General features: G+C 51.0%; 3 protein-coding genes across 3 annotated transcripts; 1 reads left to right on the top strand and 2 right to left on the bottom strand.

Moving 5' to 3' along the window:
- Window positions 1-6,410: 6,410 nt before the first annotated feature.
- Window positions 6,411-32,171, top strand: RCC2 (regulator of chromosome condensation 2). The gene is made up of 13 exons (XM_082864826.1): window positions 6,411-6,534; window positions 7,560-7,845; window positions 13,425-13,518; window positions 16,504-16,647; window positions 19,193-19,324; window positions 19,693-19,781; window positions 21,090-21,204; window positions 23,302-23,468; window positions 25,350-25,530; window positions 25,826-25,931; window positions 26,793-26,865; window positions 28,877-28,954; window positions 29,724-32,171. Exons 2-13 carry the CDS (start codon window positions 7,567-7,569, stop codon window positions 29,826-29,828), a joined length of 1,563 nt encoding a protein of 520 aa, XP_082720952.1. The 5' UTR covers window positions 6,411-6,534; window positions 7,560-7,566; the 3' UTR covers window positions 29,829-32,171.
- A 1,544-nt stretch (window positions 32,172-33,715) lies between these two features.
- PADI6 (peptidyl arginine deiminase 6) lies at window positions 33,716-56,126 on the bottom strand (the record flags this gene model as incomplete). The annotated part of the gene is made up of 16 exons (XM_082865096.1): window positions 33,716-33,949; window positions 35,084-35,245; window positions 36,359-36,429; window positions 37,465-37,588; window positions 37,683-37,839; window positions 38,550-38,704; window positions 38,907-39,014; window positions 40,680-40,791; window positions 44,754-44,857; window positions 45,110-45,288; window positions 48,874-48,999; window positions 49,806-49,917; window positions 50,412-50,476; window positions 53,354-53,426; window positions 55,134-55,317; window positions 56,035-56,126. The coding sequence occupies 16 exons, from the start codon at window positions 56,124-56,126 to the stop codon at window positions 33,716-33,718; spliced, it is 2,058 nt and encodes a 685-aa protein (XP_082721222.1).
- A 5,529-nt stretch (window positions 56,127-61,655) lies between these two features.
- PADI4 (peptidyl arginine deiminase 4) lies at window positions 61,656-92,971 on the bottom strand (the record flags this gene model as incomplete). The annotated part of the gene is given in 18 exon segments (XM_082860002.1): window positions 61,656-61,931; window positions 63,809-63,915; window positions 63,918-63,933; window positions 64,479-64,549; window positions 65,384-65,486; window positions 65,738-65,879; window positions 68,632-68,809; window positions 70,005-70,095; window positions 71,547-71,654; window positions 73,519-73,630; window positions 74,291-74,453; window positions 75,951-75,965; window positions 75,968-76,072; window positions 77,515-77,629; window positions 79,101-79,168; window positions 80,918-80,984; window positions 82,528-82,708; window positions 92,877-92,971. Coding segments are annotated over 18 exon segments (1,971 nt in total). The 3' UTR covers window positions 61,656-61,697.
- Window positions 92,972-119,478: the final 26,507 nt, after the last annotated feature.

Here is a 119,478-nt window from a genome sequence, read left to right on the forward strand (position 1 = left end):
GAGAGACGGTACTCAGCTAAGGTGTTCTAGTGATTGCACGACAGGGAAACTAAGACAGAAAGAGGTGGGCTCTGCCTGGCTCAGCGGATGCTTGACTTCCTCAGGTGACTTACTGGCTGAGCCTCACCAGGAAGGGCTGAAGAGGAGACGCACATGGTTTTAGGTGCTGTGTTGACCTAAAGCCACACTGTCCCCTGTTGCCAAGTTTCCCTTACATGGGAACAGCCCTTTTACAGTTTAGGAAGCCCTTTCATGTGCCACCCCTGGGAGCAGGCAGGGCAGGAATGGTTGGCCCCATTGAGAGTCTAGGAGCCCAGGTCCTGGAGAGGCCAATGGGAGGAGGCCAGAATCAGCTCCATCATGCACTTTCCACGCGCTGGGGAGCGTGTGCCTGCTGGACCTACAGCCTTGAGTGGATCCCTCTCCTCTTTGGTGAGCTGGCTCTGTTTTCCACACTTGGGGCCTGAGGTTCTCAGAGATTGCCCTGTGCCCGGTCCCAGGGCCGGGTCTGTCTGACAAACAAGAAAGAATGGGTTGGGAGTCACTTGCTGAGGTTGAAATCTTGGCTTCTCCACTTCCACCTGCTAGACCGTGACTGAGTTACCTAAACTTTTTGTCTCAGTCTCCTTATCTGTAAAATGGGACTGTTATGGGATGAATTGTGTCCCCCCCCCCAAAATTCTTATGTTAAAGTCCGAACCCCAAATACCTCAGAATTTGATTGTATTTGGCAGTGGGGTCTTTAAGGAGGTAATTAAGTTAAAATGGGATCACTAGGGTGGGCCCTAATCCAGTATGACTGGTGGCGTTATAAGAAGAGGAGAATAGGACATAGACACACACAGAGGGAAGACCATGGGAGGACACAGGGAGAAGATGGCTGTCTACAAGCCAAAGAGAGAGGCCTTGGAAGAAACCAACCTTGCCAACACCTTGATATTGGACCTCCAGCCTCCAGAATTGGGAGAAAATAAACTTCTGAGGTTTAAGTGCCCCCAGTCCGTTATGCTTTGTTACAGCAGCCCTAGCAGACTAATACAGGGACCCATAGCAGTAGCCATTGTTGTATGGATGTTATAAAGATTAAACAGGCTTTTCTACGTAGAGCACATGGCCCGATCTCTGGCACATAGTAGGTGCTCAATAAATGTCAGAGCTTGATTCAATTGAAGACCTCTTTTCTCTCACCCGGCTGACTCAGTCCATTCAGTGAAGGTGAAAATCAGACAGTCCGGGTAGTTAGCACAGTGAGGGCCGCCATTGGCTTGGTTTGTTCATTTTCCAAAGGGTTGTGGTAGTTTGGGATGACATGACATGGCTTGAAATGCAGGGGCTCCCAGCCAGCAGGGCCACCTGACATATTCAACAGGCTGAACTCCTTCTAGCTTTATCACTAACATTCCAGGCACATGACCCGATTCTGTAGCTGAGCCCAAAGCCCTGGTTTTTCTTGTCCATTCAAACTCTGTCTCTTGTCCTCACCGGAAAGTGGCCTGGCTTCTCAGCTCCATTGCACAATCGATGCTGGGCGAACGTCGGTAAGGCCTGCAAATTGTTTGTCCTTCTCTAGCCTCAAAACCATATATCCATCCTGCCCACGGCCAGGGGAAAATAGAATCTCTGCAGTAGACAGCTTTTATTTGCAAGCTTGGATGAGAGATAGTCTTAAAAAGACCAATTCTGCCAACTGGGCTCTATCACAGGCCAGGAGCACACCACGAATTGCGAACACCAGTGCAGAAGCAGAGAGGGGAGGCACTGGTAGATATAAACAACATACAGACATTGATGCAATTGATTTTGGTCCTGTTTTTCCTGGATCTGAAAAATTAGATTGGACTCCCAAGGTGTGCCTGGTTTCATTTCAAATTTCTCCTGGACTCCCTTGTATGAAAGCAGGATAGCAGGACCAGCGGGGGGCAAACTTGTGGAAACTGCTTGTTCCTTGAGGTGCAGGTGGCTGGAGCTACAAAAGTGTGAGCCCCTCAAGCCCTCAGGAAGAGAAGCAAGTGCACTGGCTCCTGGTACTGGGCATAGCAGCGGCTCAGCCAATATTACTGGAATATCTTTAAATCTGAGTTTTCATCAGCCAGCATGTGAGTCTTGGTGACTAGCATCCTATACCTCTTCACCCTGGAAACAGACTTGGAATAGCTTCTGCAGGGCACAGACAGGGAGGCTTTCCTTGAGAGAGGTGACATGACTTCAAGTGGCAGTTTTCATACTTTAACATACATACAAATCACCTGGGGGGAATCTTAGTAAAAATTCAGGTTCAGATTCAGTAGGGCTGGGGCCAGGCCTGAGATTCTGTGTTTCTAACAAATGCCCAAGTGTTGCAGCTTCTGCTGGTCCAGGGACCACACCAAGGGTTTCCTGAACTGGTTCAAGAGGACTGTATTCTTCTTGAATCTCCTACCAGCCGGCTCTGTGTGGCCTTAGGTGGTCTCAGTACCTCTCTGGGCTTTGGTTCTTCGTCTGGATATTATATAGGTCAACAAACATTTATGGACAGCTGACTACAAGTCAGACTGCCCTGGGTGGTTGCTGGAAAAACAAAGATGAATGAGTCACAAGCCCAGCCCAGGAGGGGCTTACAGACTAGGGAGCCTAAAGTTCCAAAGATTATATTTAAAGACCACTTGGATTCCAAAATTTCATGGCTCACTCGTAGCAGAGGCTTAAAAGATCTTCCTCTACTAGAAAACATCTTTCCAAACACTATGACAGGAAGCCTCCACCAACTACTGTTCTTAGAATCAGGGGACATTTAATCCAGAAGAAACCCTCGGAAAATTTAGCCCAAACTATATCTTGCCATTTAGCTGATGGGGGAACTAGAGAACAGAGGCAGGAAGTGTTGGGTCCTGAGCGAATTACTGGTTTCCAGCTACGCTTTTTGGAGGTAGCGCTCGCCAATAGAAATGAAATGTGAACCACAACATTTTAAATAGGTAATTTAAAAATTTGTGCTGGCCACATTGAAAAGATTAAAAAGAAACAGGTGATATTCATTTTAATACTACATTTACCTAAAGGTCAAAAATATTATCATTTCAACATGTGATCAATATAATCAAATTATTAATGAGATATTTCATACTCTTTTATGTTGTCCTAAGTCTTAGAAATCCAGTGTAAGTACACTGACAGCACATCTCAATTTGCACTAGCCACATTTCCGGCATGGCTCTCACGTTGGATGGTAAAGATCCAAGTTGTATCGTCCTAGCCTAACCCAACTGTACAAACACAGACCAGTTTTCCAGTGGGTGGTAGCATCATTCCCGTGATCAGTGATTATTTTTTATAGACACTGGACCAGAAAGTTAACTGTCCAACAGGAGGTGTACCTTTCTGTGGCCAAGTTGAATAGCATTCCTTTTCTGGGAGGGACCTTAAAAGTAGCCTAATTTAAAAAAAAAAAAAAAAAGTAGCCTAATTTAACTTGATGTATGATTTTATGAACACCCGGGGCAGCAAAATAGCCTGCCGTGGGTCCCAGTGATGGCAGACTGGCAGTTGGAACCCACAATTACGTAGTTCCGTGCGTGAAGTGCTTAGAACATAGTGCAAGACACGCAGTTAAGTGTCCGAGAAACGTCCGCAAACTCCTCTCCTTTCTCCTCTTCCAGTTTTGCACCAAACTGGTCTGTCCCAGAGAAGTTGCTCCATTCAAGTGAGATAGAATTCAGAGCACATCTTGGAGGCAGAAGTGTCGTTTCCAGCCTGCCTGGTAGGTGCATCTCCCTAGGTGACATTCGTTACAAAGCTGCAGCATGACATACCTAACTGATGAATGTCGACCGCACACCCATTTCAGCCAGGAAAGCCACACCGGCTTCCTCCGGGAAAATAGTGGTGTGGAACTGAGGCATGTAGTTGCAAAAATTACTTCTGCCATCTGACGAGTAGGGTCAGTTCTTGGGTGTTCTACCCAAAGCGCTTTTCTATGGCAGTGTGACCTCAAGAAAAACCAGTTTCGGGGCACCACACCTAGGATCATATGATGCAATCTGATATTAGCGTCTCATTGCATCAGTGTTTTTGACGCATGTGTCTTTTGCGCAGGCAAAAGGCTTTATAATTGGGAAAGAGAAAAAAGAAAAAGACTCGCTGGCTGACATCTAAAGGTACTGTCAGTACCGCTCCTAATTGGCCACACAGGGTGTTTGGAAGATAAACACCCACCTAACCACTGCAGCTTGACAGGCATCGGCATACCATTTCCTGGAGGGGACTTGATGGCATGTTTAGGTGAAATTCTTGTCTGGTTGGCTCCACTTATGTTTTATACCAAAATATCAAGGTTTAATCTCCTAGATCTTTTTAAATACATGACTATTAAGAAGAGGTTTTCAAAGGGTGCTTGGCCTTTCTGAAAAATCTCTGAAATGTACCAGATGATTTCTCATTTCCAAAGTTCTTTTACATAAGTGCTCTTAAGTGTATGCACTTAAGTGTATGCACACATACACTTTTGACTCTGATCAAATACCTTAGATTTAGGCCTCTTGGTTTCTCTGTCTTCCTTTAAACATTTGTTGCCTCCTGAATCCTGCTTTTTTTGTGTGTGTTTTTTTTGTGGCACCACGTGGCACGTGGGATCCGTGGGATCTTAGATCCCCAACCAGGGATTGAACCGGCACCCCTTGTCATGGAAGCTCGGAGTTTTAACTGCTGGACAGCCAGGGAAGTCCCATGAATCCTGCTTCTTCCTATAGTGGTTAAGGAATTAATTGACTGCAAAAATCCTAGTACTCTAGCCATCTTCAGGAAGTTGCCTAAAGTAGGAACTTCCTTGTGCAGAATGCTTAAGGAAAAAGGAAGCCGGTAAAAATCTTTGGTAGGAGACCAAGTGATATTGAGGTCATAATGTAGAAGGGGAGACCAGGCCTGCGTCTCCAGCTCGAGCCATATTGTTCTCTCTCAACCCCACGGGACACTTCTCCCAGGAGGCATATCAAGACCCCTGGACTTTTGTGTGTACAGCTCCCTCCACCCGCCCCGGAAGTCTTCTCACCCCTGTTCATCTGTTGAGTCTTACCCACCCTGTCAGTCACTCAGCTCAGATGATTCTTCTACAGGGATGCCTTCCCCGACCCCAGAATAGGATGAATTCCCTTGCCATAATGGCCCTACATAAGCATCACTTTGTAATGCTTATATAGGGGAGAAAAAAAGCTTTCCTTGACCCGGTCCCTGGCTGGGTTTGAAAATTATGCTGACGGAGACAGATTAACAGGAGAAAAGCCTACAAATTTATTTTAACCTAAGTTTTACATGACACAGGAGACTTCATAAGGAAATGAAGACCCAAAGAAACAGATGTGTGTATCTTTCTCCTAGTTTTGCTGAAGCCTGGACAGTCTGGAGAACTTGGAGAGGTTAAGGAGCTTGAGGCTACATGTAGTAGACTGGGGGCAATTTAACAAGCCTTGTTTATCAGGATTCTTCTTGGTTTCCCTTTGGTTTCAGAGATAAGGATGTCCCTGTCCTCCTGGAACAGGGAGGGCACCTCTCACCTGAGGGTTTTGTGACTGTTTTGGGGGAAGAAGGTCAGAATGACCTTCCTGCTTCTGCTGTTTTCTCAAAACTTCTTCAGTTTATTCAATATGCCAAGGTGGCATAATTTGGGGTAGCATGTCTTGAACCCCGTCACTTACACTTGCAATTACTTGTTGAATTATGTCTTACCGTTAGACAGTGCATTCCACTAGGGCACAAATCTTGTTCTCTAGCTTTGTTTCCTCAGCGTCTAGCACTGTGTGTCTTGCATGTACTGAGGCCTCAGTAAATATTTGTAAAAAAATGAAAAATTTCCATTAGAACTAGCCTCCAGTGCCTCCTTAGCTTCCAAATTAATTCGCTAATACAGCAAACCTTTATGTATGTAACTCTACCGTGTAACAGCACCTTGCTACATACTGGGGCACATCCATAGGCAAATAAAATAACAGCTTCTCTCTGCACAGGAGAAAATTATTCAAATTGTATTCATCTTTCATTCCACTCAATTAGGACACGTCCCTTGTTGGCGGATTCGTGAGCGAAGTAACTATTTTCCAGCGAGTGTCCTCAGGTGACCTGTCTAGACATGCCCAGGAAAAACAATCTAACACTCTCCTAACCCCCAAAGTAATCTCTGACGCGCTGGACGTGCTGCGCCGCCTGCGAAACGCGCAGGACCGGGGAGTGAAGGCTGGCGGCGTGGCGCCCAGCGCAGGCTGCGGTGGGCCGGGCTGCCCCGCGGGCGAGGGCGGGGGCCGGGCCGCCGCCGGGTCCGCCGGCCGGCAGGGGGCGCGGGCGCCCCGGGACCCGCGCCGCCTGCCCCGCCGCGCGTTCGCTTGCCGCCCGGCAGCACATGTGTTTCTGTTTTGTGTTGTAGCATTTGTTCTGGAAGCTTGTATTTACATTTTAAGTGTATCTGGTGAGTGGGCTGGAGACCTCGTCTGGGCTGGGGGAAAAAAAGCCCTTCGGTTCTTTTAGTCTCTCCTCTTCCTTTTTTCTCCGGTTTCTCATCACTCCACGCAGGTAGGGGCTGAAAATGAAATCGACAATGATCAGTTTGCGGGGTCTGGGAAAGTTTTTTTTTAAAGAGGAGAAAAGGTAAAAAAAAAAAAAGAGAAAAAAAACCTGGGGGAGGTTGGGGGAATTGAATGAATAAAAAGGGGAAGGAAGGCGGATCCACGTGGTTTAATCGGAGACAGACAGAGATCCCATTGTTCAAAATCAATTTAAAAAAAAAAGCAGACAGGGCGAAGGGGCAGGGACGCTGGGGGAAAGTAGCGGCGGAGCCGGGCACTTTGCAGCCGGGATCGGAAGGATCGGCTGAGCCGCACGCTCGGGGAGGGGCCGGGAAGAGTGTTGGGCACCATTAAAGTTTTTATTTTTCGTGTTTGTGCGAGCAGGTGTTTGGGGCCGGGGGCCGGCTCTATTTGCGCCACCACCCTCCCACCCTTCTGTGGGGGGCAGCCAACCCTAAGGGATTCGGCTAGACCCCAAGGTCGGAACCCCCAAGCTGGAGCGGAATTGGGGACTCAGGCGGGGGGTGGAGAGAACTGCATTTGAGTGGGCTTGGGGACGGGGGTGCGGAGACAAAAGCAGCAGGTGGGGCCGCCGCGGAGGGGGTAGCTCCTTCACCAAGGTGCCAAAAGAGGGTCTCTGAAGTGTCCCAAAGCCTTCTCTAATTAAAACCTCGGGGATCAGAGACTTCCTTTTTCTTTCCCTTTACTTTTTGGGGACCTGGCTGCAATTATGATGCGATGTAGGCAAACCTAACTTGAGGATGGGCCCGGGGGGGGGTCTCCATTTTTTTCTTTCCCTGAGCGGATTGCAGTCGGGGACCTGGGCTCCCGTGCGGGATTCCCCGGAGGAGGCGCGCCGGGGCCCAGGAGAGGCGCGATTTCCTCCCGGCTCGCCCCCTCTCCGCCCACCCCGCGGCCGCCACTTTGGGGAGGGCAGGGGAGGAAGTGGAGGCCGGTGGCTCGGCTGGCTCCCCTCCCCCCGCGCAGTTTATAACCCGTCCATTGTGCGCCGCTGCCCCGTGTCTCCTCCAGCGCGACCATGCCCAGGAAGAAGGCGGCGGCGGCCTGGGAGGAGCCGAGCTCGGGCAACGGCACGGCCCGTGCCGGGCCCAGGAAGCGCGGTGGCCCGGCCGGCAGGAAGCGCGAGCGGCCCGAGCGCTGCAGCAGCAGCAGCGGCGGCGGTAGCAGCGGCGACGAGGACGGCCTGGAGCTCGACGGGGCCCCCGGCGGGGGCAAGCGCGCGGCGCGGCCGGCGGCAGGCAAGGCGGGCGGCGCGGCCGTGGTCATCACCGAGCCTGAGCACACCAAGGAGCGCGTCGTGAGTGCGGGGCCGGGGAAGGGGGCCGGGGGGCAAGGGCCGCGGCACGTCACCGCGCGCGTCCTGACCGGGGGCGGCGGGGCCGGCGCAGGCCGCGGGCTGAATCATCGCCGCCGCCACCGCATAACAAAAGGGCGCGGGGCGGGCGCGGGCCGGGGCCTACCCGACCCCGCCGCCGCCCACCCGCGCGGCCGTTGGCAGTTGGGGCGCGCGCCCCGGGCCCCCCGCCGGGGGAGGGGCACCCGGAGCCCGCGCCCGCCCGCGCGAGGGGGTCATGGCCCCGCCCCCGGCGCCGCTCAAGCCGACTCCCTCCGCCTCCCCTCCCCCTCCCGCCCCGGGAAGGGAGACTTTTCCAAGTTGTCTCCGGCTGGAGGAGGGGAGGCGCGCACCGGGCCCGGGGCGCGGCGCAGCGTGTCCTCGGTCGCCCCTGGCACCCTCTGGCCGCCGGTCGGCCCCGGCACCGCGGGGGAGGGGGCCGCCAGCGCGCTGCGGGAGCGGCGGTTCATGCCGGGGCTTTGAGGTTCCCGCCGCCTCGGCTCCGGCGCTCCGGGGGGGCGGGGCTTGGCGGCAGCCGCGCATGCCCCGTGCGGTCCTGCGCCGTCTCGCGCCGCCGGGGAGGCGGGGGTGGCGGGCGCCGGGGCAGGGTGCGAGGGCGCATGCTCCGGAGAGCCCTCCCCCTGGACGTCGGGAAGGGCCCCCACACCCCCAGAGGTGTTTGGGCTTTGTTCGTCACTTGTGGTCTGAGGGAACGGGAGCTTGGTGTGGGCTCGGTGCAGCCCCCCCCCCACACCCCCGTGGTCTGTCTGAGTGGGCTTCAATTTGTTCATTAGAGTTGGGCCTTCAAATCTTAATTAAGATCGTGACCAATTCATATGCCTGCAAAACCCTGCGGAGCAAGAGATGTTACGTGGGTTCAGTGATGCTCAAACCCCACGGGTTTAGTGTGGGACATGTGTTTAGGGTCAAAGCTTTCACCAGATGCTCAGATAACTCCAAAAGAGTTAAGAACTTGCACTTAGGGTCTAGAGTCTCACGGTCTGGAGGGATCCTTTTCTCAGTCCGTACCAGCGTGATTTCCCCCGGGGGAGTTCAGACAGTATTTAAATGGTTAAAAATAATTGCACTTCTAGGTCCACTTTATAGGTGAGAAAACTGGGGCACAGAGTCTAAGGGACTAGCCCAAGATGACATGGAGCTAGATTTCCATTGGGCTCAGGGTTTTTTTCTGATGTCATCCTTAACGCCTCTGCAAATTGTTCATGTGGAGATGGCTTTGTAACTGCCATCTCAGTGGAAAGGGTCAACGTGTTAGATGGTGGAGGAGGGTGATGTTAAGGAGAGCCTGTATCACTGAAACGTGTCACCTGGGGTTGGGGACCAGGCCAGGGCCAGGGTCATGGCCATGGCCACAGTATTGAGAAAAGGGAGCGCAGGGACTGTTTTCCTTTAACAAATGTGATCTTCTGTGCGGGACTCCAGACATTTTCCCTCCAATCCTGGTGTTAAGAGGGAACTGAAAAGAAAGGTCAGCTGGGCTCTGCCTCTGCTGCATTGTCTCTCGAGTGTTTCCAGTCAACCTTTTAGAGTAATGAGTTTTGTTATCAGGAAGTAAAAGATTCTTACCGTGATGCTGAGATTCACCCAAGGAGGTAGTCACGGAGAGAGAGCATGTGCAGTGGACTGGCCAGCACACCACCAGGAGACTGAGGGTCCAACGAATGATGCTCTTCTGTGCTTCATGGAAAGTGCACACCTCAAGCTTTAAGTCACTTTCACTTTTAGCATCCGTTGGTCCAGGGTCAAGGCCAGGCCCAGGCTGTCCCATTGCGTTCCCAATGCCTTGCCCTAGGTGGGCATTGCCCCAAGTCCTGGGTGAATCCCTGGTGCCGGGTTCCTAGACTCCAGGGGAAGCGCCTGGGAAGCAGTCCTGAGAATCCTGTCTGCTGCCACAGGCCAGCGGCCGTCCCCAGCTCTTTTCAGAAAGAGACTTTTTACTGAGAGTTTCGCAAGCCTCGCTGCCGTTCAGGGCTGTTGGAAGGAGGTTTGTATGAGAGCAGCTGCCAGGAGTTGTCTGAAGCCGTGTTGCCTTCAGTTACCTCAAAGCGGCAGATGTTGGGCTTGTGAAAGATGAACCCCAAGTACTTGTATGGTTGAGGGACAGAGTTGCCTTGAGGAAAAGCTGTGTATTTTTATAAAACATTCTTAGGATTTCAGTCTCGGAAAATGCTCTCTCCAAGGACCTCAGGTTTCCGTGTAGTTGTATCAGATGAGCATTTTACGACCCTCTAGGTTTGATGCAGCCCGAATTCCCTGTGAACTTCATAACCCTGTCAGTAAAGCGAGCAGCCTTGGCTGACTCCTAGAAGACAGGTGAGTGTCACAAGCTGTGCAGGTCTTTGTAGTTCTTCTAGTTTTGGGTTGCTCAGGTTTTGTGGGCCCCGAGACAACTCTGTTCCATCTGAAAGGACCAAATAAATACAATTGAAAGCTGAGCTTGAAGCCTGTCTTAGTCGACATTGATAGCCCACTAGGGAATAGGCGTTGCGGCCCTTTCTCTGAGTGGTCTTCCCTCCGCTGAGAGCGACAGCCTTCTAAATGGATGCGTGTTAGAGATTGACTCTCAGCCTCGTACATGTGCTCCTGGCGCTTGGGCAGTGATTCAAAAACCGCTTTGGGCCAGAAACCCCATTTTGTTGATTGAAGAAGCTCGGAGCGTGTGTCCCGGCCAGCGAAATTCACCCATCCTGTTGGCAGACTGTTCTCCCAGCTTTTCTGCCACATGATATTTAGACATGGGCAGTATGTCTGCTGATTTCATCCAGAAAACAATCTCTTGACCCATCGGTGAAGCCCAGGGAGGGTCCTGTAACCTCTGGTGCTTGCAGCCCTGGCAGCTGTCCCTGGGGTTCCTCTGGATGGAGCCCCCCGCATCCAGGGTCTTTCCCACCTGTGGGTGGGTTCAGCTCTGTGACAAAGAGGGACATGGGCTGTGATTTTTTTTTTTTTAATTTTTATTTATTTATTCATTTTTGGCCGCGTTGGGTCTTCGTTGCTGCATGTGGGCTTTCTCTGGTTGTGTCGAGCTGGGGCTACTCTTTGTTGTGGTGCGCGGGCTTCTCATTGCGGCAGCTTCTCTTGTTGCAGAGCACGGGCTCTAGGTGCGTGGGCTTCAGTAGTTGTGGCTCGCGGACTCAGTAGTTGTGGCTCGCGGGCTCAGTAGTTGTGGCTCGCGGGCTCTAGAGCGCAGGCTCAGTAGTTGTGGTGCACGGGCTTAGTTGCTCCGCGGCACGTGGGATCTTCCCGGACCAGGGCTCGAACCCGTATCCCCTGCACTGGCAGGTGGATTCTTAACCACTGCGCCACCAGGGAAGCCCATGGCTGTGATTTTTAAGTGGGTGTTAGGAGTTCTGGTCCTTACTTGAATTTTTTATTTCATATAAGGTGGAGGGAAGAATTGAATTATAAGCAGCCTACAGCAAAGAGTTACATAGATGATAACATCTAACGTGTGAGGAAATGAGGCCCATGACAAAAACACAGTTAAGGTACGGCTTACCACCCTCCTTGGACCACTGTCACTGGAGGAAACAGTTGACCAGTGTTGATCAACGTTTCCCACAAACACCTTGTGTCGGAAGGCTTGGGGTTTGCATAAATGCTCAGCTGGCTCGATGGGCCAGTACACATAAGCCCTTGTCCCCTTGTGCAGGTGCTGGCATCTCCAGGTCACAGAGGAGACCCTGCTCGTGCCCAGGGTGATGGCAGCTAGTTCTGGCAGAGCTGCAGGTCCCGCGGCAGCCAGCACCACTGCCGACCTGTTGCTGTGCTGAGCGCCCCTCGGTGTGGAGTGGTTCAGCCGTATCTGCCCACCTAGGGGCCGGTGGGGGCAGCCTGGCCTGAGGTCACGGCTCTTCCGGAATCCTCTCCCCACCATCTGGCCTGGTAGCTCATCCCACGGTGCTTTGGTCCATTCTGAGTCTCTGCTGCCCCTCCACGCAGACCCGAGGAATAGTGGAGAGCAAGTCAGTATTGTGGGCAGAGACCCAGGGCTGCTCCTTCCACTGGGAACTTGACAATCCCCTGATGCTATTTGTCTCCTGCAGTAGACCTGTAGAATGTTCCAGCCAGGCCCGCCAGTTAAACAAAGAAGGGGAGATAACCAGGGGAAACTCGGCTCCCATTCAAGTAATTGGAGTCTGGGTGCTGTGGGGTTGGACTACCCCGATTAAGGTCATTCTCTGAATAATTGAAGTGTGGCGAAGTCATCCTCCAGTCCTGGCTGCTTTGTCGCCCCTTTGCATTGCTGACCGTGGGCGCGCCCTGTAGATGGACCGTCTGCCTCCAGCCCTGTACTTGTGGCTGAGCGGACGAGCATGACAGGACCGGCGGGTGGTGGGCGGGGTGTGCCCGTGACATCGGGTTTGGGTTGCCCAGAGTTCCCTAAGAAACGGAATGCCCCCCATAAGGATGTGTTCCTCTTACACATGCATGTACTGGGCTGCCAGCACGTACCGCCTGGGCAGTCACTGTGTAGGGCTTAGAATGACTGGATTTGCAGCTGTGTGGCCTTTTTTTCCTCAAAGCCTTCCAAGAATGCTTCCGTAAACCGAAGGAAAACTCCTCCTTTGCTTTTAACGTCCTGGGATGCTGATGATGTAAAGGATGAAAGCAGAACGGGAAGTTACTGCTTCCCTTGCCTGTGTGGAACTAAGTGGAGCCTTCAGAAGTGGATCTTTGACTAACAGTCGACTTTAAAGAGTGTACTGGGCATCTCAGAATCGAAGGGAAGGGCTGAGCACAGAACGAGTGCCACCCGGACTCAGACAGTGGCCTTTTTAAGTGGCACATGCTCCCCCTGTGACAGTGAGAGCGTGTGGCCCTAGTGATGGAGGATGGGGACTGAGGTATACTGGCGGGGCCACTGGCCATCAGTCCCCTGGCTCTCGGCCAGCAGTGAGGACGAGCCCATCGGAGGCTGCCCCATCTGATCCGCCAGCCCCACGTGGGTCTTCCTCCCTCCAGTGGAGGAATGAACACGGGGCTCTGCTGTTTTCCCCCGCGGAAGGCTCCTGGCAGCGAGGGCAGTGCACAGGGAGGATAGGAAAGTCAACCGATGGGATCGCTGTGCAGAGATGCCCCGGGCCCCCAAAGCCTTCAGGTCCATGTGAGGTATGCTGTGCTTGCAGCGGGAAGATGCAGCCTTGGCCCTGAGGACAGCGGTTTTAACGCTCACTCCCTGTGTGACACAGCAGGCCTATTGCAAATACCTGTACAAGGCAGTCTGCAGAGCGGAGGGGAGGAATTGCATTTGGCTGCTTTTGTAGACTTTTGCCAAAGATGTTTGAAAGAGAAATCAAAGGATAAAAAAGACCCTGGGCTCAACCGATGAGCTGCCGGGGCAGGTTCGGGATTCCACGTATGGAAGGGGCTGGCGAGGTGTCCCTCTGTCCGCTGTGTGAACCGCTGAGGGACAGCGTTAACAATGAATTATTCTGTTTCCTGCTGTCGTTGGACAGATTTGGGAAGCTAGAAGCAGCGTTACAAGCTAATTCTTTCTCCCTCTCTCTTTGTCTCTGTAGAAACTTGAAGGGTCTAAGTGCAAAGGGCAGCTTTTGATTTTTGGGGCAACCAACTGGGACTTGATTGGTCGAAAAGAAGTGCCTAAGCAACAAGGTATGAGAAACAATTTCTAAAGAATAGAAGACGCTACTATTGATTGAGTGCTTCCTGTGTGCGAGGTGTCCAGTGTGATTCTGGTGACTGTCCACAGGTAGGTATTCTCTTTACAGAAGCGCTCAGAGAGGCCAAGCGATTTGCCCAGGGCCACACAGCCACTCTAGTGATGGGGCTGGATTTGAACCCAGGTCTTGGGCAAGTCTCTCACTTGGGTACAACTCTGCTTTTGAAAATTCCATTGAGATTAAACAGAAAAATATAAGTAGTAGCCTCAAATAAACCTCGACACTTTTTTCCCCATCTTCTCATGTCACTTATTTTCATTAAGATGAAGAGGCTGGTGCTGTGGAATGTCAGAATGTTCTCGATATTTGTCACGTGTCAGATGGCGAACTTGTTAGACATTTCAAAAGAGTCCACGTTTCCTTGCAAACTGCCAGGTTGTTGCGGGAACTGGTTTGACAGAGCAAGTAGCAGTCTGGAGTGGAGGAAGCAGGGAAGCCCTAAGAAGCATCTTAGCCCCCAAGTGTTTTTAGAAAATTGGTGTCTTTTCTCAGGAGAATACTGGCCCATCCAAGAGAAGTAAGGCTGGTACTTTGCCATATTTTATGGCTTCTTGATTTCATTTGGAAAGATTCCCAAAGTACTTACCGGCATTGCCCGGTGAACAAATATTTGCACACTGACACTCCCTGGGGCCTCAGGATGGGCAGTGGAGATGACCTTAATCCATGAAAACAGCGGGCGGGGTTTCAGCGGCACTCAGGGTCCAGATGAGTTAGAAATGGGTTTGAGCCATTTTCTTCCTGTTGGGAAAAGTGCCCAGCCTTCAGGACCAAGCTCTCAGCCTGAGCTGCCTGATGGCTGGTGTCACCTGGAACCTCTCCTGGGACGTGATAACATCAGTCTCCCTGCCAGCCCTGGCGCAGGTGTCGCATTGTTTCTCCAAGCTGTTCTTTAAATGAGTGGCCCACTTGCAATTAGAGACACGCAGGCCCCAAGCGGGAAGTAGATTCCAGAGGGGAACCCATGGCAGAGCAGGGCCGCCTCTAGTTGCAGGAATTTTGCCCCACTTGGGCTCATTTTAAGAGTGCCTTTTTGTCTTCTCCGAGGCCCACCTTTGCTTCCCAGATGTTTCTCCCTCTGAATGAAGTTTTATGTAATTAAACAAAAATTTTAAAGTCTTGCAGTGTCTTTCGGCTCTCTGTGACCTAGCCAGTAGACGTAACGGGAAGGGAGGGAGAATTTGTTTTCCCACGGGTGCCAAACATGAAGGGAAGAAGGATTTCCCCTCCCGCCCTCGCTTTTCCCAGTCCGTCCCATTCTCGAAGCTGCCTTCCTTCCGAGAGCCCATCGGCTCTTGGGTACGCGTCACTGGATCTCATAAAGTCAGCAGCCCCCTTCGTTTTCAAGATAACACAGTGATTTTGTGCTCCACCTCTGACCAGGACCAGGCCCTGGGCATTAACGACCTCCAGCCAGGCCGAGTGGCCCGGGACTGCTGCTCTGCATTTCGTATGACTAGGATCCCTCTGAAGAAGGTTCCTTGGGAGGCCCCGAGAATCCCTGCCTCTCATGAGCTGATGACATCTTGGGCACTGACATTCGTGGAGCTCATGCAGGGAAGATGCTTTGGCAGATCAGACCATCCACTCAGCTGTGAGGGGGTCCGCTTAGCCACTCTGGGTCAGCCTTGGTGTCCCGTGGCGTCTCCTGGCACTGCGTGTTGTCCACAGGCATGGCACACGGCAGTCGTGCCACCATGATGAGCAGACGTTAGCATAGGTGTGAAGGCTGTCGTTTCTGGTTTGCTCTTTCCCAGGAAATTGCTGGGTCTTCTTTCACCTTTCAGTGGTAGAGGAGCGTCTTCGGGTGGAGAAGCTCAGGGGTGCCCTGAATCATGGTAGGGAACTTCCCTCTCTTGCCTGACCCGCCCCAGGTAGTTCAATGAGAGGCCGCACCCGGCACCCTCTGCTGGTGGGGTGCAGGCAGGGTGGGGACAGACGGGAACAGTTCTACAGAGTTTCTCACGTGGAGCCAGGTACTTGATGGAGAAGTTGACCTCTCAATCTGTCCCAGCATCCAGGTCAGTCTGACACAGTTGATTTCGGTAGCAGCTAGCATTTCATAATAGTCACCACGGACCTAAAAATGGGCTCGTTTTTCTGTCCTTGAGAGCCCCAAGTTGAGGAAATTAAGCCCCAGATCGGCCACGCCCTGTCCACTAACAAGGTGAAGGGGGGGGGTGTGATGGAGGCGGCTGTCTCCCCGCTCCCCATGCCCGCGAACGCTTCCCAGTGCCCTGCCCCAGGCACGGGGAGGCCCTGGCCCTCGGGGTGGGAGGCACAGGAACTCAGTAGGATAAGTGCTGTGACAGGATTCACAGGGCGCTGGGGTCCAGAAAGCAACGAGTTGAAAGGGGGATGTGGGCAAGGAAGGCTTCCCAGAGCAGGGGGTGTTTGACCTGAGGGGTGAAGAACAGAGGCAGGGGGCAGGAAAGGGCCTTCCGGGGGAGCAGATACACGGGCGGAGCTAGGGGTCATGGCCAGCATGATGGGATTCCTGAGAAAGATGGGGTGCAGGCTCGGGCTTGGCCCCCAAGGGAGCCTCGTGGCTGCAGGCCCCCAGCCCCTCCCCACCCCCAGGTAGAGGGCCGGAAGGGTGAGGGAGACTGGGGGTCCTCTACCTGCTCTTCGGGGTCGGCCCCCAGCCCAGCGGGGCTGCAGGGTGGAGGCGGTGGCACCTGCTTCTCGGCCACTGGCTGTTGGGCAGGTGGGTTCGGGCCAGAGACGGAGGTGGAGCGGTGTCAGTGCTGATGGCCACCGACGGGTCCCCACCGCTGGTGCGCTGCCCCGGGAGCCCCCGAGGGTGGGCTTTACGTGGGGAGTGGGGGGCGGCCCTCTGGCTGGTGACACTGGGGCAGCTCTCGGCACCCACCGGGGCTCTGCGGCCGTTTGACGTGTGTTCCCTTTGCCTTCGCAGCCGCCTACCGCAACCTCGGTCAGAACTTATGGGGGCCCCACAGGTACGGGTGCCTTTCGGGGGTCCGGGTACGGACGGTGGTGTCGGGGTCATGCGCCGCCCACAGCCTCCTCATCACCGCGGAAGGGAAGCTGTGGAGCTGGGGTGAGTACCACGGGGGCGCGGCGAGACCCGCGGCCCGGCCCGCGGCTGGGCTCCCGTCCCCCGTCCCCTGGAGGGGAGACCCTCGTCCGCCCTCCGGGGCTGTGCTGCTTGCTGTGCGTTGCCTCTCTTCCTGATGCCCGGCTAGTCTGTGCCGCGTGAAAACATCGCTTCCTCCCCTCTTCTGCCAGGTTTTGGTCTGTACGTAACCCCCGATTTCTCTGAATCCTCTTCTTTAGGCAGCCTTTTCCCGAACGTTCTGACTGACTCTGGATCTGATATCGAGGTGTGCCTAGTATCGAATTCCTATTTTAGGTGTGCTGTCCCCCCAGCACACAGCACGGTGTGACGTAGACCTCTGTTCTTGCCACTTTAAATGCCACCAGCTTTGACATCTGCCACGTGGTGACACCAGCCCGAGTCTCTGTTCCTCTGTTTCCTGTTCCATCGCCCCAGAGAGTTGAGTTTGCTCTTTCCAAGGTGATCTGCTTGCCCTGCCGCTGGACTCCCTCGCCTGGGTGCTGGGGGGCGCTGTCCTTGTCTTCTAGCCTCCCTTCCCTTTCAGGGTCCCCTGCAGAGTGCTTCCACGCCGCCTGCCCTGTTTCCTCGTCCAGAGCCTTCACACAGGTCCCGGCTGGGGCTCAGTTTCCCCCACGCCCTCTGCTGCCTCCTGGGCTCTTCTTCCCGCAGGCGGTGTTGGCGTTTGTCCTCACCCTTTGTTTCTGGCCCTTTGGCTAGCTTTGGGTCCATAAGACTGCATTTTTATTTTGGGATGTTTGAACCTTTTTTTTTTGCAGTTTCATGAGTGGCTGTACCAAAGTCCAAATACATTAACATCTGTTGTCTTCCCTGCACTCTGCTAATTTTGTAATTCTGTTGAAAAAAAGCTAACAAGTGTGTCTGGCCCAAATTTAAACTTCATAGTTTCTTGGTGACACGCTGACATTGCCACGATTTTCGTTTGCTGCCAGTTGGCAGAGGGTTGTGTCCCTCCCCCAAAACCCCCTTCTGCCCATTGTGCCAACCCTGAACGCAGCCTCCTACGTCGGGGTTCCCAACTTCAGGTGTCCTCTTTCTGATCTCTCTACTGAATGTCACTTTCGTGTTGCTTCTAAAAACGTCCCCTCTGCCGACCCCCTGGGCAGGGAATGATTCTAAAAGCTGTGCGTCTGACCTGCCCCAGAACAAAGACGTGTCCCATGAGCAGACTCGACGCTGTAGGGGGGATGAGCCAGTGGGAGTGTCATGAGTCCACAGTGAGTCCCTGGAAGGCTCAGGGCCCAGTCCAGCGCCCGAGAGCCTCAGTGCTGCGGCCCGGAATTCACGGGGTCTGCACCCGTTGACCACCTGGGCCTCTCAAGCCGAAAAACCGCGTCCGGTGCTCGTTCGTGCCTTTCACAGTGAACTGGGGCAGTTTCCACTAGAAGCTGGTGTCCGCCTGTCCTGCTGGAGCACCGTAATCAAAGCCTGAGGACGGTTTTCCTGTAGTAACGGCGGCTGGTCACCCCTTCTCGAGCCCTATCCAGGACAGTTGAGGCTCATCTTTGTGGCTCTGCTCCCCCTCTTTCATGACTGCAAGGTCAAAGTTCATTGTTGGGGAAGGATGTGGAAACCTCCCCCGCTTTCCGAATTGCCTGGCTTTCTGGCCCCATAAAATCTCCCGAAATGTTCGGTAACAAGTGTGGTTTTTCTCTTAGAGGTACCTGGGAGAGGGCCACCGAGGTGCTGAGTTTGGAACCCTTGTAGCCTGTGTTGACAACTAAGTACGGTTTAGGGGGGCCAGCCTTCCGGCCCCCCAGCTCTCCACACCTGCTTTGAGCTGCAGGGCTGTGTCGGGGCAGGACTGTGGTGCAGAGGGCCTGGCAGGTCTCGACCTCCGGCACCCCCCGATTCCACGCCAGCACAGCCCCGGAGCTGGAGGTCAGCCCGTGGCCAGGGAGGGCCTGTGTTCAGAGCAGGCTTGGCCTTTGGCCGTCGCTGGGGTTCACGTGGCTAAGCATCCTGCGAAGGCTGGTCCGTGGGAGGTGGGCTTAGAGAGGAGAGAAATACAGGGTCCACGGTAGACGCCTGGGGCGCTGAGGGAATCAGACTCCTGTGGGGCAGGTGTTACCGTCTTAAAATACCTCGGAGTGAAGCGAATGAAGGAATTGGCGTCTGGCAGGTGTGGTGAGAAGCGAGAGCTGTGAGCTTCCCTGAGCTCGTCCGCTCGTGTGTGCCATCCAGGTTGAACCTGGTGTTCTTCCATTTCCCTCGGGGGCAGAGAGCTGGCGACAGTGCCCCGATCTGTCCCAGCCGCGGCCCCAGGAAAGAGGGTCAGAGCAGGCGCGGTGGCGGCTGGCAGCTGCACGCGAGGCGACTCTGGGGACAGCCCTGCGCATCTCATCTAGTCACCCGACCCCACCGGCAACCTTGAAAGGCTGGCATTGCCTGCGGAGCCGGGCTTGTGGGTGTGGAGGGCGCCTTCTGGGAGACCCAGCCTCGCCCGGCAGCTGCTCCAGCCGCCCTCTCTCCTCCTCCCCGCTTTATCTATCCTGCTCCTGACCCGCAGGGCGAAATGAGAAGGGCCAGCTGGGCCATGGCGACACCAAGAGAGTTGAAGCCCCCAGACTCATCGAGGGACTCAGCCACGAGGTGATCGTGTCCGCGGCGTGTGGGCGGAACCACACCTTGGCCTTGACGGGTAAGGAAGGGCCGCTTCCCTCAAAATGGGGTCAGAGGCCAAATGGTCCACCTGGGGCGGGGGGTGGGGCTGCCCCCGTGACCCATGGTCACGATCAGAAAGATGCCCAGGGAGCCCGCTGGGCAGCTGCTTGAGGCATCGGGAGCCTCGCCCCCGGGCACCAGTGGCTGGGGCAGCGGGAGGGTCTCTGCTGGGGAGTGGGTCTGCTCTGAGGTATCTGCCCCACCCCGTTTTGGAGAATTGTCTCTCTTGCATTCTTCCTGGCAAAGGAGCTGTTTTTATTATTTTAGAGCCTTTGATTCCAAGCCTAGTTCTGAATACTCAGTATTATTTTCCCTTTGGTGATGAATGTTGTTCTTTCCTTCCAGAAACGGGCTCCGTGTTTGCGTTCGGGGAGAACAAGATGGGGCAGCTGGGCCTCGGCAACCAGACGGACGCCGTGCCCAGCCCCGCACAGGTGCCCGCCCTCCTCCGCCTTCAGGGCCTTTGTTTCTCGTTGCTTTGGGGTTGGATTTTCTGGGGTGAGATCAGACATTCCTCTCCATTGTTTGAGTTACTGGGTCCCTTGTAAAAGGAGGATCTCGATGCTTTGAGTGGGTCAGGTTTAGTAGATGTTCACCGGTGAAGAACATCTCTAGAAACAGTTTTTCATTCCGACTGAAATAATTTGTTCCAGAGGCCTGTTTGCAGCCTGTTCTATTCCAAAGTGAGAATTGTTACATGGATGTGACCGGTCTTTATCTGAGAATACTCTGGGTTTTGACTTTGTAACAAGTCACCGGCCACGTACTTAGAACACAAATAGGAGGTCGGTCGTCTCTCATTCCTGAGAAACTTTGGGTCATTTGGAGGCGTGGGATTTATACCTAAAAAGTGAACTACTGACATAAGGCAGCAGGATGCTACAGTGAGTGTCTGACGAGGGAAGGGACTTGGGTTTCTTGGTCTTAAAAAGAGACCTTGACCTCGGCCAAACATACCTGTAGTTTGGAGGATTTTCGAGGTGTTGCTGTTTTGTTAGCCATTTGCTCTGCAGTGGAATGTGATGGTTCCCAGAGTGAGCTGGGGCCGGGACAGAGCCTGGGACTCAACATCCCCTCCCCAGTCTCATCGCCTTCACGCCCTCCAGTTCCTCCAGTCTGGCTTTCCCAGACCGATTAGTTTGCAATAGCGAGTCTTCTAAGCACTTTCTCAGATTTGTTTCCAAATCCCATGCCAAATTACTCAAGGCCTTTGCTGTCTTCCAAGTTCCTAATTTCGAACCATTATATTTCTTCTTCACACCTTCAATTAAGGCTAATTAGCAAGCGGCTCTTAACAGTAGTAAAAGAGAGTGTGAAACAGTTCCTTTTACCGGTTGGCAATAACGCTTATAAAAGCTTTTCTTTTTAAAGTTGCGTGACATCAAAACTAGTGACTAGAGTGGGATTTGGGAACTACATGTGATTAGTTTTGTTTTCTGACACCTTCGTGCCCACGCCAGTCAGTTGAATGCAGCATTCACTGGGCACCAGGATGTGTGAGGCACAGTGTTGTGCATTTTGAGGGTTACAAAGACCCGGGGACATGATTTGCTTGTCTGAACTGACTCTATACTGGGACGTATTTCTTTACATACATTCTAAGCTTTGTTGCCAGCGTTGTTGGGTCCATTAGAAGTCCTTTGTAGTCTAGTAATTGTTTCACACCAACCTGTGAGGAGGTGGAGACTTTATCAATCGTTAAAAAAAAAAAAGTCTAAAAGTCTGCTGTCTTTTCTTTTCAGATAATGTACAACGGGCAGCCAATTACCAAAATGGCCTGTGGGGCTGAATTCAGTATGATAATGGACTGCAAAGGAAACCTCTATTCCTTTGGGTGCCCTGAATATGGTCAGCTGGGTATGCAAAGTACATTTTTTAAAAGCTCTGTAATCTAACTGTATGTTTAGAACCAGAAGTCAGTGTGGGGCTTGCACACACATGGTAGAAATGTGGGTAATTGATCGCAGATAATAGCCTTGATCCATTAAGTGGATGTCCTGTTTAGTGGACCAGCATGTCGTAATTCATGGGGTTGTGGAGTCTGACAGTGACTTGCCTTAATGAAAGTCAGGGCTTGAGTCTGACAAAGGTTTTTTTTTTCTGATTTGGGAATTCATTTTTGTATAAAAGGATATCAGAGCTCTTTTTTTTTTAATCAAACCACCTTCATTCATTTTCATATTTAAAGATTTGCCTTCATTGAAAGTGAGGAAATTATACAAGAATAAGGTTGTTTTGAAAACCTCGGCCTGAGCCATTATTTCAGGTATACACACGAAGAGCCCAATATCATGAAAAAGTGGGATTGTCTTCCGGATTTTCATCCCTCAACAGAAGGGATGAAATTTACTTATTATTCATTGAGTAGAAAAGTAAAACTCAGCAGGTAGTTCTCATCAGTTCTCAGCGAGTGGAAAATGACTCCCCATCCTGACTTTACAAGGTCTCCATTTTCTTTTCCCATCTGACACCGAAGTGTTTTTTTTTTCCCTTTCTGGCGTCTTCCCACCTTCCAGCTCCTTCCAAGTGGGAGGTGAGGAGTGGGCGCCCTCTGCTGGCTCCTGAGTTTCACGCTGCTCCGGATCCTCTGCAGCCCCTGGATCTGGGTTGCCTGGGTCTCCACGTCATTAAAAGCAGGCAGATGGAAGATAGTATAAATAGAACGAGGAGCATCTCGCTGGCCTTTAGACTTTAGGGAACAGTGACTTTGTGAAACTAAATATACCTAAGTCAGAAGTGAATAAGAGAGAACAGCCCCATGCACATTGAGCTTTGGTTGCCAGGGAGTTGCCAGAGACTGTTGGAGAGACCGTCTCCACGCAAGTTTCTGGTCTACTTCCGGAAACGTGCGCAGCCCCCCTGCTGTCTGTGGCTGCCCCAGATCTGCAGACAGGCAGCTGGTCGCAGCAGGTAGGTTTTCCTTCAGGGAAATGAAATGCCCCTGGCAGTGAGGATGACAGCTAACATTTAGTGAGCAGTTGCCATGAACCAGTCCCCATTGCAGCACTTTATACCGAATCTCATTTGCTTAGTTTACACTTGTTTAAAGGTATTTTGAGAAGTTGGCTTGATTTATATCTACAGAGTCAGTTAATCTTCCCAGTTTATTTTAAAACCGGTTTTCAGTGTGATTGTCCAAACCCAGAGAGATCCCTTTTCAGAACTAGAACTTGACCTCGGAAGGTGCATCCCCAGCGCGCACTCACCCCCGCGCTCGCTCCCACGGCGTGTCAGGCAAGGCAGAGGTGAGAACGTACGTTTAACTCTGCTTTAACGACCACGATGATGTATTAGGTTACTGGTAATTCATAAAAAAGCAAGCCTGGGGGGCTTCCCTGGTGGCGCAATGGTTGAGAGTCCGCCTGCCGATGCAGGGACACGGGTTTGTGCCCCGGTCCGGGAGGATCCCACATGCCGCGGAGCGGCTGGGCCCGTGAGCCATGGCCGCTGAGCCTGCGCGTCCGGAGCCTGTGCTCCGCAACGGGAGAGGCCCGCGTACCGCAAAAAATAAAATAAAATAAAAAGCAAAAGCAAAAAAAAAACAAAACAAGCCTGGGAAAGTGGCTTGAACTTGTTTGTCCGTTCTCGGCCCACGCGGGGCTCCTTGAGGCCCCCAGGTGGGGCACAGAGAAGCCCATTCCTTTGGATCTGCAGCTTCCCACTTTTTTGTCCACAGCCCAGCCCAAACGTAGACTCGCAAAGAATTTTCACAAAAGTCCTCGTGACAGATGGTGTCCTTGGGTGTTTCTTACTCTGTTCTATTCATTTTTCAAAAAAGGAAAAAACTGGTTTCAACCCACAGCACCGATTCTATGCCCCACAAGTTGGGTCGCGCCTCAGGTTGGAGGACACTACTTTGGTTGACAGGAGTCCCCACGAGGACCTTCCCAGCCTGGCTGGGCAGGTGCTCTGTGCTATGGCCGCTGCTGACGGCCGGCCCTGTGGTCGTTGCAGGACACAACTCGGATGGCAAGTTCATTGCCCGGGCGCAGCGGATAGAGTACGACTGCGAGCTGGTGCCCCGGCGAGTGGCGATCTTCATCGAGAAGACGAAAGACGGCCAGATCCTGCCGGTCCCGAACGTGGTGGTACGGGATGTGGCCTGCGGCGCTAACCACACGGTAAGGCTTGAGCGTTTCCGGCCTTTCTTCTGGCTTCCAGGGTGTCACGTCAGTGGAGACCCTTGGCTTTGCAAAGCCAGGAACTGACCCTGGCCCCCTCGACATCCCACCCTCCTCAAGGGCTTCACACCCTCAGTTGTCCCGGGGCGTCATTCTCCCCTGACAGCTTCTCCGTGGCGTCCACAGATGTAGCTGAACGTGCAGACGCTTTGGGTTGGGATCATACAGTAAGAGTGTTTCTGCTTTTGTCTTTTGTCTAATAGAACATCATGGATGTTCTTCCAGGTCGATAGACAATATCTCAGACGGGGTGTTGAACAGACTCAGTCATTAAGGGTGTTTCCTTTCCTTAAGGTCAGTCTAGATAAACGGCAATAAAATTTTGTATGTACCTCTTTTTTTTTTTTTTCTTGGCCGCTCGGCATGTGGGATCTTAAGGTTCCCCGACCAGGGATTGAACCCGTGCCCGCCGCAGTGGAAGTCTTAACCACTGGACTGCCAGCGGAGTCCCTATATGTTCATCTTTTTATCTTAGTTGCGTTCCTATGGTTATTTTGCCTGAAAATGCCTGAGAGTCAGACTTGGTTCTCGTCTCGCTTGAAGGATCAGGGCCAGGGCTGAGAGTTCAGAGGCAGGTCGGTCTCCTGTGTGCAGGCGACTGGCTGGGTGACCTCAGGACTGGGAGCTTTCAGTCCCTTCAGGTCCAACGACTGATTCTCCCTTGTACAGCGTAGTCAGGAGAAATAGATCTTACTTAGGCCCCTGGTGTCAAATCACGTTAATAAGTTGTACATTCACATGATTCAAACATGAGACATCAGGGATGCTGTGAAGAAAAGAAGATGGATTTAAAAATTTTTTTATTTATTTTTTAATTTTTTATTTTTTTAATTGAAGTATAGTCGATTTACAATGTTGTGTTAGTTTCTGGTGTACAGCAAAAGTGAGTCAGTTATACATATTCTCTTTCATATTCTTTTCCGTTATGATTTGTTACAGGATATTGAATGTAGTTCCCTGTGCTATATGCTAGGTCCTTGATGGTTATCTATTTTCTATATAGTAGTGTGTATCTGCTAATCTCAGACTCCTAATTTATCCCCTCCCTGCTTCCCCTTTGGTAACCATAAGTTTGTTCTCTATGTCTGTGAGTCTGTTTCGTAAATAAGTTCATTTGTGTCACATTTTACACTCCACATATAAGCGATATCATATGGTCTTTCTCTTTCTGACTTACTTCACTTAGTATGATACACTCTGGGTCCATCCATATTGCTGCAAATGGCAATATTTTGTTTTTTTCATGGCTGAGTAGTATTCCATTGTGTATATGTGCCACATTTTCTTTATCCATTCATCTTTCCATGGACATTTAGGTTGTTTCCATGTCTTGCCTATTGTAAATAGTGCTGCAGTGAACATAAGGGTGCATGTAAGAAGATGGACTTTAAATTGTTGACATGTCACTGTGCACACTGCACCTGTGACCAGGTGGAGGTCACCTGTGTGAACCTGCCTGAAGGAGAATCCCAGGTGGGCGGGGCTTTTCCTCTGGGCTCTGTCTGCAGTCTAGTCAGGATTGAAATAGGAAGTGGAGTGCAGTGGCCTGCTCTGGAGACATCACCCTTGTGTTTCTGATGAGGGAAAGGGGAAGACTTGTGGCTTTAATAATAATAATTTGTTAGGGATGGAAAATGGTGTCCCTGGCCGGGAAAACATCCTCGCCATGTGGACCCGCTGCTGGTGCCTCCCCTGTCAGAGGCCGGTGTGGGTCATCTTGGGTGTTTCTGCCCTTTGCCCTTAGCCCTGGCCACAGGCTCTCAGAACAGCAGCCACCCCGCTTGTCCCCTGTCCCAGCGCTGCATTTTCTCTCTCCTGCAGCTGGTCCTGGACTCCCAGAAGCGCGTCTTCTCCTGGGGCTTCGGTGGCTACGGCCGGCTGGGCCACGCCGAGCAGAAGGATGAGATGGTTCCCCGCCTGGTGAAGCTGTTCGACTTCCCTGGACGCGGGGCGTCCCAGATCTACGCTGGCTACACCTGCTCCTTTGCCGTCAGCGAAGTGGGTCAGTGCTTCCCCGTCCGGGCCTCGGGAAGAAGGCATCCAGGGCCAAGTCATGGGTTTCCCTCCCTGGCTGTGTGCTCCGGTGGGGAGTCCCGTGACCTTTGCCCTATTCAAGACCAGGGACCTTGACTTCATCGACCTCCTGGATTCTTCGGACAGAGCCGCTTGTGGTCACCGGTGCCAAGCGCCGTGCCTGGCGGGTCCCAGTCCTCTTCCCTTTGTCCTTTGATGTTGCTGAGATGAGGATCCAGCTCTTGAGATGATGATGACAATGGAGACGGGTTTGTCTTTCCCAGGTGGTCTGTTTTTCTGGGGGGCCACAAACACGTCCCGGGAGTCCACCATGTACCCGAAGGCCGTGCAGGACCTCTGCGGCTGGAGAATCCGGAGCCTGGCTTGTGGGTACGTGGCTGTGTCTCCCGGTTGGACACACCCAGGAGGCGCCTTATCCCTTGAGGGCTCCACCCTTCCCATGGGGCATAGGGCGCACCAAATTCTAGAGTCAGGAAGGGGAGGGACTGTGCTTGGGGCAAGAGGGGTTGGGAGATCTTAGAACAGGTGACTCGCTTTGCTACTTCTGAGGGTTTCGTTCTTCGAAGGCTTGGTGTGCTCTGTTCGTATTGCAGGTTCAAATCATATTTAGTTAGGAAATTTTAGTTACTGTGACACAGTGGGACCAAGAAAGTATCCTCAAGTCAGTGATTTTCCGTTTATTTTGAGGACACCTGTTGAACTCTGTAGCACTTCTTGATGAGGAGTTTGATAATGTTCATCACCTGCCGGGTTTTGGGGAGATGACAGTGTAGTTGTTGGGGGTTCGGTGTGGTTTTAATCTGAAACCTCTAGCCCCGCCCAAGTCGTCTGGCAAGTTCCGCCCCCTTTGGAATAGACTCTCACTTCATCCTGATTTGTTCTCTTCTCCTTTTCCCAGTGTGTTTATTCATCTAAAAGTGACCCCACCCCCACCCCAAGAGCCCTAGAGCCCGAGTGGGGTGGGGCGGGGAGATCTGGGGCCCCGAGGCTCCTGGCTCTAAGGGCTTCTGCAGTTTGGGCCTGCGCGGGACAGCATTTGGGCTTCAGAAGCAGCCCATTGGCCCTGTGCTGTGTTGTTTGGAATGGAGTTTTTAGTGGGCCCAGCTTGATTTTAATGCTAGTAGGTCACACCCTGCAGGGAGCCCACGGGAAGTGCCCTGGGCTGCTGGGTGGGTGAGGTGCAGCGCGGGGCTGCCGCCCCCGGCGGTGACAGCCTCTGCCCGTTTGCAGGAAGAGCAGCATCATCGTGGCCGCGGACGAGAGCACGATCAGCTGGGGCCCGTCGCCGACCTTTGGGGAGCTGGTAAGCTGGTCCGCCTGGCGGAGGCAGAGCCCTCTCTGGGTTCCCTGAACCACCCCTGAAAACTCGCAGGAGGAGAGTGTGTGCGTGCGTGCGTGTGTGTGTGTGTGTGTGTTTCCTTGTTGCTTGAAGGTCTGCGATATTCCCTAATGTGTAGATCACTTGAGGTTTAATGAGTTTGCTCAACAAATAATTGTGAAAATTCTTTCTGTCCACATTGTTAAGTTGAAATGGGGAAGTTTCAGATCCCATTTCCCCTCATGTTTTGTAAACCGTTATTGTGGGATGACGTCAGTAGGAAAGAAGATGGTTTCTCTTCCCTCTCCCCAGGAGAGTTTCAGTCGACAGGAGCAGCTTGTCCTTTTAAACGGGTGGGGTCAGTTGTGACCATGCATTGAATCTTTCTGGTTTCCAGCCTCTTAGGTCTTTTGGGGACATTCTTCTCTTACTTTTCCCAAATAAGTTTGTCTGTGTTCCTGCTTTTAATCTCAGTCACTTGAGTGACTAGAACCCATGGCCCTCGGATTCCCCCACACCGTTGGCCTCCTCAACCAAACGTCGGATTCTTAGCTTTCTGGGGCGTGGTGAGTCCTTAACTTTTAACGTCTTCATCAAGAACAGCCGGGCTATGGAGCTCATCCTGACGGTCTACCTGTTCTACCTGCAATTTGATCGTCAGCCTGGCTCTTTTATTTCCTGCTGGGAACTCGGCCTATTTTCCCTTCCTTCTGCTCTCATGGGTAGGAGCTGATGGGGTGATGGAAGGAGGCGGGTGCTTCTTGACCCCCTGCGCCATCTCCAGGGCTGGTGGCCTGAACATGCCTTTTCCTCGGAGCTGTGTGCCCGCTTTCAGTCTGGTGGCTTCAGAGGGGGCCCCACGTGCCGCACACGCTGGGGGGCCCTTCAGAGGTGGCCCCATATGTGGAAGCTTGAAAGAGACTGAGAACCTGGCCCAGTTTTTTTTTTTTTTTAATTTATTTGTTTATTTTATTTTTGGCTGCGTTGGGTCTTTGTTGCTGCACGCGGGCTTTCTCTAGTTGCGGCGAGCAGGGGCTACTCTTTGTTGTGGTACAGGGGCTTCTCATTGCGGTGGCTTCTCTTGTTGCGGAGCACAGGCTCTAGGTGTGAGGTCTTCAGTAGTTGTGGCGCGTGAGCTCAGTAGTTGTGGCTCGCAGGCTGTAGAGCGCAGGCTCAGTAGTTGTGGCGCACGGGCTTAGCTGCTCTGCGGCGTGTGGGATCTTCCCGGACCAGGGCTCGAACCCGTGTCTCCTGCCTTGGCAGGTGGATTCTTAACCACTGCGCCATCAGGGAAGCCCCCTTGCCCAGTTTTTATGGGTTGTTCTTAGAGAAGGACAGATGTTCTTAGGGCTCATCAGAAATAGACTCTGAGTATCGATTTGGAGACTAGAGGGGAACGAGGGGGACTTGGGGGGCAGCCTCTCGGGTGAGGAGTTGGCGTGGCACTTGGCCGGCGGCAGCTGAAGCTCATCTGCCGTGTGGGCCCCTCTTTGAGCTGAGCTGAGGGACCTGTCCACCTTGAAATCGCCCATCTTCACACCACAGCACGTGACAGAACCCCCACCCCCACCCCAAGCAGTCCTTGACCGTCCCTTCCATCTCCGGTGTCCTGGAGTCATTGCTGATCATGAACACAGGTGGGGATGGGGACAGCCAGCACTCCTTGTGACCTGGCCCTGAAGGGCCGCAGTTGCCATTTCTTCCTGCCCTCGCCATGGTGTCATCTGACCCGAGACTCTCCCTAAAAGGTGTCCTCATCACATAAACCCCTATAGCTCACGTCTTAGCGTCTTGGGCCTGGGGTTAGGAACCGGTCACCTGCTGGCACCTGTGGATTCTTGGTGCGGCCCGGGCCTGGCTTTGGGTCTGAGACGGCGGGGCTCGGCCACAGAGGCTTCCGGGCCCGTGGGAGGTCCAGCCACATGGTGAGGTTCCCTCTTTCTGACTGGCGTTAGTGACCCGGGTTCTGTGAGCATCCCTCTGTTTGCCTCACCAGGGCTATGGGGATCACAAGCCCAAGTCTTCCACTGCAGCTCAGGAGGTGAAGACGCTCGACGGCATCTTCACGGAGCAGGTGAGTGAGGAGCCCTGGGCCCAGGGGGTGGGGGGCGGCCGCGGGAGCAGAGAGAAAAGAGCAGAGTTGCATCGTGCCTCTTCCCGCTTCTGCTCTTTGCAGCCCGCTTGAGCCGCATCTGACATCTCCTTGTGTAGCTTTCCTGTGCCCCGTGCTAGCGTTTTCTGCTGGGTGACGGGGAAGGCACAGAGGTGTGCCGGCTAGGCCCCGCGGCTGCTGTCAGCCTGAGGGACACCGGCCAGAGTCCAGCCGCAGCAGGTTTGCTCCAGGCCGAGTGTATCACTCACGTCAGCTTGGTACCTTCACCCAAGACTCTATGCACCATTAGGCTGTGGGCAGCTGGTGGGGCGAGGCCTCTCACCAGGCTGCCAGCCCTTGTCACCGATACGCACGTGGGGCTTGTGCCCTTGCACAAGGCAGGGCTGTGGTCCAGAGAGGCGCAGGGAACAGGGAGCACGGTCCCGAGTCCCTGCAGCCTCTGCAGGCAGTCGGCGTCCAAACGCTGCTTGGGGGGCCTCCTTCCACCTTGTCTCCCGGGGCCGCCCAGAAGGCAGGCTAGCAGGGCATTGGTGGCAGGTCACGTTGACACTGGTGGTCCTCAGCAGAGGGCTTTTCTGAGCTTTTCAGGATGCCTCTGTTTTGACCTCTGTACTGACCCCCGTTGGCGAGCCCAGCTTCCCTGTGTCCCGTCGTCTGCGTTGGGCTTGTCGGCCCCAAACTCTGCCTAGCCGAAGCACCCTTGCCCACCCAGCGCTGGTTTGTCCCCCAGGTTGCCATGGGTTACTCACACTCCTTGGTGATAGCGAGAGACGAAAGTGAGACGGAGAAGGAGAAGATCAAGAAACTACCAGAGTACAACCCCCGGACCCTCTGATGCTCCCGGAGCCTCTCCAGCTCCACACCTCTCGCGGCAGCTGTCATTTCCACGTGCACTGGGACGGGAAGTCACACGAGGAATTTTCAAAAGCAAAAGTTGACCGAAGGTGCATTTTTGTTAAGACTCCCTGAGGTTCCGTTTTTATAAGTGATTCAACGTCAACTACCTTTCCTGTATGCTTTCCAAAGTGTTTTTTTTTTCCCTCTTAATGATTAATTAAAATATTTGCTCATAGTTGACTTACCATTCCTACAAAAGAGGCAGAAACTTTGAGCAATCTAGGTTTGTTTTTTGTTTTTTTTTTAAGTTTTCCTTTTTTACCCCCCTCTCCTACATACACTTGTCAAAAACACCCCTGCCCGGTTGTGATTAGCATTGTGAGCCCAGCGGGTGCTACCTGGGAGAGGAGTCGCCACACGCTCAGAAAACAGTGTCCCTTGCGGGAGCCGGCAGCATCTAGGCAAAGACCGTCCCTGGTGGTCAGTCTCCATCCAAAATGGCGCCCGTGTGCTCGGAAGCATCTGGGTCGCTTCTCTCCTGCTTCTCCTTCTAGCCTGGCTCAGGCCGTGTGTGTTCTGCTTCTCCCCTTGGCTGCTTCTAAGCCCCCCGCCGCCTTTTGGCCGCGACATTATTAGAATCTGCCGTCTTCCCCCCTGGTGGGGGATCTGTGTGTAGCCATTTATATCTGCTTTAGCTGTAAAAGAAGTCCAAATGAAAAGCAGGTGATGGTGGAACCAGTGGGGACTTGCGGGGGTGGGCAGGTGTGGGGACAGTGTATGTGGTTCCAGATCCGGCTCGAGGGCTCCTCTGAGCCGGGGCCGCCTCGCCAGCACTCGCTATTAGAGATTGACCAGCCAGCAGTAAAAAGTGCATTCTGGAGTCCTTGCAAAGAAGGATCAGCCCTTTGTGTACCAGCCTTTATCGCCTTTGTGCTTCTGTCTTTATTCCGAACCCCTTCCCCCCGCTGGATCCTGCTGGAAGGGGCCCGGTCTGTTTCTGAGGCCCGGGTTCCTGTTCCGCTAACCCAGCCCTCTAGTCACGTTTGCTTGGCTGTGTAACCAAATAGTTGGGATCACGGAAGAAGTCCCCTTCCCTGCGTGTCAGCACAGAGGCTGTGACTGCCACCCCGGCTCCCCGCCAAGTGCCCTGTGCCCGAACCCGTCCCCGGCGTCGCGCTGCGTGAGTTATGAGGTGCCTTTCCCGGAACCCTCCTCTCGCTTGGACCCAAGAGAGGCGACAGCTCTGGCTGGGGCTCTTGGTTTCGAGAGGGTCTGGACTGGTTTGGGTGCTTTAAAATAGATTTTTTAGTTCAGTGGTGCTTATGGGGGAAACGGGGATAGAACTTCAGTGTGAGACTTGGGTGATGGGAAAGTTAAATATTGGTCTTTTTTATTATTATTTTTTGCTTTGCTATTGTTACCACTTTTGTCTCCATGTTAAAATGCCAAAAATGATCTAGTCGTTGTTGCTTCTTTCCCTGCTCGTCCCCCCTGCCCTGTCGCTCGGGGCGGTGGCTTATGCCTTCGCAGGGCGTGTAGCGGTCTCTGTCCTGGCCAGTCCCAAGGCCTTGCGGGAGGAGGCCGGCCTGCCCCTTTCTAAGATTTAGTCTGACTTTGTGCTCGTCTCAACTGTCCTGTGTTTATAGTCCAGGGGAGAAGCTTCTGCAACTTCAGAGCTTCTGCTAAACTAACCTGATTTGTCCAAATCACCCCCCAACTACCACTGCTGACTCAAGCTTCCCTGCATAGAACCCCTCGGTTTCCTGACAGACCTCTTTCCTGGAATGGGCTTCGGCGCACGTGCTCCTTGTACCCGTGCAGCCTCCCTGGGCTTGAGCAGTCAACTAGAGGGTCAAGGGAGCAGTAGCCTGGGTCCTGGCCTTTGCAGGAGCTGCCCTTGGCCAAGTGGGGCTTCAATCTTCAAGTGGACTCATCCGAAACCCACCGCCAGCCCGCTCTCGGGCCCCCTGCCAGGGACTGGAGCAGGAAAGGGATGTCCCTTCCACGTGGAGACTGCCCTGTTCTCCCACGATCACTCCTTTGGGCTTAGAATTTTAAAATGAACCTCCTAAGGGGGAAAATCCTTTAGAACAATGAGTGGGGGTGACGGTCCTGCGCTCCTAGAGGAAGGGACACAGCAGCGGGGCTGGGGTGCGCTGATCCTTCGGGCTCCAGACGTGTCTTCCAGCTCAGGAAGGTAGACTGGACGGCTCAGCGCGAAGGGGAGAGTCCAAGGAGAGGTTGTGATTTGGTCGAAGGTGCCTGGTTTAGTGCTGTAATTGTCTTTTTTTATATATATATTTCTTGGAGTAAACATTTTAAATAAACGACATCATTGTTTACTCTGTTTTGGCTTCTGCACTTCTTTTTCAGCGGAGTGAACGTAAGAACACGGAACGGCTTCTTGCGTGAGCCCTTCCTGCCCCGGCCCGGGCTCCCACTCTGGGCCCCAGGGAAGCGCGTCGTTTTAGCTTCTAGGCTTGAGCCCTGCTGGGGTTGGGAGGTGAGTGGAGCTCCCAGCTCTGTTCCTGGAAATGTGTGACCCTCAGGGAGGCTTCAGCAGCCCATTGGCCCAACTCAAAACGTGGAGTTTTTCATATTCATCGCGTGTCATATTCCTGGGGCTTTGAGAGGAGGAGACGCGGAAAGTGCCTGAAGAGGGCTGTACAACGTGTGCCTTCCCCACCCTCCTCCACCCACTCCTCGTAAGGGAGCCCTGTTGTCACTTCAGCGCTGGTCACAAATGTGCCCCTTCCAGGCCGTGCTGGCCCCTTACTGGCAGTGTGGCGAGCTGCCCACCGGGGGGCACCAAGCAGCCAGTCGTGGGTTCAGAGGCCCCAGGCCTTCTCTGTTCTACCCAGGTTGACAGCCTTTGCTCCAGGTCACCAGCCACCAGCATGCCGACACCGGTCCAGTTTGTGGAGCCTCTGGGATGCCGGCTGCTTTATGTCATCAGATCAGCCCTCCCATAGGCACTGCCCCGTTCCACGCACCTGGACTGCTTGGAGCTCCCCGTCGGCAGGAGGAGGGGCAGGGTGGGAGTAGCTGCGGTTAAACCTCAGGATCATTTGACTTCATGGCATTTTTGTGCCATAAACGTAGGGGTGGGCAGAGATGATTGATTAGGGGCAATAGGCAGCTTTGGGTCCTAGAGTGGGTGTTCGTTTCCTCTCCCCTGGACACTTCGGGCTTAACAAGGGTCCATGCAGGCCTGCCTGTCGCAGCTTGGCCTTCAGAGTCTTATACCTGCTGACCAAGGAGACTAGAGCCTCTCCCTGCTGATGCCCGCTGTCCACAAGGCACGGGGGTCACTCTTCTTCGGGCCTGGCCTCCTGCAGCTCCTGCCAGGCCGAGGGGGAGTCCTCTCCCTTCCCCAAGCCTAGAGTCTGTCACGTTCAGCTCAAGCACCTACGTCCAGCTCATCAGATGCTTGAACTGGAGAAGAATTTGCGTGATCGGAGCCCAACCACTTCCCACTACACGCAAAGACCTTGAAGACGAGGGACAGCAACTCCATGGTAGCCTGGTCTCCTGCCCCTCCCAGTGGGACAGCCTGACCACAGGTGTCCCAGCTGCTCCGCTTTCCATCCTTAGCCATTACCCCCTGCCCTGAAATGAGGAGGCCGTGGCCAAAATGCAGTGAGAACGACTAGAGCTTTAATGGACATTCAGTAACTTCTCAGTGACCATTTTCCATCTTTTTCCAAGGGGCTCAAGCTGCCAGTATTGCCACCCCACTGAATGCTGAGGGACGGGGGTGGACAGGGTGAGTAAGGGGTGTAGTACCCTGACTCCAGGCCCCTGAGCAGGGCAAGGGTCAGACACTGTTGAGTGGTGATAGTGGGCCATTCATGCTGGGGCAGGGCTGGCAGCGCTAAGATGGGTCTAGGGCACCATCCTCCACCATTTGAAGGCAAAGGGCACCCGGCGGATGTTGGCACAGGAGCAGAAGTCTCCGATTTCAGTCAGGTAGCAGTCAAAGTCATTAATGAAGGTGCACTGGAATCCCAGGGGCTCTAGCAACTGGCGGATCTTTTCCTCCAGGCAGCAGGTACCATTGATCTGGGGCCCAAAAGGCTTGGGGATACCCAGGTTCTGGCCCATCACGATCATCTGCAGCTGTCAGAGAGGCAGTTAGGATGAACAGGGGTCAGAGCCGTGGAAGAAAGGCCCCTGTCCCTCTTCTAAGGAAGGAAGGCCACTGGGCTTATTGCAAGGGAAAACCCAGCTGCCTCTGTGGCTGGGCTAGACCAGGAAAGACAAGCACAGGGTACCCCTTCTCCAAGCCTGTGCTCAGACAGACATCGCCAATCCATCCGAGCAAACTCCATCCCACTCTGCTTAACCCTCCAATGACTCCTGATATATTTCTCAATAGCAAAACCAAAATCTTGCCCAGCTGAGGTCTGCCAACTTCCCTGTTGCGTCCTCTACTGCATTTCTCTTGTCCTGGCCTTCTAGTCTTGTTTGTGCCATAATCTTGCCTACCTCTACTGGAATGCTCTCTACGCCTGGCTTTGCCATTGGACTTCTGTCCATTTTTCACGTCTTAATTCTAGCATCTCTTCCTCAGAAGCAGCTTCTCCCACCATTACCCATACCTCCCTACTCCCAGGGCCTATGTAGCCTCCTACTGCATGCCCAGAGGACCTCACTGGTCTTGTAAAAAGAACCCCGTGCGATTGCATGCAGGGCCTGTGTCCCTGGGGCTCAGAGAAGAGGCCTGCAAGTGTTTAAGGAATTGATGAGCCCAAGTGTCTCAATTCATTCTAAGCACCTACGTGATGGGGCACAGTGGTGAGAGAAAGGTCAGATGTAGGCCACGGTTGGAAGGCTTGGCCTTAGCAGGGGTCTTGCATATACCCACACCCCCAAATTCCCAATTCCTGTTCTAAATAGGGTGCTGCTCAGATACATGGACAGGAAGCTGAGCCCATGGTCTCATGGCCAGCAGACAGCTTTACTCCCTCCACTCTGGGGGAGCCCAGCGTCCCCATCTGTGAGGTGGGCCCTTGAAGTTGGTCCCTGTTTGGCAAGTCGTCCAGCCTGGGCCCCCGCCCACCTGCTCCCTGGAGGGGTCTTCTCTAACTGGGGGAGAGAAGGGCTTTCACCTCTCTTCCTCTCAGGCGCCACTGTCTGCTGGGCCCCGCCTCCGTAGTCTAGCACCGTGTCTGTCAAGAGACTGGCCAGAGTCGGCCAGACTGCCCCCAGCCCCAGCCCGGGGACACCCAGCCAGCACCCTGCGCCCCTCACCAGGTCAGGGAAGTAGGGCCTTGCGTAGAGTTTCTCGGTCTGCTCACTGGAGGGGATGTTGGCGATATGCTCCAGGCAGAAGAGCTGCGGGATGTCGATGATGTCCTGCTCCTCCAGGCCCAGCTCCCTTTTCAGGATACTGCGGTTCAGGTCGATGCACTTCTGCGGGGCGGGAAAGGGCCGGGAGGGCAGCGAGTTTGTCGGGTACCGGCTGCCAGCCTGAAGCAGCTGCATCTCCTCGGCACTGACTGCAGGCGGGGAGCCATGCAGGGCGGGGGGCCGGCGCTCTGAAGTCGGGGCTCAGAGCAAAGGCCTGGTCTCGAGAGGCCGGGATCCCTCAGCTCATCAGCGCCAGGGCAGCCCCTAGTCCTAATTCTGCAGTAGCATGGGGCCCCTTAGCCCTCAGTCCTGGCCAGAGTGGGGGACCTGGGCAAGGGCAAGAATAGGTCCTCAAAGCCAGGCACTTGCTCCCATCCTTAGGAAGGGACACCAGCAGTGGACTCCCGGGGCACTTCCCTGCCCAGACCAGCTAATACCCAATGCCTGAGCATCTCCTAGGTCTTGACATAGGGCTCATGACCTCACACCCACGGTGCATGTCACCAGGGCTCAGAGATGCTGTTTGGACCCCCACCTGGCTGCTTCCCACCCTGCTGTGCCCGGAGGCCTCCCCTGTTTCAGCAAAGGTCAGGGCACAGAGCTTGCCTTGGCCGGGAGCCATAAGGACTCAGCGGACCAAGCGATTTTGTGCTGACGGGTGACCTTGGGCCTGTCATCGTCCTTTCTCCAGGCCGTGGCTTCCCCGCTAGAAGGTATTTAATTTCTGGAAAATCTGCTTCTCACAGCCTGTGATTCACATTTTAAGGGACCTGAGGTGCTGGGTGATTCTGACGCTGAGCTGAAGGGCCGCTTCATCCAGAAGTGTTGAGAAGGCCCTGGTGTGTTCCCTGGTGCCCAGAGCTTCCTAGAGAAGCCAGGGTCGGGGAGGTCTTCTGTCGGGAGGTTGAGCTACAGCACTGTCTTCGGGTCCAACACTAGGTGACTTGGGGTTCAAACCTGGTTCCCCAGGTCATCGGCGCAGGCTGGTGGCTTTCTTCTGAGCCTTGCTATCCTCATAGACAAGGTGGGTTTACTTCATAGGGTTATTTTGAGGATGAGAGTAAGGTATCGTGTGTGATGCTTGGTCATAGTTATTGCTCAGTTAGGGACCCGTTGCCAAAGCGATCCCTGCCTCCCCCTGCCTTTTGGAGAAGGTCCCCAATCCTGGGCCCCTACCTCCACATAGGCGTTCTGCTTCCTCATGTTTTCATCAGCCAGAAGTTGATTGATGGTATTGGCCTCCCTCCCTGTAGAAAGGAGGAGAGGGCGGGCAGGCCTGTGGGCCAGGGGGGCGGGCCATGTGGTCCAGGGCTGGGCAGACTCCAGTCCTGGGCACAGATGACTGGGTATATTCTCTGGCCAGTGACGACGGTGGGTGGCCTGACTGGCCTCCAGGGACCCATTCTAGGTCAAACGTCCCATGTGGGGACTCAGCAGGGTCCATGAAAGCGCAGGAGGACTTCCACTGCCACAACTGGCCGCTCGGTCCCGGGTCGGAGGGGAGGAGCCTGGGATCGGGTCTGAGGCGGGCAGCCTGGCTGCCTGCCGCGTATGATCTTGCCCGGGTTATTTAACTTTGCTCCTCAGTTGCCCCACTTGGCCATCAGCTGGGATAACACAAGGTCTTTGGTGTGTGACAGGTGGCTCATACTCAAGGTCGCCTTCCATAAGCCCTCCTAGAACCATGAGATCCTGGGCCCCACCTCAAAATTTGATCTGAAATTCTGCATTTCTCACAAGCTCCCAGGTGATAGTGAAGCTGGTGGTCCTCAGGCCACGCATCGAGAACTTCACCCCCTCCCCCACACTCCCTTTCTAGGTTTCCAGAAGGTTTAGAACAGAACTGCTGTGGCACCAGGCCCCATAATCTCTGCTTGTCCACTTACGTCTTCCTGCAGGGTGACCAGGAGACCCTGAAGTCCCAACACCCAGGTACTTAACCCAACCTTCCCCGAAGACATCCAGACACCAGTGTTGGTAGCATCTGGTCTGTCCCCCACCGCGTGGAGCCGTCCACGTGTTAAGTTCCCCTTTGCATATATCCTGGCAGCCTCTCAGCCACCCCAGAATTCCTGGCTGATCTGCCTGTCCTGTCCTAGTACCACCAGAATTACCCTGAAAGAGAACAAGATGTTCTAATATGGTACATTTCATGCTTTTATGCTTCCCTAGCATCCTTTTCTATCAGGAGGAACCAAGTAGAAATGGTTCTCTAGAAAGGACATCTGGGACCGAGGAGCTGCCCTCTATTGCGGAGGCGGCGGGGGGGGGGGTCCCCTTACCATTAGAAAGGAGCTGATCTTTTCTAATCCCTTCAAACAGACGTGCGTCTCCATAGCCCTCCTTCTGTTTCTCCTTGAACAGTTTGTAGCAGGAGCTGGGGCTGGCCAGGAGCAGCCAGAAGTCCTGGGAATCAAAGAACTAGGGTCAGATTCTAGCTTCCCTTCCCCAAGTCTCTGAAAGAGGGTGGGAGACATCCTCTCCAGCCCCCAGCACAGACCTTTTTGTCCTCCACCTTGTACTGGGCAGGGATGAAGCACATGAACTCATAGGCATGGCCAGTCATCAGCCAGTCGGAGAAGAGTTCCACTGGGGCCTGGACCTGCTGGGCGTAGAGGAAGTCCCGGAGGGTCTTGCTCAGGTTCCGGCAGTCCTTGCTAAAGGGAAGACGGAAAGAACAGCCCGTGAGCTGGCATGGCCCAGGTGGGCTGCCAACAACTCGGGGAGTGCCAGGCTACCTTCAGGTAACTGGCCGCTCTACCCATTGGCTGGTCCATAGGGGCGTGGGGTGGTTATGAAGGATCCCTTACCACTGTAGAGCACAGGGAACTATATTCAATACCTTGTGAGAAATCATAATGGAAAAGACTATGAAAAAGAATATGTATACAAGTATAATTGAGTCACTTTGTACAGCAGAAATTAACACCACATTGTAAGTCAACTATACTTCCATAGAAATTTTAAAAAGAATCCTTTACTCTGGCTCAACTCAGGACTGAGCCAATGGATTCTGGATAAAGACTGAACCCTGGGACACAAGTATTTCCTGGACTTAGATGAGCGGCCACCGAGAAATCTAGCCACACATCTTGTGGCAGCAACATCATGTTGGGTCAATAGGCCAACCAAATTTAGCATGCTTCAATTTAAACCCTGGAATCACCACTCAATGAGTGGCTTGTCTGCTTCTTCTACCTCTAGTCTCCTACATGAATCAAAGACTCAGAGGTCCTGACTTGACGGTTTAAGGTCCAGAGCAGATGACCTGCTGAGTCCTCTGGGAATCAGGTGGGTCCAGGTGAACTACAGGAGTCCCTCCCTTTGGTTTTAAGGCATCTGGCCACTACCTGTCCTCTTGCCTCACCTGGGGTAAAAGCTGCTGCCAATGAGGATCCTGCCTAGAGGGTATTCTTTCCCTTGGGCCTTGACAGGTGGGGACACCATCAGGTTCCCAATGGAATCTATGCTGGCCACCGTATGGTCCTGGGTGCGTTGGGTCATGTAGCCAACCCCAGGGCTCTGGAAGGAGACCCAGCAGGGGCAGGGTGTTAGGAGGGACAGGCGTTAAGCCTCAGTCTTACCCCATTCCAGACTCAGGAGATTCCCACACCCTCTTCCCCCAGAGGCCACCTGGGCCCTCTCCCCTGGCACCCATCACTTCCAGCAGGCGCCAGGCCTGAGAGGTTGGACCAAGTTCAGATCAGTCAAACCGAGCCCCCACCAGTGAGTATTTCATGGGGAAATCGTCGAGCTTGGGGAGCCGAGGGGTGTCGAGGACCAAGGAAATAGTCTTGCGGGGAGCCTGGGTGTAGCAGAAGGCCATCTCATCCTGGAGGACACAGGGAAACAAGTTGTGAGTTTCTCTCGCTCCATCAGCTGCTTTCCCGCATCCAGTTTTCCAGCCACAAGTGCTCCCTGTACACGGGCCGCCTCCAGAGAGCAGGTACAGGGAAACCCCCTTCTTCCTGCCACCTCCTGCTCAGCCCTCAAAACCCTGCGCAGGCATCCCCCGCTTCTTGGGGATTTTCCCTGGCCTGTCCTTCTGTTCATCAGGTTTAAAACCTGATGAGTCACCTAAGATTCTTCCTCCACTCGTCCCCTGCACCGAATCCACGAACAAGCCTTGTTGGCTTTATTTCCCAAATATGTTCCGAGTGGACTCCTCTCTGGTACTATTCAGGGGAAGCCACCTGGGGAAGACCACCTCTTCCCCATGTGACTGTCAGGCCCTCCAACCAGCATCTCTTCTATTCCTGCCCCTTCCTAAGGCTGGCGCTCTATTTCTCAGCCAGAGGGTCTTTTTAAAACCTAAGTCAGGGGCTTCCCTGGTGGCGCAGTGGTTGAGAGTCCGCCTGCCGATGCCGGGGACGCGGGTTCGTGCCCCGGTCCGGGAAGATCCCACATGCCGCGGAGCGGCTGGGCCCGTGAGCCGTGGCCGCTGAGCCTGAGCATCGGGAGCCTGTGCTCCGCAACGGGAGAGGCCACAACAGTGAGAGGCCCGCGTACCGCAAAAAAACAAAAACAAAAACAAAAAAACCTAATTCAGAACGTTCAACTCCCCTGATTCATACCATTCAACGTCATCTTGTTTGGTTTTGTTTTTGCTGCACCAGCGCAGCTCGCGGGCTTTTAGTTCCCCAGTCAGGGATCGAACCCGGGCCGTTGGTGGTGAGAGCACAGAGTCTTAACCACTGGACTGCCAGGGAATTCCCCTCGTCTTGCTTGGGATTGGTTTCTTCTCTTCCTTACCTTTGTGTAAAAGGTCCCCGATAGATAATTTCGCTCTTACCTACCTCTGACGGTAGTTCACTCTGATCTGGCCACACCAGCTTTTCTGTTCCTCACGTGGTAGATCTTCAGTCGGCTGTTTCTATGCCTGAAGGGCTCCTACTTCTAGTCCACCCCCAACCCCAATCTTTGCACGGCCAGCTCCTTGCTTCCCACGTTTAAAGACATTCCTGACCACGCAAAGCGCCGAGGTAAATCTAGTAACTCACTAGATCATATCATTTTCTTGCTTTCTTGGTACTTAGAGTTCTATCACGGCAAGATCAAGGGCAGAAGTCGGCCCCTTTCTCCTTCATAGCTACTACTTAGGTCCTCGTCATTTGTGACTACAGACCAGACCTCAAAAGACTGGGCTCGACACTTCCTGCTCAGCCAGGGTCAAGCTGGACCCTGGGGCAGTGCCCCGGGCCTGCCAGCCTGTAGCTGGAGGCATCAGCCCCTCAGACACCTGGGCCTTAGGGTTAGGTGTTCTGTGGTCTCCAATGCGTACGTTTTGGAATGGGAGGAGGTGGGACTCTAAGCGTTACCCCTTAGTGGCTAGGACTTGGGCAAGTCATTTCATCTCAGCCACCACTGACCTCCTAAGAACAAAGCCGCCCCTGGTTAGTCTTAGCTCTGCTGGAAGGCTGAACAGAAGCTGGTGAAGTTTGTTGTATGTGCCGCACATGGTGTCTCCCCCACCCCTCCCCCACAGGTGGGGGGTTACCTGGAGCCACCTGCCCAGGCGGTTGGGGTCCTCGTAGACAGATGCCACCTGGATGTTACTCCTCTCGCTTAGCTCCATCACTGTGTTCACGAAGCCCTGGACCTGCAGCTCTCTGCCACGGGAAATAAGCCGGCTCTAGGAAGGCCTCCAAGGGTCTTCTTTTCTCTGTCACAGGGGAAGGGGGAACCTCCTCCTGGTCAGGAGAGATGATGCCCCTGCCCGTGAGGTAAACAGAGCTGCTGTCCCCCCACTTCATGGAGCACCAATTGGTAAGCTCAGGGTGTGCCTTGCCCGGAATCACTTGGTTTAGCTCATGGCAAAGTCAGGTCAAGAATTGCTAGTGTCTCCTTAAAAAGCTAAAAATGGAACTACCACATGACCCATGATTATGGGTCACAATTATGATCATAATTCAAAAAGATACATGCACCCCAATGTTCACAGCAGCACTATTTACAATAGCCAGGTCATGGAAGCAACCTAAAAGTCCATCAGCAGACGAATGGTTAAAGGAGATGTGGTACATATATACAATGGAATATTACTCAGCCATAAAAAGAATGAAATAATGCCATTTGCAGCAACATGGATGGACCTAGAGATTGTCATACTGAGTGAAGTAAGTCAGGCACAGAAAGACAAATATCATGTGATATCGCTTATATGTGGACTCAAAAAAAAAGGGTACAGATGAGCTTATTTACAAAACAGAAGTAGAGTCAACAGTTGTAGAAAACAAACTTATGGTTACCAGGGGGAAAGGGGAGGAGGGATAAATTGGGATTGACATATACATGTTACTATAAATAAAATAGATAACTAATGAAGACCTACTGTATAGCACAGAGAACTCTATTCAACATTCTGTAATAACCTATATGGGAAAAGAATCTAGAAAAGAATGGATATATGTATAACTGAATCACTTTGCTGTACACCTAAAACTAACACAAAATTGTAGATCAACTATACTCCAATAAAAAATTTTTAAAAATTACTAGTGTCAGTCTCCGCTCTCGTGTCCTAAGACCCTGCTTGTCCCTAGTCTGCGGTCACATTCTACTCCCTGCCCCAGTGATCTAGGAAATGCCCCCAGGCTCTCCTGCCTTGATCTACCCAGAGGGCTGACTCCTCTCGCCGCAAGGGGGCTGTACTTTTCTCCCGAGAAGCCAAGAAGCCTAGTGCCCCCTTGAGATGGCCAGCAAGGTTGTCATATTCATATGGTTGGCAGGGGTGGGTCTTGAGCCCTGAGGTCTTAGTGCCATCAGGTATAGCACCAGGCTTACAGGTCCACAGTGCACATCCATTCCTTGTTGGAGAGAAACAGTGACGTTTGGGGCTGGCGTTGAGACCACCCATTTTACCAACAGGTCCTCATGAGTTGAATGCCAGCAAGGTCACCATTGGGAAGTGTAAAAAATTTGGATTCTAATCCAGGTCCGAAGCTTGAATTGCTATTCCATGCTACTGTTCCAAAGAACCTATTTTTCGATTCTACACAGGCAAGACTGCAGGGAACTGGCCAGCCTGATGAGGTCTGAAACAGTCTGAGATGTGTGCTGGGGGAGGAAGTGTAGCCCCAGTCTTGTACACCATCTGTGGCAAAGCTGGATCAAGCCGTGCCTGAATACCACCCTTATGGGAGAGTCTTAGAAGATCAGAGTCTCAGTAGATGCCTCCTGTGAGTGAACTTCTGTCTTCAGATACAAAAGACAAGAAAGATCCTATACCTGGACATCAGTTGCCAGCAAAATCCCTCGAGCTCTCCCCTTTTGCCTTCTCATTCTGAAGCCTGGCATTCCTCTGTGGACCCAACTTCCTAGCAGCCCTCCCGTGGAAGAGCTATTTTTCTTCTTTCCCTCCACTGAGTCTGGAGGAGGGATGGACGTACTCCTTGCCATGAGGTGCTACAGCCAGGCCACCGTGACCTCTTCAGATCCTTGACTTGACAAGGTCTTATTTCTACCCTCCCATCCTAATGGTCTCACCACCTCCAAGATCAACTGTCCAGTTCCATCACCTCCATCTTCCCTGCTCACTTTGGTCCCTGGGCCAGCAGCTTGATATCACTGTGATGCCTGGCCCTCAACTGCTTTTATTCCCATCACCCCGTGTCTTTTCTTTTCTCCTTATCTAACTTTGAGTCTGTGATGCATCATAGTAATTATACCCTTATCCTTCCCCTTGGCCTTATCTGCCTGGCAAAACTACAACCCTGCTTACATTCAGTTCTACATTTCTTCTTCCCTAGAGCTCGTTACCAAAAATAGTTGGAGAAAAACCACAGTGACGGTTCTCTAAGTTGGCAACTTCAACAGGTCCTTAGCACCAGGCAGCATCCTACCACTAACAGTTCCTCTAGTCAATTTGCTCCTGCAAAGTGGGTGAGCTGTCCTACCTATTAAGGCCAATGTGACCTGTTGGCTTTTTCCCCACCAAGTTTCCCCCTTCTCTGCTGGATCACATTCATTAGCATTATTCTTTGCTTCCCTTAAGAAACAGCCTTCCCTTTCCCCAAATCCCCTTCAGACCACTTCTCTGGCGTTTTGCAGAGTACTCCCCTCCCATTCATTCCTTCGCCACAATTGTGACCCCACCGCACTTTCAAACCCACCACTCAGGATCACGCTCTGCACAGTGGCCTCCATCTTGCCAAACCCAGTGGGCACTTTATTCTCCTCGGAATTTCCCATGGTTGGCCTCTTACCAGGTATCACCCTCCCCTCACCTCTGGGTCTCCGCTCTCCCGGTTTTCATCTGAACTTCTTCCTTCTCAGGCTCCTTTGCTAGGTTCTTGTCTGGAGCCGAGGGTTCGACGGCTCTAGAGCTCACTTCTCAGGCATCTTCCCAATATATTCCCTCCTCCTCTGAACTCAGCTAGGCCTGCGGCTCTGAATACCGGCAACGTGCCAGGGCCCTCCCATCTCCAGCTGCCGGACCTTCCCTTGAGCTCCAGACACTTAGAAACTTAACGGGTGTCTCTAGCTTTATGTCTCTAGAGCCAAAGCACGAATTGATCCCCCCCCCCCGCCCCAGGCAGGGGCACCACCATTCATCTCGTTGCATACCCCAAACCCAGGGGACACTCCTGTTTCTTTGCATCCCATCCCTCAGCTAACTTGGGGGCGGGGGAGCCTACCTTCCAAGCAATCCTGAATCTAACCACTGCGCTCCCACCGCCCCGGCCCGAGCCATGGCTGCGTCTGGCCCACGTGATCACAATGGCTGAACTGGTTCCTTTTATTTGTACCTCTGGTTTTCCACGTGGCTGGGGTGGTTGTGCAGAACCCTGGATGGTTTCCCACGGGTTTTACCTGCCAGAGTCTTTTCTCCCCTCCTCCAGCCGCATAGCTAGAGATCGTTCCTGGCCTCCCTGCCGTTAGGTATGGCCTGCGCCTCTTCAGGCCATTGGCACGTGAGCAGAGCAATTCAGGAGCCTTCCAGACTCCAGCAGCGACAAATGGGTGGCTTTGCCTGGACTTTGGCTCTTCCCCTTTCCTAGGGGCCGGGCCTCAGAAGTGCCTGTGCTCAGCCTCCATCATAAAGATGAAGCTGCCGCCCCAGGGGAAAGCATTATCACAGCCTGAAAGGAACCAGGGCCCCTGGCTGCCACTGTGGGCGTCTAGGTGGGAGAAAGTTGACTTTAAACCACTGTCTGGGAGTCCGTTACAGTCCCGGAGGCTACGCCCTAATACGCTGTGGCCCTGCTCACCTTGCCCTGTCGCCCCTCCCCCTCCTCCTGCCTGCTCTCTCCTGGTTCTGCAGGCTTCCCTGCTGTCCCTATAACGATCTCATCCTTACCCCTCCATCCTTTTACCTGGCTTTATAGCCCTGGATCCTACCTGAAGCCATGCTGTTTGTCTGTCTCCCCTTAAGACCAGAGGGGGACTGCCGTGGTCACGGCTCCAGCCCTAGCCTTGTAAGTATCCAAACAAGCGTTGGGTGGCTGCCTCAGGTGGAAGGATTTCACATTCCTGGTGAGAAGTCTAATCATCTTTACCCACCCCGCCGACAGACAGGAGAGCCAGCCAGTTATAGAAACGACCCGGCCCAGGCAGCCGGAGGGTTTCTTACCTGCACAGGTATACCTCTAGAGGCATCTGGGTGCTGGAGACAAAGACGCAAGGAGCTACCCGGAACACCACGGTGTCTTTGTACACCACGGTCTCTGGAATCGACTGCGATGTGAGACGAGGTGCTGCTGGTGACCTGGTTCCCCGTCCACCTTCTCCCCCTCCCCCCACCGGGCCTCCAGCTGCTCAGTCCAGCCCACCTCCAGGCCCTTACCTGTCCTCTACAGGGCTCTTACCCAAAGGTGACATGACACCCTAGCTCCACCCACCGTGCTCCCATTTTCTGCCCAGCTGTGACAGGTCTCCCTTCCCCCACAGTCCCTGCTCTGAGGGCCGCTCTTCTACCCGGGGATGTACCAGGTCTTGAGACTCTTCCACCAGGGAGGCCGAGTAGGAAATCAAGCCCGAGAAGCTGGCGGATGGGAACTCTAAGGCTTCAACGTAGAAGGTTTCCTCCAAGTCATCCTCGACGGGGGCCAAGTTGTAGGTGTGCTGGTCAGGCCCCAGCACCAGCTCGAAGGTGCTAGAGTCGTCTTCTAGGAAGGAGAGAAGGACAGACCGGCTGCTGAAGGAGCCTGGTGCCCATCACCACACCCAGTGGCACGTTCCTCAGGTCAGAAGTCGGGCCGGGAGTCCCAGGAGAGCTGGGGCCAAGATGGCTTTTCGGCCCCTAGATTCCTGGTGTTTAGGGCTTAGTGGACAGCAGGTGTTTGTTCACAAACGGGGGCCAGTTGCTCACTCTTCAAAGACCTGTCGGGAGCCGGGACTCAGATAAAAACACCTGCCTTCGAGAGGTGAAGGCTCATGGTGGTTCTACACTTTGGCCAACCTTGGGGAGAATATCGTAAGTCTTCAAGATGAGAAGCTGTACAGAGATAGGCTTGGAAGCCTCACCCAAAAGGTCCGACACAAGCTGGGGCCCTGGCCTGCTTCACCGGCCTCTTGCTCTGGGTTGCAACACAGTGATCACCCGAGTGGGGCTGTGGCTCGCCTCGCAGACTGGCTCCAGGCGGTTCTGCAGAAGAACCTCGTCGCAAGGGCTAGGGGTGCTGGCTGCAGGCTTGGCCTTAGCGTGTGGCAGGGCCAGCTGGACAGCCCCAGCGCTGGGGATGTACCTATGCGGCCTCCTGCTTCTAGTCTGCCTGGAGGCTTCCTCGCTTGCCCTGAGCCGGACCTTGAGGGGGCGAGACCAGATGACCACCCCTTGCGTCCCTGCAGGGCCCCCGCCCAGGGTTCGCAAGAGGCGTGCTTGGCGTGCTGTGGGGCTGGACAGTGACTGCCCACCACCTGGTCTCCCTCCAGCTGCTGGGGGCCTTCTCTCGTATCTAGTCGCTTGCGCTTAGGCACAGTTAACGTTTCTTGTGGACTTACTACACGCCGGCAGCTGGGGTCGGGGCTCGGACTCACTTGCGGCCTCACCATCCTTTGGGGCAGGTGCTGTAACGATCACCCCCACCATACAGCAAAGGGGGCCAGGAGGCCCAGCCACAACAGTTACCTTTACCCAGAAGGCCCTTTCTGCCGTCGCTCAGCTTACCTGAGCTCTCACCACCTGCACTCCCCAAGCCCCTGCTTGGAACTCGGCTGTCTGTCCATCTGCCCTAGGCTTTGAGGGCAGGTAATATCCTTATCCTTCTAGAGCAGGAGCCCCGGGGCACAGAGGAAACTCTCCCTTGAACTGTGCTCCTTTCTTCTACCTTCTCTGTGCCCCTGGGCTTAGAGGTAGGGCAGGTGCCCTTTGATCTTCAATGGTACTTCTAGACCATCTCTTCATTCCTCAAGAATCCTGTCCCTTTGAGGGACATGCTATCAGATAATGCCACCTGCCCCCTTCCTCGCTGTACCTGACTACCACCCTTTCCATCCTCCGTGGATTGTTCTAGAACTGGCTTGTCTCCACCACTAGGCTGCTGGGTATCATTTACACCATAGACCAGACCATCCAGTCCGCTTCTGTGACCTTATTTCAATGAACTTGAGTTCTGCATCATCTTAGACGCCAATGTCAAGGCTCATGGCTCGGATTCCACCTCCAAGACAGATGCGGCGTCTCTTCTTTCAGTCTTTCCAGCTCATCTACAGTCTCATCCCAGCTCCCAGCCCCAAACCTTTCTGCACAGCCGATTCCCACCCTCCACCCTCACTCCCCTTTGCACCCTCCTCACGTTCCAAGACCCATTACCTGACCCACTACCCTGCACACGCAGTCAGCTCCCACACCAAGACCTCAACCCTGGCATTCAAGCAGCTGGAGAAAGCCACACTTTCTAGATCTTTTTAGATCTTTCCTAAAAGATCTTTTAGGATATGATCAAACCTCAGAGGGGGCCTCCGCTGTACTTGGAAACACTATTTTGTGGCCATTAACTCTCCCTCTTCCCATATTCTGAGTACTGTGTATCCATTCCTATAATTTTCTCCTGAATCTATTTCACCACCTCTGTTGGATGGGTCCCATCTGCACATGGATATGCTGTGTTCTACCATCTTCAGACACTGTTCCCCACCCCCACCTCATGCCCCACCCAGTTATTACCGCCACATACTTCCCTTTATGGCAGACTCCTTCCGTGGTCTATGTTCGCTGTGCCTGCCCATTTTACTCTTTTTTTCTGGCTGCACTGCGCAACTTGTGGGATCTTAGTTCCCTCAGGGATTGAAGCTGGGCCACCGCAGTGAAAGTGCTGAGTCCTAGCCACTGGACCTCCAGGGAACTCCCTACTCTTGTTTATCCCCACTGTTCTTTTTATCCCCACTATTCTTATCAAGGTCACTAATGACCAACTTTGAAAACCAACTTTCCCACTGATCTGGGCATCTTAGTCACTCAACCGCGCTGATCATATTTGATCACTGCTTTCATGCAAGTGTTTTCCTTTCTTTCCTCGAACCTTATGCTCTGGCTTTCAATTTCTCCAGAAATTTCTTAAATTCCTTTGCTCTATCTTTTAGACTATGGCTCTCCAACTTCAGCTCAACCCAGCTTCACCTGGAGGATATGTTAACACAGAGTGCTGTGTTGCCCTGCCCTAAATTTTTGAAGACTTTAAAAGGCAGGTAGGTAGCTTGAAGTATGGCATCTTGGGCGGGTACACACATCCCTGGCCTCCTGAGCAGGGTCCAAGGCCCATCCAGCCCAGCCCACCTCAGAGCTGCCTGGACATAGTGGGCTTCATAGGACCAGAACAGCCCTCATGGCCTGAACCAGGCCTAGAGCCACAGTTTCTAAGGCTCATTTCTAGCCCATATGTCAAAGGACCACATACAACCTGGGCTGCCTTTTCTGCTAGTCCCAGGTCACTTCCAATCCAGCTGTGACCTAGGTCTGCAGAAGAGAGGGAACAGCCGCCTCGGAGCTGAGGCCCCCGAGCGTGGGCAAGGAGGGAGCTGCGGCACGCTCCCCCACGCTGGACACAGAGGTGGCCCACCGCAAACCACATGCTCCCCAGTCGCCCAGCTGAGGCTAGACTTGGCTTTTAAAGAAAGTAGCAAAGAGTTAAATCTTAATTGAGAGGCACTGAATACTGAACCCGTTTAGGGAAATCCAAAGACTTGTCTGTTGAAGGGTATTTTGCTGGAGTTGGGCACATCCACTGTCTAAGCCAGCAGCCCTCCCTGCTTTCATCTGTAGAATAGGGACATGCCACCTGCCTGCCACATGGTACCTGGGCTGTGTGGTACCTGGGCTGGATGTGCTAACATAGCTGCCACTCTGGCCTCCCAGCCTCTGAATTCTCAAAACCTAATACAGCCAAGTCTCGGTTAAGAAACAGATGGATTCGCCTGGCAGGAATACTTGGGAGAAGACACTAATCTATACAAGGCTATAGCCACCATTTCATCTAATGCCCACCTCACCTCTCTTCAGCCAGCTATGAAAGTCCTGTAGGAGAGGCACGATCATCGCCCCCACTGGGGAAAGTGGCTTGGAGGTACAATGACTCACCCACGTGCGTAGACTTACTCCATGGTGAAGGTGGCAGCCCGAGGATCCCAGGGACACAAGTCCGGCTGTAATAGACCCTGACCTGTTGCTCTCGGTCCCCAGCTGGCTTCTGACGGGGACCCTGCCGGGAGCAGGTGTGGCCACAACTGGCCCTGGCATGTGGAGAAACACTCACTTTGTGGCCGGTAGACTCTTGCCTTCTCCGACTCTTCCTTGGAGGTGTGGAGAACCACCCGGCATTTCTTTAAAATGCAGCTGGGTCCCTGAACTCTCAGTATCATCTGGGACAGACTCTTTGTTTCTGAGCAAAAGACAAGGCAAAGATTCAGGGGCTTCTGGGGGCCAGCGCTCCAGGGATGGAGGGAGCAGTAGGGTCGGGGTGGAGGGGCTTGTATCCTGGAGCACCGAGGACCCTGTGCCTCCCGCTCTGGCCTAGGCCTGCATCATTGTCTCTGCTACTTGCTGCACATATGGCTACAGGCAACTTGCCATGGCTGGGGCCCACTCTGAGTGAGGGTGGCATCTACCCCATCAGTTGTAAGGGGTAGATGGTCCCCACAAACACCTGGAACAGGGCCTGGCATGGTCAGTTCAGCGTGCGTTCCCCCCCAGCCTTGGTGTGAACCAGGAAATCCCATTCTACTGCTGGGACCTGGAATCTACATCCAGACCACAAGTCAGGACCAGATCCAAGAGGGCTTTGTCTAGGACACTCAGGGTCCTGCCCCAGGCTACAAGAGTGTTTTTAGGAAGGGTCTCGCCTACCCCTTGTGTGTCTTCATTTAGTCTTCTCAACCACCTGTGTTGTCCGTTTTATCATCCCCATTTTACAGATGGCAAAACAAGACCAGGGAAGTTAACATACTCAAGTTCATGGCCAGGAAGTAACTGTTTGTTCCCTGACATCAGAGCCCATGTTCTTGCCAAGGGGCCCCTTTCTGCCCAGTTACACGCTTTCAAGCCATTGAAAAGAGACTTGATGGTCCCAGAGCAGGGACATCAGCCTGGAATCTGGGTTTGCTGAGGGGTGGAGCAGTGAAGCCCCAGGGGAGGCAGAGCCCAGGGAGGAAAGTGGGTGATGGTCCTTGGTCAGCGGCCAGTTCTCACCCTCTGTAGAGAACACCTTGCTCTTCCTGTCCACGAGCTGGTGAGCGTCAGCAGGGCTGCAGTTCACAAGAAGGATAGCACCCCAGCCCTTGGGGCCCCAGACCCAGTTTTTCTGTAAAGAAGACAGGAATGTTGGTTCAGGCAGAAGCCAGGTTAAGCCCTTGGCTTTGCAGATGCTACTCCACATAGGGGCAGAGTCAAGCCTTTCTCCAGGGCGACAGGGACCTCTAGATCAGACTTTGCCCACTCAAGTACCTACAGGGACAGGACAGTAACATCAGGTAAGCGGGCTGAGAGGAAGGCGGAGATCTAGATGTGGGTTACCAGTTTCCTACCTTTGCTCAGTGTCAGGGGAGGAGGGGTCTGGGCAAACTGGAGGAGACATGTCCCATCTGAAGGGGGCAGCTGACCCTCCGGCCTTCTTGGTTACACAACCAGGCTAAGATGGGAGACTAGTGCCACCAGACATTCTAATCTTTTGAAAGAGCTAGAAATTGACGTCATCCGTGCTGATCTGTATTGTAGCCGCTTGACACTATGAAGGCCAAATGGAGTCTGTGGGCCAGATCTGGCTCCTGGCCTGCTTCCCATCCCTGGCAGCCTCACCTTAGCCTGCTTGTCATTTGTCTCGAAGTGCCCACTGCGGTAGACATCCACGTCCAGGGAGAGCTCTGCAACAGGAGGGAGAGGCCTCAACCGTCTAGACCAGCTGGATGCAGCCTTGGAGCTGTAGGTAAGTCCCCAGGGCTGCCTGAGGCTGGTATCAGGGTCCTCCAGCCTTTGGGCATGCTGCCGGCTTGGAAGAAATTTCCTCAGAGGCAGACAGTGTCTCGTGAGCAAGGCTGGAGAGGCCCAGGTATCCCTGTATCTCCCCCAACCTCCTGGGAGGCCACAACACAAGTCCACTGTGGTCATGAGGCCACTTGTGCCTCTTGGCTTCTTCCCAGGTGATTCCTACGTGGAAGGCCCTCCTCCCCAGCCTCTGGGAGAGTTCTTGGCCCCCTAGGACACAGCCAGGGCTCCATACACGGCGATTCCAAGCCCCTTTAGAGCTGGAGGATCTAGGCTTCTGCCCAAGTATCACCACAGAGGCTCCTTCTGGGTCTTTACATCCCACCTTCCACCACTCCCCACCCTGCTACCACCGCGGGGCTTCACCCTGGTCGTATTTTTGTTCATAACTCTTGACATTCAGCGTGCTATTTCTCAACTGGAATGTCAGGGCCAAGGGAACAGACCTCGTTTACTGCTGTCCACTCAGCACCTGGCAAGGATGCCCGTCGCCAAGCAGGTACTGTTCTAGGTCCTGGGGATACAGCAGCGCACAGGACAGGCCCTGTCTCCTTTGATCTTAGGATGTATGTGGGCGTACTCACGCACACATGCGCCAGTGGCAAGGGGTGAAGAAATAAGTAAAATACATATTATGTCCAATGGGAAAATGCCGCAGGGAACAAGAGGGTGGAGGGGGTGTCTCAGTTTTGGATCAGAAAAGTCTTCTAAGTGTGAACAGAGACCTGCAGGAGGCAAGAGAGTGACCCGTATTAGTATCTGGGGTAAAAGCAATTAGAATAGGAAGTGCATGGTGGGAACTTCAAGGGTCAGAGAGGCCAGTGTGCCTAGAACAGGAGGAACAAAAGAAGAGAAAGAGGCCGTGGGTTAGAGGTAGCGTAGGGGCCAGCTGAGGTAGGCTGTGTAGGTAACGGTGATGCCAGCTTTAATCTGAGGGTGGGCAAGCGGTAGGAGGCTTTGATTGGGAGAGACGTTATCTGATAGCCTTTTAGAGAGGTGCCTCTCTGGGGGCCGAATTGAGACTGGACCTGTAGAGGATCAAGGATGGAGGAGGGAACCGCACTAGGGACCTGTCGGTGACCCAGGCAGAGATGACCATGCCTCGGACCAGGCTGAGAGCTTTGGTAGTGGCTGGTGGCTGGATTCGAGCTAGACTTAAGGCAACACCGACAAGATTCATGATCAACACGGGCTAAGAGAAAAGTAAGGGCGACACCAAGGGCTTGGGCCTGACCAGCTGGAAGGATGGAGCTTGTAGCACGATGTGGGAGGCTACTAGGAAAGAGGCACTTGGGGGTAGAGGGAATCAGTTCAATTTGGGGTGTGTTAAGTTTGGTTCAGACTCCACGCTTCCCATGCAGGGGCGCCGGTTTGATCCCTGGTCAGGGAACTAAGATCCCACATGCCAGCAGGGTAGGGCCAAAAAAATAGATATATAAAATTAAAAGGAGAAATGTTGATCTGAAAATTGCATATTGCTTTCTCTGAAACACTCTCCTAGGGTAATTTGATCTGGTTTGACATATAGGAAAACTGCCTATCACTCTAAGTATTCAACAAATGTTACCTGTTATTACAAAAAAAGGTTTGAGACATTGGTCAGACACTCAGGAAGCTATGTTGGTGAGTAGACCCCCCAAGTTTATGGGCGATGCTGGGCTAGAGAGTTTTGCGAGTTTTTGTGGGCTGTGTGCAGAGCCACGTGACCGGCTGCCTGAGCCCGGCAGCACTACACTGACAGGCGGGGTCGGGGGGTGTGGCCAAAGGATCCAGCACAGGGATCTGAGAAGGAAAGGCCAGCTGCAGAGGGGCAAAGCCGAGTGCAGGGTCCCTAAATGGCTCAAGAAAGGACCACCAGTGTCGTGAACACTGAGGACAGGTCCAGGAAGAGGAAGAGAATAGACCACTGAACTGAGCGCAGTAGAAGGTGTTCAGGGCTTCGATGAGGACAGCATTGGTGGTAGGGGTCTGGTCTGAGCAGGTCCAAGGGAAAGTGAGGAAAAACTAAGGATGCAGAGAGGTGGGGGAGTGGAGTTTGAAGACAACATAGAATCAGGTCTAAGAACAGACATTATAGCTGGTTCCTTAAGATAATAGGCATAGGGCTTCCCTGGTGGCGCAGTGGTTGAGAGTCCGCCTGCCGATGCAGGGGACACGGGTTTGTGCCCCGGTCCGGGAAGATCCCACATGCCGCGGAGCGGCTGGGCGCGTGGGCCATGGCCGCTGAGCCTGCGCGTCCGGAGCCTGTGCTCCGCAGCGGGAGAGGCCACAACAGTGAAAGGCCCGCGTACCGCAAAAAAAAAAAAAAAAAAAAAAAGAGAATAGGCATAATAACTTGTTCCTATTAAGGGAATAGATATAGTTTGTTCTGGAACAATCTAAAGAGGAGGGCAGGAGGGGTAGTGGCTTCCTACATCAGTAAGAACTGCTGAAGGAATGTTATTGAATGAGAGGGGAAAGAGTCTGGTATGGTTAAGATTAACTTGGGACCAGACACGTCATCCATTGCAACAGAGGAAGCGGAATGTAGGACCCTGACACAGGTAGGTGGATGACGTGAACACATGGGGTGCCGATGGCCTCTGTTCTGGTCAGAGAATGAGGTCAGCAGTGAGCTTTGAGGGACCATGGGAACGGGTACTGTGTGAATCCATCTGTGACCCACGGGAGGCATCTCGTTACAAGGAGAGCCCCGTTCAGCTCCTCTGGCCTCTGCAAAGCCCACCCCTCCTCTCCAGGGCTGGGAGGACACTCACCAATGCTCGTGAGGTACAGCACAGCTGTGGCCATGGGGACATCCTCATTGTGCTGGTAGTAGGAGACCGAAACCTGTGGAGACAGCACCCAGCACCCATGGGAGCACTAGAGGGCAGGGGGGCCAGAGCAGGACCCTGAGCCATGTACCTGTGTCTGGCCGTTTGACCTTGGTCTTGAGTTACAGTTTCTGAGCTTCCGGTGCCTTGCTGTGAGCCAGTACAGAGTCACCATACTGTAATAACCCCCGTGTATAACAAGCTGTGACCCTCCAGGCCCTTCCACACCGAGGCCTCACAACAACCCATCCAGGTGGGCTCTACCCCCAAGGGCAGAGAGATCGAGGGACTAAATCATTCAGCCAGAAAAAGGGGTGGCATAGAATTTACAGTCTTGGCTGTCCAGCTCTAGAGGTCAAGCTTTAAGTCACACGATACATCCTCCCCACTCGACCTGCCCCTCCTGGGACCCCACCTGTTGCCCCATGAGATGGGTCATGAGGATGTGGGGCCTCCAATGGGTTAAGCTGCCCAGAAGGAAGCAGGACACTGGGGGCAGGACAGTCTTTTCTGTGCCCCACACCAAGCTCTGCTTCCAGAGGAGTCTTCAGACAAAGACCTGCCTTTCAGCCACTGGCCTTGACCACAGGCCTTCACCATGAACCATGGAACTAGCCATTAGCTGGGGCCAGGAGTAAGCATCTCACTGTCGATGGTGCTGGAGGCTGAGCCCTGGGCAGAGAACACGTCTCAGCTCCTCTAGGCTCAGCTGGGCCACATCACAGCCTCCACCCTTATCTGTGAGATGCTCAGTCTTACCTAAGTGTACCACCTGCCTGTTAGGGAGTTGCCTGCCCTGCTCAGAGTGTAGAGAGGGGTGTGTACTGCCCTCAGTCAGCCCCGCTTAGTCCTCTGCTAACTACCCTCCAGAAAGTTCTGCCAACACGAGTGCCCTGGTCCTGAAAGTGCTTCCTCAGCTGTTCTCACCCTCAGCTTCACATTGGAGTCACCTGGGAGCTGTGAAGCCCCAGAGGTTGATTTGATTGGCAGAGGGTGTGGCCTGGGCATCAAGTGGTTCTAATCACTCAGAACCACCACGAACCATTCAGACTCTGATGAGCCTGTTTTACGAGGTGGAAGGGCACCTCTCCCTCACAGAGGCTCCGTTGGGGTGACAGCCTGCCCAGGGGAAAGGGCACGGACTTGGGTTTAGATCCCGGACCTGTTCCACGGTAGTTATGCTATTTAGGTTTACAGGGGTCTCTTTAGCTCTGTTTCCTTGTTATGTAAAAGGAGGTAATGCCAGCCTCTGGAAATTCAACTCATGATACCTAGTGCTCAGCGTTGAACTCAGCACAGCTCTTGAGGTTCATCAAGAGGCTGGGAGATCAGTCTTAGCCAAAAAGCCCATTTGAGTTCTGCTGCTGAAACCTTTTAAGCCAGACTTCAAAAGCAGCTAATTTGGAAGCTGGTGTCCTGGTCAGAAGCACACATGGAGGAGACAGACATGCTTGAGCTTGCATCCCTGTTCAGCTGATTACTGGCTTGGGCAGAGCACTTCCCTCACTCAGTGCCTCAGTTTCTTCGTCTGTAAAATGGGGTCACGGAGTGCCCACCTCACAGGTTTGCTGCAAGCACTAAGGTCAGATGTGCAAAACATTTGGCACTGAATTTCTCATAGACTCAGAGCTCAGGAAACGTCAGCTGTTAGAAGGGAGACCCCAGGGGTCGTGTTAGCTCCATCTCCCGGGGGAGTCCCCCTTATCTTCCCCCCAGGACCTACCTTGCCCTTGTCGTTGGCAGAGCTTGGGGATGTCATCCCCACCAGCACGTTCGTGGGATGTGACAGGGGCCACCAGTTCATGGCAGCCTCCTCCCCAATCTTTACTGGGTCTGTGCCGTAGATTTGGACCACGACTCCCGGAGAGCTATCGACGGTGAAGGACTCGCACTGCTGCGGGGCACACCTAGGTAGCCCAGCAAGGAGATGGAAGTTGGGGCACAAGAGCCTCACCTTCTCGGCCTAGAGTGCAGCTGGTGTGGAGGGGAGTGCCCCCCAGCCTCTCAGGTGCTGAGACACCCTAACTTATGGTCAGGGCAGTTTTGGGGTCCTAACACAACTTCAGCCTTACTCTTACCATGCCCTGCTCCAAGGACCCCCATGTCCCCCCTCCGACAAGCTCCAGCCCAGACCCCATCCTCCCACTGACACTCTAGAAGTTACCAAGCTATCAGTACATCTTATTTATAAACTCTTGACTTCCAAGGTGGGGAGAGCCACTTGTCTCAGCCACAAGGGATCCCTACAGGGGAAAAACATTCGGAGGTCTGTGCCGTGACCTGGGGAAGACATGGACTCGTGAGTCACCTCCCCACCGAAGCTCCAGCTCACGGGAGCCTCCCTCACTCAATCCTCATGGCTGCGCTGGGAGCCAACCTCACCCCCATTTCACACGTAAGGGGACCAAGAAGGGGCGAGGCTCTTGCTTCAACGGCCCCACAGCCCATGAGGGGCAGAAGCAGGACTGGGGGGCCCTTAAAGACCCAAACTAGGCTCCCTGAGATGAGGCAGGACAACAGGGTAATATACGGAGAATGGAGGTAACCCCCAACTCCCGCATAACCCAAGGGCAGCCTCAGGAGGGCAACGAGGCGCCAGCCTGGCCCCGCCCCCAGCTCCTCACCCATTGACATCCAAGTAGATTTCCATGCCCTGCACACAAATGGCATGGGCAGGGCTGTCCAAGGACAGATGGACAGTGCTCTGGAAGGACATGGCACGGCCCTCCAAGCTGACCGCCCCCAGACCTGCTCAGCAGCCCTCACACAGTGACCTCGGATGACCCCGGGGCTCCCCCATCGCCCTGCCCTCTTATGGGCTCAGGGCCTCTCCAGCCCGCCCCCTTGTTAAGCAGCTACCCAAGTGTAACTGATTTTCTCCATGCAGGTTTGCTGGGAAGAAGGGAGGTGCCGAGGAGCAGCTGGGGTCAGAGTCCGCGCATCACGAATTTATGAAGCACCTAGTGCCTGCAGACCCTCGGAGGCTGAGGCTGGCTGCCTACATCTCCAGCCTCCAGCTGGGAGCAAGAGGGGCTCTGGGAAGCTGGTGCCTGGGACTGGTCAACCTGGCCATGGCGCTGGAGGCTTAACTCAGCTGGAAGCTGTTAGGAGCAAATATCTGTAGTGGGGTGCATGGGGCAGTGGTCAGGAGTGGGGCACGTGGCAGCACCTCTAGGCTCTGGGGCCTGGATTCTAAGGTGTGTGTTTCTTGGAAATTGATGAGGTAAGGCACAAAGTGGTGGACCAGTGGTCCTCAGCACTCTGGTGGTTGCAAAAATGATCCGGGATGGGGGCTTCTTCTTTTTTTTTTTTTTTTTTTTTGCGGTACGCGGGCCTCTCACTGTTGTGGTCTTTTCCACTGCGAGCACAGACTCCGGACGTGCAGGCTCAGCGGCCATGGCTCACGGGCCCAGCCGCTCCGTGGCATGTGGGATCTTCCCAGACCGGGGCACGAACCCGTGTCCCCTGCATCGGCAGGCGGACTCTCAACCACTGTGCCACCAGGGAAGCCCTGGGGACTTCTTAAAGTTGCAAATTCCTGGGGTGTGGTCCAGGAAGCTGCCCCCCCCCCCCAGGTGATTAGGGGGATCCTTGACCATAGCTGTGTCACCACCTCCCAGCAGGGGCCGGGCAGGTATTGGTGGAATGAATGGATGAAAGAGCCCCGCTGAGCGCGTCACCAGCTGCTCCCCATCTCTGCTGAGTTCACTGAGCAAAGAAATGAGAACACCTGTTCCAGCCCATGAGGCTTACCAGCTAACTTTAAAACTGTTCATTTTATGTTTTAAGTGTGGGTTATAGTTATTCGTGAATAGCTATGACATTCATGGGTCCAAGTTCAAAAGGGGCTTAGCAACAGTTTCCCTCCTCCTGTCTCTCACCCACTCAGTTCCCTTACGTGCAGACAGCCAGAGGCATCAGGTTCTTCTAAGTCTTTCCAAATAAACGTTATGCGTCACCAGGCCAACGTGAACCTATCTCCTCCCCCCTTTCTTACATTTACATAAACGGTAATATATATGCTGCATAGTGTTCCGTACCTCGCTTTGTTCACTTCATTGTATTTATAACTCAGAGAGAAGTTCTTCGCATCAGTAGGTAAAAAGCATCCTGAGCCTTTTTTATGGCTGTGTAGTATTCTGAGGAAGGCTGTACAATCATATATAAGCGTTTGTGTTCAGTCTTTTGCCCTGGCACACGATGCTGTGATGAGTAACCTGTGTGTAACTGCCCGGGGGACATAAGTTGGGTACCGTGTGAAGGCTGCCGGTGAGTCAGGCTTGGTGAATTCGAGATTAAAAAGAAAACTAGCCCTCCTTGGAGGTTTTAAGCATGCAGCATAACTGCAGGAGTGGCTTTTTTGGGGGCTCTTGGAGGCAGGGGGTGGCCAGGAAGACCCTAACTGCCCCTCTGGTAGGAGGAGCCCATCATGTGTATGCTGTCACCCCAAATGGCTCATCCGCACCCATCCACCCATCTGCTCCCACACAAGCCAGCCAGAGCCCGGCTGGAGGAAAGGGATGGCCTGACTTGGGAGGGGTCGAGAGGGCTGGGCTCAGGGTTCTGGAGCAGAGGAGCATGGGAGTTCTGTCTCTCCCAGCTTTGGGCAGCCCTGCTTTGTGCGGGGCTCTGAGTATAGTGGGGAGGGGTACCCTCGGCCTGGTGCATGGAGAACCCTCAGGGCATGAGAGGGGCTTGGAGGGATCTAGAGCAGGTCCTGCACCCCCTCTAGGGGGATTCCTGTTCACCACTGACTCTCCAGCATCCACAAGAGTCCTGGATGTAGTAGGTACTCAATAAGTTTTTGTGGCCCAAATGACTAAATGACCCCCAGTCCCCACAAAAGATAACCCAGTGGGCTTCCCCAGGTCTCTCCAATGAAGCGAGGGGTTTGTAACCATAAGGCAACTTTTACATGGATTCCCATGTTTCCTTACATGCTGATTCAGTGTAGGAAGTCCTCCCTCAGTTCCTCGGTGACGTTTCCTGAGATAATCAACTCCCATGGTCACTTTGGGTCACTGGTGGACATTATGGTATGCCACCTGACCCCCTCTTCAGGGCGGAGGCATTAATTCCCCAGCTGCTATGAGTGTTGGCTTCCGGCTGCTCACAGCAAGTCCCTTTCCTGGAATCGTCTACCGCCAATTCCCAAGGTTACAGTCCCTCCTTGGGGGCAGCTCCATCCAATGTGGGGAGACAAAGGGCAGGCTACTTGTCTTAATTCAGGGCCCAGCCCCAGAGCATGCCAGGGGACTTCCCAAAACCTTTGTGGTCACTACATCCCAGTTCATCGTCTCCCACTGCCCCCCAGACTCCCTCCCACCTATGGTTCCTAAGAGCACCCTCCCACCATTCCCCCCACCCCACCCCCGGCCCAGAAACCTCCTGTGGGCAGAATCTGTTTCCGGGAACCAGACATAAAACAGTCACCAAACAATCTCAATTCAGAGGTTTGAAAGTTGAATCCCACACAAAAGAAAATCCCTTAATTTGCTTTTATGAAATTAAATCTATCCCCCCCAAAAACGTGATAATTATGTGATGGGATAGAGGTATCAGCTAACACTACAGTGGTCATCGTATTGCAATATATAAATGTATCAAATCAACACGTTTGTACACCTTAAACTTACACAACGTATATGTCAAGTATATCTCATTTTTAAAAAGTTAAGTCTTTCCTGTTAGGATTTAATGCAGCTGCAAAACGTAGAACTCTGGAAAGGGGATGCTTGGCTTCTTTCTTCCCCTTCTATCTGTCCAGCTGGCAAGTGGTGGTTCCTAACCGGTAGTAGGTTGAATAACAGCCCCCGAAAGATATCAAGGCCCTAATCCCTGGAACCTGTGTTATCTCATATAGAAAGAGTCCTTGCAGTTGTGACTAAGATTGCAGATGTGACTAAGAATTTTTGAGCTAAGATTATCCTGGATTATCTGGGTGGGCCGTAAATGCCATCACAAGTGTCTTTATAAGAGAAGCAGAGGGAGTGACATACACAGAAGGAGAAGGCAACGACCACACAGGCAGAGACTGGAGCGATGCAGCCACCCGCCGAGGCATGCCGACAGCCACCGGAAACTGAAAGAGGCAAAGGATGGATTCTCCCCTAGGGCTCCGGAAGGGATCCGGCCTTGCGGACATCTTGATTTCAGCCCAGTGAAACTGGTTCTGGACTTCTGGCCTCTAGAACTCTGAGAGGATAAATTTCTGTTGTTTTAAGCCACCGAGCTTGTGGACATTTGTTAGAGCAGCTGCAGAAAACTAACGTGATTGCAGGAGAAGGGAGGGGAGATGGGTGTTAGGGAGGGAGGGAGGCAGCAGGAAAGTTCTTGCTCCTGGGCGCCATCACAAGATGCTCTACGGGGCTGGCGGGACTTAAACTGGTGCTTTCTCTCACTCGGGCTCCCCTGGCTCCTTTACTGATGCCCCGCATCCCCCATGAGCGGTTGGAGGAGGCTCGCTTGCACTGAGCGGATGCAAGGGCCGCTTTAGCCGTCAGCTCATCTCTCCAGCCTTCTGCAGCTCCAGGAATCTGGCAAGGGCTTCCGCTTTTGTCCACTGAGCTCATTCACTGCTCCAGGCTGCCCTATTGGTCAGGTCTGGGGACAACCTCACACCAGCTTCCCCTTGTGCACGGCCCCCTTCTGTCCACAAGAAACACTTGTGCATCTTCTGCCTCCGCAAATTCCAAGCGGGGTGGGGGTGGGGGGAGCTGATTCTCTTCAGAGAAAGAAGCACATGGTGACCGGGTTTATGGATCCCTTTCTCCTTAGTCTGTGTGAGGGCAGACACTCCGGATGACCATCTTTTTCCACCATCATGTTCTCCACGACCCACCTGAAAACAGCATCTCTGGGTGTTTTCTGAGCATCTCAGGCTCTATGGAGCCAAAATCTGGCCTCAATCATCAAGACCTCAAGTCACCAAGTTTTATTTTCTTCAGGGGAATCTTACGTCCTAATGTCAGGGCCATAAAAGAAAACATATGAAAAGGACACAGGGGGGACTAACAACCTCACTCCACAAAACCCATGGCTCCTATTCTGCGCCACGTCCAGCTAGACGGAGTGTGGCACAGCAGAAAACAAGAGGGACAAGACTCTGCTTTAGCTGGTGGAACGGAAATGACAAATGGGAGAGACAATGAGAATTTGCTGATGTCTGAAACGTTCGCGTGTTTGAAACGACAGTCAGTTCTCCTGTCCCTCTTGGGTTCTTGCATTCCATGTCTGTTGCCTTTTTTCCAAAGGACAATGTGACCAGGAATCAGGCTGCACCTTTGCCCTCAAACCTGATAAATATCGCTCTGTGGTATCCGAAGCCTGAGGCTGCCACGACTTCATCTCTGCTCCTCTTTCCTGCCGAGTGTCCCTGTGATCCAGTCAACTTTTTATAACTTTATTTTTTTAATCATGAAATACAGAGGAGTGCAGTTAACATACACACACATTAAAGCAAATAATCAAATGAGCATCTGTACACCTCAGGCAGTTCACCTGGCTGGCTGTTTGGAAACTGACTTCAGTGCAGCTCTGGGGATGTGCTGCACCCCTGGGGGGGCTCAGCCCTCCTCCTCCTCCCCGCTCAGTCTCCCTCAGAGGCTCCTTGGGAAGATTAGAATCAACTAGGCTCAGATCATAGAAAATTTTATAGACCCAATGTATGCCCGGGAAAGAAAGACATACGCAGGAATGTTGGCCTTCAATGTATCCCGGTCGAACCTTCAAGTTTGTAATATTCAATTCGACCATGACAGTGAGTGAATGAATAAATGAATGAACGCCAGGAGCATTAGCTTGACCTCACATACAAAGTGACTGTAAAATGTCATTGCAGGGGCTTCCCTGGTGGCGCAGTGGTTGAGAGTCCGCCTGCCGATGCAGGGGACGCGGGTTCGTGCCCCGGTCCGGGAGGATCCCACATGCCGCGGAGCGGCTGGGCCTGTGAGTCATGGCTGCTGAGCCTGCGCGTCCGGAGACTGTGCTCTGCAACGGGAGAGGCCACAGCAGTGAGAGGCCCACGTACCGCAAAAAAAAAAAAAGTCATTGCAGCTTCTCACAGCAGAAGTGCGTTTTCAATGCCATGATCATGTTGGGGTCCTCGGTGAGGATTTCAGGGGCTGGGGCACAGGGGAAGGAATCAAGCCACTGCCCAGAGGGTGATCCCCCACCCCTCCCCGGGAGCCAAAATGTCCCCAAGAGCTCTTGCTGTGCCTCACTGCAGGGGACCAGAGCCTCTGGCCAGGATCTTCCGGGGACGGGGGGACGGGGGCGCAGAATGGGCTCAGGGCACCATGCACCACCACTTGAAGGAGAAGGGCTGCCGGCGCACGTTGGTGCCGCAGTGCACATTCCCCTGCTGAACGTGGTAGGTGTAGAAGTCATCGATGAAGGTGCAGTGGAGGCCCAGAGGCTCCAGCAGGGACCGCACCTTCTCCTCCAGGCAACAGCGGCCGTTGATGATGGGCCCGAAGGGCTTGGGGATGCCCAGGTGCTTCCCCAGCACCAGCATGTTCACCTGCAAAGAAGCGGGAGCCCAGGTCAGGGGCAGCGGCGTGCAGCCTGCGGCACCATCTGAGCGCCCCCTTCCTCTTCTGACCTTTGGAAATAACAGCCCCACTTCACAGATGAGCAAACTGAGGCCCAGGCTGGTAACGTGAGCTACTTAAGGCCACCCAGCGAGTCTAGGACTTCTACTCAAATCTGTCGGACTCCGGGGTCCACATTCTTAACACTGCTCTCTCCTTCCCCACTGCCACCCTCTGGCAAACTCGATTACTCAAGGCCCAGCTCAAGGACCACCGCCTCCGTGAAGCTGCCGGTGAGTTAGTCATCCTCCTCTGTGTTTCCATAGCTCCCAGCACAGTGCCTGGCACAGAGTAGGCACTTAATAAATATCTGTTGATATGATCTGGTGAATAAGTGACTACCTATTTTGGGGGACCTTCCGTATGTTATACCTTATGTAAGTGACTGTGTTTCCTCCGTTATATTGGGAGGTGGCCTGGTGAGATGAAAGGATGAGGATTTTGGCTCCAGGCCAACATGGATTTGAATCCCAGCACTACTATTATATAGCTGTGTGGCCTTAGGCAAGTCACTTCGCCTCTCTGGGCCCCATCAGCAAAGAGAACCCAAACACATTTCCATTGCTGTGACAATTGGATAAGAACCTGTATGCAGAGTCTGTGCCAGCCCGTAGTAAGCACAGAGTCAGTCTCCAGGGCTTACGAGTCACCGAAGGGGCATCTCACCGCTCAGATGTAGCCCATGCCAAGTGCCTGGCACTCCTCATTTCTCCGCCTGTTCCATGCCCAGGCCCACGCCCCCACCGCCCATCACGGGGCTCCTGGGAGAGTCATGGCTCAGGCTCCAGCTCCCTCTGGAGCCGCGCACAGTGGAGGTACGAAGTCGGCCCTCAGCATAGCTGATTACTTCATCTGAGATGCCTCATCCCCCATCTGTCAGCATCAGCTTTCTTGCCTGGCTGGGCTAAACTGGAGAAAACATGAAATGCTTGGGGCCAATTTTATTCCAGGGTTTAAGAGAAGGGTGCCCCCTCCTGTCTCATTTTAGCCAAGGAAACTTTATTCTAAACAAAATCTTCTGCAGCACTTCAGTGCATGAAACAGACAAAATCTAAACCACTGCATTTGAGGTCCTACCTTGGAACCCCAGGGCCCTGGAGAACCCAGTTTGAAGACCACTGTGCCAGGGACTACAGGCTCTTCCCTGAACTGTAATCCTCAGCTGCAGCGGGAGAGGGGGCTGAAGGACCCCAGTAGAATTGGGCGAGGTTTCTGCCTGGCCTTTGGGTATTCTCGGAAGAGACACAGCAAGAGGGCAGAGGGACGGGAAATATATACCAGGTGACTTCAAGATGGTGCTGGGGTCAGTTAAAAGTTCTCGACAAAAGTGGATCTCCTTCAAGTTCACCCTTCAGACAGGTGAATCCCACTTAGCCCAGGCAGTGCCAGCCTAACCTCCTCAGAGAGGCCTTCCTGGACCAGTCTGAAAAGGTGCCCCACCTTTATTCCCTTCATGGTACTTAATTCGACCTGAGAGCATCTTGCTTGTTGCTTGTCTCCGCCCCCCGGAACCTGCCCCATTCCTACCTCACCTGCCACCGAAAGTCCACAGGGGGCAGTTCAGCCAGACCCCAGGCTCTGAATCCCAGCTCTGAATCCCACCTCTTGCCAGGGACCTGGTCTCCCTGGGCATCATCTGTAAAGTGGGGGCGATGATAGTCTTTGACCCCCAGGTGGTTGCCTAAAGCCTCTGTAAGGCGGATAAGGCCGTGCAAACCCCAACGGGTGAGGAGCCAACCAAGCCTCCTGGACCCAGTGCCCAGCTGGCCTCTCTGACTTAAGGCTACTCAGAAGGTCACTTCCTCACCATGTTTGGGAAAAAGGCTTCCACCTTGAGGGTCCCTTTGAAGCCTTTCTGGAGCTTGAAGAGCTGGGGGATGTCCACGATGTCCCCTTCCGTCACGCCCAGCTCCTGTTCCGGTCGATGCATTTCTGGGGGGGCGGGAGGAGGGGACGGCGGTGGGCGGGGCGGGGCTAGCACGGGGCGGGGCGCGGACTGCCGTGGGGGAGGGGCAGGTGGGGCTGAGGCCCGGCCAGGGGAAGGACCACGGACAGGTTCAGGAAGGCGGTGATGGGCACCTCCTTTTCCTCCCTCCTTCCCTCCCTCTGCTCAGTCCCTCTGCCTCTCTTTTCTGCTTCTGTGTCCCTGCCTTTCCAGTCACTCCAACGCTTGGCCTCTCTCCTGCCTCTGTCCCTCTGTTTCTGAGAGTTTCCCCCATCTTTCTCCAGCTCCAGCTTTGCCAATTCTCTCTCCTCCGTGCATCACCTTGTGTGTATTCCTGTAGTGGTGACCGAGGTCTCCTCTCTCTCTTTCTCTTTCTCACACACACATTGACCCAAATCCCAGGGCTGTTCATCACTGAGCCCGTGGAAGGCTCTGCCTTGGGCCTCTAACCACAGGGAAGGGGGCTGGAGGTGGGGGTGGGAGTGTCGGGTCTGCCCGGGCTATGGCATCTCCTGGGCAGCCAGGCTAGTACCTCCACATATGAATTATGTTCTCTCAGTTTCTCGTTTGACAGAATGTCCTTTATTTTCTGCTGGCTTTTGTCTGTCATGGAGAAAAAGAAAAGAAAAAAAGCAGATGAATTCAGAGGTCCATTTTGCTCTTCCCAGCAGGTCCAGTCGGGGCTCAGTTTTCCCATCTATAAAATGGGGGCAGCAATGATTCCTAAAATATAGGTTTATTATGAGCATCTGGGAGGCAGATGACTTTAATAAAATAATCTATCAGGGTAAGTTCTCATTAAGAGTTTTAACTTCGCTCCCTTAAATTCTCTTATCTCCAAAGGGATCCCGTTTCTGGAGGGGCAAACAGAGGTCTGAGCATTGCCTGATGCTACAGGACATATACAGATATTAGGTGAAAACTCTCAGCATGGTGACTTCAACCTCTGACTCTGACCAGTGTCTGTGGATTTCACTGAAAAAAATATTTCGTTCTGTGCTCCACCCAGACTGAACTATTTTCAGGTCCTCAAACACACCTTGCGTTCTCCTGCCTCTGTGCCTTTGCTGTCCCTTCTGTCTGGAATATCTCTCTTCCTTCCATCCCACTGCCCCATTTGCCTGGCCAACCCCTGCTCATCTCTCACGCTCATGCTTGATCTTCGCCTCCTCCAGGAAGCCTTCCTTGAGCTCCTCTCAGACACCCCTCCATGCCCCTGTGTTTAGTTGTTTCCTTGGCTCACTTTGCCCTGGACTCTGGGTCCTGAGGGCAGGGAGCTATTCTGCCCTGTTCATACACATCCCCAGCACCGAGCATAAAGCCTGGTGCTCAGTGGCTACTCAGGTGTCTGTTGCCTGAATGATTCCGCCTGGCAGTAGGGGCCATGTGAAGGCAGAGGAAGTTTCCCAGGTAAAAGAACAGGCACAGCCGTCTTACTCTTGACCCCTTGGAACAGCAGAGCCTCCCCATGGCCTTCCTTCATCCGCTCCTGGAACAGTTTGTAGCAGGACCTGGGGCTGGCCAGGAGCAGCCAGAAGCCCTGGAGGCAGAAACCCTGGGGTCAGAGGCCAGCTTTGCCCCTGGGTCTCCTAAGGAGGAAGGTTCTGCTGAGGGTACGGGGAGTGTGGGTTTGGACCTGGGCAGACCGCCTCTGACATGCCCCCTCCTGGGGGTGAGGGAAAAACAGAGTCAGGAAGGTAAGGTCAGTCACCCCCAGGCAGAGGCAGAGCTGTGTTTGGAAACCCAAGAAGAAGACATGTGGCTTCCTCCAGGGAGCCCCCCGGACTGCACCTTCTTGTGCACTGGAACGAAGCTCAGGAACTCATCCACGTGGCCCACAGCCAGCCAGTCGGAGTAGAGTTTCACAGGGGCCTGCACCTGCTGGGCACTGAGGAAATCCTGCAGGTCCTTGTGCGTCTCCTGGCTTTCCTTGCTGCCAACGCGGGGTTAAAGGAGTGTCATGGGGAGATGGGGGTGGGGGAGCCAACAAAGGTGGGGATTAACAAGGAAGTCTCTTCGGGACTGGGACTTGGCGAAGGGGTCAAGGTTCTCCTTCAGGGAAGGGATTCAAGACCCTGGGATACCTTTTTTTTTTTTTTATTACATCTCCATCTTCATGAGAAGACTGGGCAGGTGACACACCTCTCATCCCCGTATTAGTTTCCAGCTGCTGCTGTAACCCAATTCGTGTCTTCGAACAACACACGTGTATCTCTTACGGTTCTGAGGTCAGAAGTCTGGAGTCAGTTTCGCTAGGCTAAAATCAAGGGCTGGCATGTTGGTTCCCTTTGGAGGCTCCGGCAGAGAATCCATCTTCTTTCCTTTTTCAGCTTCTAGTGGCCACGTTGGCTGGTCGCCTCTTCTTCCATCTCTTCAATGCCCGTCACTCCAACCTCTGTTGCTGTCATCACATGCATTTTCCCACCGCAACCCACCTTCCTCCCTCTCACAAGGAGCGCTGTGATTACATAGAGCCCACCCAGATCCTGAGAATCCCCATCTCAAAATCCCTAACTTAATCACATCTGCAAAGCCCCTGTTGCCATGTAAGACAGCATCTGCTTCTGGGGATTAGGCCACATTTGAGGAGCCATCATTCGGTCTACGTACTGCACCTATAACTCGGCTTCCTACAAGTCGACGGTCTGTACCCTGGGGCTTCATGGGGGCCACAGACTCCCTGAAAACAGATTCCAAATAGTGAGCTTGGGTGCATTTTTCTGGGAAGATGACTAGTCTCAAGGTGGTCTGTGATAGCATAAGTCTAAAAACCATCATTTCCAAATCGTCCCTTTCTCTCTAAAACCCATGCCAACCTGACTTCCTCCCCGGCTGGGCCGTCAACACTGCTCCCTCGAGGTCTTCGTGGTCACACAGCTAAACCCAAGGGCAGTGCCCAGGCTTCCGTGTCCATTAGCAGCATCCGAGTCAGCTGGTCACCCCCATGTCCCTCCCCCACTTCCTGCACTTCGCTTCGGCCATTGCCCCCTCTCAGCCTCCTGTGCACTGGGGGCCCCGGACCTGGTCCTTGATTCACTCCCTCCTTTGACGATCTCACCCAGTCTCATGAAATACCGTCCACGTGCTGACCATGCCCACGTTTATACCTCAGTCTGTATTTCCCTCCCAAACGCCGTACATGTGGTACAATGTCTGACTTGGATGTTGACTAAATATCTCACATTTGCCCCAAGCAGAACTGCTGATCCCCACTTCCCAGCTCCTTGTTCCCTGTTCCTCCCTCAGTCCTCCCATCTCAAGGGATGACACCTGCCACTCACAAGGGTCAAAACCTGAAGTCATCTAGGCTTGTCTCTCCCTCACAGCATCAGGAAATCCCATTGGCTCTGTCCTCAAAACATGTCCCAAACCTGGCTGTTTCTCACCCCCTCCCCTGCTCCCCTGGTCTGCAACCCCATCATCTTTCCAGTTACAGCACCAGCGTCATCCCCACTCTCCCTGCTCCCACCCTTGCCCCGCTGCCGTCCATTCTCAGTGGGCAGCCAGAGGTTCTCTTTAATAATGTCAATCAGATCATAATCATCCTCTGTTCAAGACTCTGCAATGATTCCCCAGTTTCTCAGGTTCTAAACAAATGGCTTGACGATGGCCAAGGAGCTCGCAGGGTCCGTCTCCCCGCCACACCTCAGCGCCGTCACCTCTCTGCCTCTCCTACCGCTTTGCCTCTTGCTCGCTCAGCTCCACCCCTTCAGGCCTCCTCGCTATTCTGTGAACATGCCAGGCATGCCCTGCCTCAGGGCCTTTGCACTGGCTGTTCCACCGCCCAGAACGCTCTTCACCACGATATCTACAGAGTCAACTTCTTCACCTCTTTCCTGTTTTTGCTCCAGTGTCAGCTTCTCAAAGAGGCCTCCCCTGACCATTTTATTTAAAATTGCAATCCAGTCCCTCCACCACTCTGGCACCTGTGAGCCCCTTGATTCTGCTCTTTCTTTTTCTGTAGTACTTGATTTCCCCTCCCAACATATAATGTAATGTATTTATTCATTAAACATATTGTTCCTTGTCAATCTCTCTGGGCTAGAATGTCAGCTCCATGAGGGCAGGGGCCTTGGCATTGCTCACCAATAGATTCCAAGTGCCTAGAACAGGGCTGGGCACAGAGTATGTGCTCAAAGAACATTTGATGAATGAATAGCAAATTCATCCAAGTCACTGCCCTGGCTGTTGCCATGAGAAGAAAGCTACCTAGGCTGCAGGCTTGGATTTCTGCAGGCGAATGAAGGGGTATCCATGGTCTGGAGAAGGGCCCCCCGACCCAGAGCAAGATGTGCAGGAGATGCTCACATGTGCTACTCGCTACAGATTCCAGCACAGGCTTAGAATGTGTCCAAGTTCTCCTCCAGTCTTTCTGGTTCATCAGAGATGAAAGTCCCAGAGCGGGTGATGCAAATCCATCCTTAACACCCGCTAACCTCCCATCTTAACAAGCGGAGGGTGAAACCTGGTTCGGAGTTTCTGCAGTCATTTGTGTGGAGCTGGATTTAATAGCATTCTTTTGTTTTCATTCTGTTTAACTTCAAGGTTCAATGCTTCTACTTATGGCAAGTGCTACTGGTGTTCCACTGACCGGTTTAAAAGGTACTGATGTTGTCTTGTGGGAGAACACCCACCACGTGTAAGCCGCATGCTTACAGTGCCTGGTGTACAGTGATGGGCACTACGGCCCAGGCGTGCCCTTGTGGTGCTTCCAGTCTAGCGGGGAGACAGAGGATGGAAAGTAAACAGTCCGATGATTTATAACAGAAGGAACCAGCAGTGCTACAGTGGAGAATGCCAGGGGCGTGGATGTGTCCTTCAGTACCAGGATGGCCTCACTAAGGAGGGCATTGAAGCTGAGACCTGAAGGTGGAGAAGCAGCCAGACATGTGAACCGGGAAGCTAACTGGGAAGCGGGAACAGCATATGAAAAGGCCCTGGGGCAAGCACAAGTTGGGTACATTTGAAGAACAGGAAGGAGGCCAGTGGGGCTGGAGCCAGGTGAGGGACAGGGAAAGTGGCCCATGACGGGGTTGGAGAAGCAGATGGGGCCGTTGCCTGGCGAGGAGTTTGACTTTCTTTTTATAACATCTTTATTGGAGTGTAATTGCTTTACAATAGTGTGTTAGTTTCTGCTTTATAACAAAGTGAACCAGCTATACATATACATATATCCCCAAATCTCCTCCCTCTTGCGTCTCCCTCCCTCCCACCCTCCCTATCCCACCCATCCAGGTGGTCACAGAGCACTGAGCTGATCTCCCTGTGCTATGCGGCTGCTTCCCACTAGCTATCTATTTTACGTTTGGTAGTGTATATATGTCCACGCCACTCTCTCACTTCGTCCCAGCTTACCCTTTTCCCTCCCCATATCCTCAAGTCCATTCTCTATGTCTGCGTCTTTATTCCTGTCCTGCCCTTAGGTTCTTCAGAACCTTTTTTTTTTGTTTTTTAGATTCCATATATATGTGTTAGCATACGGTATTTGTTTTTCTCTTTCTGACTTACTTCACTCTGTATGACAGACTCTAGGTCCATCCACCTCACTACAGATAACTCAATTTTGTTTCTCTTTACGGCTGAGTAATATTCCATTGTATATATGTGCCACATCTGCTTTATCCATTCATCTGTCGATGGACACTTAGGTTGCTTCCATGTCCTGGCTATTGTAAATAGAGCTGCAATGAACATTGTGGTACATGACTCTTTTTGAATTATGGTTTTCTCAGGGTATGTGCCCAGTAGTGGGATTGCTGGGGTATACGGTAGTTCTAGTTGTAGTTTTTTAAGGAACCTCCATACTGTTCTCCACAGTGGCTGTATCAATTTACATTCCCACCAGCAGTGCAAGAGGGTTCCCTTTTCGAGGAGTTTGACTTTGATCCCAATTCTTTTCCTGAGTGATTTGAATACCCCAGACGAGAATGGCTAAGAGACCGTCGCAGCTCCCCTCTTCCGAGGCTGTCTGTGGGTTGGGTGAGGACACCTGTGCTGCGGTGTCTGTCTGTCTGCCTGGCACCTGGCTTGTGACATCAGAGAGCCTAGCCTTCCTCACTCTTGGAGACATGGCCATGGAACACAATAGGACTGAAATCAGCGAGAAGGGCCAAAGTCTCAGCACAGCTGGCAAATTCATCCTGCTGCTCCTGAAACAGGATTAACCTGATTCTGTGGCAGAGAGACACCAGTGACCCCAACTAAATCCCCTCATTGTCACCACTCAGCACAGGAGAACCAGCGAGTTAAACTCAAGTTTCTTTTCAAAGCCTCCTGTGTGGGCAAGGCTGCTTCCTTTCCCCTTGGGGCACAGGGTGCTCCTTGGAAAGCCATTCAGCACAGCAAACCTTGCACCCCGCACTCTTTCCTTTGTTTTCCCTGGTGCCTGAGGTTAGGGGGCTGTCCAGGCTCAGATCGCAGGCCTGGGGTCTTACTGAGAAAGCAGGGAGCAGGGTGTTCATGGCCCAGTTTGAATTCTAGCTTCACTCTCTTTTTGTGTGACTTCAGGAAAGCTGCTTCACCTCTCTGAGCCTCAGTTTCTTCATCTATAAAATGGGTCTAGGGCTTCCCTGGTGGTGCAGTGATTGAGAGTCTGCCTGCCGATGCAGGGGACACGGGTTCGTGCCCCGTTCCGGGAAGATCCCACATGCCGCGGAGCAGCTGGGCCTGTGATCCATGGCTGCTGAGCCTGCGCGTCCGGAGCCTGTGCTCCGCAACGGGAGAAGCCACAACAGTGAGAGGCCCGCGTACAGCAAAAAAAAAAAAAAAAAAAAATGGGTCTAGTGATAGCATCTACCTTAGAGGTTGTTAGATTAAATGAGTCCGCTCATGTAAGAATTTAGCCCTTTGAATGCCACAGAACGCGTGCTCAATAAATGTAACCATTATTATTACTATTATTATTATTGTTCTTTGCTGAGTTTGCCCGAAACTGCCAGGTTAGTCAAGCATGACTCACTAATATGTCACCCTCGCCCCACCCCCCAAACACACGTAGAGACCTTGGCTGACAAAGTCACACCGAGGAAGTGACCACTCTGATCCTGAACACCCCCATGTCCCAGAGGGAGCCCCCCAAAGACCAGCCTCCCACCCAAAAGACAGAGCCTCCAGCTGGACATTGGGGAAGGTTCTGGTCCTGGCCCTACCCTCACCTTCCAGCAAGAGCATCTTTTTTTTTTTTTTTTGGCCGCATTGCACAGTATGTGGGATCTTAGCTCTCCGACCAGGGATCGAATCCGTGCCCCCTGCAGTGGGAGCGTGAAGTCTAATCCACTGGACCGCCAGGGAAGTCCCAAGAGCATCTATGGAGAGGACTTATGTCCTCGGCAGGGTTTTCCTGAGGACAAAATGAGCTCATGGCCAGAAAGGGCTTTGGGAAGGGAAGAGCCAGATCTCATCACATCACCAAAATGCCCCGCAGCCACCTGTGTGGTGGCTGCTTGGGCAGGACGCCCCGGCCACCTGTGTGGTGGCTGCTTGGGCAGGACGCACACCTGCAGGATGCTCAGCAGCAGGTGGGGGTGGGAGACAGAAAAGGAGGAAGGAGGCCTCAAGGCAAGGGTTTCAGCGCTGGTGCCCATCCCCGCCTAGTAGGTACCAGCATGCATTTGATGGGGAAATCCTTCAGGCCTCTGTTCCTTGGGGAGGCAAAGACCACGGGCAGCGTTTTGTGTGGGGCTTGGATGTAGCCGATCTCCATCTCATCCTGTGAAGAGAGAGTGCAGGGGAGGCTGTTACGTGCGCTGCCTGGGTCTCACCCCCCAGCGCAGGGATGGGGGTGTGGAACCATCCACACGCTCCCCCTTGCCGTCAAGGGCAAACGCACATGGGACATTCAACTCCAGAGGAGGGGCTCCGGGAAAGCAGAGCTTACTGTCCTGTATTTGAACCAACGTGTAGTGGAATCAATGGCGTGCCCTTCACTCTCGCTCCTGGTAAGTGCCCGGCCAGATGCCAGGGACCCATGGTGTATGAGCCTGTCCTCAAGGGGGGATCCAGGAGCTGGGCACTCACCACCCGGTGCTAGGAGGTGATGGGAGGGAGGTGAGGGGTCTTCGGGAACACGGAGGAGGGACTCCTGATTCAGTTGGGACGGGTCAGAGGAGAGTTCTTAAAAAGAACCTACTTTATAGCACAGGGAACTCTACTCAATGCTCTGTGTTGACCTAAAAGGGAAGGGAATCTAAGAAAGAGAAGACATATGTATATGTGTAACTGATTCACTGGGAACAACATTGTAAAGCAACAATACTCCAGTCAAAATTAATTTTAAAAAAAGAGAAAGAGGGCTTTCCTGGTGGCGCAGTGGTTGAGAGTCCGCCTGCCGATGCAGGGGACACGGGTTCGTACCCCGGTGTGGGAAGATCCCATGTGCCGCGGAGCGGCTGGGCCCGTGAGCCATGGCCGCTGAGCCTGTGTGTCCGGAGCCTGTGCTCCGCAACGGGAGAGGCCACAACAGTGAGAGGCCCCCGTACCACAAAAAAAAAAAAAAGAGAGAAAGAGCATTGCTGAGCTGAGGCTGGAGGGCAGCAGTAGCTCCGCCCCAAAGGAGGGCAGGTGAGGCCCCGGCCGAGCCCATGGGGCAGAGACGGGGAGGGTGCAGAAATGAATCGGGTACACATCCTGCCTGTAGCAGGCAGGCATGATCTTGGACACATCACTATTAGCTGAACCATCCGAAACTGCCATTCTTGGAGGTAAAAAATGGTGGCATATCAGCCATTTCTTCTGGTTCAACCTGATTTAACACAGATGGAAGGATGAGAAAGGAAGAGAGGGTATTATTTGGAGGTTTAGAAGAAAGAGGAATGAATTCCCACTGGAAGGATTGAGGACATTTACGGAGGGGATTCGAGCTGGGATTGGACGGGACTGATTTGGACGTGGGGGTGGGAATGGGGAGGGCGGCTGGAGAGAAGGAACAGGGCTATGGGATGGGGTGGGAGCAGGGTGGGCAGCATGGAAGGAGAGGCACGGAGGCTCAGTCAGCCCGCCAACTGCCCACTAGCACCACCCAATGCCAGGTTCTCGGTGCTGAGCTGAATGAGACTCCCTCTCTGCCCTCAGGGGGCTCATGGCACAACGGGGTGGAGGGGGAGCTTGGCACAGAGACGGAATGGTGATCCAGTGTGGCCGGTGTGGGACAGCCAGATTGAGAGGCAAGCTGAGAAGGAGGAGATGGGAGCCATGGAAAGTGCTGGAGCAGGGGTGTGGCCTGGCCTGGTGGCCGAGCCCGGGAAGGCTGGCTTGGAGGGAGGCTGCTAGGGGGAATGGTTGAGCTCCAGCCCCCTGAGCTTTGCAGCATTTCCTCAATTTCCTGAAGTTGTCTGAGAGTTTTCAAGCAGGAAGGTGGTCATCTTGGTGACCACGGCGGGCGTGACGTGGCCACAGTAGATGTCAGTGGAGTCACTTGCCTGAGCCCTCCGTCTGTGAGGACCCTCAGAGGCTCCTAACTCCCCGCCTGTCTGAGGAAGGGTGACCAGCCAGGTGCTCGGCCGAGCCCTAGGAGCCCAGGTTCCTGTGTCCCTTGACCCTCAGGGATGCGCCTCCTGTGTGCCCGGGCCACGCACCTGCATCCACCGGTCATTCGTGCTCTCCTCCTTGGCACAGACCCTCAGCCTGCACCTGGCTTTCTTGGCCAGAGCAGCCACTGACTTCAGGAAATCCTCATTTGCAAATAACCTAAAAAGAACAGAAAAAACAACCTCCTTAGTGCCCTTGATTCAGCAGCCAGTGGCCTTGGCTGGCCTTGAGGGGGCAAGCTGGACCCCCTGGGGTGTCTCTAAGGATGGAGCAGGACCTCAGGGCTGGATGGAGGAGGGCAGGGGCACGGTGGGTGCTCCAAGGCACCTGGAGCCTGGACAGAGACCGCAGCTCACCCTGTGTCTCTGCTCTTAGCAAGCATAGCTCACTAAACTCTGGTAACAACCCAGGAAGGGAGCTAGTGGGCAGCCTTCCACCGAGGAGGAGACAGAATGAGGAGGTCAGAGCTCAAGGTCACGCCATCTGGATTCGAACCCAGGCCTTGCTGGCTTCCAGCCTACGTCCTGACCATGGGGTTACATTCTCACCCCTTCTGCCCCAAAACAATGGGAAGAGGAGAGGGGAAGGTCCCCCTGTGACCCCGCATGGTTAGCAGGGGCTCTCAGACTGCAGGAGCCTCCCCCGGTAACTTGTGAAAACACAGCTGGGCCCCGTCCCGTCCCCAGAGTCGAGACCCAGCGGTTCAGAGGCTGGCCCAGAACGTGCATTTTAAATGAGTGCCCAGGGGTTTCTGGTGCAGAAGGCTCACAGGCTGCCCTCTGAGGGGACAAATTATTGCATATCACAATTATTATGTGCAGCAGGGAGACATTGAGGGAAACGAGCCCTGGGAAGCTGGCGTCTGGGAAAGCCAGGCCCTCCACATAGAAGTCTGCACTGTGATGGCCACCCTGGAGCTCCAGGGGGTGAGAGGGGTGCCGTGGCCCCAGGATCATGCCGTACCTGGAGGGCTGTCTGTCTGCTGGGAGAGAGCAGGGGAGGCTCAGGTCTGCGTCCCTACTTCTGAGACCTTGTCTTCTTGGAGTGTGATGCCTTCCCAAGGCCGTGGCGTCTCACCCCTAAGGATCCCTCACAGCGGGATCTGGCAGGAGCCTCCCCTTAGGAGGAAGGGACTAAAGGCCCTGCCCTCGCCCTCCCGATGGAGGTCCAGGAATGGAGCGATGAGGGTGCCTGAGTCATTCACAACTTTGCAGAAAGTCCAATATACATTATAGTTCATTCATTCATTCATCCATCCATTCACTCCCTATCACCTGCTCTCAGCTGACACCTGGAAAGACCACGGTGACAGTCACTGTCCTGATCCCCAGGGAGTGCACAATCTCCTGGGTAAGTAGGGAGGAGCAAAGACAGTCAAAATTACAGATAGTAGTAAGTTCTGGGAGGTCAGGGAAGGCTTCCTGGAGGAGGTGATACCTCCATAGAGGCAAGGAGTTGGTTTGTGGCCAAACCAATGTCAGTCTAATCGCTGAGGTTTGAATGGAAGTCAGATCAAGTTGCGCCTCTGCACAGCCCTCAGATGGCCCCCCACCTCCCGCAGACTAGAAGCCACAGTCATTTCCTGCCTCCCTGACCCAGCCCCTTCCCCTCTGGCCTTTCTTCTCCACCCTCATCCCCCCCCCCCCCACTTAACCCTTGCATTATGCACTCCAGCCGAGCCAGCCTCCCTACATTCCTCAAGCCCATGGGCACATCCCACCTCAGGGCCCTTGCACCTGTGGTTCCCTCTGCCAGGAGTGCCGTTCCCTGGGTGTTCCCACACCTCTGTCTGCTCAGTGATACCTTCTGGGGGAAGCCTTCCCCGGCCCCCTCCCCACACCCCCCGTTCTCTTCCTCTTCGCTGTTGCGTCCTTCTGTGTAGCATTTAATGCCGTCTGAGGCACTAGACACTTTACTTAATGATTTTACATATCATTTTGCTCTCAACCCGCTGAGATGAAAGTGACATGAGGGCAGAGACTTTGTTTTGTTCTTTGCCTAGAACCGAGCCCGACACTCAGTGGCAGGTGCTCGCAAGCCGCTGAGAAGTTACTGATGTCTCTGATCACCAGGTTGTTGGGGAACAAATTATTACATATTACAGTTCTTATGTGCAGTCAGCTTGGATTCAAGAACCTCTGTACACAACAGTCCTGTGTGTGTGTGCGTGTGCGTGTGTGTGTGTGTGACAGAGAGAGACACACAGAGAACAGCTACAGCAGTCCTTGGGAGGGAGGTCATTTCCTTCTCAGTGCTCATCCAGCATCAGACATCATCTTGTTTGCTGCATTTTGTCTGTGCCCTTTCTACAAGGCAGTGGGCAGAGATGTCCATCGTGCTTACTGCTGCATCCTCAGTTCTTAGAACCTGGCACAGGGTAGGTGCTCGGGAATTATTCACTGAAGTGTGTGTGAAGGGGCTGAGTCCCGTTGGCTGGGGTGGGAAGGGAACACCAAGGTGACGGCCAAGGGCGACTCACCATTGGCTCGAAACACCTGACTTTATCCATCTCAGACTTGGCCACATGGCGCACCAGCTGGTGCTTGCTGAAGTCCCTGGGGGTCTTCGTGCTCAGGGTCACCAAGGACATGTCCTTCAGGTCTGGAATGAGAAGGGCATGGCCTGAGACGCAGGCCCCTGAGACTACGCCCCCCCCCACCCAAGACCACCCTTCATCACGTCACCTGCTTTATTTTCCTTATGCTCGTTCCAGTATTTAAACAATATTTTTCATTTTAGAATTAAAGGAATTCAAGGTTTTGGTCCTCTCCCACTAGGACGAACTTAGGATGTAAGCTGGCCAAAGCAGAAATCACATCTATCTTGTTTGTTGCTCTGTTCCCAGCTCCGAGAAGCATCTAGAAGCATCTAGAACAATGCCTAGCACAAGGCAGGTGCTCAATAATTATTTGTGGGGTGAATGAGTGGAAAGGTTTCTCCCCGGGGCCTGCGTGGGAAGTGAGCCAACCTGAATAGTGGCCGGCAAAGGCTTGGGGAGATTGAAGATGGACGAGAGTCAGAGGCTGGACAAGAGTCACGTGGTCAAGGGCACTGGAGTGGGCGGGGTTTGAACCCTGGATCTCTGTGGGCTTGGGGAGGTATTTCAGCTCTCCGTCCCTCTGCTTCCTCGTAAATACACAGGGCTGAGCGCAGAGCCCACACGGAGGGAAGGGTGCAGTCATATGTGTAAAGTGCGTATTATAGCGCCCGGGCTGTTTGGTTATTACTGTGTGCCAGGCAGTGTGTAGAGGCTGCTCCCTGGCATCAGGCCAGGCCAACTCCATGCAGCTTTAAAATGCATCCATTTCTAGGCCATTCTAGCAACTCCCCAGGAAGGCGGCAGCTGCTGCCCTGGCCAAATAATCCTGCCCCCCTCGGCGCCCTCCTCCAGTGCAGGTCTTCCACCCTGGCCATGCCTCAGAGGTGTGCCAGCAGGGACCCTGCGCCCAACTTGTGCCCCTAAACCTGCCCTGGTGTTGGGATGCCTGGGTTCAAATCCTGAGCCTGTGACTTGCTAGCTATGTGACCCAGAGCAAATTGCTTAACTTCCCCATACCTCAGTTTTTCCATCTGTAAAGTGGGGGTGAGGACCATACATACTTCTGAAACTTGAGCTGAAGGATCAAATGAGTTAAGAATTCTGAACTGGTCCGAGCAGTGCCCAGCCTATGGCAGGGGCTCAGGGCTGCTCTGGCATGAATTTGGGGCTCTAGTCAGGCTTTCATTTTGAATTATTTTGGGCCCCAGGTTTGACCCAAGAGCAGAAGTTTGGGCTGGTTAACGGGCTGGGGATGGAAATTGGGCCCTGGAGGAGGCATTGGGAGACTGAGCGTTGCTCCCAGCTCTTCCCTGGCTGCTGTGTGACCTTGGGCAAGTTACTTGCCCTCTCAGGACCCCTGTCCATTCCTTCACCTACATAACAGTCATGCTAAAAAGAACATGCTTCCAATAACCCTGGTTTCTGAGGTTGTTACAAGGCTCAGGACAAAAGGCTTCACAAAAAGGCAATGCTCTATTCCCATTGGTTCTTGGGGGGTCTTTACCTTTGCTGTCAAGCTGGTCATCCTTGCAGTCCACAGTGGAAGATTTGGGATTGTCTCTGTCACAGTTCACTAGCAGGATGGCGCCCTGCCCATGAGGGCCCCAGGCCCAGGTCCTCTGTGGACACCCAGCAGAGATGGGGCACACTTAGGAACCTGTGCATGTCCCTCCAACTCCTGGGAAAGCCCAGCCACCTTGCCCTAGCACCTCGATAGCCTTTTGTGATTTACACATTTTGTTCCCACATCAGGTAATGTTTTGGTCCCAAGAGTGGATTTTTGCCTGCCCCAAAAGTCATAAACAAATTCCACTCATCCACTTAAAAAAAGGAGTCCAAGACAGTAAAATTGATTTCAACAGCTTTTAAAAACTGTTGGATTAGCAAACCAAACGGCACTAAATATTTGTGTCTAGACTCAAATCTAAATAGCTCCTCTTCTGAGAACTCTTAATTACTCCTTCACCAAAGTGTGGGCACTATTCTTAGCAGTTGGTTACTGTCTGCCCAAAGATGAAAGCAAATGGAGCAGCCCCTCCCAGCAGGAATCTAATAGTGATGACATCTTCTGTTTGTAGGAGAGCATTCTCCCCCAGGGAATGACTGTGTTTTGGGAGGGACCCAAGGATGAATTCCACTCCCAGAGCTGTAATTCTTCCCCCCACTTTTGACTGACCCCACAAAGGGATATTAATTTTTGACAGGTCATATCATCTTAAAGTGCACACCAGCATATGGAGAATTCCCTGGCGGTCCAGTTAGGACTCGGTGCTTTCACGGCAGGGGGCACGGGTTCGATCCCTGGCTGGGGAAATACTATCCGGCAAGCCATACAGTGTGGCCAAAATAATAAATAAATAAATAAAATACAGTGCACACCAGCACAAAAATGTGCAGGCAGCTTTGGGGTTTCAGGGACACCCTGAGGTTTATCCATGGACCCCAGTTAAGACGATTCATCACCTGTGTACGACATCACCCTATATTTCTGCAACATACATTCCCTCCCCCCACCTGGCTCCTTCCCTCCTCTATCCCCTGCCTCTTTTCTTTATTATTCATCTCATGTGAACCTCTCCCACCAGTAGCTAAAGTCTAGTATAGGGGATTTTTTTTTTTTTTTTTTTTGTCTGCGCTTTGCGCTTGCGGGATCGTATTTCCCCGACCAGGAATCGAACCCGTGCCCCCTGCAGTGAAAGTGTGGAGTCCTAACCATTGGACCGCCATGGAATTCCCCATAGTATAGGGAATTTTTGAGCCAGAGTTGAGACCTGCCTGCAAATTTTCTCTCTGCTGTGCATGAACTGGGTGAGTCTAGTTTCCAGTTTGTGGGACAACACATTCTCTGAACCCACAGTCATGAAAATCTAGTTTTGTAGAATAGATGGGACCTATGTAAACCAAAACGGTAATGGTATTCGTGATTTTAATTTTCTTTTTTTTCCTGTTCTTCTTAAATTTGTTTCGTTTACTATTAACATGGATACATGAGACAGACCGCTGTTCACCTCATCACCACCAGGGCGCGCGCTAGGAGAAGCCAGTGGAGTTACGCGAGCATTTGGGGCGCCGGACAAGATCGAGCCATACCTGGTCCTTCCTGCCTCCAGTGGACTTCATTTTGCCAGTGCGAGTGAAGTCCGCGCTCAAGGAGATTTCTGAAATCACGGGGAGTAAGAGGAGAGGGATAGTGAGGGTGCAAGATGGGAGCACTCAGTCTGGCCCCAGGAGACCTATCTGCACAAAGGCTTCTTTCTCATTGGTTCAGAGGAGACACAGCTTCTAAGACACCCCCATGTCTCCCAAGAAGAAGTCTGGCTGCAATTCTGACAGCAGAGCCGGGGCTTCTAACCACACACATTCTCCTCTCGTGGAGGACCTGCCACAGCTGTAATGCCAACCAGACCCTGCATGTCTGGCCATCCGCAGGGGTCTCAGAAAGAGTTCCCGGCCACCCCAATGGATGTATGGTACGAAGCCCCTGAAAGGACACCTTGCCAGGCTCTCAAAGGCCTCTGGCCCCAACTCCAGCCCCAGTGACTTTGGGGTAGGGGACACAGTGGTTATTCCAACCCCACCTGGCTCTTCGTTCTGTGTACCGTGACTGCACTGGGGACAAATCACAGCCCCACACATACCCTGCTCTGTCCAAATGGCATGGCTGAGAAAGCATATGTTCGCTTCTGAATCCTTCCCCTCTCATCAGAGCGCATGACTCTACGGTCGTTCCAATGACATTGTGTAGCGACCCCGTGAGCTCACAGAATGAGATTGACCTAGATGACATTTTAAACATATCCATAGCCATGTATTGATGTTGGGCCATAGAGCATAGCGCTTGGTGGCCAGAACTTCCTGGCTCCTTTGCTAACCAGCTGTGGAATCTTGGGCAAGTCCCTTTACCTCTTGTACCTCAGTTTCTTCATCTGTAAAATGTGGTAATGATAGTGCCAATTTCATTGGATTGTTGTAAGGGTTAAATGTAAAGTCTTGGCACCCTGCCTGGCATAGAGTAAGTGCTATATAATAATAACAACAACAATAATAAGTATTATTATGAAAATGTGTATTAATGAAATAAATGAATGAAATTCATTAATGAAAAGAAACCTGGAGCTTTCACATGCTGTTCATATATTTAATGTATGTCTAAATAGTAATAATAATATTATGATACTATTGTCCCAGATGAGGTCAAGTTAAAAATGTACTTTATTTAAAGAAGAATACTAAATAAATACGAGTACAAGCAGATCACTGATGTGGCAAAAATGGTGAAGATGGGATGTAAATAATGGAATTTGGGGAACACTGGTCTATATTATTGCGTAAAACAGTCTCAACGGGCTTCCCTGGTGGCACAGTGGTTGAGAGTCTGCCTGCCGATGCAGGGGACACGGGTTTGTGCCCTGGTCCGGGAAGATCCCACAGGCCGCGGAGCGGCTGGGCCCGTGAGCCATGGCCGCTGAGCCTGCACGTCCGGAGCCTGTGCTCCGCAACGGGAGAGGCCACAACAGTGAGAGGCCCGCGTACCGCAAAAAACAACAACAACAACAACAAAAAGCAGTCTCATCATCTACTTTTTCTCATAAATATTTGAGGTTTCAAAAAGGTATAGAGACTCGTATGTTGAAAATCCACGTACCACTTCCTAAGCTGAGAAATAAAATATTGAGACGTAATTGAAGCTTCCTGCAAACGCCCTCTCTCCCCAGCTCTATTCTGGGTTCACTGACTGGGGAAGGAATACTTATGAACTACCAGATGCATGACTGGTTAGAAATTATCCTTTTCTCTGCTCAGTCTAAAGTAAGCTTCAGGGTGTAGTTTCTCCTGGAGAGATGCCTTGCATGGGTGTGTGTGTGGAGGGAGAGGGGTGGTGCTCCAAGGTCCCTGGCGTCACTTACCGACCCCAGGGATGTAGAGCAGGACTTCAACTGGAGTGGTCTCGGGTCCATAGTATGAAATCTGAACCTATAGGATAGAAGCCAACCACTAATGATTTCCCTTAGTCATTCAACAAACACTAACTGGCCTGCTATGTGCCAGCTCAGAGCAGGGTGCTGAGGAGACAAGGATCAGGCTCCCAGCCTGTTAGGAACACCCCAGCTGGTGGGAGCGGAAGGGGAGCAAAACACTCAGGTGACTATGATGTACAGAAGAGGGTGCTTTGGGAGACCAGGGAGGCAGCGGCTTCCTCTGCCTGTATGGTGTCAGGAGTTCAGCAGATGGGGATGTGGTGGAAGAGGCATTGGAGGGAGAGGGGCAGCACCAACTCCCACTGCCCAAGGTTAAAAATCCAGGAAGAACCCATCTGATTGGCCCCGCCTGGCCAGAGGAGGGCAGAGTGTCAGGAACCACACTTCTAAGCAAGATGACGGAGGGGAGTTCCCCAAAGGAAAACCAAAGAGCTGCCACCAGAGGAGGGGGGCCCCTGACGGTCGCACTGAGGTGTCTCGACCTCTCCTGCAGATAGTGGGAATCCAGGGAAGTGTCACATCCACTGTCACCCTGCATCTGGACCACAGCATCAGCCTCCTGACTGGTTGCCCTGCCCCCAGTCTGCTGCCTAGATCTAATTGACTCACTACACTGCAGCCAGTGGGCCTTTCTAACATACATATGTGGTCTTGTTACTCATGGATGAAAGGTTGTCATTGGCTTCCTGTTGTCCTAAGAGAATGAGGTCTCTGATGCCAAACTCTCTAATACTGGCTCCCTCTCTCCCTCACCTTCCCTCCTACCTTCCTTTCTTTCCATACAGCTCTTCCTCAGCTTCCCCGACACACATCTCACCCTCTCTTATCCAGAGTGTGCACACAGGCCACGTCCCCTGTGTAGAGCTCTCGCTTCTCTTTTCCTCTCTTAAGCAGGTCATTGATACCATCCATCAGCTTGCCACTTCTCCCAGGAAGCTTTCTCTGATTGCACCCTTGCTGACCGGCTTTGATGCCCAAGGTCTGTATTCTTAGAGCAGGCAACAACTCTGCCCCAGGAAGTATCCTGCTTGGCCTGTCCTGCTGGGAACAAGTGGCTGTTGTCCCAGATCCCTGTGGGAATCCTGGAGGGTCCCGTTGAGTCCACCTATAGTCAGTGCGGCTACAGCGGGTTGAATGGTGATTCCCCAAAAGATACGTCCACGACCTAATCCCTGGATCCTGTGAATGTGACCCTATTTGGAAAAAAAGATCTTTGCAGATGTAATCAAGGATCTTGAAATGAGATCATCCTGTATTATCCAGACAGGTCTTAAATCCAATGACAAGTGTCCTTATAAGAGTGAGGCAGAGGGAGATTTGACAGGTTGAGGAGGAGGTAATGGACCACGGAGGCAGAGATTGGAGCGATGTGGCCACAAGTCTAGGAATACCAGCTGCCACCAGAAGCTGGGAGAGACAAAGAACTGATTCTCCCCAGAGCCTGCAGAGGGGTGGGGCTCTGGGTCGACTGAGTGGCTGACCTGTTATGACCTGCTGACCTCCTCCTACACATCCCAGCCCACGGCTGCCACACTCACCTTCCGGTCACCTGTGCTATCTCTGGCGGCTCTCCTCTTCAGGCTCACCTCCAGCCCAGGGTCCAGGGGCCACTTGGAGGAACCTGTGAGATTCTTCTTGGCTGGAGGGTGGTGGGCAACATCTATGACCACTCCTGGGGAAGCATTGATGCTAAAGGATGTGCAGTCCTTGGGGGTAGAGCTGTGGAAGAGATAGATGGGGAGGACAGGGGGACACGGTGAGGCAGTGCCTGGCCCACTACTGCTCTCCCCACTGTTCTTCCTTTCCCCACCAGTGTGGACACCAGAAGCAGCCAGACTGACCCTGACCATGGGAGTAAGTACTGGTAGGTTGTCAGGAGGTAGTGAGAAACAGAAAGAAAATCCCCTGACCTGGAGAGGTTACGCTTGAACTAGGAAAAGACACACACACACAGATGTATGCATAGAGTGATGTGTGTACCCGAGGTTTATATTACACAGACACGCACACACAGTGTTGTGCATATATGAAGAATCACACGAACAGCACAAACAGTACTCTGAAGGACCTTCCCTACAAAACAACTGGATCATGGTTAGAATATACTTTTGTATTTATTTATTTATTTATTTTTGGCTGTGTTGGGTCTTCGTTTCTGTGCGAGGGCTTTCTCCAGTTGCGACAAGCGGGGTCCACTCTTCATTGTGGTGCGCGGGCCTCTCACTATCGTGGCGTCTCGTTGGGGAGCACAGGCTCCAGACGCGCAGACTCAGTAGGTGTGGCTCACGGGCCTAGTTGCTCCGCGGCATGTGGGATCCTCCCAGACCAGGGCTCGAACCCGTGTCCCCTGCATTGGCAGGCAGATTCTCAGCCACTGCGCCACCAGGGAAGCCCTAGAATATATTTTTCAAAGAGTTGCTGAGATGTGAAAAGTAAGGGAAATTGCCAAGAATTCCCTTCTCTGCATACACACACACATACACACACAGACACACACACAGACACACACACAGACACACACACATGCACACACAGACACAGACACACAGACACACACACACACACAGACACATACACACACAGACACACACACATACACACACACAGACACACACAGACACAGACATACACACACACAGACACATACACACACAGACATACACACACACAGACACACACAGACACACACACAGACACACACACAGACATACACACACATACACACACACATACACACACACATACACACACAGACACACACACAGACACACACACAGACACACACACATCTCATTGTGGTTAAGAATACCAAAGACATGGGGCTTCCCTGGTGGCGCAGTGGTTGAGAGTCTGCCTGTTGATGCAGGGGACACGGGTTCGTGCCCCGGTCCGGGAGGATCCCACATGCCACGGAGCGGCTAGGCCCGTGAGCCATGCCCGCTGAGCCTGCGCGTCCAGAGCCTGTGTTCCGCAATGGGAGAGGCCACAGCAGTGAGAGGCCCGCGTATCGCATACAAAAAAAAAAAAAAAAAAAGAATACCAAAGACAAACAGATCTTAAAGGTATCCAGAAAGAAGAAAAGTCAGGTCACCTATAAAAGAATAATAATTATCAATAGATTGAAAGTAGACTTCACAACAGCAGTAATGAAATCCAGAAGAGAGTTGAATAATATCTTCAAAGTATCTTGAAAACATAACTATTAACGTAGACTTGTGTACATAAAAAATTATATTTTAATAAAAACATTTTCAGATGAAGAAAAACTGATGTTTTAAAACCAACACACTTTCTCTAAAGCAACTTCTAAAGACATTCTTTAAGAAGAAGATACCTAATGTCAGAATCATCTGGATTCAATAAAAATGGTGAACAAATAACATGGTAAATATTTTGGTAAATCTAAAAAATATTGTCTGTATAAAAAAAAGTTTATAAAAATATCAAAATTGTGAGATTAAAAAAAAGAGCAGAATGTAAACTGGGAGAGGTAATGAGAGTTAAAGTGGTATGAGGTCTTCAACTGAAGAGAGAATTAAGATAGTGTTGAATTCTAGAAATGTAAAAGTATTCACCAAAAGAATAGAAATGGAGTTTATAAATTTCTATACATGGAGAAAATGCAATAATTTTTTAAAAGAATGGATAATTCCATTCAAAACGGCGATTACAGAGAAAAAGGCAACATAGAAAAAAATAGACAACCAAAAACTAAAAAGCAAATGGTAAAAGCAAACTCAAATATATAAATGATCAAAATAAATATAAATAATGTTACTAGTTAAAAGAGAGTTTGGGACTAGATAAAGAAATAAAATCCAGCTCCATGCTATTTATAAGAGGTGAACCTAAAATACAAGGATCCAGGAAAGATGAAGTTTTAAAAAAAAAAGGAAAAAAGATACATTAAGCCAATATTAGTCAGGAGAGAGCTGGGATGGATATATTAATATCAGACAAAATTAATTTTTAGGCAAAAACCACACTATTAGCATATAATTTACATTAGGAAGAAATACTGTAAAATATCTAGGATAAACCTAACAAAAGATGTGTAAGGTTTTTATGGAGAAAAATGATCAAACCTTATTGAAATCCATTAGAGAAGACCCAAATTAGAAGAAAGAAATACCATGAACATGGTTAGGAGGGCTTAATATCATCATGGTATGAATTCTCTCCAAATAGATTCATATGGTCAGAGAAATTCCAGGGTTTTACTTGAACTTGACAAGTTGATTCCAAGGTTTACTTGGAAAACCAAGGGGCTAAGATAGTCAAAGTACCTTGTAAGAAAAAGAAGCAAAAGGTGAGGGACTTGCTCTACCACGTATGACTTACTGTAAAGTCATGGATTGCATTGTAATGGCTTAGGTAAAGAAAATGACAGATGCAACTTAAGAGAGATTCTCCTTGATCTATGACAGAGGTGGTCTTGCAAATAACTGGAGAAAGTGAAGATTGTGTAATAAATGGTGCTGGGACAATTGCTTATCCATATGGAAAATGAATACATTGAATAAATAATTAAATTGATCCCATCCTCACATCATATACTAAAGACTTAAGAAAGACAGAATTTTGCATCTTTTTTTAAAAAAAAATAGCTCATTTTCTAGAGAAGTTTTAGGTTCACAGCAAAATTGAGAGGAAGTTACAGAGATTTCCATATATCTCCTGTCCCAACTGCTGTATAGCCTCCCCTATTATCAACCTCTTCCCCCAGAGTGGTACATTCATTAGAATTGATGACCCTACATTGACACATAATTATCACCCAAAGTCCACAGTCTACATTAGGGTTCCCTCTTGGTGTTTTACATTCTGTGGATTTGGACAAATGTGTAATGACATATATCCACCATTATAGTACCATATCAAGTAGTTTCACTGCCATAAAAATCCTCTGTGCTGCATCTAAAGATGAGTTGGCTATATCTATGCACGGTTTCTGGTCTCTATTCTATTCCATGTTTCATTTGTCTAGTCCTTTGCTAATACCACATTGTTTTGATTACTGTAGCTTTACAGTTAAGTCTTTTTCTAAAAATAATTTTTATTTGGGTATAGTTGATTTACTTTACAGTAAGTCTTGAAGTCAGGTAGTGTCGGTCCTCCAACTTTGTTCTTCTTCAATATTCTGTTGGCTATTCTGGGTTTTTTTGTTTGTTTTGTTTTGTTTTCTTTGTTTTGTGTCTCCATATAAACTTTAGAATCAGTTTGTTGATATCCACAAAATAACTTGATGGGATTTTGATTGGGATTGCCCTGAATCTACAGGTCAAGTTGGGAAGAACTGACAATATTGAGTTTTCCTACCCGTGAGCATGAAATAGCTCTCCATTTTTTTACTTCTTCTTTAATATCTTTCATCAGCGTTTTGAAGTTTTTCTTGTACAGACTTTATACATATTTTGTTAGATTTATACCTAAGTATTTAATTTGGGAGGGGTCAAATGTAAATGGCATTGTGTTTTTAATTTCAAATTCCATTTGTTCATTGTTGGTATACAGGAAAGCAATTGACTGTGTCCTGCAACATTGCTATAGTTGCTTATTAGTTCCAGAAGATTTTTTGTCAGTTCTTTGAGTTTTTCTACATAGATCATCATGTCATAGGTGAACAAAAAAAGTTTATTTCTTCTCAGTAGGTATCCCTTTTATTTCCTTTTCTAGTCTTAACCATTAGCTAGGACTTTCCATATTGTGTTGAAAAACAGTGGGGAGAGGGAACACATTTGCCTTGTTCTTGACTTTAGTGGAAAACTTCAAGCTTTTCACCATTAAGTGTGATGTGAGCTGTAAGTCTTTTGTAGATATTCTTTTTTTTTTTTTTTTGTGGTACACGGGCCTCTCACTGCTGTGGCCTCTCCCGTTGCGGAGCACAGGCTCCGGACGCGCAGGCTCAGCGGCCATGGCTCACGGGCCCAGCCGCTCCGCGGCATGTGGGATCTTCCCGGACCGGGGCACGAACCCGTGTCCCCTGCATCGGCAGGAGGACTCTCAACCACTGCGCCACCAGGGAAGCCCTTGTAGATGTTCTTTATCAAGATCTCCTCTATGCTTAGTTTACTGAGACTTTTTATCATGAATGAGCATTTGTATCTTTCAAAAGTTGTTGGAGACATCTTAATGCCCGTAATTAAATAAGACACAAAATCCATAAACAAGAAAGAAAAGATTGATAAATTCAACTAGATGAAAATAAATAACTTCTGTTCATCCAAAGACTCTATCCAGTGAAAAAGCAAGCATAATCTGAGAAGAAGATATTCACAGCATAAAACCTACAAAGCCTTAGCATCCGTAATATTTAAAGAGCTTAGGCTACTCCACATGAAAAAGACAAACAACTCAGTAGAAAAAAAAATCCCAGGGCAAAAGATGCAAACAGGCCTTCACAGAAATTGAAACCCAAGTGGATGATAAACATCTAAAGAGGAGCTCCACCTCACTAATAAGTAAGGAAATGAAATATTAAAGCCTTGAGACAGGGATTTACACCTATTCGATTGGTAAAAAACAACATCGTAGACTATATGGTTCAACGGCAACTTTAACACACCGCTCATGGGAGTGTCAAGTTAAGCATTTTGTAAAAGAACTTGCTGTTATCTTGTAAAGTCAAACATTAGCCCACCCCAAACCCAGCAATTCCACTCTTGGAGAATCTTTTGCACACGTACACCAGGAGACACGTTCAAGGATGTTCAGAGCAGCCCTTTCTGTGACAGTGAATGACCCACAGACAGTGAAATCCTCACAGACAGAAGGGCTGGTAAATTGGAGCAGGTTCAAACCATAGTGGAAACAACTGAGAGAGGCCGCCCTCACTCCACAATGTCACAGGACATGGATTTTATGACTACACTTTTCATTTTTATTTTTGTAATAAAGTTCTTTGTCTCCATATCAAAAGCTGTAGGTATCCCTTATAGAGAATTAGGGAAATACGGGAAAAGTACGTGGCAGGCAGGCTTCTGAGATGTCTCCAATGATCCCCACCTCTGGTGTTCATGCCCTTGTGTAACTCCCTCCCCTTGAGTGTAGGAAGTCTCCCCAGAGACTTCCTTTCAGCCAACGGAAAATGGCAAAAGTGATGGGCTGTTACAAAAGACCTCTTCGCCCACCTCTTTTTCTTTCTCTCTCCTCTCTCTCTCTCTCTCTCCTCTCTCTCTCTCTCCTCTCTCTCTCTCCTCTCTCTCTCTCTCTCTCCTCTCTCTCTCTCTCCTCTCTCTCTCTCTCTCTCTCTCTCTCTCTCTCCTCTCTCTCTCTCTCTCTCTCTCTCCTCTCTCTCTCTCCTCTCTCTCTCTCTCTCTCTCTCTCTCTCTCTCTCTCACCTTCGCTCACCTTGATGAAGCCAGCTGCCATGCTGTGAGCTATGGAGAGGCCCACATGGCAGGGAACTGGGGGAGGCTTCCTGCCAGCCACGTGAAGGGAACTGAGGCCCTCAGTCCACAAGCCCACGAGGAGCACAATTCTCCACATGACTGAGCTTGGACGCAGGGCTGCCCTGGTCAAGCCTCAACGTGACTTTAGCCCCGCTGACACCTTCATTGCAGCCTTTGAGCCCCCAGGGCAGAGGGCCCAACTAAGCCACACTGGATCCTGACCCACAGCAACTGTGAGATCATAAACGCTATTGTTTTGAGCCAGCACGTTTTGGGACAACTTGTTAGTTACATGGTGATAGATAACCAATACCGGATCAGTCCTTGACAAAGACACCATTCCACTTCTGCTAAACTCTAACAGCAGGTGTCCCTGTGTGCTCCCTGGTGCAGGCACTGGCTTTCCTACCTGCCCCCAACTGCTCCCAGCACAATAGTGGCCGGGTAGCAGGATGGCTGGGTCATCGTCCCTGGGAGGCACTGACTGTCTGAGTCGGGGAGACAGCCAGGGTCAATGTGGACGAAGTATACAAACTATGCCTGTCACCACATCGAATAGCCCAGGGGCCAGTCTGTCTACACCAGCTGGCTACAGCACGTGCCTGTGGATGTGGTGTCTGCAGCCGGCTGGGGCTTTTTGTGATCAGACACTTGCCTGCAGACTAGCAGGGACGCAGGGGCTCAGCTGCCCATGGGAAACCTCTCCCAGGCCAGCCCGGGAACAGCAGGCAGCCTCAAAGGGCTGGAGAGTGGCGATGGGCTTGGGCCACTTCTGACAGGCTGTGTGACCTTGGCCTAGACACTGACCCTCTCTGGTCTCAGTTTCTTTCTCTGTAAAATGGGAATAATGTTTACTCCGATGATGCTTTCTATGATGTTGTGCAGATTGAAGGGCCCATGTGTGGTGCTCGCCCCTCTTCAGTAGCTAGGTAATGATATCAGAAATGAAGGGACATGATGGTAACAGTAATAATAAGGAATGTGTGGCCCTTGCTGGAGGACAGTTCACGTCCAAGGGATGGTACAGCAGAACCAGTGCCCCTCTGCTCAAGCGCCTCAGTTGACCCTACACCTTCCTCGAAAGGCCCTCGTTTCTCTGCCAAAGCCCGGAGGCGCCTTCTCTGCTCCATGCGCAGCTGTTTGCCTTTAGGCTCACAAAGCCGGGGTGGGAAGCCAGGCGTCCCCAGCCGCCCAGGTGCCGTGGCAGGAGGATGGGGATGGGAGAGGGACACGCCATGCGTCTGTTACAACAGGAGAACGAGCAAGCGGCTCAAAGAACAAGGGGGAGACAGAGACTTGGAGACAGAGACAGTGGGGGACAACGCGGGACGCAGGACCTGCCTGCGGGGCGGTTCCCCTCGGCTCGCTCCGCCTGGCATGGCTTCCTCTCCAGAACCGAGAGGAGGGCGTGGACAGATGGGTCTGCCACCTGCTGGGGCTCTACAGCCATCCCATCCTCTCTTCCAGATGGGAAGCCGAGGCTCAGAGAGGTGAGACCCTGCTGGGATCCTAAAAACATTTAGGATGTTTTCCAGACCCTCTCAGGTCCTAAACAAGGGACTTTCATAAACACACAAGGGTTTTTACTGTGTTGGGGGCTGGGGGACCCGTGTGTGCTATTATAAGATAACCCAGAGCTGAATCTTCTAGTCACTTCCAATAGCCTCCAGAGAGGCAGCACCAAGAACTTGAGCCCCAGACAAATGACATCATTCCTTCAGCTCCTGCATCTAACATTTCCTTACAACGACCACCAGATGGGCAGCGGCGTCTGCAACACTGTCACTTTCAACAACACATGCAATCCTTACGGAAAAGGGGGACCACTCTGCCAGACTCCCGGCATGCATTGTGTAATTTAATCCTCACTGCAACTCAGCAGGGTGGGTGTTAATTTCCCCATTTTACAGATGAGTAAACTGAGGCTCAGAGACACTAACAATCTTGCCCTGCTCCCCACTGTCACACTGAGTGGTTTCCTGTTGACAAGGAGGCGCCAGAGGAAAAGGAGTACCCCAGTGATTGCAGCTCCAGAATGCCCACGGTCCTCCGTGGTTGCCACCTCCTGGAACCCACCCCCCACCCCTTCTGGATCTCTCAAGCCCTCTGGAAGCTCTGGAAGCTCTACCAGCCAGGCAGCAGTGCCTAGCAAGGCCAGACCCACAGCACTGGGAGGCAGCGTGTGCTGGGGAAGCAGGGGCAGTTTGGGGGTCAGACAGCCCTGGGTCCAAATCTCCTGGCTTGGACACCTTTAATTTGGGTGACCTTGGGTAGGTGTTTTCACCTCTTGAGTCCTCAGTTTACTCCTCTCTAAAATGGGCATGCCGATAGTGTTTACCTTGCACAACTTCTGTGAGGATTAGAAACCAGGAACAGAAGGGCCTGGCACGTGGTAGCTGGAGTCAAGATCCCTCCCTGACTCCAGCTGCAAGCATCACAGAAAGCCCTCGACAGGTTTCAGTATTCATCTCAGGTCAGCAGAATTTTGTTTGAGTATAATCAGTGTATTTCCCATTGCAGACAAAGTACTTTCCAAACTCAGAATGAAAATCATAAGCAGAGCTTGTCAGAGCAGCTCTGGAAAGGCACCCATAGCCTGTGGTCTGTTCCTCTACAACCTTGTCTTTCTAAGCCCTGGGACCTCTGAGCCCAGCTGCAGGGACACAGCTTGAGCAAAGGTACGGAAGCTTGTGCTGGGAGGGGGTCAAGGAGGCAGTGCTGGGGGGCGTTGCCAAGCCCATGTGTGTTTTTGGAAGGAAATTCAGGCCGAGTGAGGGTGGTGGCTGCTTAGGACGTGGTGCTGGCAGGGAGCTGCTGTGAAGGGCAGGCAAGAAGTGACAGGAAGGGCTGGTTCAGGGATGGAGCGGCAGAGAGGAGGGTCCCAGAGCCAGGCTGCCTGGGTTTCAATCCTGGCTCCCTTACTAACTAGCTGTGTGGCTTCAGTGGGTTACTCAACTTCTCAGAGCCTCAGCTTTCCCTTCTGCAAAATGGGAATTACAGCACTGCCTACCTCACAAGGGGGCTGAATGAGCTGTGTGTACCAAGTGTGATGTGAATATCAGCCATTATTGTGTGAGAAACCACACATCACAAGGGCGCTTGAATACAGGGTTCAATGCCTCACTGATGGAAGGGCTGTCTCCTGGGAGTCGGGTGGCCTCCGGTGACCGTCCGCCTCTTCTTCCTCTACTCCTCACCCTCTCAGTCTCTGCTGTTCTCCTACTGCTGGCTGGGGGCTGGAAGCGAGCGACACTTCCAAGGAAATGTGCCAGACACTCCTGTGGGCACCATTCTAGGGCCACAGATGCTCAGCCTGGAGGAAGCCAGGGGCTGCCACTACTATTACTGACAACAGCAATGACCCCAACCACGCCCACCAAGAGCGTTCCTAGACCATCTTGTTTAGCCAGAGCCTGGCACAGGGCTTGGACATAATAGGTATTCAATCGGTATTTGTTGAATGAATTAATTAATGGATGAATGAATGAACAACTACCAGGGGTAGGCCCAGCACTGTGCTAAGTACTTAACAAACATTTTTATGTTTTTCACATTTAATCCCTACAAGCACCCTACGAAGTGGGTATAATCCCCATTTCACAGATGAGGAAACTGAGGCTCAGTTGCCCAAGGCAGCCCAGCTAGCCAATAGCAGGGCCTGGTCTCCTCCTCGGCCTCTCCATGCCACAGCCTGTCTCATCACACCCACGCTATTACCCACCCACGGAGGGAGGCTTGGCCGAGAGGTGTAGGGCAACAAACTGCAGGGGGATCCTGGTCTCGGCTATGAAGTCCAGGGTCCAGCCTTGCTTCCAGGGCACACTTGCTGTGTGACCTTAGGTAAGTCACAGACCCTCTCTGAGCTCCCACTGCCTCAATGGTGAAAGGATATGGTCCTGTTTGCCCTATAATCATGCATTTGTGTTGGGCTTCCCTGGTGGCGCAGTGGTTGAGAATCTGCCTGCTAATGCAAGGGACATGGGTTCGAGCCCTGGTCTGGGAGGATCCCACACACCGCGGAGCAGCTAGGCCTGTGTGCCACAACTACTGAGCCTGCGCGTCTGGAGCCTGTGCTCTGCAACAAGAGAGGCCGCGATAGTGAGAGGCCCGCGCACAGCGATGACGAGTTGCCCCCGCTTGCCACAACTGGAGAAAGCCCTCGCACAGAAACGAAGACCCAACACAGCAAAAATAAATTAATTAATTAATAAACTCCTATCCCCAACATCTTCTTTAAAAAAATAAAATAAAATAAAAATAATGCATTTGTGGTGAGGCCCTGGGGAAGACCCACTTGTTCATGGCAATGAACTCACTGCCTTGAGTCCACGCACATCCCAAGGCCACTCAGGTCTAAGCTCTCTAGCTTCTCCCCTGCCGGTGGCTGCAGAGGCTGGAGCGTGAAGCTTGAGGCAAACACACGTCTTGTGTCAGCAGAACCTGCTCATCCAGCATCACCAGACCTTCCCCCCAACCCCAGAATGTCCCCTGCTCACCCGTAGACATCCAGCTGAGTCTCGGTGCCCAGCACACACATGGCATAGATGGGCTGCTCTGGGGCCACATGGATCACTGTACCCTGGGCTATCATCTGGCCAGCTCGTCCCTCCGGCTGTAGAAAGCCCCAGGGCTGGTTCGTTCACAGCACCCAGTGCCCAGCAGAGGCCATGAGTCAGCACCCGTGGTTTGTGGCCCAGCCCCTCCCCACTCAGGTCCATGGCATGTCTTCTCAGCCCCTCCTCTGCCCTGGAGCTTCCCCCTCAGACCGGGACCCTGTTTGGTGTTGATGCCAGAATCAGTGGCAGCCTGGATCGTTAGTTTCCTGGGAAGAGCCGAGGGATCAGGGGGTAGGGGTGCAATTCTGAGGCCTCATGCCCACTGCCCCATCCCTGCCTGGGACCGTGAACTCCTGGATTCATCCAACCTTGCTTCACTGTGCCAAACAGGGTATCAGAGAGGAGAAGGCAAGAAAAGTGGGGAGGCTGGGAGATTTTAGGCACAAGGTCACAGACCGGGCTACACATTCAAAGACTGATCTGGCTTGGGCCAGGTCTCGCCGGGCTGGGTCACCCACGTGACATCCCACCCTTCTGTATTTTCTGTGTCCCGGGCACCTTTCTCTGGCCGTCTTGTGGAATAACTCACTAAGGCAAGCCTGTGAGGTAGGTACTATTATAATTCCCTCAGTTCATTCTCTCAGCATCTCTCTGAGGTCAGTACAATTATTATCCCCAATTTCCAGAAGAAGAAACTGAGGCACAGAGAGGTTACACAGTGGTAGAGCCAGGATTTGAACCAGAGGCATCCTGCTCTTGGGGATATGAGATGTATCAGCTGCCTGTCCACGTGACACGAGCTTTTCAGACTTTAACACATCTACTTCTTACGGCAGTACAAGGTCTATATGGGCTTGTTATTACTACCCATTTTACAGAAGGGAAAACAGAGGCGCAGAGAAGAAAGGTGATGGGCCCAAGGCACCATAGCTAGTATGTGGCAGAGCTTGAAGCCAGAGTTCCCTGCACACATGGGAACGCTCACTCAGCCGCAGAGCCATGGGTGTGGGCCACTGGTGCTAGGCTCTGCCTGCTAGTCGGGTGATGGGTGAGGGGTTGGAGGGACAAGTCCCAGAGGGAACACCCAGAGGAGGCGCGCACAGGGATCTGGAGTGAACAGAGTGTGTCTTGGGGGTTGGAGATTGCGTGTGTGTTTTTTGTTTTCTCCTTCTTTGAAACAAAGCATTTGCCTCGTTAATTAAGAGCCGGGCTGTGGGATTAGACAGGCCTGAGTTCCAATCCTGCTTCATACCAACGTCCCCATGAAGTGGGTCCTATCACAATGCCCACATTATAGTGAGACCACCGAGGCTTCAAAACACGAATTGGGGGTGGGGAGACACAATTCAGTCCATAGCACTGCTGGGCGTGAAGGCTGTTTACAGATCTTCTGTATCATAAACCACTCTGTGATGCATTCGTTGTGCCCGTGTCTGTGGTTATTGGCAGGGACTTTGTGGCTTTACCTTTGTCTCTCTTTATTCTCTTGCAGAGCATTTGGTTCTTTTCCTGAAATTTGCCACAGCTTGTCATTGTGTGTGTGTGTGTGTGTGTGTGTGTGTGTGTGTGTGTGTGTGTTTAAGTGTCTGTGCCCCAACTAGGCATGAGAGCAGGGCCTTTGTCAGTTTCAGCTGCACCCTCAGTGCCTAGAACAGCTCCTGACTTGTAGTAGGTGCTCACTAAACCCTTGTGGCTGAAGACCATGGTGTTCTCCAGCACCCACCACCCAGCCCAGCACTTGACCCACAGTGGGACCCCTGAGGGCAGTTTCCTGTGAGGATCCCTGAGAACCTGGCCTGGCCCTGGCCTGGCCGTTACCCTCACAGAAGACATTACCCTTTCAGAGCCTGAAGGGGGCTTTGGGGTTTGGGAAGCAAATCCTTTTGCACATGAGGGTATCTGGCTCAGAATCCAGGCCAGAAACCCCAGAGGAAGGGGCCCTCTCTTTCTGCTGAAAGGCAGAAACACCAGCCCAGCTGCTCACCAGGAGGAAGCCAGGTTGTGCTGAGGGTTGCCTGATGCTCTCTGGGCGTTTGGGGCCAGGTCACTGGGCACCTGAACTGATGCCCCAGTGACCAGCCTGGCTATCCTCCTGCAGGTGATTGTGATGACATCATTCTGGGCAAAGGAACTGGCATCAGGGATCATTCCCAGAGGCTGCAGGACTGAGTATGCTGCAAAGTTGTGCTTGGAGGAGACGGCCGGGCCATTCCTTGAGTGTTCTTCATTCATAGATACAGCTCAGATTCATTTATTTAGCTCTTCACCCAACAAATATTCATCCAATGCCTCTCAAGTCACTGGAGCTCTCTTAGAGGCTAATTAGGCTTTGTCTAAAACAGATTTACAAGGACTAAGGTGATAACAGAGACTCCCATCTATTAGACACCCACCACGTGCCACACTTGCCAGCAGGTCCTTGGGCTGTATTTTTTCTTTCTTTCTTTCTTTTTTAATATTTATTTACTTATTTATGTGGTTGCACCAGGTCTTTTTTTTTAAACCGTTTTTATTGCATACATTTGTATACTATTTTTTAAAAATAAATTTATTTATTTATTTATGGCTGCATTGGGTCTTCACTGCTGCATGCGGGCTTTCTCTAGTTGCGGTGAGAGGGGGCTACTCTTCATTGCAGTGCACAGGCTTCCCATTGTGGCGGCTTCTCTTGTTGTGGAGCATGGGCTCTAGGCACGCAGGCTTCAGTAGTTGTGGCACACGGGCTCAGTAGTTGTGGCGCACGGGTTTAGTTGCTTCGCGGCATGTGGGATCTTCCTGGACCAGAGATTGAAACTGTGTCCCCTGCATTGGCAGGAAGATTCTTTTTTTTTTTTTCTTCATTGATTTTTTTTTTAACATCTTTATTGGGGTATAATTGCTTTACAATGGTGTGTTAGTTTCTGCTTTATAACAAAGTGAATCAGTTATACATATACATATGTTCCCATATCTCTTCCCTCTTGCGTCTCCCTCCCTCCCATCCTCCCTATCCCACCCCTCCAGGCGGTCACAAAGCACCGAGCTGATCCCCCTGTGCTATGTGGCTGCTTCCCATTGGCTATCTACCTTACGTTTGTTAGTGTATATATGTCCATGCCTCTCTCTCGCCCTGTCACAGCTCACCCTTCCCCCTGGCAGGAAGATTCTTAACCACTGTGCCACCAGGGAAGTGCCTGCACCAGGCCTTAGTTGTGGCATGTGGGCTCCTTAGTTGTAGCATGTGGGCTCCTTAGTTGTGGCATGTGGGCTCCTTAGTTGTGGCATGTGAACTTTTATTTGTGGCGTGCATGTGGGATCTAGTTCCCTAATCAGGGATCAAACCCAGTGCCCCTGCATTGGGAGCATGGAGTCTTAACCACTGCACCATCAGGAAGTCCCTGGGCTGTATTACTTCTAATTCTCACCATAAACCAGTGGGCGGGCTTATAGTCTCATTTCTGCAGAGGCAGGAAGCACCGTGCTCAAGGCCACATGGCTTCTAAGTGGGTTTCAAACCCAGGTTTGTCTAACTTGCTCTGCTTTCTGGTGTGGCCCTTACCTGTGCCAGGCTGCTGACATGCATCATCTCTAATCCTCACAGCAAAATTTGTCTGAATTATACTCTCCCCATTTTCCAGATGAGGAAACTGAGTCTTGCAGGGGTTAGGTAACTTGCCCACGGTTGCACAGACAGGAAGTGGTGACATTTGGATTGAACTTTACCCCTTGTCCCACTCCATGCAATGTGCAGCTGCCTCCTGGTCAGGTCCCTTGGCCAATGAGCTCTGAAGCCCCTTTGAGCACAAAGAACCCCAGCCTCTCCATAACTTCAAGTAGAAAATTGGGAGTGTATCTAGATCATCCAGACTGGCCAAAATTGGCAAGTCTCCCCTTCTTACTAAGGTGTTCATCTAAGAGCTCTGTGTCTGCACTTTCTTCTCTTTCTGTTCCCACAGCCCTGCCCCGCCCCCAGCACCTCTCCCTGCTCTCCTTCATATAACCCATCCAGGCTCTGGAAGGATTTGGGCACACAAGAGCAACATCTGACTCTAAGATGTGCCAGGCCCTGCCCTGCACTGTTTTTATTGCACCCACTCATGTGAACCCCACAACAACGTGATAAAGGGAAGACCTGTTAGTCATTGACAGTGAGCATTACTTCAGAGGCAGAGACGGGAGGTGGACTACAGTTCTGTCTGCATTGAAAGCCTGTGACCTTCCACTATGCCATCTTTGAGAAGGGGAAGGGGACCTAGCAAGAGGAGGGTCAATGCCCCTGCATTCCTTTTCTGGAGCTGGCTCCTACCCTATCTTTGACCCCAGGTGCCCACTTTCCTTTTCTAGCATCCAGGATTTCTCCTGGGGAAAATGACCATGAGAATGTCAGCACCACAAAAGCAGGAACTTTCCTTTGTTCATTGCTATACCCTTAGTGCTTAGAATAGTGTCTGGCTCAGAGTAGGTGTACAAGAAATATTGTATTTTATTAAATAGAAAACACCATTTATTTTAAGATACATCCTTGCTCTATCACAATTTGTTGAAAAGACTATCCTTCCTCCATTGAATTGCTTTTGCAATTTTGTCAGAGAATCAGTTGGCCATACTTGTGTGGGTTGTTTCTGTGTCCTCTATTTCATTTACTTGATCTATGTGTCTATCCACCAACCAAACACAGTTTTGACTACTAAAGCTGTATCTTGAAATTGGGTAGACTAATTGCTCTCACTTTATTCTTCTTTTTCAAAAATGTTTTAGCTATTATAGTTCCTTCATGATTTCATATAGTTTTAGAGTAATATTACCTATATCTACAAAAAAATCTTTCTGGGATTCTGATAGTAATTGCATTAAATTTCTATATCAGTTTGGGGAGGACTGACATTTTACTATGTTGAGTTTTCCAATCCATGAACATGGTATGGCTCTCCATTTATTTAGATCTTCTTTCATCAGCCTTTTGTAGCTTTTAGCATACAAGTCTTGTACATTTACACCTAAGTATTTCATTTTCGGGGAACGATTGTAAATGGTATTATAGTCTTAATTTTGTCCACCTGTTCATTGCTAGTATATCAAAATTCAATTGATTTTTAGGTATTAATTTTGTATCCCATGACTTTGCTAAACTCATTTATTAGTTCTAAGAGTTTTTCAGTAGATTCCTTGAGATTTTCTATGTAAATAATCATGTCTTCTGCAAATAGAGGCAGTTTTATTTCTTCCTTCCTCATTTGTATGTCTTTTATTTCTTTTCTTGGTTTATCACACTTGCTAGAACTTTCAGTACTAAGTTGAATAACAGTGGCAAGAACGGTCATCTTGTTTCATTCTGTCTTGTGAGGAAAGTGTTCAGGCTTTCACCATTAGGTATGTTGTTAACTGTAGATTTTTTGTATATGCCCTTCATCAGGTGAGGAAGTTCCTCTCTATTCCTAATCTGCAAAGAGTTTTAATTATGAATGACTATTGGATTTTTCAAATGCTCTTTCTTCATCCATTGATATGATTTTTCTTCTTTAGTCTATTAAAATGGTGGGTTACACTACTTTTTGTCGAACAGAACACTAGACACAAGCAACCAATGCTGGGGGAAGACTCCAACTACTTGGAGGATAGCAAGAGCATCACAATGCCAGGCACCAGGAAGAGAAGTCCAAACACTTCTGCCCACTGCACCTTGGTATCAAAGTTGCCATGGAAACACAACCCAGTCAAGCACTGGATGGAAATGCTTTTACTCACATAGAGAAGAGAGAGCGGGATCAGCTGCAATAGTGTTCATCAGTCCCTCATGGTTAGCAGGTGCCCCCGGCAGCCATGGCAGGGCAACTGGCCTGAGTGCACCCCTCTTGTGCCTCAGGAGAAGAGCACCTCCCCCTCCCTCAAGGAGTGTGAAATACTGAAAGCTGAGGGTGCACCTCAGAGCCGTTGGGCACATGTTTTAACAGAATGCTCATTGAGCCTAAAATAGGGGAAATATTCCTGAGCAAGGTGACAAGCCTGGCGCAGGCTCTGTGCGCTCATTATCTCTTAGTAAGGACGTATTCCAGGCCCAGGGCCTCTTCTTACGTGGTCTAGGGGGAGCCTAAAGACTGTGCACATGAGGCTGCCTGTACCAACAGTCTCGGATGTTATAACAGCCCTGCATCCTTGAAATAAACCTCACTTGGTCAAAATATGTAATTCTTTTTATATATTGCTGAATTCTATTTGCTAATATTTTGTTAAGAATTTATGTCTATATTTGCAAGTGATATTGGTCTGTAGTTTGGGATTCTTTTGTATTGTTTTATCTGATTTTGGTATCAGGGTAATACTTGTCTCTTTAAATGAGTTGGGAAATATTCCCACCTCTTCTATTTTTCTGGAAGAGACTATGTAGAATTGGTGTTATTTCATCTTTATATGTTTAGTAGAATTCTCCAGCGAACCATTTGGGCCAAGATGTTTCTTTTTGGGGAGTTTTAAAATTATGAATTCAATTTCCTTAATAGGTGTAAGGATATTCAAATTTTCTGTTTCATATTGGGTAAGCTGTATTCATTTGTGCTTTTCAAGAAATTTGTCCATTTCGTCTAAGTTGTCAAATGTATGTGTGTAGAATGGTTTGTAGTATCCTCTTATCATACTTTGGTTGTCTTCGGGGCCTGTATCAATATCTCTATTACATTCCTGATATTGGTAATTTGTGTCTTTTCTCTTTTTTAATTTGTCAGTTCTTGCTAGATGTTCGACAATTTTATTGATCTTTTCAAATAACCAGATTTTTTCATTGATTTTCTCTATTACTTTTGTTTTCAATTTCATTAATTTCTGTTTTTATCTTATTTCCTTCCTTCTGCTTGTTTGAGTGTCTTTTGCTATTCTGCATCTAGTTACTCGAGAAGGGAGCTTAGAGTATTGACTTGTGATTTTCCCTCTTTTCTAGTGTAAGCGTTTAGTACTATAAATTTCACTCTCAACTCTGCTGAGCATCACCTATTTTGATATGTTGTCTTTTCATTTTCACTCAGCTCAGTGTATTTTTAAATTTCCCTTGAGATTTTCTCCTTGACCTATTGATTGTTTGGAAGTTCATTGTTTAGTTTCCAAGTGGAGTTTCCTGTTATTTCTCTGTCATTGATTTCTAGTTTGATTCCACTGTGTCAGAGAACACACTCTGTATGATTTCAATTTTTTAGATGTGTTGAGGTTGCTTTATGACCCAGGATATGATCTATTTGGTGTAAGTTCTGTAGGTACTTGGAAAGAATGTTTATCCTGAAGTTCTTGGGTAGAGTGTTCTATGAATGTCAGCTCAATTCTGTTAGTTATGGAGTTCTTTTAGGTCTTCTACATCCTTGTCATCTAGTTGTTCTCTCCATTGTTGAGAGAGGAGGGTTGAAGTCTCCAATTATTATTGTGAATTTGTCTGTTTTTCCTTTCAGTTCTATCAGCTCTTCACACCTTTTGCAGCTCTTTCGTTTGGTGCATACACGTTTAGGATTGCTATGCCTTGTGGTGGACTGAAACTTTTAGCATTATCTTATGTCCCTCTCAGTCTCCTGTAAATATTTTGCTCTGAAGTCTACATTATCTGATATTAATAAAGCTATTCCTGCTTTCTTTTGGTTAGTATTTGCATAGTATATCTTTTTCCATTCTTTCACTTTAAACCTACTTATTTCTTTACGTTTGAAGTAAGTTTTTTGTAGACAGCATATAGTTTTAAAATTCATTCTGCTAATCTCTGTCTTTTTATTGGTGCATTTAGACAATTTATATTTAATGTAATTATTGATAGATTAGAGCTTAAATTTGTCATTTTATTATTTGTTTGTTTCTGTTTTCTTTTTCCTGCCTTCTTGAGGGTTACCTGAATATTTTTGCGGATTTCATTTTGATTTATCTACAGTACACTTAAGTATATCTCCTGTAGTGGAGGATGATGGTGGGAATTCTGACCTCAGCTGATACCATCCTGGCTGGAAGGCATAAGGATACCTTGTTATTACTCTCCATACGGTCTCCACTAGCACTGTGTGTGTAAATGGGTAACCTCATTGCCACTGGGTAGTCATGAAAGTCCTGACTCCCCCGCTGACCTCCTGTAAAATATAGGAACAGCTTTACTATCTCAAGAAAATATCAACCAGATGTGTTTTGGGGGCAGGGCCATGAGACATAAAATGATTCTCTCCTTGCCATAGAAGAACCACAGAGCCCATGGTTTTTAGTCACTATGACAACAGGGGACTCCAAGTCCATGTCATTTAGGGGGGTGACACTTTATCCAGTTTCAAGTTATACCTTCAAGGTAATTCTTTCCTTTGCTTTGAGTCTGGAACCCTCTGTGGGACTGAGGCTAATTTTTTCCAACTAATTGCTTTGCTGCCTCGTTGAATTCCATGTTCTTTCATTCTCTTCCTTTCTGGTTTATAGTTATTTACATTACATCCAGCTGGATAATGCAGAGCTGAAGCACTTGTCTGGCACTGCCAGGGATTTGAACAGGGATTTGGACCCAGGCAGGCTCAGTGCTTGAGCCATTTTTCCTTCAGCACTGGACGGTTTGATGTAAGGGGCATGCAGCAGATGTGTAAGAGGGGCTTGCTGGGTGCTGGCAGCCATCAAGTATCTGGTCTGGATGGTGGAGAAGAAGCGCCCGATCTGCTTCCCTCTTTGTGGGGAGGAGGCTTCCCCACCTTGGCAGGGACTCATTCAAAGGATCAGTTCTTCTCATCTTTGGGGAAAGCAACCAGGTCATTATTTGAGAGTTTAAAATGGACACTTCCCCTACCCCCATAGTCAACGTTCTCTCTGTAGCTGCTGGAAGAAACTCAGAATGCCTCCAGGGTTGGAGCTCTGTATCCTGCTGACGGATACCCCCAAGATGCCCTACCGTATTTCACATGGCAGGATTACCGAGTTCCATAGTCTCCGTTTAAAAAGTTCATGGGAATTTTCCCCTTTCTTACTACAAGTGGCTGATAATAACAAGTTTGGGGGGGGGAAAGGCTAGTTGGAGGAAACATATAAAAATATTCCCTGATTCCATCAGTCACTTCTAGCAAATAATTTTATTTCCTTCCATTTTTTTCATATATAGAATTTTTAATTTCATATCTTATGGATCCTTTTCTGTTCTTATATAGCTTAATTTATTTGTTTTTTAAAATTTCCAGTTCTTATACCAAAGGTAATATTTTTTAAATAGAAAGAGAAACTCCTCCACACCCCCTCATTTCACTCCCCACTGGTAACTTCTGTTACCAATTAAGTGTGGATCCTTCTAGAATTTCTTCTAGAGCATTACAGATGATGAGATTATGCCAAACCTACTGTTGCACAACCTTTTTCACTTTATAGGTCTCAGGCAACTTTCTATCTTGTACATATAAATCTGATTTTTCCCTCTTTTTTCATACATTTAAAAGATGTATTCAAAGCAAATCGTGCCCAATTTAAACCATTTCCATAGGTAGTGATTGCTACAACCACTCCCACTTACCCATTTGGCATTTTGCCATTTCACAGGTCACTTCCTTTCGTAGCCAGATTTTTTCACCTAACAAAAAGGTATTTATCATATTACCGTAAAGACCTTGCAAGTTTCACATAATGCATCAAATGGAGGTACCACAATTTTCCTACCCATTCCCAAATGCTTTCACATTTTGACCAAGCGTTATTCTCATTTTCTGTTATTATGAATTCCAAATAAACATTTGTCTCTGAATAGGGTTACTTCCTTGTTTATTTTCCTGGATGTAGAATTCCTAATATGTGAAACTGCTCTCCAAAGGACTATATAAAATCACATCTATATAAGCAATTCATGCAACTGTTCACTTCATCCTGGCCTTCCCAGCAACTTTTGTTTTTGTTTTCATTTCTGCTATTTTAATTGTGGTATTTTGTGTTTAGTTCTTAATGAGACTGAAAAATGTTCCAGATGTTTGCCATCCAATCTGCCACCCATGTTCTTGTTGTTTTAGAGCAATTTTGATCAGGAAGGATATTAGGAAGGGAAGGGACCAGAGCCAGGAGCCAGAGCTCTGCAGGCAATTTATCACCTCACAAATTCATCGCTTTGTTTTTTCTGATTAGACTATGATTGCATCTCTCCAGCAGCAACTAGAAGTTTGAACCTGGAGCTACGTTAAAATAACACTGCCATACAAACTTTTTTTAATATAAATTTATTTATTTTTATTTATGTATTCTTGACTGGGTCAAGGGTCTTCGTTGCTGCACGTGGGTTTTCTCTAGTTGCGGCAAGCGGGGGCTACTCTTCTTTACGGTGCACAGGCTTCTCGTTGCGGTGGCTTCTCTTGTTGTGGAGCACGGGCTCTAGGCACGTGGGTTTCAGCAGTTTCAGCACGGGGGCTCAGTAGTTGTGGCTCGGGGGCCCTAGAGTGCAGGCTCAGTAATTGTGGAGCACAGGCTTAGTTGCTCCGCGGCATGTGAGATCTTCCCTGACCAGGGATCTGAACCCGTGTGCCCTGCATTGGCAGGCAGACTCCTAACCACTGTGCCACCAGGGAAGCCCTGCCATACAGACTTGAACCAGGCGCTGGTTTAAAATAACACTGATGCCTCACATTCCTCTCAGCCAGGCTTGGGTGACGATCTTTTCCGGGATTTGTTTGCTCAGTGGATTTACACCCAGCTGGGAGGCTGACAGGCAGGGCTGGAGAATGGTGTTGCCGAGGTCTAGGTAGCGCATGCCTGTCTGGTGGCTGCCTTCTCTAGCTCTCTTCATCCTGGGTGCTCCAGACCTCACTGTGCATCCCTCTTACTAAGGAGGGCTGCCGGGACATCTTCAGCTGCCACTCAAGGGCCCTGTGAGTATAACATTAACATGCCTCTTTGTCCTATGAAGTCCAGGGCTCAGAAGCCATGATGCAGGATGATGAGACCTGGGGCTGCCACTGTCCTCACGTTTAGGGCTCTCGTCCTGTTTTTCACTGAGCAGGGCCTCCAGTGGCTGCATTATACTACCTGTGCACCATCCTTTCATGCAATTACTAGGCATTCACTATGTGCCAAGTCCCCTTCCCAAGTCTTAAGGAATCCAGGGAAAAAGCCTCGATTTTTCTGGGATATCCTGCTTTCAAGCATGGTATCCCAATATATGTCTTCTTAACTGCCTTTGTGCAGAGAATGTTCCGGTCCTCTGCTTCCAACCAATAGCATCAACTAGCAGGTCCCGGGCTCCAGGCAGGCACCAGGTGAAGTCTCTGACACACACCAACTCATGTGATCCTCATATCAACCCCAGGAGGAAGGGGTTATCACCCTCGTTGTGTAGGCAAATAAACTGAGGCTCAGAGAGGTTGAAGGACTTGAAAGATCACACACTAGTGGTAAAAGAAGTCAGGACCTAAACCCAGATCGAGCAATGGCAAAGCCTTAACCACAAGGCTTTACTGGCCAATTAGGAGGGAAAATAAAAGACCCCAGACACACTGGTCTGCTGACTTAGATTCATTCACAGACATCTGCTGAGCACACCTCTGTGCCTGGTGTTGTGCTAGTTATTAGGGACACAGAAGATAGAACGGTCCTTGCCTTTAAGGGACATGAAACAAAAGTCAAAGAAACAGAACCAACAGGAGATTCTCTCTCTCTCAAAAAAAAAAATATAATATATATATACACTGTGTGCACATGAGAGAGAGAGAGATTTTAAGGAATCAGCTGGCATGATTATGGAGGCTGGTGAGCCCCAAATCTGCAGTACAGGCTGGAGAGAACCCCAAGGAAGAGCTGATGTTGTGGGTTGAGTTTGAAGGCAGTCCGCTAGAAGAATTCCCCCTTCCTTGGAGGATGTCAGTCTTTTTTCTCCTAAGGCCTTCAACTGATTAGATGGGGCCCACCCACATTATGGAGGGTGATCTGCTTTACTTGAAAGTCCACTGATTTAAATGTTAATCTCATCTAAAAATACCTGCACAGCAACATCTGGACTGAAGTTTGGCCAGATATCTGGGTGTCATGGCCTAGCCAAGTTGACACGTAAAATTAACCATCACAGAACACATAGTTTAGGACAGCTGTTCCTTTTTTCTCCTTATCTTTTAAAACAGCTTTGTTGAGCAGTAATTGACAAATATAATTGTATACATTTAAAGTGCACAACATGAGGATGTGATATGCATATACATTGTAGAATGATTACCAAGATCAAGATAATTAACACATCCGTCACCCGACACAGTTAACGTTTGTTAACTCTTGTGTGTGTGTATGTGGTAAGAACGCTTACAATCGACTCTCAGAAACTTTTAAGTATGCAATACTGTATTATTGACTATAGTCACCATGCTGTATATTAGATCCTCAGAACTTATTCTTCTTATAACTGAAAATTTGTACCTTTTGACCTAAATCATCCTATTTTCCACTCCCCCAATCTCTGGCAACCACCATTCTATTTTCCATTTCTATGCAATGGACTTTTTTCTGTTGTTTGGGTTCCACATGTATGTGATACCATCCAGTATTTAAGACAGGTGTTCTCCTTTTTTTTTTTTTTTTTACTTTTTTAAACTTTTTATTTTGAAATAGAAGATTCACAGGAAGTTGCAAAGATAGTACAGAGAAGCCCCATTCATTTACCCTTAAACAAGTTTGCCCCAATAGTCACATCTTGATAGTCACAATGTCAAAACCAGGAAATTGACATGAGCACAATGTGTGTGTATTTAACGTCATTTTATGACACGTGTAGATTACTCTAGCTATCACCACAGTCAAGATACAGACTATTCCTTCACTGCAAAGATATCCCTTGGTGCTATCTCTTTATAGTCACACCCACCCACCTACCCCTCAACCTTTCCAAACCCCTGGCAACAACTATCTGTTCTCCATCATCACAATTTTGTCATTTTGAAATAGGATGGGTGTTCTTAACGCATATGGTCACTTACCCTTTTGAGCATTTAAAGGAAGCAAGAGAGATGCCCTTAGCTTTCCTTCCCTTGAGGATGGGGAAAGTGAGGCTTGGGGAAGAGCTGTAACTGGCCTAGGGTCATGGTCAAGTGGGTGCAGAACCAAGATGGGAGTCTCTCTTCCTGACTCCCTGTGAGCGTTCTTCATCTTCTCGGGGCTTCTTAGTTTGGGTTACCCCAGGGGAGACTCTAAGACAAGGATCTGAGTGTAAGTCGTTTATTTGGGAGGCGCCGGATACACTGGGAGGGAGTGGGAAAGTGAGACAGGGAGGGAAGAATCAGTGAAGGCATATTAGTGAGCTGGTCACCACCTGCGGGCAACTGGAGCTTAACCCACCGGGGAGCCCTGGGAAGTGGTGTGGAGCTCAGGCTCCAGAGCGAGCCCTCCCAGGAGCAGCGGAGCCATGGTATTAATACACCCAGTCCCATCAGTCGTTGGTTAAGGGTTGCTCCTGGGGGGAGTTAGTTCCCTGCACTTTGATGGGCGGGCTCTGGTGGCCAGAGAAAACCTCAAGCAGAGTGCAGGTGCTGGCACTCGCGGGCTGGACCTCCATGAACCGAAGAGGGAGGGGGTAGGGGGGCACCGACAGCATCTGTTACAGGAGCCGTGTCCTCAGCCCTTCAAGGAGCAGGGCACAGCTGGGGACACATTTCCCCTGAAAAATGTATATGGAATATTTTGCCCACAGTTTGATGGGTTCACAGACCCCTGGGGATTCTCCTTGACGATCTCCATCTCTAGGGACCCTTTCTTCCTCTCCCCCCACCCCCACTCCCCGCACCCGCCCCGACCCGGAGATGGTCAGGGCTTTACTGACACAGCTGCCCTCTACACGCGCTCAGGGACTCTTCCGGGGAAAGGGGGCTCAGTGATGACATGGTAGTCTGGTCACCCGTCTGTGGACGCCCTCCTATTCCCTGAGCTTTGGAGCAGCTGGCCTGCTTGCAGCCCACCCCCAGAAGCCCTTCCCGAGGGTTGGCAAATCCTCCGCCATCTGCCACTGGAGGCGGGGTCTGCTCTTGTTCCGGCCAGTGTGAGCTGTGTTGATGAACTTGAGCCACTCATGCGCGCTTTCCGTGGTTGCCTTTATATCCGTGTGCACTTCTTCAAACTGCACAATGTATCGTGCATTTGGAGGAGCCTGTAACATGCAGTCATTTTAAGGAATAACAACAAAGTGAACACCGTGGAAACACCACCCGGGTTGAGGAATAGAAAGCCTTCAGCACCTTTGAAACTGTTTGAGGACACCTCCCTCACTCCTTCCCCCAGGTGCAGAGCAAACAATGATGCGAACTTTTGCCATCATCAGTCTGTTGCTTTTCTTTATGGTTTTTACTTTATTGTTTAGTTTTGCCTGCTTTTGGTCTTTACGTAAATGGAAGCACACTTTATTCCTCTGTGACTTGCTTCCTTCCCTTAACGTGGTGTTTGTGAGATGCATCCATGTTGATGCGTGAGCCGTAAATGGTTCATCTTCATTGCTCTCTAATATTCCACCATATGACTATACAACAATTGAGTTATCCATTCTACTGGAGATGGGCGTTGTTTCCAGTTTGGGGATAATTTGACAAATGCTGCTATGAATATTCATGTCTCTTCAGGTACCAGTGCAAGAGTTTCTCTAGGTATATACCTAGGGAGTCAAGTTTCTGGTGTAGGGTGAGGGCATTTTTAACGTGCGGGGTAGTAACTATTTTTCGAAGTGGTTGTACCAGTTTTATCCCCATCAGCAATTTATATACGAGGGTTCTGTTGTTCCGTATCCTCACTAACAGTTTTACTTTATGTATTTATTTATTTTTGCCCATCTGGTGAGCATGTACTATTATACCACTATGCCTTTCCTTCATAGTTTCCTGATTACTAATGAGGTTGAATATCTTTTTCATCTGTTTATTGGAAATCTGTGGTTTTTGTTTTGTGAAGGCCCTCTTCATAGTTTTATCCTATTTTTCTAGCAGTTTGTTTCCCTTTTTCTTCTTCTGTTTTTTACTGAATGGTAAGAGTGCTTTATACATCCTAGATACTGGTCCACAAAGAACAAAATGATAAAGGAAAGGAAGGATAAACTTAGTTACACTAAAGTGAAGAACTGCTATTGGCTAAAAGACAGATTAAGAGAGTAAAAAGAAAAGCCACAGCCTGGGAGAAAATATACCTGTAATACATGTAAGTGGTGACAGATCAGTATATAGGGTTTATAAAAAACTTCTACCATGCAATAATAAAATGTCTGGCCCTCTGTTCTGTGTAAATGGTCTGTCTATCTCTGCATAAATTCTACATTGTTTGATTTACTACGGCTTTATAATAAGTCAACACCTGGTAGAGCAAGTTTTCCCACCTTGTCATCTTCAGGAGTGACTTAGCTATTCTTGGTTCTTAATACTTCTATATACATTTTATAATCAGCTTATAAGTTCTACACACACATACACTGTAGCTATTCTAATTGGGTTTGCATTAATTTACAGATCTTGGGGAGAATTGGCATTTTTTTCAATATTAAGCTTTGAATTTATAAACATGGTAACTCTCTCCATGAATTTAGATCTTCTCTAATGTTTTTCAGTACAGTTGTATAGTATACTCCATAAAGGTTTTACACATCTTTTGTTAGATTTGCTTTTTGGTGTTTTATTTTGTTTTGCTTTTTTATTGCTATTATAAGTGATATATTTAAATTAAAAATTTTTTTCTATTTGCTGTTGGTATATAGAAATCCAATTGACTTTTGTATTGGTTTTATATTGATAGCCTTACAAAACCCTCTTATTGATTCTTGTAGCTTGTAGATTCTTTTGGACTTCTACATATATAATCATTCTTTTCTGATCCTTAAAACTTTTATTTCTTTTTCTTGCCTTACCTACTACATGAACTTTCTTTGTTCAGTGCTGAATAAAAGTGATGATAGCGGACACTCTTGTCTTATTCTGATCCTAGAAGGAATGCTTTCAATATTCCATCATTAAGTATAGTTTTTGATGTGGGTTTCTTGGTTGTCAAACTCTACCAGCACTAGCGTTACCTGGAGAGCTTATTGAAACAGATTACTCCCCTACCCCAAACCCCAGAGTTTCAGATTCAGTAGGTCTTGGTGAACCCTGAGGGTTTTCATTTTGGACAGGTTCCTTGGCAATGCTGATGCCCTTTGAGATCCACCATGATAGATATTCTTTATCAGGTTAAAGAAGTTCCTTTCTATTCTTAGTTTTTTGTTGTTGTTGTTGTTGTTTTGTGGTACGCGGGCCTCTCACTGCTGTGGCCTCTCCCGTTGCGGAGCACAGGCTCCGGACGCACAGCCTCAGCGGCCATGGCTCATGGGCGCAGCCGCTCCGCGGCATGTGGGATCTTCCCGGACCGGGGCATGAACCCGTGTCCCCTGCATCGGCAGGCGGACTCCCAACCACTGCGCCACCAGGGAAGCCTTATTCTTAGTTTTTTATTTTAAAATCATAAATGGAAGTTTTATCAACTGTTATTTTCTGATTTGTGGAGAAAATTCTGTAATTTTTTTTCTTTGACCTGTTAATCTATTGAACTGATTTTCTGAGATGAAGCTTGCATTCCTGGGATCCATTTAATTTAACCTGATATTGTATAATCTGATATTGTATCCTTTTCGAATGCAGTTTGCTAAGCGTTTTACTTAGAATATTTTTGTTTCTGGGTTCATTGCTGTGTCTATAGGTTTCCTTTCTCATGCTGTTCTTGGCATGTATAGTACTTAGCTCAGATTAAGGGCTAAAAAATGGAAGCCATTATAGTTATTATTATTATATGCCGATTATTATTATTATGCCCTTATAATCGTACTTACCCTGCCAGGGTAAGTATTATTATGCCCTTATAATAATAAGTATTAATTAATAAATAAAAATAATACTTATAATAATAAGTATTATTATGTCCTTATAATCGTACTTACCCTGCCAGGTTGCCATTGTCTGTTTGCCTGGCTTCTTTGCTGATCTGTGAGCTCCCTAAAGGCAGGGTCCACATCTGCTCATTCACTGCTATATCTCCAGAATCTACCACTGAGCTGGACACATAATAGGGATACTTGTGCCCATATAAAGTAGGCATGAGGATTAAATAGCTAGATAATAAGGAACCAATAACTATAGTAAGGCACTAATCCTGTGGGGAGTGAGTGGGAATAGAAAGTAAAGAAATGAATTTTGGTTGGGTGCTTACGGCCTGCCAGGGGCTGGCCTAGTCCTCAGAGAACCCAAAAAGCAAGCAGTCCTCACATTCTACAGATGAGTAAGCAGAGGCCCTGCCCCAGGCGCTCTCTCATCAGGTTTTTGCTGCTACAAGGTCGTCGAGGACCCTGACTCCTCCACACCCTTTTACAAAGGTCTGTGTGTGGCAGGAATCATTTGGCATGTTGCCTTCCTTCCAGTAATGAGAATCAGATGCCTAACTCTGGTTCCCTTCTTGCATGGGCTGCTGGGAAGCTAGATCCTAACTCTGAGCTTAACCACAGGTGCTAGTTCGATCCTCATGGTCATAGATATGTTTGTCCTTTCCCGTGGCCTTTAGGTCCGAGATTTTTCCTGCTTTGATGTCTTTATGTTTCTCTACTCTTTAGTCACCTGCTTGTTGAATATTTCCTTATTATAAGTGGCCTGGAGTCCCTTGAGAAATGTGTCAAGGAAATAAAAAATTAAAAATAGAGAAGAAGGGGCTTCCTTGGTGGCGCAGTGGTTGAGAATCCGCCTGCCGATGCAGGGGACATGGGTTCGTGCCCCAGTCCGGGAAGATCCCACGTGCCGCAGAGCAGCTAAGCCTGTGAGCCATGGCCGCTGAGCCTGCGCGTCTGGAGCCTGTGCTCCACAACGGGAGAGGCCACAACAGTGAGAGGCCCACATACCACAAAAAAAAAAAAAAAAAAAAAAAGAGAGAATAAGTAAGTATAATGACTGAGCTGTCCAGGAGCCTCTTCGGTCATGTTACTCACATGAAAACTCCTTTCTGAATGATTCCCTGCCTAGCCGTGCTCAGGTCCCTGCTCGCCCGAGCCCTGGAAACTGCCCAGGACAGCTATAATTTCTGCGATTAAGGTAATTAAGATGCTCCAATTGTTATAATTAACACTGAGATGCTGTTTCTCAAGATGCTGAGACTCATTTAAAGACCCAAGACAGGTTCAAAAAAGAAACTATCGAACTAACTTTACTGCTGGCCTTAAACCCTTCAAAGACAGCTCTGCTTCAGGGAGTTATCAATCGCGCTTCGTTCGCATCCACTGGTTCATGACACACACGTCAGATGAGCACCCACACCGACAGCGCTCACCCTCGGCTTTCCAAGCATGCGTTCCTTTCTAGGAACTCCAAGGGGGACTCCTGTGCCCTGACATCCTGTCAGCAACCATCCCAAATCCTTGCTACCCAACCAGGAGACCCAGGACAGGTGCCCAGAACTAGTGGGACGGACTTGGGGGAATAGAGTCCAGCCCCTCTCCCACCCTGAGCCTCATGAAAATGTGCCCAATGTTTGTTTCAGCTTCAGATCATAAGGGAGTGGCCACTGACACATCGCAGTGGGCAAACGGGAGACACAGTGCTTACACTTGTGGTCTTAATGAAGGCTTTGCTGTCACCTGACTTCTTATGTGTCCGGCTTCTCTTTTTTTTTTTTTTTTGGCTGCGTGGGGTCTTAGTTGCCGCACTCAGGATCTTCACTGGGGCACGCAGGATCTTTCACTGCAGTGCGTGGGCTTCTCTCTAGTTGTGGCACGTGGGTTTTCTCTCTCTGGTTGTGGTGCACAGGCTCCAGAGCATGTGGGCTCTGTAGTATGCGGCACACGTGCTCTCTCGCTGAGGAGTGCGATCTCAGCAGCTGCAACGCGCGCGGACTTTGTTGCCCTGCAGCATGTGGGATCTCAGTTCCCTGACCAGGGATCGAACCCGTGTCCCCTGCATTGGAAGGCGGATTCTTTACCACTGGACCACTGGGAAAGTCCTTGTCCGGCTTATCTTAAAAAAATATTTATCATCAGAAAAAAGCAGGCAAGATTGTTGGTGGGAATGTAAATTTATACAGCCACTATGGAGAACAGTATGGACGTTTATTAAAAAACTAAAAATAAAACTACCATATGACCCAGCAATCCCACTACAGGGCATATACCCTGAGAAAACCATAATTCAAAAAGACACATGTACCCGAATCTTCATTGCAGCACTATTTACAATAGCCAAGATGTGGAAACAATCCAAATGTCATCAATCGACATATGAATGGATAAAGAAGATGTGGTACATATATACAGTGGAATATTACTCAGCCATAAAAAGGAACGAAATTGGATCATTTGTAGAGACGTGGATGGACCTAGAGACTGTCATACACAGTGAAGTAAGTCAGAAAGCGAAAAACAAATATCGTATCTTAATGCGTATATGTGGAATCTAGAAAAATGGTAGAAATGAACCTATTTTCAGGGCAGGAAGAGAGACGCAGATGTAGGGAATGGACATGTGGACACGGCGGGGGTAAGGAGAAGGTAGGACGAATTGGGAGATTAGGATTGACATATATGCACTACCATGTGTAAAATAGATAGCTAGTGGGAATCTGTTGTAGAGCACAAGGAACTCAGCTCAGTGCTCTGTGGTGACCTAGATGGGTGGTATGGGCGGGGGAGTGGGAGGGAGGTCCAAGAGGGAGGGGATATATGTACACACATAGCTGATTCACTTCGTTGTACAGCAGAAACTAATAGAACATTGTAAAACAACTATACTCCAATAAAAAAAGAAAATTTTAAAAAAAGGAAAAAAGCAGACAAGAGACTCCTTAGGTGGCAGTGCAGAAAAAACGAGGCTTTGGAGCCAAACATACCTGTCTTTTTAGCTTACTCGGGTAAGCTACTTCAAGTTACTTTCTCCCTGTCACTTAGCTGCAGTTCGCTGAGTGCCAGGCCCTATGCCAATCACCTACCCAGATCTGTCACACTGCTCACAACACCGCCCTGAGATGGGTACTGTCACTATCCCCATTCTACCAATGAGCAAAGTAAAGTTCAGAGAGGTTAAGCAATCAGCCCGAGGTCACACAGCTGGTGGTGGCAAAGCTAGGATGCACACCCTGGCAGCCCAGCCCCGGAGCCCAGGCTCTGAACTGTGCTACAGTCACTGTCACTTATTGACTGGGTACATAGTATGTGCTCAACAAATATTCACTGGATTAAATGAAAATACGTTTGAGAGTCCACTCCTGTTTCCTTCCTATCTGCAGAGCTCTTCCTCATGAGCAATGGCAGGACAGTTTCGCAGATAAATCTCAACCTACTTCTGTGTTGGCACAGCAATGCTCCACGGCCACAAACAGGGAAGCGGAAAAGGCAGAGACACTTCCCAACACGCTTTCATCAGTCCCCAGGCCCTTCCTGAGGCCCTTTGTCAGCTTCCCTTGCAGAAACCCTTGACTCATTAATCTCTCTCCAGGAAACCCTGCTTACAGTTCCTCTTGCTCAGCGAGCGAGACCCAGAACCACAACGTGAATGGGCCCGGGATGGGGTGAGGGATCAGAGAGGAACCTACAGGGGTGGGTCTGTGCTGTCTGGCCACCACTGTGAGAAGAAGCCTGGCTCTGCATCCCTAAGGGTAGGACACGAAGTGAATAGAAATGAGACTTGGGCCGAAAACTGAAGGATGGGCCCGGGCAAGCTTCTTGCCATGAACGAGGTTTTTCTCCTGGCCCAGTGTCCTTCTCCTCTGGGCTCAGGATGGCTAGGGGTCAACGAGGAATTCCTTCCCCTCTGGGTTCGGGGTGGCTAGCGGTCAACGAGGAATTCCTTCCCCTCTGGGTTCAGGGTGGCTAGGGGTCAACGAGGAATTCCTTCCCCATCGTCTATAACGTGGACCCGACTCTGGAGGTGGCTGCCCAGCCAACGACTACATTTCCCAGAGTCCCCTGCATCCACACGTGGCCACTGAGTTCTCCCTGTTGGACTGTAAACGGAAGTGATGTGGGGCCCTTCCGGCCTGAGGTGGTTCAGATACTGGTGTGCTTTCTCCAGCCTCTCTCTTCTCTTTTCTGGGGGCTCAAGGTCAATGCCCAGAGTGAAGCCAACAGAACCTCCATCAGCCTGGGTCCCTGAGGGACGGTGTGGAGCAGAGCTCCCCCACTCCACCCCAACACGTGTACTTACCATTCAGACCTGAACCACCTTAGACTGTTGGCCTGAGCAGGAGATAAACACAGGCAGTGTCTGAGCCATTACACATTTTATAGTCTATTTGTTAGAGCAGCTGGCCTCCCTGAATGCTTACTTCCTCCCAAACGGCTCCTATCCCTTTTTCCTCCACAGCATCACCATTCTCCCAGTTAATAAAGCTAAACACCTTCTAGGAATGTGTTCTAGAGACTCGTGAATGTGTACACCAGGACACGTCTCCAAGAACGGTGAGAGCCACATTGTTACAGCAAGTGTAGGAAGAACCCAAGACACTGTGACAGAAAGAGGTATAAATGAATCTCATTCACAAAATGGAATACTACACAGCAGTGAAAAGGAATGGATTATGGTGGCCAGCAACATGAATGAATCCCACCAACACAGAGGTGAGTGAAAAAAGCAAGTCACAGAATAACACAACAAATATTGTTCTATGCATATAAATTCTAAAAACAGGCAAAATGCAAGAGTAGGTCGTTCAGAGATACTGAGATAGGTGGTAAAATTATAGAGAGAAGCAAAGTCATGATAAACACAAAATTCAGATTAGTGAGACCCCTGGGTGTGGGAGAGGCGTGCGAAGGCTCACCCACAGGACTGCGGAGGGGTTTGGAATGTTCTCTTTCTTAAGGAAATCAGTGCTGAGTACACAGCCTTTTCACTTCCTAATTATCCTTTAAATCATTCAGAAACATCATAAAAACTTTTTTGTACCCTTGATCTACTTCATAAAAAATCAATAAGTAATAAGTCTGGAAACCTGGCAGCTGACCCCGCCTCTCCCCATTCCCACCTCCTGTCCATCAGCAAGCCTGCTGCTTCCTGTTTTCACACAAATGGAGAGTTGAACAGGGTCACTTCTCTGGCTGAACTAACGTGCAGCCCTCTGACCTGTGTCTTTGCTCCCATCCCATTCCTTACCCCCAAATCTCACACTAAACTGTTCCATGTCTAGAGCAATCTTTAAAACAACGTAGACCCTGCTTAGAGCGGTCCCCACTGCATCAGAGTGACAGCCAAGCTCATCACTGTGGCCTACCAGACCCCAGAGACGGGGACCTGCCTTCTCTTCTACCATCACCCACGCCACTCTCCTCATTTCCTACGCTCCCTCCCTAGAGGCCTTTGGCCAGGTTTTAGAACATGTCAGGCCAGTCCCCACTCAGGGCTTTGGCACGGTCCCCTCTCTCCACCTGGCTCCTTCCCAGCCTTCCAACCCAGTCTGAGATGCCACCTCCTCAGAAGGCCTCCCTGACCTCTTGTTGAAGGTAGATCCCCTGTGGCTCCCAGCCCCATGTCCCATTTATTTCCTTCCTGATCCGAGTATCACTTGGTGCTGGGTCACTGCGGCCTCCATGGAGGAAAAGGCTCCCTGTGGTCTGTACTGTGACAAGGGCTACCTCGTCCTTTATACTCCCTCCAGGACTTCGACCTGGACTTTGATTTCCGAGGGTTGCCACGGTCTTTGGCCCAAAACACAGCTCATTTTTATTTTTTTATAAAAAGCTTTTATACATATACACACCAATGTAATTAAAATAAGTAAATCACATGTGTGGCCAAAACGCACCCTACTTTTAAGCCTTTTTTTTTTTTTTTAAGCCATTGCCTGTCTGCTTGGCTTCTTCCTGCTCCGTGCCACACCCATGCTAACATCTGGGGTGGACCGGTCCATGTTTTCTTCCATGATCGTATAATCATCAATCGATACACACACACACATACACACACGGGGGCAGGGGGGGCATGGCTCTGAGGTCACAGTGACCACGCTGACGTCATAATGCACAAACTATTCTGTGTCTTGTCTTTCTTACTCGATACTTTGCGGAAATTTCTCCAAGTCAGTTGGGATACTTCCTACTGGTTCTTGTTAAATGACAGTGTAACAGTCCAAGGTGTGAAATATACCAGAATGTGTTCAAAGACACCCTCTTGATAAACGTTCACTTTGTATCCAGGAGTTTTTGCCACAATGAATAGGAAAGGGTTGGGGTTTCAACCCAGGTATGCATCAGAACCATCCGGGAAGCTTTACAACATACAGTTGCCCAGGCCCAGGGATTTGCCCTCGGGAGGCCTGGCTGGAGGGATTGGGGGCCCAGGAATCTGTATTTTTAATGACTCTTCCAGGAAATCTTGTGTGCACTCTGTTTAAGAACCTCTGGCCCAGCAAGAAAATTTGACTGTAGCAGGAACTGTCTGGTTGTTGAAGGTGCCACCACAGCCTGAGTGGCTGCCACAAAAGGGGAACCATGACCCCCTGAAACTGCTGATTCCAGACTGGGGGAGGGGTATCGGGGCAGGGGCGGGGCAGAGATGCTTAGGAGAACAATATGGCAGGGGTCGCTGTTGCTCCACGCTGGCCACAAGGCACAATCACCGGGCAGCTTTTCACAACATCCCAACATCCAGACAGGATCTCCAAGGGGGAGGAGGACTCTGCTAGGTTTTCATTTTTTTTGAGGTGGGATTTTTGTTTTGTTTTGTTTTGTTTTTTGGCCATGCCTGTGGGATCTTAGTTCCCTGGGTAGGGATTGAACCCCGGGCCCTCGGCAGTGAAAGCGCGGAGCCCTAACCACTGGATCGCCAGGGAATTCCCTTTTCTTTCTTTTTTTTTTCTGCTAGGTTTTAAGAGCCTTCCAGGTGATTCTAATTTGAGAACCACTGGAGTGGCTGGTTGAGAACCCAGGCTATGGAGGTCACCTGTCCAGGCTCAGACCTGCCTCCCCCACTTCATAGCTCTGTGACCCGGGCAGTTTCCTTCATTTCTCTGTGCCTCGGTTTCCTTGTCTATATAGTGAGGCTAATAATTGCAACTACCTATTAGCTTGTCATGAAGAGCAACTGAGATGATGCGTGTAAAGTGTCTCTGGTACACGCCCAGCACACAGCTCACACTCACCATCATTCCGCTGTAGGAGATGTAGATGACATTGGCCCTACAGGAAATGACAGTTCCATTGACTCGGTCCAGTCGTCCAGAATTCCTTTCTGGCCACCCTACCCTGGAGCCCCAGCAATCCCACCTGACACTCCCGCCCTCCAGGGCTGCCGGGGAAGGGGCAGGAGACCACAGGGTTGGGCAACCTCCTGCAGTTACTTATTCCTAATTCTGAATAAAGCATGAGTCAGGCGGGCCCAGTGCCGCCCAAGTTGTAAATCTCTACGAGAAAGACAGGCTCTCACTCCTCTCTGGGCAGGAGCCTCCTCCTGGGTCAACCTTATGCAACTGAGCCCAGAAGGATATGACCTGAGAGTTGCCAGGACAGCCTTCCCTTCCCTTCCCTTCCTCCCAAATCTGACCTCTGGGTCTCAAAGGGTCTTTGTCCCCTATTTGAATGCAGAAATCAGGAGTATATATGCAGAGCCATCATTTGGGGATGGTCCAGGGGGTGTTATATAACAACAGTGATCTTTTATCAAGCACTTACTACATACCAGGCACTGTGCTACTAGGCACCTCACTTAAACCCCACGCAAACTCTGTGAGGCAGGCACAATTATCATGCCCATTTTACAGAGGAGGAAACTGAGACTCAGAGAGGTTAAGTGCGCAGCTGAGAAGTGTCAGTTCAGCGTCGGGTCATCTGACTCCGAGGCACGTGGCCTTTTCACTGTGCCATATTGCTTTGTCCAGGAACTCTGTTGGGCGGGCAGAGTGCCCGGGCATGCTCTACCCTCTCCTGCCCACCCCTGAGTGAGACCCTGGAGAGGGGGAGTGGAGAGGGACAACATGCTTCAAGATGGGCGTAGTAGGGCTACAGGAAAACAGGCCTCCTCCTCTACTCCCTCCACACACCCCCATCCAGGGCTTTTGGTCCTGCCTGTGCTGCCTGTGCTCCCCTACTTCCAGGCCTTTGCACAGCAGTTCCCAGTGCCCAGAAGCTTGCTCCCCTGCTTACCCGCAGCTCGGTGTCATCCTCCAGTCTCAGCTCAAATGTCACCTCCGTTGAGAGGTGACAGTTATCCTGCTGAAGCAAGTCCCTATCCCCTTTATTCCCTGGCCCTCACTTCCTCCACTTAATGGCACTCAGCTATTTGTGTTTCTTTTCTTGCTACCTCCCTAGATGTAAACTCCTGAGGTTAGAGATTTTTGCCTGGCAAAACCCAGCCCTAGGGCCAGCTTGAGTTTTTATGGGTTTTGCATCTCCGGAGAGAATATAGGGCTTGGAAGGGACAAGCAAAGAGAGCGATTTCCTGGGGCTCTAGAGCAAGCCCGCCGGGGCCTTCATGGGGTGCTCATGGCCTCCCCACGGGCAGGAAGAAGGATGTCGCTGAGGGCACACAGCAGGCCTCTCCACGCTCCACACACACTGGCTTCTGTCACTGCCACACTCATGATGCAACCTTCCGGCCACAGCCCAGACCCTCACCCCGCCATGCGCACTTGGTCCTGGCAGCCTGACCTTTGCATTTATGCATCCGTATCATTGCACCTGTCCACGGTGGCCCTAACTCATCCCGTGGCCAAGATGGAGCAACTTCACAGTCTTACCAAAATTTGGGCTTCTCAGCCTCACCTTCTTGGGGGCCAGGCAAGTAACTACTTCAGCCGCAAAAAAAACTTCTCTGTTCTTGCTGTTGTGTTCTAAGCCCAAAGAAGGGCCCAAATTAGACTCAAACCATTTGTGTTTCTGTAGCTTTATTAGCCAGGGATGGAAACACAGCTGGACCCGCACAACACACATGTAACTGACACACATCTGGAGAAAACCACCCAACCCCTCCCCCCACTCCCCTGCGCTCAGAGCGCTTCATTCCCAGAGTTGCCCCCTTGTGAGCCGTCTCGGTGGGTCCGGCCCACCAGGCCCCCCTCTCCCGAGGCGGAGCAAGATATGGAAATAGTGACCAGGAGTCAACAGAGAGCCTAGGACTGATTTTACCAGGGCTCTCCCCTCCTGCAGAGAGGACCCAGGGCCACTGACGCACCCCATGTATTATGAAGGACATTTTTCACCCTTGCACCCAGTCTTGCCAATCTCCGGGAATTCCCCAGATATTTTCATCTCCAAGAAATTCCAGGAGGTCTTAGAACCAAGTCAGGTTTCTGAATATCAGATGATGAGATGTTTCTAAGGCTAAGTAAGGGGTGACTCCCATTGCTTCAACATGCGTCTAGAAGCACCTCTCTGTTAAAGCTCCTGCTGGGCGCTGGGCGGGGGTGGCGTTCAACACCTGGTCAGGAGCCTGGGAGTTGGAATGCTGGTCCCGCATCTGTTCCTTTCCTGTGGGTGAGGCTACGGGCTGAATCTCTGTCCTGTGACTTTAGGACGTTAGTTCCCCTGTAGCTCCAGAGGCAATCAGACCAAAGCAGGATTGTGGGTCCTTCCTCTGTTAGGACACACAGGCCAAGAGGGCAGAGGAGATGCATGGATGTTTCTAGACCCCAAAGTGAATTAGGCCCCATACAGAGGATC

The sequence above is a fragment of the Leucopleurus acutus genome, assembly GCF_964270905.1.
Source record: "Leucopleurus acutus genome assembly, chromosome: 2".
In the NCBI taxonomy this organism is placed as follows: domain Eukaryota; kingdom Metazoa; phylum Chordata; class Mammalia; order Artiodactyla; family Delphinidae; genus Leucopleurus; species Leucopleurus acutus.

What these genes read in the sequence shown, in the direction of transcription:
- RCC2 (XM_082864826.1), top strand. Translation starts at nt 7,567, where the DNA reads ATGCCCAGGAAGAAGGCGGCGGCGGCCTGGGAGGAGCCGAGCTCGGGC. An exon ending in CCCTGAATATGGTCAGCTGG is followed by an intron (nt 21,205 to 23,301) that starts GTATGCAAAGTA and finishes TGGTCGTTGCAG; the next exon opens with GACACAACTCGGATGGCAAG. An exon ending in CTTTGCCGTCAGCGAAGTGG is followed by an intron (nt 25,531 to 25,825) that starts GTCAGTGCTTCC and finishes TGTCTTTCCCAG; the next exon opens with GTGGTCTGTTTTTCTGGGGG.